We start from the raw sequence: 144,179 nt of genomic DNA, 5'->3' as shown, positions 1-144,179 counted from the left end.
CAGGCACACAAAGTATCGAAGCAACACATGCCTACACAAATCACACTTTTTGTAGTAGTTTTCTGCCTTTGAAAACTGGGCTTTTTCTTCAACAGTCTTACTTTGCAAGTTCAGGTCTTAAAAACCAATTTTCAGCTAAAAATAAGTAAAAATGAAGTAAGTTAAATACAGACGAAATAATAAAATTAATTCTGTTCACTAAGATGCTTCCTTATGTGAAAACTGTGCTTTGAAAGTGAAAACCACAATACCCTGCCCTAGTGTTTAAACATCTCACCCAGGATATTATTTTGCTTTTTAACACAAAGTTCTTAGATTAATTTCTGTCCTGTCTCATCTATATAAAAAGAGTGGGAATTAACAAGGTTTTTGATACTGCTTTATAGCTAGGCTCTTTCAGTTTATCAAACTCTTTTATAATGGCTTTCTCATTTTCAGACTCATTCCTATAGCTATTCTCTTACTGGTTGATGGGTCTGTTACCTTTCTGAAAGCTCCCCTAAGCTAAGTTCTTGCCTGGAGAATCCCAGGGATGGGGGAGCCTGGTGGGCTGCCATCTATGGGGTCGCACAGAGTCGGACACAACTGAAGCGATTTAGCAGCAGCAGCAGCAAGCTAAGTTCATTACCAAACTATGGTCTCCCCTCAGTTATAAATCTGACCCTCACACTAGTCTATTCCCAAGACCATCTCCCCTAACTATAAAGCAGAGATATTACGACACATTGAAACAAAGAAACCAAGGAAATAAAATTATTTGAAAGTCAAGGAAGCAGTCACATCCATAACAAAACTAACAAATAATCACCATTGTCTACTTTCAGACCAGCTGTTGTTCAGTCGCTAAGTTGGGTCCGACTCTTTGCGATCCCGTGGACTGCAGGGCACCAGGCTTCCCTGTCCTTCACTATCTCCCAGAGTTTGTTCAAATTCAAGTCCATTAAGTCAGTGATGCCACCCAACCAATCTTCTTTCGCCCTCTTCTCTTCCTGCCTTCAATCTTTCCCAGCATCAGAGTCACCACAAACCAAAAAGCGGGAAGTTATTTCGATAACAGCTTGCTGACATATTCCACCCATGACAAGAAAGGGTTCTCTGTCCCATTTCTGCACCAAAAGTCTGAAGGGTATTTTTTGCTGAGCCTTTCAAGGTAACATTAGAGCTTGTGTTTTGCATAAAAACTCAATTCAGCTTGTGCTCTCTGAAAAAGTTAGCTCAACTCAGGTCTTGCATTTGTACATGACAAACCTGATTCTTATAACTAGGATTGCTGATCGAGTGACTTTGGAAAACTTCTCAGCATCACGGCATGTGTGCATGCTCAGTCACTTCAGTCATGTCCAACTCTTTGCAACACTATGGACCGTATCCCACCAAGCTCCTCTGACCAAGGGATCTCCAGGCAAGAATACTGGAATGGGTTGCCATGCCTTTCTCCAGAGGATTCCCTGACCCAGAGACTGAACCCACATCTAGGTGTGTCTCCTTCATTGCAGCCAAAATCTTTACTGCTGAGCCACTGGGGAAGCCCCCTCTGCATTATTAACGCAGAATAAAAACTGGAGCTACAGACTGCATTACTTTTGTCTTCATTCCTTCAGTCAAGATTAAGAGTCACAGCCATCAGAAAAGAATGTTCTCCTTATAGTTTAAAGTGTCATCTTCAGATACTCAATAAACTAGTTCTATTCAAAAATCATAGCCTGTTATTCTTTTCTCTCCTTCCTCAGCCAGAAAGGGCTCTCTACTTCCCAACAAAATAACAACTACCTCAACACTAGTATAGAAATCAACTATAATCTTTGATCTATTTTATGACCATGTTATTCCCTTTGGTCTTCCCCTGGGACTTCTACCTGATTCTTCTTAAAAAAATTTTACATTTCAACTGGAGAATTTTACAGTGTATTTAACTTTTTGACTTACTGTGTATATTTAATAATCTCTTGAGAAGCTGAAGTGCACTTACTGGAATTCCGGAATTTCTGACTTTTCCTCTTCTCTTTTTTCCTTTTCTGAGATGCAAGTCTTGGCGATGAGCAGAAGAAGAAAATATAGACTGATTAGACATAGCCTTTGGAGCCAGGTAGATCTGGCTTTGTATTTCTGGTCTAGTTATTCAATTTTTCTCTTGGTCTAGTTATTCAACTTTTCAAAGTCTGATTCCTGAGAATGGTAACACTCTGTCTTATGGAATGTTGTGAAGACCAAAAGAGATGTGGAAAGTCTCGAGCCCTGTGCCAACAGGTTGATTATACAAGTAGAGTTTGTATATTCCAAGTTCCTATGGAGTCTGGCAGTTGGATACTAGTTAACAGAAGCTACTGTCTCCCAAATTTCCCTGATAATAAAGTTTTCTTACAGTATTGGTTTTAAAAACACAATTTTTGGTTACATCCCAGATTGGATGAATCAGAAACTCCAAGCCTTGGGAGCCAAGAAATTGTATTTTTAATAAACATTCCTTTATAATTCATAGCATTAGAAAAGTTATGGAAACACTCATATAGATTATCATTATCTGTCATGTCCTATAATTATAAGCAAAATCAAAATAAAATAATCTTATAAAATTGGAAATCAACTATAGTTCAATAAATAATACATACATACATAAGTACATAACATTTTAAAATAGCCACTTTAATAATTTGATCTTGTAATGTGTGAAGCTTCATTATGTTCATAATTAAATTACACAGTTGAATATTTTAACTGCAATTTACACCAAATATTTAAACTTCTGGTCCATCTGTCTTTTTCTCTGTAAGTTCCACAAAACAGTCAAACTTCACCATCATTAGTGAATAAAAATGAAACCACTCTTGGCTTTAACTGGTTTAGTATCAGCAGAATAAGAGCCAAGAACAGTGTAAAGCATTTTGTAATGTACGGCACTACATACATGTTGATTATAATAATTATTAACTCTTATAATTACAATAATAATGACCTACATCTACAAGACTCGACTTTTGAGCTAACCAGCTAGGTGCATTTTAATATGTCTTTAGCAAATCTCTCTAAGCTTTGCAGAGCCAGAGCTTGGAATATTATGCATAAAAACAGTATAACATCTCTTCTTGCCTGAACCCAAATTAATTTTTAAAAATTCTTTCCTTTTTTAGATGTTCTCTAGCTAAACGTACATTTTAGGTTATGTTTTGCAATGCATTTAGATACCTTTGTGGTTTTAAGTGTTTGGCATTTGGGTAAACATTTCTATATTTCATTCAGAGATAACACGGTGGATGTAATTATCCTCTCCTTGTGTTGTATGTGGCAGGGACCCAGAGGAATGAGAAAATGAGGAAAGGGTGAGAAAAGAGTTAGATAGATCTATATAGCAGGAGCAGCTCTTTTGAAATGAATGACCACTGGACGTGTAGCATTTACTGAGCTCTTCCTAGGAGCCAGCTACTGTCCTATTCGTCTGAACACAACTACTGATTGCTCTGCTGGTTCACTGGTCTGTTTTGCCTCTGAGCCCTGTGATCAGTCAGAGGCATGACAGTTGTTGGTGACTGGTGGATACTTTTCTGTTAAGAGCCAGACTGCTCTTGGTTGCCCTGGCGGCAGCTACCACACAATGGTTGATGCTGTATTTCAGAACCGCTTATAAGTTTTCTACTTTATGACTATGGCTCTCTCATATCAATGTAACCACACACAAAAAGCTGATGGTTTATCTCACTTTCATATACTGGAGTTAGTTTGAAAGGAACATACTTTAAGACTGTTAAACCATTATTATTAGACAATATCTAGAGTACACCATCAGGTATCTGTTGATAAGGTGCTTTCACATTACTTTTTACTTGTCTCCTATTAAAATAATCTTTTTTCTCATATTAGTTCTTTCCTATCACAACTTTTTTTTCTATAACATAGAGCTTAGGATACAACTTCACATGTAGAAAGTACTCAACTGTCATTTGGAATAAATAAACTAATTGCACTATAGAATCTTTTTGGTGATCATTTCTCTTCATTTGACATTTCAATAAGTGACACTGATGAAAATTTCTATAACTTTAAAAAACCTGACATGTAGTGCTTTTAGAAAGTCTTGAACTACCAGCTATATGAAGATGGTCACTAACTGTGACTAATTATACTCCAAACGTGTTGGATTAGGGTATTTTTTTTCTCATTTCAGAAAAATTAGAAAATACTGAAATATGTAAGAGTTCAAAATAAACACTTTCTGGGGAATTCCCTGGTGGTCCAGTGGTTAAGACTCCATGCTTCCAGTGCAGGGCGTGCAGGTCTGATCCCCAGTCAGGGAACTAAGAGCCTAAATGCTGTGCAGTGCAGCCAAAAGAATAATAATAATAAATAATAAAAATAAAGCAAAGGATTTCTGCTACTTTTATTGTATGTGTATTCTATATGACTGTTGGGCATTTTATATTTTCTTTGGAATTATTTTTTCTTTTCCATTGCTTACATTTCAGCGTGTAGTATTCCAAACTTGGGCTTCTCTGGTGGGTCAGACAGTAAAGAATCCGCCTGCAGTTTGGGAAACCTGGGTTTGATCTCTGGGTTGGGAAGATCCCCTGGAGGAGGGTATGGCTACTCACTCGAGTATTCTGGCCTGGAGAATCCCATGGACAGAGGAACCTGGCGGGCTGCAGTCCATGGGGTCACAAGGAGTCAGACACGACTGAGTGACTAAGCACAGCACAGCAGCATTCCAAATTTACTTTTATGCAGCTACACATTTTTTTTCCATAAAATAAGTGTGCACTTATATTCTATTACAGTTAAATGTAAGCATAATATAGAGCCAGACATCCTGGTATGTGAAGTCAAGTGGGCCTTAGAAAGCATCACTACGAACAAAGCTAGTGGAGGTGATGGAATTCCAGTTGAGCTATTCCAAATCCTGAAAGACGATGCTGTGAAAGTGCTGCACTCAATATGCCAGCAAATCTGGAAAACTCAGCAGTGGCCACAGGACTGGAAAAGGCCAGTTTTCATTCCAATCCCAAAGAAAGGCAATGCCAAAGAATGCTCAAACTACTGCACAATTGCACTCATCTCACATGCTAGAAAAGTAATGCTCAAAATTCTCCAACCCAGACTTCAGCAATATGTGAACCATGAACTTCCTGATGTTCAAGCTGGTTTTAGAAAAGGCAGAGGAACCAGAGATCAAATTGCCAACATCTGCTGGATCATGGAAAAAGCAAGAGAGTTCTAGAAAAACATCTACTTCTGCTTTATTGACTATGCCAAAGCCCTTGACTGTGTGGATCACAATAAACTGTGGAAAATTCTGAAAGAGATGGGACTACCAGACCACCTGACCTGCCTCTTGAGAAATCTGTATGCAGGTCAGGAAGCAACAGTTAGAACTGGACATGGAAAAACAGACTGGTTCCAAATAGGAAAAGGAGTTCGTCAAGGCTGTATATTGTCACCCTGCTTATTTAACTTCTATGCAGAGTACATCATGAGAAATGCTGGACTGGAAGAAACACAAGCTGGAATCAAGATTGCTGGGAAAGATTGCTGGGAGAAATATCAATAACCTCAGATATGCAAATGACACCACCCTTATGGCAGAAAGTGAAGAGGAACTCAAAAGCCTCTTAATGGAAGTGAAAGTTGGAGAGTGAAAAAGTTGGCTTTAAAGCTCAACATTCAGAAAACGAAGATCATGGCATCTGGTCCCATCACTTCATGGGAAATAGATGGGGAAACAGTGGAAACAGTGTCAGACTTTATTTTTTGGGGGCTCCCAAATCACTGCAGATGGTGACTGCAGCCATGAAATTAAAAGACGCTTACTCCTTGGAAGGAAAGTTGTGACCAACCTAGATAGCATATTCAAAAGCAGAGACATTACTTTGCCAACAAAGGTTCGTCTAGTCAAGGCTATGGTTTTTCCTGTGGTCATGTATGGATGTGAGATTTGGACTGTGAAGAAGGCTGAGCGCCGAAGAATTAATGCTTTTGAACTGTGGTGTTGGAGAAGACTCTTGAGAGTCCCTTGGACTGAAGGAGATCCAACCAGTCCATTCTGAAGGAGATCAGCCTTGGGATTTCTTTGGAGGGAATGATGCTGAAGCTGAAACTCCAGTACTTTGGCCACCTCATGCGAAGAGTTGACTCATTGGAAAAGACTGTGATGCTTGGAGGGATTGAGGGCAGGAGGAGAAGGGGACGACAGAGGATGAGATGGCTGGATGGCATCACCGACTCGACGAACGTGAGTGGGTGAACTCCGGGCGTTGGTGATGGACAGGGAGGCCTGGCGTGCTGCGATTCATGGGGTCACAAAGAGTCGAACACGACTGAGTGACTGAACTGAGCTGAAGCATAATATCCCCCTTAATAAAGATGTTCATTTTTGATTGAATAGCTAGATGGCTGATGAGAGTAAGAGGTAAAGATGGGGGCAATGTCTACAGGGAGACATCTGATCAGGAACTGTGAATTATTCTTCAGTTTCATAAATAGGATGTCTCTGTTTTCTATTTTTTTTCTGTTTTCTATTTCAACTAAAATGGATTTACATCCATTTTAGGGTATAGTTCCTATCCTTCACATCAGTGTTTCTCAGTCTTTAGAATACTTCATAATTGTTTGAGAAGCTTGTTTTAAAAATGTAGAAAATTTCTATCCTAATCCTCAGAGGTTTTGATTTAATAGCTACCCAGGCATTTGTCAGTTTTGATTAACTGGCATTTAACTCCACTTCCCATTTTCTTCCTAATTTCTTTTCAGTGGAATCTCCCTTTGGAGAGTAGTCCTTGGAAGAGTCGTCTGGGCCTGGGGTGTCAGCCCCATTGTTTGGAGGCTCTTTTTCAGAACGTTCAATCTAGAGCAGTGATGCAATGACAGAATTAGGAGGGATAGTCACAGTGTCAGTGTACAGACAACGTCGTTCCTGCATTATGACCTGTGTTGCGGCTCCTCTAAATCTTCCTTGGTTCCAATCTCCGGTTAATTCTGTGGACCCCAGATACCCTTCCAATCAACTCCTTGGTAGCGCGACTTGATTTCTATTGTTTGTAGAACTATAGGGAACCATAACCAATATAAATGATACCAGTGAAATTTAGGAACTTGGGTTTTAGCAAGTTCTCCAAGTGATTCTGATGCAGGTGGATCCTCAAACTACATTTTGAGAAATACTATTGTATGTCTTAGGCTTCCTTGATGTCTCAGATGGTTAAAAAAAAAAAAAAAAAAACTGCCTGACGTACAGGAGACCCGGGTTTGATCCCTGGGTTGGGAAGATCACTTGGAGAAGGGAATGGCTACCCATGCCAGTATTTTTGCCTGGAGAATTCCATGGACAGAGGAGCCTGGTGGGTTACAGTCCTTGGAGTCACAAAGTCAGACACAATTGAGCGGCTAACACTTTCACTTCATTCTATGTCTCAAGTATTCTACATAGCTCCTGATGTTAGGATATTCATGAAGAAGGCACTCAATAAATGCTTGCCAAGGACTTCCTTCCAGTGGTTAAGATTCTGCCTTCCAATGCAGGGGCTGTGGGTTCAATCCCTGGTCCCATGCACCACAACTAGAGAAGCCCACATACCACAACAAAAGAGCCTATGAACTGCAACTATGACCCAAGGCAGCCAAATAAATAAAATAAATATGTTTAAGAAAAAGCTTGCTAGATGAATGAATGGACAACAGATGGGTAGATGATGGATTCCTTGTAAGGTAGACCTGACCTCGGGTCTACTAATGCTAGACTTCTGCCAAATAGATGTAGGGATATTGATGTCGTTTCCTAGTTTTCTTGTTAGGTATATATATTTGTTTTACTTTACTATAGTTGAAAAATCACAACACAGTTTAGAAAAGACATGATAGTCAAGAATTGGCAAGAAAGAATTTCCTGTTAAAAATAGTATCTTATCAACAATGAAGAAATGAGACTTTATAGCTGTGGTCATAGGATTTTGGTTGGCTTTGTTTGTTTTTTTTTCTGGAGGATGGCATAGGTCTTTGACATTTCGTACATTTCTTCAGTATTTTACATACTAAAGAAAAATAATAAACCCATGAAAACAGCTGATTAAGATCTCCTTTTCTTGCTTAAGTAGGTTGAAAAGTAGGCCAGTAGTTAACAGAATTTTTCATGAATTTGACCTTGATGGCAACTTCTCCAAAAGCTATGCAAAGGCCTTGCTATTGTTAGTTTTCTTTGTAGGGCTTTTTCATTTGTGATTTCCTGAGCATTCCAAGAAGTCCTTATAAGTGCTAGTGAATGGTCTTCATCAGAATTTTCTTTGAATTTACAGATAGAGTCCTCTTTATAACTCATAGGTCCTTAAGAAATGTGGGTACTTACCTGTGCACCTCAAAGACTGAGACTTATTTGACGTTAATTTATGTTTATAATTTTGGCCACTGTTCCCCACTACTCATTTCTCAAGCTTTTTGATTTGAGAGGCAGTGTGAGGTGGTGGGACAGACACTGACTTAAGAACTTGGATACAGAGTTTGAATCTTGTTTTTACAACAATCCAACCGCACTAATGGATTTACTTGTCTGTCTTTTCTCACCATTTGGACAGGGATCATGTTTTCTTTGCCTTCTTATTCTTTCCACCTGGCATATAGCTCGTCCTCCGCTAATGTTTACTTAATGAAGCTTGAATGAATTTCTAATCTTGGGCAGCTCACAGACTTCCTGGATTTCAGATTTTTCATTTGTAAAATAGACCAGTTGCTCTCTAGCATTATTTCCAGGTCTGACATTCTGCGATTATATGATCTGTGTATTCTGAAGCCAGCTTCCCTAAGTAAACGCTCTTGTTTGGGGCATTGAGAAATGGCATTGCATTATTTGCTTTATTATGAGTGGCTTCCTCATCTCTGAGTCATTCTTACTGAAAACAGTTTCAAAGAGCCTGCAAAATTGCTATATATTTAGTGTGGAACAACTTGGAGAACTGCCCATTCGATATTTACTTTTATAGTTTTCAGGCAGAGCTCTCTGCTCCATGGGGACTGCTGAGATATTTCACGTAGCTTCTTAAAGACATCTTCCATCTTGAGGAGTTTGATACTTAACTGATAAGACTGACTTGGCTGCATTTCAGCCTGTTTGTCAGTCTGCTAATAAGAGTTCAGATTCCAGGGCATCCATCTGCCCATAACATACTACAGATTTTCTTTACCCCTTTAAAGTAGAGAAATTTGCATGGAAAATCATAGAAACATAAGAGCTGCAATCATAATATCAACAGTGTAGATGTAGTGTGGGAAGGACTTAAGGTTTGTTGGAAGGGCTTCAATAAATGCCTCAATGGGGTATAGTGGGGGAAACATCTAATTAGACAGGATTCTGAAGTCTCTGCATTCCAGCTTCAACCATCTCAAATAACAGCAAACCTGCTTCTGTCCTTTTTACATGCTGATCTTCTGCATACATTTATTTCAAAACATTTTCTGTAACTAAATAGAAGTTTGATCTCTCAATGTAGTCCACTTTGTCATTTATGATTAAGAGGATGAAGAGGATAAGGGATTTTCTCTTGAGCAAGGTAACTGAAAGATTCAGACTCACTACTAATTAAAAAAAAAAAAAAAGATGTTCAGGAAAAGAAAGGTCAGAGTAGATCTGGAGGTACAGGCAGAAAAGCCTGCAGTAAGAGAATGCTTAACTTTTATAATTACAAAGCACTGATACATACACCTCATTGGATCCTCACGACAGATTTCGCAGCAAACACTGCAGGTGTTTTTTGTTTGGTTGATTTTTTTCCAACTGCACCGGGTCTTCACTGTGTGCGTGGCTTTCTTTAGCTGCAGCAAGGTGGGTTAACCCTCTAGCTGGATGCGTGGGCTTCTTGTTGAGAGGGGTTCTCTTGCTGCGCAGCGGGAGCTCTAGGTGCTTGGGTTTCGGTTGTTGTGGTACATGGACTTAGTTGCCCCAAGGCATGTGGAATCGTCCCGGAGGAGGGATCAAACCGGTGTCCCCTGCATTGGCAGGTGGAGTCTTAACCACCGAACCACCGGGAAAGTCCAGGGTGGGTGTTAGTAACCCCGATTTATGGATGAGGAAGCTGACACTGGGCCAGGTCAAGTGGCACGCACAAGGCCATCAGGGGTGTGTGAGAGCCTGGCCTGGGGCTCACGTCTTCTGACCTTGAACCCAGTGCTCTTTGTATTACACCACACTGCTGACTAAAGACAGACATATGACAAACAAGTGTGTCAACAGATCTTGGAGACATGAGTTGGTCGTGGGTAGAGGATTCACACACGTTCTGGTGCCTGAGGATATGATTTGGCAACTGTGTGCTTTTCCCCAAAGTCAAGCTGATGTTGCTCACAGTCTGAATCATGCGCATTGCTACGGTTGGGGGAACATCTGAGCATACTTCTCCATGTGCTATTTGAACAACATCCATTTGCTAATAAGAAGACAAAATCATCCTATTAGATTATAAGGAAACCTGCCTTTGGTTTTGTCAGTGTTCCTGCTGCTTAAAAATCTTTTTGGTATTTATTAGAATTTTCTTGGCCAAAATGTTCAGTGTGCACTTAGTTAGGTTTTATGTTAAAGTCTAATTTTTTTTAATGTCATTTTATTTTTTCCTCCCATCTCCTACTCTTATATACCTCCCTAAAAATTATTCACTATTCAAAATGTAAAATACCTTTTCGAGGATAAACAAGAAAATGTAAAAAAATGAATTTATAACCTTACAACAGGATTCAATATATAATAATAAATTGAGAGAGTTTAGAGATTAGATTATAAAAATGAGGGAATATTTGAAAAGAAAAACTAGGCTTTTAGGAGAAACATCTGTGTGGTTGTTTTCAATGCTATGTATAAACCAGGTTGAAGTTTGAGATTAAAAGTCACATATATCTGTAGGAAAAGGTTTTAAGGCCTTTAAAGGTATAAAGTTAATGAACTGTGTAAAGAGCTGGGAAACCATTTAAACTAATTTTATAAAACAAAACTCAGAATATTTAATTAGGTCATCTTAGGATAATATAAGCATATTATTTGAGAAACTGCTACTGTATTCCTAAGCTAGGGTTAATTGACAAATTGCATCTTAAAGTTGTTTAGGTATCTTTGGCTTCTGTGAGCCAGATGGAAATAGGATAATTATTTTGAGTGGGGAGTAGAAAAAGAAAATGATCATGGAGATAAGGTCAAATCTTTCTCTTTTCTTTGTCTAAGAGAGGAAAAATATATGAGGTCTTCTAAAATAGACCCTTCAGTATAGCAGATCCTTCTGTCTCTTAAGATTAGGTACAGATGAGAAAGACAGAAAGCTGCAAGTAACAGCTTCTTAAATGAGATATAAATGCATATCTCTCTTACATGAATGAAGTCTGGAAGTAAACAGTCCGGGTTTGGTAAAGTAGATCTACAATTGTCAAAGCCACAGATTCTTTTTACCCTCTTGCTCTGCCGCCCACAGCACAGGGCTTCTACTTGATGGTACAGAATCGTTGCTGGAGCTCCAGCCATCACAGTTTGTTTTCTGTCCATATGAAGGAGATAGAAATGAAAAGGAAGCCTGCATGATTTCCCATTAAGGAGTCTTCTGGGAAATTCCAAAGAACAATTCTACTAACATTTCACTGATTAGAATTTAGTTTTATAGACATACCTAACAACCAGAGAGACGTTTTTGCTTTTTTGTTTTTGGAGTGGCTGTAAACCCAGCCTAAATCAAGTTTCCAACCAAGTAAAGATGAAGGAATGGATATCTGGGATTATGTCTGACACAAGTTTTTTTTTTTTTTTTTTTTTATCATCATTTTGGTTAGTCAGTCACTTGAGCTTATGCTGCTGGAGTTTGCTTGAAATCCCTTATTTTCCCAGTCTGGACTAAAGTGTAAATAAATAGCTTGTTTGTTTTTTTCCTCCTACAACTTGCTAGGAAATGCATTTTAAGATGTTGTTCAGTACTACAAGCAGGTTGCTCCCTGTGGAACTCCAGAAGAACTGAAACTCAGAATAAAACTCTGTAGAATCATCACTATGTTCTTAAATATATGAACCTAAATTTAAATGTTATCTAAAGTGACAGGCATGCAAATAACAATATTTCAAGCTGGTATGAACCTGTGTGTACCATGAGATTTTTCTGAGAAAAATATAGCCACATGCAGTTCAAATCTAAATAAGGAAAACATCTCTAAACATCCTGTAGCTTGTTTTCTAGCAGGGATCATGGGAATGTTAGTGGACACCAGAAAGAATTTGAATGTTCCTAGTCTTCACTTCAAGAAGAGTCATGGCAGAGTCAAGACCTGTCTCAGTTCAGTTCAGTTCAGTTCAGTCGCTCAGTTGTGTCTGACTCTTCGCGACCCCGTAAATCGCAGCACGCCAGGCCTCCCTGTCCATCACCAACTTCCGGAGTTCACTCAGACTCACGTCCGTCGAGTCAGTGATACCATCCAGCCATCTCGTCCTCTGTCGTCCCCTTCTCCTCCTGCCCCCAATTCCTCCCAGCATCAGAGTCTTTTCCAATGAGTCAACTCTTCGCATGAGGTGGCCAAAGTACTGGAGTTTCAGCTTCAGCATCATTCCCTCCAAAGAAATCCCAGGGCTGACCTCCTTCTGAATGGACTGGTTGGATCTTCTTGCAGTCCAAGGGATGCTCAAGAGTCTTCTCCAACACCACAGTTCAAAAGCATCAATTCTTTTGCGCTCAGCCTTCTTCACAGTCCAACTCTCACATCCATACATGACCACAGGAAAAACCATAGCCTTGACTAGATGGACCTTTGTTGGCAAAGTAATGTCTCTGCTTTTGAATATGCTATCTAGGTTGGTCATAACTTTCCTTCCAAGGAGTAAGTGTCTTTTAATTTCATGGCTGCAGTCACCATCTGCAGTGATTTGGGAGCCCCCAAAATAAAGTCTGACACTGTTTCCACTGTTTCCCCATCTATTTCCCATAAAGTGATGGGACCGGATGCCATGATCTTCATTTTCTGAATGTTGAGCTTTAAGCCAACTTTTTCACTCTCCACGTTCACTTTCATCAAGAGGCTTTTGAGTTCCTCTTCACTTTCTGCCATAAGGGTGGTGTCATCTGCATATCTGAGGTTATTGATATTTCTCCCGGCAATCTTGATTCCAGCTTGTGCTTCTTCCAGTCCAGCGTGTCTCATGATGTACTCTGCATAGAAGTTAAATAAGCAGGGTCACAATATACAGCCTTGATGTACTCCTTTTCCTATTTGGAACTAGCCTGTTGTTCCATGTCCAGTTCTAACTGTTGCTTCCTGACCTGCATACAGATTTCTCAAGAGGCAGGTCAGGTGGTCTGGTTTCCCATCTCTTTCAGAATTTTCCACAGTTTATTGTGATCCACACAGTCAAAGGCTTTGGCATAGTCAATAAAGCAGAAGTAGATGTTTTTCTAGAACTCTCTTGCTTTTTCCATGATCCAGCGGATGTTGGCAATTTGATCTCTGTTTCCTCTGCCTTTTCTAAAACCAGCTTGAACATCAGGAAGTTCACGGTTCACGTATTGCTGAAGCCTGGCTTGGAGAATTTTGAGCATTACTTTACTAGTGTGTGAGATGAGTGCACTTATGCGGTAGTTTGAGCATTCTTTGGCATTGCCTTTCTTTGGGATTGGAATGAAAACTGGCCTTTTCCAGTCCTGACTTGTGTACCCTGGGTTAAAGATGTCAAAACAAGAACTAAGGGTAGAGATGACTGAACTTAAAAAGTCACTCTTTAATCATATAAAATTTTGTTACAGGGATCAGAGGTACTACTACAGTTATCTCAGTAAATCTATTTTTGACTATCAATTCACAAAATACTGTTTGTTAATTTCCCTGGCCTGTTTTTGGCTCCAAATTAATCATCATTGGTTTGCTAAACATATATATATATGTATACATATATATGCATAGGTACATATATATATAATTGAAGTATAGTTGATTTAAAATGTATTGGTTTCCAGTGTACAGCTAAGTGATTCAGTTATACATATCTATGCTTTTTCATATTTTTCCATTATAACTTATTATACGATGTTGAATTCATTTCCTTGTGCTATTCAGTAGGACTTTATTTATTTTATATATAGTAGTTTATATCAGAGAAGGCAATGGCACCCCACTCCAGTACTCTTGCCTGGAAAATCCCATGGACAGAGGAGCCTGGTGGGCTACAGTCCACAGGGTCGCGAAGAGTCAGACACGACTGAGCGACTTCACTTTCATTTTCACTTTCATGCATTGGAGAAGGAAATGGCAACCCACTCCAGTGTTCTTGCCTGGAGAATCCCAGGGATGGGGGAGCCTGGTGGGCTGCCATCTATGGGGTTGCACAGAGTCGGACACGACTGAAGTGACTTAGCAGCAGTAGTAGCAGTTTATATCTGCTAATCCCAAACTCCTACTTTGTCCCTCCCTGCCCCCTATCCAAAACTGTTTGCCTTTCCCCTTTGATAACCATAAATTTGTTTTCTATGTCCGAGTCTGTTTTGTAAATGTTTATTTGTACCATCTTTTAGATTCCACATATGAGTGATATCATTTGATATTTATCTTCCTCTAGTTTGAGAAACATGTACTGAGTGTCACCTGTGTTCCAAGCATTGTGCTAAGAGCTGAATAAAACAATCTCTGCCCTCAAGGAGTTCAGTTTGGTGATGACAAGTTACTTATAATTTTCATCCTTAACGAATGAGTAATAGTAACATTGTACTCTGAGAACCTGGAATCTGGGATTAAGAGACATGGTTGACTCATCAAGAACAAAGTGAAAAAAGTACAGGCTTAAGATGCAGAAAACATCTATTTGAAGGTCACAGTCACTTACTACCTGTGCCCTTAAGCAGATTAGTTGTTTGTCATGTCCAACTCTGCGACCCCATGGACTGCAGCACGCCAGGCTTCCCTGTCCATCATCAACTCCCAGAGCTTACTCAAGCTCATGTCCATTGAGTTGGTGATGTCATCCAACCATCTCATCCTCTGTCGTCCCCTTCTCCCACCTTCAATCTTTCCCAGCATCAGGGTCTTTTCCAATGAGTCAGTTCTTTGCATCAGGTGGCCAAAGTACAGGAGTTTTAGCTTCAGCATCTGTCCTTCCAATGAATATTCAGAACTGATTTCCTTTTGGATGGACTGGTTTGATCTCCTTGTAGTTCAAAGGACTCTCTCAAGAGTCTTCTCCAACACCACAGTTCAAAAGCATCAATTCTTCTGCACTCAGCTTTCTTTAGAGTCCAACTCTCACATCCATACATGATTACTGGAAAAACCATAGCCTTGACTAGACGGACCTTTTTGGCAAAGTAATGTCTCTGCTTTTGAATATGCGGTCTAGGTTGGTCATAACTTTTCTTCCAAGGAGCAAGCGCCTTTTAATTTCATGGCTGCAGTTGCCATCTGCAGTGATTTTGAAGCTCCCCCAAATAAAGTCTGTCACTGTTTTCCCCATCTATTTGCCATGTGTAAATATTCGCCAGCATGGAGCAAATTCTAGTTTTTCTATTTGAAGCTCCCTGGAACTTTTTTTATCTCAAGTATTCTTTTTATCAAAGTATAGTTGATTTACAATGTTGTGCCAATCTCTGCTGCACAGCAAAGTGACTCCGTTATACACATATATTCTTTTTTAAAAAAATGCTTTTCCGTTATGGTTTATCACAAGGTAGTGAATATAGCTCCCTGCATTATACAGAAGGACCTTGTTTTTTCTCCATCCTGTATGTAATAGTTTACATCTGCTAATCCCAAACTCCCTTACCTCCCCCATCCCCCTCTCCCTTGACAACCGCAAGTCTGTTCTCCAAGTCCATGAATCTGTTTCTATTTTGTAGACATAGAATTTGTGCCATATTCATTTCATGTGTGCCATATTTCAGATTCCGCATGTAGGTGATATCATACGGTATCTGTGACATGACTTACTTCAGTTAGCATGGTAATCTCTGGGTCCGTCCATGCTGCTGCAAATGGCATTATTTCATTCTGTTTAAGGCTGAGTAGTATTCCATTGTGTTTATGTACCACATCTTCTCTTACGTTGTTTCCGTACCTTGGCTATTGTGAATAGTGCTACTGTGAACAGAGGGACGCATGTATCTTTTTGAATTACAGTTGTGTATGGGTATATGCCCAGGAGTGAGATTGCTGGATCATATGGTAATTCTATTTTTAGTTTTCTGAGGAATTTCCACATTGTTTTTCATAACGGCTGCATTTTCTTCAATAATTTTGATCTATGGTTCATTGAATCCATGGAAACATAACCCGCTGATAAAGAGGGCCGAATGTATGTATAAGCTGCAAAATGATCACCACAATAATTTGGTTAATATCCATTAAATAACAGTTACAATTTGTCCCCCCTTGTGGTAAAAACTTTTAAGATCTATTTTCTTAGCAACTTTCAAATATACAGGACTTTTTATACAGCATGTTTAACTATAACTGTCATGTTGTACATTATATCCCCAGAACATATTTATCTTTTAGCAAGAATTTTGCACTCTTTGATTATCTTCATCCAAAAATAATTGCAATTTTTCATTTTTTTATATTTATATTATTTGATGGACGATATGTTCAAAATTTGGACAGTTTAAATAGAATTGTATTTTGGCTTTTACCCTTTTAGAGCATTACGAGTGAGTTCAAGTTTAGGCCGAGATAGAAATAGAAAATATAAAAGTAAAATTCAGAAAAGAAAAAAGAAAATTTGTCAAGGTAGAAGTATAGGCTTTTTTCTCCTCTAAACGTCTAAGAACTTAATATGTGACTTTTAAGCATGTAGATATAGGATGTGTAGGTCTCTATGTACCATCTGGTCCCACCTCCACATACATTAAGGATGTGCCTTTCAGGCAGAGTCCATACATAGCAAGCTCTCTTTGGCCTAACTGGTATTTTCAGCTCAGTTCAGTGGCTCAATTGTGTCTGACTCTTTGCGACCCCATGAACTGCAGCATGCCAGGCCTCTCTGACCATCACCAACTCCCAGAGTTTACCCAAACTCATGTCCATTGAGTCGGTGATGCCATCCAACCATCTCATCCTCTGTCATCCCCTTCTCCTGCCCTCAATCTTTCCCAGCGTTAGGGTCTTTTCAGATGAGTTGGGCCTTCTCATCAGGTGGCCAAAGTATTGGAGTTTCAGTTTCAGCATCAGTCCTTCCAACGATAACTAGTATTTTAGCCTGTCTAAAATAATATAATTAAATCAGTAGCTTCACAAGTAGAGAAGAGTCACAAATTAAGAAACTGGGAAAGCAAGTTAACAGCAAAAAGTTTATGCACATTTCTGAAATATGAATAGCTTACAGAAGTTTACATAAGGGATTCAGGTGCTTTAAGTACTATACAGTTTTCATGGGGAAAATAGTCCATATAGAAAATCTCTGTACTGTGTCCAGAAATAAAGAATCATTTCTTAGACAAAATGATCTCCCAGAAGAAAACCATGCTAAGGGGGTTTCTCTTGAAGCAGTGTCCCTGTTGATTTGGGTCATAGCCTAATGTGCGATGGTGCTCTTGTAATGTGCCCCAACACTGCTGGCCAGTACTGAGGGTTTCTTAATAATAGTAATAAATATAAATTATAATAACAAAATTAACTGAAGAGGTAAATAATGTTTCCCTGGAAAAATTAGAGAATAGGGAGGAATTGTGAACTGTGAGGTCCAAACAAGTGCTATGGAGGATCAGAGTAGGGAAAGATTGGTGTTATCTTGAGTCACCCAGCAGGGAGGACTTCACAGAGGGACACTGGGGTGAGACCAATAACATGATCCCTGGAATGGAGTTAGGGCCTTACAAGTCCAGGGAAATCACATGAGCTGTAAATAGTAATTTAATACAAACAAAATGCCATCCCTCTATCTCCTTCCTCTCCCATAGTAATGCTATAAAGGTTCCTAGTGTTGTCTAGTTCAAAATTTTTTTTTTTGATCAGTGAGGGAACTGTGACATATATGTGTGTGTGTGTGTGTGTGTGTGTGTGTGTGTGAATGTCATTACAGTGCTCTTTTCCTTTACCTGACTGTGGAATCAGCTGACAGAACAAGTAACTAGAGATTAAAATAGCAGCCTTATTAGTGGTGGTGGTGGCTGTTGTCAAGTCAAGTCCAACTCTTTGTGACCCCATGGACTACAGCATGCCAGGCTTCCCTCCATCAACCTCAGAGCTCGCTCAAACTCATGTCCATTGAGTCAGTGATGCCATTCAACCATCTCATCCTCTGTAGCCCCCTTCTACTTCTGCCCTCAATCTTTCCCAGCATCAGGGTTTTTTCCAGCAAGTCAGCTTTTTTTATTAGTGGTAAAAAGCTAAATTGGAAGATAGAGCTTTGTTATGTGGCTATACTTCATTGCCTAATTGGGTAGACTCATTCATTTAGACATGGGTTCACTGGAGACTCATGCCTCCCTAAGCAGGTCCTGGCCTCTTACCATTTAGCAGAGACAGACCAGACAGACACAAGGTCCCTGCAGGCAGGCAGCTCCAACCAGGTTAAGCCTATGCATGGGGCTAGAGGTAGAGTGAGGTGAACGAGGCACCTAGGGTGCAAAACTCAAGGAGGCCCTCACTCTCAGCTCGTGACCATGTCTGTCTACTGACCCTGAGGGTGCGGGCCTTCTTCACTTTTGTGCCTCAGGTGCCTTCCTGGCCTCACATTGTCCTGGCCCCACCGGCACGTCCAGTTGTTTTTCCTGAACTCACCAATCAGGTACATCCCTCCTCTTGCCCTACAGAGAGTCACTGCAGAGGGAAAGAGAAGCCAGAGGTGTAACCTAGTGGAGATGTTCACACATGAACAGAGGCTAGGAGAAAGGAGTCTCCCCTAAAAATGATCACAGAGGGACTTCACTCGCGATCCAGTGGTTAGGACCTCACGCTTCCCCTGTAGGGGGCATGGGTTCCATCCCTGGTTGGGGACCTAAGATCCCACATGCCACACAGCACAGTGCAGCCAAAAAAAGAAAAGAAAAAAAAGGATCATAGAAGTTAGAAGTAAAGAATTTTTGCCAAGGCTGTACAACCAGTGATGACCAGAACACAGGATTTCTGATTCCTGTTCATAAAAAAAAAATGATATTATGCAGCTATGAGTGATTAAACCCATTCACCAGAGCACTCAATTAACCAGGCCTTCTATAATTGCATGCATGCTCAACTGCATCTCACTCTTTGTGACCCCATGGACTGTAGCCCGCCAGGCTCCTCTGTCCATGGAATTCCCCAGGCAAGAATCCTGGAGTGGGTTGCCATGCCTTCCTCCAGGGGATCTTCCCAACCCAGGGATTGAACCCATGTTTCCTGCATCTCCTGCCTTGGCAGGTGGGTTCTTTTCCACTGTGATCCCTGTTATTGTTAAATTATTTTGATTTTATGACTCCTTTGGCAGCTTAAGCAGATTATATATTGAATTATATGTAAACTCACACAGGGCATAGTAGGTTGGATGGTGGCCCCCCTGTAGATATGTCCATATTCTCTAACATGAGAAGGTCACCTTATCTGGAAAAAAAAAAAAATAGGTCTTTGCATATGTAATTACATTAAGGATCCAAACACGAGATCCTCCTTGTTTATCTGTGTGTGCATGCTAAGTTGTTTCAGTCGTGTCCAACTCTGTGCGACCCTATGGACTGTAGCCTGCCATACCCCTCTGTCTATGGGGATTCGCCGGGTAGGCTCTAAACCCAAGTGTCCTTTTAAGAGCCACGCAAAGAGAAGATACATGGAGAAGAGGCGAAGGTCATGTGAAAGTGGAGACAGAGAAAGAAGTAAACGCAGCCACAAGCCAGGGAGCACGTGGAGCCACCAGAAACTGGAGGAGGCAAGGAAGGATTCTCCCTGAGACGCTCAGGAGGGAGTGCAGCCCTGCCAGCACCTTGATATTGGATTTCTGGCCCCAAGAACTGTGAGAGAATAAATGTGTGTTGTTTTTAAGCCACCAAATTTGGGTTAATTTATTACAGCAACCCAGGGAAACAAACCTAGGGGACAGACATATTTCAAAAGCTCCGTATTAATCATTTTCCCAAAACTTCGTGGCTTAAGCCAACATCTCACACAGTTTCTGTGCATCAGGAATTTGGGAACAGCCTGGCTGGGTCGTTCTGGCTCAGGATCCATCCCGGGGTTGCAATCAAGACGCTGGTCAGAGCATCTGAAGACTTGGCTGGGGTGCTAGAAGATCTGCTTCCAAGATGGTCCCCTCACAAGACTGGCAAGTGAATGCAGGTTGGTGGCAAGAGGCCTGCGTTTTTTGCCACGTGGAGCTCTCCATTAGACTGAGTGTTCTCATGACACGGCGACAGACTTCTGCCAGAGTGAGTGAGCCAACAGAGAGCAAAGTGGAAGCTGCAATACTTTTTATGATCAAGTCTGAGAAGACACACACCATCATTTTCTCAAGGTTCTATTGATTACACAGGCCATTCCGGTTCACTGTGAGAGGGGGTGATTTGTTGGCATGAACACCAGGAGATAAGGATCACTGAAATCCCTCATGGATGCTGGCTAGCACAGGTCTCAAGTTTTTCAGGGTATTTTTGTTGCTGTTCTTTAGTCGCCGAGTTGTATCCAGTTCTTTTTGACCCCATGGACTGCAGCACTCCAGGCTTCCCTGTCCTCCTTCACTATCTCCCAGAGCTGGCTCAGACTCATGTCCATTGAGCCGGTGATGTCATCCAACCATCTCTTCCTCTGTCACTCCCTTTTTCTCCTGCCCTCAATCTTTCCCAGCATCTGGGTCTTTTCCAATGAGCTGGCTCTTCACATCGGGTGGCCAAAGTATTGGAGGGTCAGCTTCAGCATCAGTCATTCTAAAGAGTATTCAGAGTTGATTTCCTTTAAGATTGACTGGTTTGATCTCTTTGCTGTCCAAGGGACTCTAAAGAGTCTTATTCAGCACCACAAGTTGAGAGCATCAGTTTTTTGGTGCTCAGCCTGCTTTATGGTCCAGTTTTCACATCTGCAGGGGCTTCCCTGCTGGCTTGCATGGTAAAGAATCTGCCTGCAATTTGGGAGAACTGGGTTCAATCCCTGGGTCAGGAATTTCTCACTTCTATACATCACTACTAGAAAAACCATGGCTTTGACTATACAGACATTTGTGGGCAAAGTGATGTCTTTGCTTTTAATAGAGTAGCTATTATTTAATGGCTAGCACAAGGGTATTTAGGAACCAGAATATTTCCTCCATAGCCACTTAAACCATCTATATTTAAGCCATAATGCTGAACTATATAAAATACTTTTTAGAGTGATGGAGTTGAGTTATACAAGTTACCCACATATTCAGTTTAATTTACTTTTATATTTTAGGTTGAACCACATGAAATTAGTGATTTTTGTGGGTAAATAATTACCCAACATCAGTAACTTCGTGTTTTTAACATACTACTTTTAAAGATAGGACTATGAACTGACACTTTAGATCAGTTTTTAAGCAGTTATAAAAACAATTTTCTTTCAAATCATTACTTAACCATATGTTTAAATGAACTAGAATCAACTATTCTGAAAGTACTCTGGTTATTTGAAATATTACTATAGCTTTGATGTCGCCGTTATAGTTTTCTGTCCATGAGCCAAAGGGTCTGTGAGGGCATTGTACCATTGTGACCTCATGAAGAGTAATTTAACATCCCTGGGACCAATTTTCATCCTCCAAGAAAGAAGAAATTTGACCAAATGACCTCTAGGCTGACTTTCTGTGCAAAAATGTTAAATAAATTTTTATACACCATGTTGGAGCCACTACTGGTTCCTTCTTTAAACTCCAAGCAGAACAAATTGCAATAGAGTTGTAGGAAAGTCTTTAACTAAATACGTTTATTCATTAACATAGAGTATTAATAGTTAAACTCAAGGTCCTTCATTTTTAGTAGTCCAGAGTCTTCCTCCCTCCTTTGTTCTCTAGAAAGCATAGACTGCCCTTCAGTAAATCAATTTTCTTAATTTGACTTGCTATATTTGACAACATTTCTTGGGTTCACATATTTTCTCTGTGCCAAGTACTGCATTTTTCATTTCCCACAGAATCAGGACAAACTGAACATCCCTGCTGCGTCCAGGGCAGATCTGGCTAGATGTCAACTATGTTAATTGGTATAGAGAAAACAGCAGCCCTACTTTTATCTGATTAAAAATCCCCACAAACATTCTCCTCCAAAGTAAAGCTATGTGAGTACAAAGTGATTTAATTACAATATAAAGTTTGGCAGATGCATCCTCCTGTCTTCATTTTACTGGCGCATGCAGAAATGCTGCTGTTTCCTGGAATCTTTCAGTATCTCACATTTTAATCCGACTTTTGGAGGTTTAGAACTTGGTACTCAAAGCTTTCTGTGGTCTGCCAGTTGGAGTAAACTATCTTTGCTTCCCAGAGATGTTTTTAAACAAAAGATTTATAGAACAAGCTATAGATCTTCATTTAAAAGGGAGTTTAAAATATTTTATTATACTTTTTAAAAGTCTCCATGTTAAAAATTGCCCCAGGATGAGAGGATTATGTAATATAATTGCTTTAGTTAATTGGGGTGTGGGAGGTGTGGGTGTAACAGAATAGAAGGTAATGAACTTTGATAAATTTATATGAGCAATAACAAAGTACCAGAGAAATTTTAATTTTATCGGAGGGTGGCTTTCTATTCAGTGCTCCTTCAAAATTGTATGCTATCTCTTTAATGCTGGAATTCCCTGGGACTCTGTCTCACTCCTGGGAGCTTATGCTCAGGGTGACTTCAAGTACTCTGTAATTGTACCTGGTTGACTTAAAAAAAAAATTATTTCCTCATTTGTGCTGGGTCCTAATTGCAGCACTTGGAATCTTTAGTTTGGTGTGAGAATTCTTAGTTTGGGCATGTGGGACCTAATTTCCTGATCACGGCTGGAACTGGGCCTCCTGTATTAGGAAGGTGACGTCTTAGCCACTGGACCACCAGGGAAGTCCCTGATTGACTTCATTTTTGAGAGTAGATCCTTGATGGTGACAGCGTCAGGCCAACAGCAGACCTTTCTATGACTAGGAAAGTTAGAGGTCCTGGATCGTTCAGTTTCCAGTCTTGTAGCTAGACAGCCTCAGGATGGGGAAGCCCAGGAAAGGGGGTATGTTTAAATAAACAGAGAGGCTTGCCTAGATAGATTCTCTTACTTGCAAATGTTTGAATTTGTTAAAAAGTCCATATTTTGGAAGCCTCATTTTCTTAGAGGTTGAAATGCTCTGAAGGGATTCCCGAGAAGAGAACTGCCTGGTTGGTGAGTGCAGATCCTGGGCTGACACTAGAACTTTGCTTTGTACTTCATCATTAAGATCTAGAATGATCTTAATTTTGAATTGATTTTCTTGTGCTTTCATGTGGAGGAGACAGGAATCCTGACCTCAAAAAGGAAAGATAGCTCCATTCAATCCTGCCCACAGTTTGAAGAACACATACTTTAATGTCTCATTTCCCCTCCCCCAGCCCCTGGTGGGCACTAATCTGCTATTTCAGTGGATTTTCTGACTCCAAATAAATGGAATCATATAAGATGAGGTCTTTTGTGACTAACTTCTTTCACTTAGTGTGTTTTTAAGATTCATCATATTGTAGTGTATTTCAGAACTTAATTCCTTTTTATGGTTAAATAATATTCCATTATACAGATATACTGGGGGCTTCCCTGGTGACTCAGATTGTAAAGGATCTGCCTGCAGTGCAGGAGACCTGGGTTCGACCCCTGGGTCGGGTAGATCCCCTGGAGAAGGAAATGTCAACCCACTCCAGTACTCTTGCCTGAAGAACTCCATGGACAGAGGAGCCTGGCGGGCTATAGTCTGTGGGGTCACAAAGAGTCAGACAGGACTGAGAGATTAACACTGTGATTGTACCAACCACAGTACTTGTACACTTGTATCATTTGGGCCTATATCTCCAGCTTACACATTAATATCCTTGGTATATTGGGAGTGTCTCATGAGCATATTCAAAACATTAAATGTTGTTCAAGATGAGGAATAGCAGAAACTCTCATTCATTGCTAGTTCAGTTCAGTTCAGTTCAGTCACTCAGTCATGTCCGACTCTTTGCGACCCCATGAATCGCAGCACGCCAGGCCTCCCTGTCCATCACCAACTTCCGGAGTTCACTCAGACTCACGTCCATCGAGTCAGTGATGCCATCCAGCCATCTCATCCTCTGTCGTCCCCTTCTCCTCTTGCCCCCAATCCCTCCCAGCATCAGAGTCTTTTCCAATGAGTCAACTCTTCGCATGAGGTGGCCAAAGTACTGGAGTTTCAGCTTTAGCATCATTCCTTCCAAAGAAATCCCAGGGCTGACCTCCTTCTGAATGGACTGGTTGGATCTCCTTGCAGTCCAAGGGATGCTCAAGAGTCTTCTCCAACACCACAGTTCAAAAGCATCAATTCTTCGGCGCTCAGCCTTCTTCACAGTCCAACTCTCACACCCATACATGACCACTGGAAAAACCATAGCCTTGACTAGACGAACCTTTGTTGGCAAAGTAATGTCTCTGCTTTTGAATATGCTATCTAGGTTGGTCATAACTTTCCTTCCAAGGAGTAAGTGTCTTTTAATTTCATGGCTGCAGTCACCATCTGCAGTGATTTTGGAGCCCAGAAAAATAAAGTCTGACACTGTTTTCACTGTTTCCCTATCTATTTCCCATGAAGTGATGGGACTGGATGCCATGATCTTCGTTTTCTGAATGTTGAGCTTTAAGCCAACTTTTTCACTCTCCACTTTCACTTTCATCAAGAGGCTTTTTAGTAACTCTTCACTTTCTTCCATAAGGGTGGTGTCATCTGCATATCTGATTTCTCCTGGCAATCTTGATTCCAGCTTGTGCTTCTTCCAGTCCAGCGTGTCTCATGATGTACTCTGTATAGAAGTTAAATAAGCAGGGTGACAATATACAGCCTTGACGTACTCCTTTTCCTATTTGGAACCAGTCTGTTGTTCCATGTCCAGTTCTAACTGTTGCTTTCTGACCTGTATACAGATTTCTCAAGAGGCAGGTCAGGTGGTCTGGTATTCCCATCTCTTTCAGAATTTCCCACAGTTTATTGTGATCCACACAGTCAAAGGCTTTGGCATAGTCAATAAAGCAGAAATAGATGTTTTTCTGGAATGCTCTTGCTTTTTCCATGATCCAGCGGATGTTGGCAATTTGATCTCTGGTTCCTCTGCCTTTTCGAAAACCAGCTTGAACATCAGGAAGTTCACAGCAAAATGGTGCAGCCACTCTGGGAGACAGTCGGCAGTTTCTCACAAAACTAAACATACTAATGCCATGTGACCCAGCAGTTGTGCTCCTTGATATTTACCCAAATGAACCAAAAACTTGTGTCTACACAAAAACCTCTATACAGATATTTATAGAGCTTTGTTTATAATTACCAAAACTGGAATCCACCAAGACGTCTTTCGGAAGGTGAATGGAAAAATACACTGTAGTTCATCTAGACCACGGGATATTACTCAGCACTAAAAACAAAGGAGCTATCGAGCCACAAAAAGACATAGAGGAAACTTAAATGCCTATTACTAAGTGGAAGAAGCAAATCTGAAAAGGTGACCCACTGTATGATTCCAACTACATGACATTCTGGAAAAGGCGAAACTACAGATAAAAAGATAACCTCTGGTTGACAGAGTTTAGGGAGGAGGAAGAGGTCAAAAGGGAGAGCACAAAAATGCTTAGGGCAGAAACTACTTATTATGATACTACAATGGTGGATACTTGTTATTATCATTTGTCCAAACCTATAGAATGTCAGACTTTATATTTTTGGGTTCCAAAATCACTGCAGATGGTGATTGCAGCCATGAAATTAAAAGACACTTACTCCTTGGAAGGAAAGTTATGATCAACCTAGATAGTATATTGAAAACCAGAGATATTACTTTGCCAACAAAGGTCCGTCTAGTCAAGGCTATGGTTTTTCCAGTGGTCATGTATGGATGTGAGAGTTGGACTGTGAAGAAAGCTGAGCGCCGAAGAATTGATGCTTTTGAACTGTGGTGTTGGAGAAGACTCTTGAGCATCCCTTGGACTGCAAGGAGATCCAACCAGTCCATTCTAAAGGAGATCAGTCCTGAGTGTTCATTGGAAGGAATGATGCTGAAGCTGAAACTCCAATACTTTGGCCACCTTATGCGAAGAGTTGACTCATTGGAAAAGACTCTGATGCTGGGAGGGATTAAGGGCAGGAGGAGAAGGGGACGACAGAGGATGAGATGGCTGGATGGCATCACCAACTCAATGGACATGAGTTTGGGTAAACTCTGGGAGTTGGTGATGGACAGGGAGGCCTGGCATGCTGCGATTCATAGGGTCGCAAAGAGTCGAACACAACTGAGTGACTGAACTGAACTGATAGAATGCACACCACCAAGAGTGAACCTTAATGTAAACTTCGGACTTTGGATAATAATAATGTGTTGGTGTAGGTTCATTGATTGTCACAAATAGTAATAGTGGATATTAATAAGCGGGAGAGGTTGGACATATATAGGACCAGGGGTGTATGCAAATTCTCTGCCTCTCCACTCCATTGTCTTTATTTATTTATTTGGCTGTGCTAGGTCTTAGTTGTGGCACGTGGGATATTTTTCACCTGTGCCTGGAAACTCTTAGCTGTGGCCTGGGGAATCCAGTTCCCTGACCAAGAATGGAAACCAAGGCCCCTGCATTGGGAACATAGAGTCTTAGCCACTGGACTACCTGGGAAGCCCCTCCATTCCATTTTGCTGTGAACCTAAAACTGCTCTTAAAATATGTTTTATGAATTAAAAAATAATTATATTCAAATTGAATGCATTTCTCTCCCTGCCAACTTCCTCTTCCTCCAAGATCATCCTTTTCAGTAAATGGAATCATGATGTATCCAGCTAAACTGTATCAGGAAATTAGGAATCAACCTTTACTTTGGGTTCTCTCGTGTATTTCATGCAATCTATTTATCAGATTTTATGCATTTTATTAATGCTTCCTATCTCTAGGATCTATATCCTTCTTCCCCTCTCTAATACCTCTACTACAGTGCCCTTTACCCACTGACCAGTTTTCCCTTGCTCTACCCTTGGGTTAAGTATTATGAACAAGTACAACTATTTTTACAAGATTTTTGTTTTCTCAATCAGGCCCAATGCAGACCATAAAATGTAAAACTTAGCTGTTCAGAACTTTTTTTGATAACTTCTCTCATAATGAGGCTTTCATTAAATTAAAAACCAAAACATCACACAGGTAGAGAGTGAGAAAGTAGATGGAATAATGGTTTATGGGCCTGGGACATCTTTTAATGTATCTGTTGAGTTTAAAAAATGAAAGGGACACAGAGGTTGATTAGATGTTGATGCCATCCTGGACTCAGAATTTGTCAAAGCACTCCCATTTGCCTTCAGGACAATATCCAGATTCCTAAGCACAGCATACAAGGTGTTTCATGACAGGGCTCCTGTCTTCATTTCCACTTCATCTACCCCTATTCTGCATTCACCTAAGTTGTTCAGGTCAAAATTTAGAAAGCATCCTTGTATTATCTTTTTCCCTTGAGTCGCTGTCCTCAAATTCTCTCCCTACTATTTGATCCACCAGCAAATTCTGTTGATCCTACATTAGAAATATACCTAAATCTATCTACAGTTCATTTCTCTGCCTTCCACTCTAATCTAAGTCACTGTCACTGACTATTCTTCTTGTCTCTAGCAATTCCTTCCTAACCACTTTCCCCGCTTCTATCTTGCTCAAAATTCCATTCTCCAAACAGCAAGATTGGACATAAAAAAGATATATATTTTGAGATCATGCTATTCCTCTGTTCAAACCCTCTGATAACTTCTCATCTCACTTAGAATAAAATCCAAATTCCTGCCAAAGCTCTGTATTAGTTTCCTATTGCTGCTTTAACAAAATTAACACAAACTCAGTGACTTACATAACAGAAATGTATTACATTGTCTTATTTTAGACCTTATTCAATTTGTTGTCGTATTTTATTTATTCGTTCATTTGTTTATTTTTTAGGCTGCTTCAAGTAGCATGTGGGATCTTAGTTCCCAGACTGGGAACCAAACCCACAGTCCCCTGCAGTGGAAGCACAGAATCCTAGCCACTGAACCACCAGGGAATTCCCTGTTGTCTTATTTTAGACCTGTAACTTCCAGAATTCACTTCAAGCTGTCAATAGGGGTGGTTCCTTACAGACGTGCTAGAGAGAACCCATTCCTTCTTTCTTCCAGCTTCTAGAGGTAACTGGCATTCCTTGGCTTGTGATCACATCACTCCAAATTCTGTTTGTGTTGTCACATAGCCTTCATCTCCTTCTGACTTCCTGCTTCCCTGTGGGTGCTGTGATTACCTCGGGCCCCATCCTTAGCTTATTCATATCTGCTACGTCCTTTTTACCATGTTAGATAACAAATACACAGGTTCTGGGAATGAGGACATAGACATCTTTGTCAGGGAGGGGTTATGACTTAGTCTGCCACATTCTATACAGAAACCATGAAAAAAACCATTCATCAATAAAATCTGGATTTGTTAAAATTTCTGTTAGTGGGGAGCACCACAGTAATAGAGTCCCAATAACATCTCAAAGGGGGTGACAAGGGAAAGATATTTACAGAATTGGGAAGGGGGCTGGTATTAATCATAGGGTGTCTTGGTGGTGGATATTAGGAGCCTGGGCAGAAATTGGTTAGAATTTGTAAGCTAACTGAATTACTAGAATCTATGAATCTGTGCAGAGTTACAGTCAAACCACTTCATATGTGGTCTTATATTGTAACAAACAGCGTAAACAAGCTAGTGTTAAACAGTAGGAGCTTAAATAGCTTTTGTTACATATCATGGAATGGTACAGTAGATCATTTCAGTTTGCACTTCATTTCACTTTGCACATAATGATCATTCTTGCCTCATTTCTCAGTCCTCCTTATTTTGATCAGTTTTCACCCTAAACTGGGAGAAAGCCTTTTATTTTTCTGGGGATGGGATCAACGCAGATCTGCATTGCTATTTTGTAAGTTGCAATTATGTATTGAATTTTTCACCAGTCATATCGACCTCTACAAGCATCAGAGTTTTTTGTTCTTTTTGCTGGTTGATCATTTGTAAATGATCAATGTAAAGCCTAATGCAGCAATGGCTGTGCAGCAGCATTTAAGACACTGAAGATCATATATCTGGTAACTGCAATGCAGATAGACACTAAGACAAAGATTGTTAGTTTGAAAGGCGTTTCAAATCCATAGTCTTAGATTTTGATGTGACATAATCTATTTGGATGTGTGCTAAGTCGCTTCAATCGTGTCCGACGGTGCGACCCCATGGACTGTGTAACCCCCAAGGCTCCTCTGTCCATGGGATTCTCCAGGCAATAATACTGAAGTGGGTTGCCATGCTCTCCTCCAGGGGATCTTCCCAACCCAGGGATCGAATCTGCGTCTCTTATGTCTCCTACATTGGCAGGCAGGTTCTTTACCACTAACGCCACCTGGGAATCCAATCTATTTGGCTTCCTTACATAAGGAAGGAAGATCTATTTGGATCTTCCTTACATAATCAAGTTTCTTTTTTCCTTTAATATGGGTAGGGTTTATTCAACCTTACCAGTATATTAGGAATGTAAGTCTTAGGAATACCAGTAGTCAAGGCCACAGATGTCCATTAACTATCTAGGACCTTAATCTAGAAGTTGGGGGAGAAAATAGCTGACAAGATAAACATGCAAAGCCAAGGGGATACATGCACAAAGAATAATATGGTGACCAATGGGGTCTTGTTCCAGTTGTCTTGGCTGGAAGCAGCCAACTTCATGCAGTTATCAGGTTGTTCCAAGGATCTAGGGTTGTTTGTCATGGGATAGCTACCTCTAGATGTTACTTAGATTCCTCAACATACTTTATGAAGCCGTTCATAGTCTAGTCATATCTCTGAGATCATTTCCTAAATCTTTTTTCTTTTCTTCACTCTTTCTTCAGTGGCCACACTGGCCTTACTGTTCCACAAACAAGTTAATCTTGTTCCTGTCTGAGGGCCATTGTTTTCACTGCTCCCTGCACACAAAGTGATCTGCCCAATATTTGCACTGCTGATCCCACAATTCACTCAAGTCACCATCTTAGAAAGACTTTCCCTTGTCATCCAGCTTAAGGTCCTCTTCCCCTGTCCTTCTTGATTCATTTTGCTTAATTTTTCCTCATAGCATTCTTCTCTCCCTGTATCTGTTTCATATTTATTTGTTCGTTATGTGTCCCACTTGAATATACACACAGTCAAGAAGGCAGAAAGAACACTTTCCCACTTTGTTCACTGATGTGTTTTCAGGGCCTAGAACACTATTCAGCATATATATGTGCTTAGTAACCACTTGATGATTGAATGAATAAATAAAAACCTCACATACACTTAATGTTTCAGCCATATATAACAATTTGTAATTCCCAAATGGCTCATTCTCTTGCATTTGTGGTTTTCCTCTGCCTGGAATAACTTTTCCTTTATTCCCTCACAATTTCTAATCACCTTCAAGACTGTTTACATGTCACTGTCTCTGATAAACCTTTATTGATCCCACCAGGAAGAACTAGGTGTCATCTTTCTTTGTTCTTATAGTACTGTAGGCTTACTTCTATCATACTACTTAATACAGTGAGTTGACTCTTGAAGAAGGCAAGAGTTACCCTCTGCCTTCCACCCCACTGCCAAGCTGAAAATCCAAGTATAACTTTCCAGTCAAACCTCTGCACTGTAGATTCACACCACCAAAGATTGTGTAGCCCTGTAGGTGTGTTGATCGAAAAAAATCTAGGTATAAGCGGCCTTGTGAAGTTGAAATCCATGTTGTTCAAAGGTCAATTGTACATTACACTAACATTTTGTCTAATCTATGTCTACCAGACCACCTGATCTGCCTCTTGAGAAATTTGTATGCAGGTCAGGAAGCAACAGTTAGAACTGGACATGGAACAACAGACTGGTTCCAAATAGGAAAAGGAGTACGTCAAGGCTATATATTGTCACCCTGCTTATTTAACTTATATGCAGAGTACATCATGAGAAACACTGGACTGGAAGAAGCACAAGCTGGAATCAAGATTGCCGGGAGAAATATCACCACCCTTATGGCAGAAAGTGAAGAGGAACTCAAAAGCCTCTTGATGAAAGTGAAAGTGGAGAGTGGAAAAGTTGGCTTAAAACTCAACATTTAGAAAATGAAGATCATGGCATCCGGTCCTATCACTTCATGGGAAATAGATGGGGAAACAGTGGAAACAGTGTCAGACTTTATTTTTCTGGGCTCCAAAATCACTGCAGATGGTGACTGCAGCCATGAAATTAAAAGACACTTACTCCTTGGAAGGAAAGTTATGACCAACCTAGATAGCATATTCAAAAGCAGAGACATTACTTTGCCAACAAAGGTCCGTCTAGTCAAGGCTATGGTTTTTCCAGTGGTCATGTATGGATGTGAGAGTTGGACTGTGAAGGAGGCTTGAGCCCCGAAGAATTGATGCTTTTGAACTGTGATGTTGGAGAAGACTCTTGAGAGTCCCTTGGACTGCAAGGAGATCCAACCAGTCCATTCAGAAGGAGGTCAGCCCTGGGATTTCTTTGGAGGGAATGATGCTGAAGCTGAAACTCCAGTACTTTGGCCACCTCATGCGAAGAGTTGACTCATTGGAAAAGACTCTGATGCTGGGAGGAATTGCGGGCAAGAGGAGAAGGGGATGACAGAGGATGAGATGGCTGCATGGCATCACTGACTCGATGGACGTGAGTCTGAGTGAACTCTGGGAGTTGGTGATGGACAGGGAGGCCTGGCGTGCTGCGATCCATGGGGTTGCAAAGAGTCGGACACAACTGAGCGACTGATTTGATCTGATGTCTGTATCCTGAGACTCTAGTAGAGGGCTTTGCTCATAGCAAATTCTGAGTAAATGTTTATTGAATGAGTTTATTTCCTGAGTAACAACTGTGTGTCAAGCACTGTACTACTTTTTTATGTACATTTCATTTATTTTTAAAAATCTTTATTGGTGTATAGTTTATTTACAATGTGTTAGTTTCAGGTGTACAGCAAAGTACATCTCTTATACATAAACACATATCCACTCTTTTTAAAGATTCTTCTCCTGTATAGGCTATTACACAGTGTTGAGTAGAGTTCCCTGTGCTATACAGTATATCCTTAATAGTTATCTGTTTTATATATAGTAGTGTGTACACGTCAATTCCAATCTTCCAATTCATCCCTCCCTATCCCTTACCCACTGGTAACCACAAATTTATTTTCTACATGTATAACTCTATTTCTGTTTTGTAGATAAGTTCATTTGTGCATACATGCAATGGAATATTACTCTGCCATAAAAAAGGATGAAATAATGCCATTTATGGAAACATGGATGGACCTAGAGATTGTCATCCTGAGTGAAGTAAGTCAAACAGAGAGAGACAAATATATCGCTTATACGTGGAATCTAAAAAAGGCTACATATGTACATTATTTTAATCCTGACAAGAAATCTGTAAGATATCTGCTATGATTCCTGTTTTATATATGAGGAAGCTGAGTAACTTGCCCAAGTTTTGAACTTAAGTGTGTCTGACTCCAAATCTGATATTTCTACCATTGCCTCAAATGAATGAATAAATCTCCTTAATTTTATTGACACTTACTGGTCAAAATTTTAATATACTAATTTTATTATTAACATTGAAACTCTGATCTATTTTTGCATCTACAGCATGCAACATGATCAGTGTTGCATGCTATAATACAGTTTTACTTTATTCAGCCTCTTTAGATTACAGAGAAGAATGGACCCCAGGTACCTCAACAGCTCAAGTATCCTATTTTCATTCTGCTTCACGATTAGAGTTTTTGATGATGATTCAGGGTAAAGGTTTGGTTAGTCTTCCCTTTTAACAGAAGGATTATATTTAATAGCTAGTCCACATGTCATTTTCAAGAGGTATAAAAGGTCCCAATACACTGTAGTTCATATTGAGATTATATAATTAACGTACCTGGAAGAAAGGAGAATGTGGCAGGAGTGGGTTAAAGATATAGTAAAAGACCCTCAGATACGTAGAGGAACCTGGTGGTCACCCTTATTACTGTCTTTTCTGCATGCTACGTGAAGCAGTGTGTACTAAAATTTTAATAAAACTTTAGAAGTACATAAAATAGTATCATGAGAAGCTCAAGCAGTGAGATGCCAGCCTCTAAAGTAAGACAGACCTGATATTTAACCCTTGCTTTCCCACCTAATAAAAGTGAGAAAGTGAAAGGTGCTCAGTCCTGTCCGACTCTTAGCAACCTCTTGGACTATACAGTCCACGGAATTCTCCAGACCAGAATACTGGAGTGGGTAGTCTTTCTCTTCTCCAGGGGATCTTCCCAATTCAGCGATTGAACCCAGGTCTCCCACATTGCAGGCAGATTCTTCACCAGCTGAACCACAAGGGTGCTTAACTTTTCCTAAGCAACAATCTCTTTATCAGTAAAATGGAGAGAAGAGTATTTGGTAGGGTAGTTAATTACTACTGTGATTTTGTTGTTGTTCAGTTGTGTCCGACTCTTTGCGACCTCATGGACTGCAGCACGCCAGGCTTCCCTCACCTCTCCCGGATTTTGCCCAAGTTCATGTTCACACTGCATCAGTGATGCCATCCAACCATCTCATCCTCCTTTCTCCTTCTGCCCTCAATCTTTCCCAGCATCAGGGACTTTTCCAATGAGTCGTCTGTTCACATCAGATGACCAGAACACTGGAGCTTCAGCTTCAGCATCAGTCCGTCCAGTGAATATTCAGGGATGATCTCCCTTAAGACTGACTGGTTTGATCTCCTTGCTATCTAAGGGACTACTATAAAACACAGCATCAAAATTTTAGAGGCGTAATTTAATAAAGTAAGTAAAATCCAACACAGGTGTTCCTGCTCATGCAGTTCTGTGGGGCAGGATTCCTCTAAAGATTAACTTGGGGCCCCAGGCTTCTATTTTTCCATTTTGACTTCCTCTAGATTCTTTGAAATCTTCATTCCGCTGGTAGGTAAATAAAGAGAATATGATGCACTTGCAGGAAGTTTTAGAGGTTTTGTGGGTTGAACCATAAATGGCTTTCGTTGTTTCTGTCCACACTCCACTGTGTATCAGGGCAGTCACATGACCCCAGCTAATTACAAAGGAGATTGGGAATCATATTACGTGTGCTCAGCAGAAAAGGAAACAGACTTTGGGGGAATTCAAAGGTGTCTCTGCTACTTTCCATCATGAGGTTGTTTCAGGGTTTCACTGAGAAAAAAAAATGTAATGTGCTTAGCACAGGCTAAGGAATCAACACAGTAGCATGTAATTATTAATATCACAAGGATGTAGGCTGAGAGCCTGAATAAGGAAGTCAGGTTGGAAGTGAAGTCCTTGCTTGGAGGTTCTAGCCAGAGAACTCAGTCACATTCAAAGAAAAGTACTTACTTTTGTGTAAGGTTATATAAGATTATAATCTTTAACTGATTCAGCAGCATCAGGAAGCATAAACATAAAAAGGCAAGGGGTGAAGAGGTTGCCAAGGTGTTCATGTCAGCTTAGCTAACAGAATGTCAAAAGATTATAATTTAGTTTACTGTTAATGTCTAAGAAGAGTGGGAACAGGGAACTGGTAGATTCTTTGGATTTGGGCACAGGCTTAACTGAAATAATGAAGGGTAAAAATTCTGGTTAATCTTCTCTTCCATATTCTTTTTCTCCTTCACTTTCTTACTTTAAAAGTTATAGACCTCATAAAGGTTCTTTAGGTACAGCGTATTTTCTTCTCCCCACTTATTTTTCTCCTCTGTTGTTATCTAAAATAGTGTAAGAATCCTGAGAACGGAGACCATGTTTGCCTCACACATTATTATATCTTAGCATCTAGCAATGCCTAGCACAGATAGGCCAGCAAGTATTTGTTGAATGAACTTAATCTATATGGTAGTAACTTCAGTCTCAGTGAAAGGATCTAGATAAAGTAAAGGGAAAGACAATGAGGTTTGTTGTTGTTGGAATATAGTTGCTTTACAATGTTGTGTGAGTTTCTGCTATTGTTAAGTCACTTCAGTTGTGTCTGACTCTGTGCGACCCCATAGCTGGCAGCCCACCAGGCTCCCCTGACCCTGGGATTCTCCAGGCAAGACCACTGGAGTGGGTTGCCGTTTCTTTCTCCAATGCATGAAAGTGAAAAGTGAAAGTGAAGTCGTTCAGTCATGCCTGACTCTAGCGACCCCATGGACTGCAGCCTACCAGGCTCCTCCGTCCATGGGATTTTCTAGGCAAAAGTACTGGAGTAGGGTGAGTTTCTACTATACAGCAAAGTGAATCAACTATATGGATACATATATCCAATCTTTTTTAGATTTCCTTCCCATTTAGGTCATCACAGAGCGCTGAGCAGAATTCCCTGTGCTATACATTAGGCTCTCATTAGTATTCTATTTTATACACAGTAATGCGTATATAAGACAATGAGTTTTTAAATCTTGCTTCTATCTTAAATCTTGCTTCACTTGAGTATTTGTGGAATTCTGAGACTTTTAAGATTCTTTTTAAGCAATAGAGTAAAATTGCATAAACATTTAAACTCTCAGACTTTTTCTCTCCTTGTATTAAGTGGCACAAAACTTTTTAGAGTTATAGTTGTTGTTGTTGTTTATTTGCTCAGTTGTGTCCAACTCTTTGCGACCCCATGGACTGGGTAGCCTGCCAGGCTCCTCTGTCCATTGGGTTTTCCAAGCAAGAATAGTGGAGTGGGGAGCCATTTCCTTCCTTTGGGGATCTTCCTGGACCAGGGATTGAACTTGAGTATCCTGAATTGGCAGCAGATTCTTTACCACTGAGTCACCAGGAAACCCAGAGTTATAGTAATGAGAGTTAAATGAAAAAATTCATGTAGTGTTCCTAGCACACAAAAAGCATTCAAAAAACTGTTTCTCCCTCCTCTGTCCCTCATACCTCTCTACAATATACTTTATAATTTAGGGAACCTTAGGAAATATCATGTTCTATTCAAATTCTTCCTTTCTTCTGTTTTTGGTTCTGTTCATTTATAATGAAAGCACAAAGACTTTCAAGTTGATGATCAAAGTTGAGTTATTAGTTCCCAAAGAATTAATGGGTTCTCTGTTAGAACAGTGCTCAGCACCCAGAACAGTGCCTTACACACAACAGCTGTTCAATACATATTTTTTGAAAGAGTGAATGAATTAATACAGTGCTGAAATATGGATGATGCTCCATATGGATAATGATAGGATGGACATAACTACGTTTCCCTGCTGCCCATAATACATAATTATTGTCCATAACCTGACAATTATGCTCTAAGTGTGAAAAAATGGGCAGGTTTTATTAAGTGAGAGGTTTGGAGTGGTGTTTCCCAATGGGCGACTTCAGAATGTTTTCATTCATTCATTCAACCAGCATTTGACTATGTCTACTATGTGTCGGGCTTCCCAGTTGGCTCAGTGGTAAAGAATTGGGCTGCCAATGCAGGAGACGCAAGAAATGTGGGTTCGATCCCCCTGGGTCAGGAAGATCCCCTGGAGGAGGAAATGGCAATTCACTCTAGTATTCTTGCCTAGAAAATCCCGTGGACAGAGGAGCCAGGTGAGCTACATACAGTTCATGGCATTGCAACAAGAGTCAGACATGACTGAGTGACTAAAACAAACCTAAAAACCTACTATGCATCAGCCACAATGCTACCAAGAAGGTATCTCTGCCAGCACCCCTGCTAGTATAATCAGTGCTCAGTTACTCAGTGGCTAGTGCAATAAAAATTAAAATTCGATAGCAGAAGGATGTACAGAATACTACATGAGCAACAAAAGGAAACTGCTGAGTGCATGGCATATCCAAGTATGACCAGTAGTGTGATACTGGCTGGAGTGCATGTGGAGGCCTGGAAAGACATGACGCTCAATGAGCAGCAGTTACGCAGGGGCTACTGATCATGAAGGGCCTGTATGCCAGGCTGAGAGCCCTGAATTTTTATCCTGTAGAGTAGCGACAAGGATTATATAGAAGGGTTTTCATGAAAAGAAAAGATAATCAGATTTTAGGTTCAGAATGATCTGGATTGGAGAGTTGAGGTATGAGAGAGATAAATCAGCTAGAATGGTCTACATGGGAAAGAGATCATAGGTTGGAACTAAGGCGACAGAAGTGGTGTAGGAGACAGAAGATGAGTTAGAGGGAACGGAAGTAGCTAGATGAGAAATAAGAGAGGAGAGAGCTGAGAACGAATCACAGTTTTCTGGCTTGGTCTTCAGGCCAGGTGGTGAGGCCATTAACAGAAACAAGGAATACAGGAGATCACTATGGATTCAGGATGTAAAATGGGCAAGGGCAAGAGAAATTCAGCTCTGGCCATAGTGGGTTTGAGGCACCCGTGGGACTTCAGGGAGAGCTATTTCTTGACTAGAACAAGGAAAGTGGAACATACAGAAAAGCATATAAGAAAGAGTAGGTCAATAATTCCTATTCTTATAGCACTTCTCCACCATCTATATCGCTTCATATAGTCCACAATTCTACATCTCTCCAATGATCACTAATTATTTACATATTTGGAAATTTCTAAAATATATCCTTGAAAAAGAGTATGGTGATATTTCTAATAGAAGCTAGTTTATTAGTAAAGGGAATATGTCCACAGTTATTTGAATAAAGGCGCTTTGTACGAATCTCTTTGGTAGAAGTAATGGTGAAATACTTTGCTAGGATGTCACTCATAGTGTGCAAAACATAAGTGTTGCCTTCTGTGTGTTTAGGAATAACTTCTAGATTTTCCCTAAAGATGAAATATTTATCTACTGATTTAGCTCCTGTTGACCTCACTGTGGGAGAAGGCAATGGCAACTCACTCCAGTACTCTTGCCTTGAAAATCCCATGGGAGGAGCTTCGTAGGCTGCAGTCCATGGGGTCGCTAAGAGTCGGACAGGACTGAGGGACTTCCCTTTCACTTTTCACTTTCATGCGTTGGAGAAGGAAATGGCAACCCACTCCAGTGTTCCTGCCTGGAGAATCCCAGAGATGGGGGAGCCTGGTGGGCTGCCGTCTGTGGGGTCGCACAGAGTCGGACACGACTGAAGCGACTTAGCAGCAGACCTCACTGTTGGTGTACCAGCACAGAGGCCATCCAGTAACTTATTAAATAGAACCCGGAGAAGAATAGCAAGGATGTCTTGAAAATTGGGTAACTCCATGGCCCAATGGACACAGGGCAGCAAACTGGGCACCAAAGCACAGGCGGATTGCAGATGCAGTGAAGGAAGTCATTACAGTTTTGAGAAATTTGGGTTGGCTCGACAAAGATGAAGCCTGCTGGTTTAAGTACTTTATGTTCTTGGCAAAAGCACAGTGCTGCAGAATTTCACCAGCCATCATGAAATAAAAGAGGGGAAAGGGAATGAGAAGAGACCACAAAATTCATGATGACACACAAAATGTTAACTATCTATTAGCTTTGCATCTTCTGAGAGTCACCAGACTGAAGCACAGTATTCCGGACTTGGCTGGCAGATGGTGTACACAGACTCTCGAGTATGTTAGCATTTCACATGAAACTAGCAAGACTACAAAGGACTACATGGTGCATTAACGTTCACAGAGGTTTAAAAATTTATCCTTAGTGTTGCAAGTGGGGCCCTAATAACATTTTAAGACTTTAAGAGGTCTGGATCTCATGTAACAGATTCACAGGATATAGTAACTCTTCTAAATGCCCACAGGACGGTTTCAGTGTCTTCTTTCCCTAAAAATCTGGTTTATGCAAGAGAAAAGAGGCCAAAGAGAACAAAGACTAACCAGGGGCAGATGCCAGGTGATGATGTCTGGGTTCTCTGAATGGGACGTCTCCATTTACCACCTCTCACTTCCTTCTATGGTCTGGACCTTTAATCACCACAGCAGTCAGCCCTTGTAGGGTCAAGCTAATCTCTGGTGACATCATCCTACTACTTCCCTTTTGAAATTCCAGTGAAGCTATGTGTTTCCTGTCGTATTTGACGCCCCAAGAGAACCCTGGTCCATTAGTATTCAAATATAGACTGGCATCAACGCGTCGCGTTTTCAGAGAAGCGATAAACAAAAACAGGTGGTATTTCCAAGCGTCTCAAGAAAAAGGGTGGGGAAAGAAAAAAAAGAAACAAAACACAAAACCCAACCTTCCTGGGTCAGGAAGCAGGGAGAGCTTCAGTGCCCACTGAAGGGAGAGACCTGAGAATGGGTCGACGGAAGCCTTGCCCTTAAAGTCAGGAGAATGGCTTCGGAGGGGCGGCGGGGGGCATCACTGAACACCCCGTTCTGATTCTACAACGAAAAAAAGCCCCGGGAGCTCCGACACCCGCTTCCTCAGGGAGGGGCTGAGGAGGCGGCCGCACCTCCTCTTTGTCACACCGTCGCTTCCGACCCAACGCTGGGACACCCCGGAGGCAGGCGAGGGGCGCAGCCGCACGCCCCGCCTCCTCTCCGTGAGCCCGCCCCTCTTTGTGACCCCGCCCCCTCACAGTGACCCCGCCCCCTCCCTGTGACCCCCCCCCCCCCCCCCCCCCCCCGCGAGCCCGGCCTCGGGCGACCTGTTGGCAGGGAGCGTCACGTGACGCGGCGGGCCGCGCACTCCCCCTCCCCCCTCCCCCGCGGGCGGGCCTCCTGTTGCGCCCGCCGGGCGGGTTCCACCACGTAACGCGCGGGCGCCGCCCCGCTCTGCCCTCGCCGAGCGAGGGAGGGCGGGTGCCGAAGAGGACGGAGAAGGGAGAAAGGGGGCGGGAGGAGGAGGAGGAGGACGAGGAGGAGGAGGAGGAGGGGCGGCGCCCGCGTCACGTGACCCGGGGCAGCCCGGAAAGCTCCGAGGAGGAGCCTGGCGCCGCCATTTTCCTGCAGCCGTCTGTGCCTCTCGCCCTGCCGGGCTCCAGCTGACCAGGGGAGGGCTGGGCTGAAACTGAGGCGGGGGCCGGCGGAGTAGACGACGCCGCGCCTGACCCCGTGGCGGACCGGAGCCGGCTCTTTCCGGTCCGGGTGGCGGCGCGCGGCCCTGAGCCCCGCCCCGGGCCGGCAGGCGGAGGAGGAGGGGGGCCGGTGCGGGGTTAAGGGGGTGCGGTGGGGGCGGGGGGCGGTGGGGGGCCCTCCGGCGCTTGGGGGTGCCAGTTCCCCACCGGCTGCCGAGCGGGAGGGCTGGCGGAGGAGCCGCAGAGATGTCCGGCCAGAGCCTGACGGACCGGATCACCGCCGCCCAGCACAGTGTCACCGGCTCCGCCGTGTCCAAGACAGTATGCAAGGCCACGACCCACGAGATCATGGGGCCCAAGAAGAAGCACCTGGACTGTGAGTGACGGCCCCCGCGCGTCTCACGCTGCCTCTTCCCTCAGCTGCGGTCTCCTCGGGGCCCGGCGGGTCCTGGGTTCCCCTCCCGGAGCCGTGTTCTCTCTCTTTCTCGCCTCCATCACACCTGCCCTCACGGCTTCCGTTCCCGGTCTGGACCGTGCCTGACTAGCCCGTCGCCCCCCCGGGTCCCCGGGGCCCCGCCGCAGCCGGCCGCCCGCCCCCCACCTCGCCCCTCGCCCCCCGGCCGCCTCCGGTCCTGGCGCAGCCCTCTGTCCTCTGTCCTGTCTCCGCACCCAGCCGCCCGCTCCCCGGCGTCTCCCCGCCGCCGGCTCCCGGCCTCAGCGCCCCATTGTTCCCGCAGCAGCCTCCTCGGGGTTTCCGTGAGCGCCCGGACCCCCCCGTTTCTCCGCAGCCCCCGAGGGCTACCTTCCCCCCGAAGGGACAGTCCCCACTCTCTGCTCCGCCAGCCTCTCCCGTCCCTTCCCTCCCCCCCGCTTTCTCATCCACCTTTCCTCCTTCTCTCGGGTTACCTTTCTTCGCCTCCGTAGCTTAAGTTCCCCTCGTCTCATTGTAAATATTATAACTCAGTCCCCGACTCCCCCCCCCCCCCCCCCCCCCCGCCTTCCCCTGGACTATTTTTCTTTTTAGAATCGTGAAAGTAAAGGGATTCCGTTGGTGTGGGGACAGCATTGTGGGAAATTCGGGATTTTTAATCACCCCTGGTGGAATTTAGCCATTGTGTTTTCTTGCTTCGGACTGGAATAAGTTGTGAATGTCAGGCGCACCCCCCGTCCCTTTTTTTTTTTTTTGGTCTGATGGGGATACAGAAAAATGTTTGCTGATTTTGGTGTCAGTTCTAGTAAAGCTGTTAAACCTGGCGGTTTCAGTTTAAACGCTTTAGTGAAGCGTAGACTATTGGAATTCAAAGTGGATAAGTAATCAAACCCACAAATAACATACGTCTTTTAAAAAACTGGTGAAAAGTATTTGGTGATGCTTGAGTTTGGACTCCGCTCTATTTTATGCTGGTTGTCTTTTGGGACACTAGCTTTTCTTACACGGCATAACATTACACCGTTCACTGACAAATACAGTTACTCCAGATAACTCCTCCCAACTTTTTCCAAACCTGGAAGCCACCTGTAATATCCTTTTTTATTCCACTCCTTTACCTCAAGGTACAAAGATCAGTGGATTACTCAATCTTTGACACGGTGGAGCTTTGACCTGAAACTTTAAGGGAAACATGGGCGAAAAGGCATAGTTAAGAAATAAGTTCCTTTTTTTTTTAATGGCTCTTGGACACAGAAGCCTGACTGACTTTTATCCTCGATGAAAGTTACTTTGCTTTACTGTTTGAAGCAAGAGTGAGCATGTCCTGAGAGAGAATTCACTGACGGGAGTCCTGTTTTGATTTCTCGCTTGGACTTTGGCCCTAAGGTTTGCGCTTTTATTTAAAAAAAATGCACAAAATGTGAATTCTTCCAAGACGCTTTGCTCGTGAAGTACTGTTAGAACAAGTTATTGCTACAGACAAACCCATTATTCATTGTGACTTGTTCCTTCCTTGTGGAAAAGTTTAAAAAAACATTATTACTGCTCGGTGGTTCTTTCTGATGTGCGGTTCTTGCAGGTTGCTTGTTAAACCATCAATCCTAGACTGTTTTAAGGAATTCAGAATGTTATTTGGTGACACTTTCGTAAACGGAAAATTGTTTAAAATGCATTATGAAGCCGTAAGTGCTTTTTTGATTATCTGATATTTGGAATAGACATTTTTACTGTTCACTTCTCTTCAAATAACTACTTGGATTTCTCTATTCAATCTATGGTTGCCCTAACAATTCTTTTGTGAGGTTGGTTTCTGTTGCTTTTCAGTGTTAAAGAAACTACTTGTGACTTTGTGAACTGTTACCCTCGTCTCTCATTTCAAAATGATAAATTATAACAAGAATAGATACCGGTTTTAAAAGTCCTTTTAAAGATTTTTGTCTTATTTCAAATGTTGCAGTTCTAACACATTGTGGAAAAGGTCAGAAAATAGGCTAGGTAAGTTTAGGAGAGTGAGACTTGCTTGTGGTTTTATGAATGTGAAATGTTGGCCTTTTCTCTTATAATGGAAGCTACTGCAGAATCGAACTGGGATTACGTTTGGTATGGGTAATGGCACATTTGTAGTTCTTTTTCTCCACCACCGCTGTGTTTATACATTCCTACTTGTTTAGAACTTGAATATTGCTGATAATGTTTGATTTTTTTTTTTTAATCTGTGTAGATAAGGTGCCACTACTCTTATTTCTTTCAAATGAAGTTTTAAAAATACACTAATACTGTCTTCCCTATATTGTTTAAAACACTTATATAACCAGTTCCATTAATAAAGTACACTTAACTAAAGTTTGACCAATGAGTGGCTTTTCTAAACACCCTCTTGCCTTACACACTTTAACATAGTTTGAGGAAATTCAAAAGGCTTTCACAAACACTTTTGGGTTTTGACATCATGGACTTTTTTTCCCCCCAAACTTTAAACTTTTTATTTCGTATTGGAGTATAGCCGATTAACATATGTAATTAAAAATTATGGTAGTTTCAGGTGAATAGTGAAGGGACTCAGCCATATGACACCATGGACCTTTAGGGCTTTAATGCAGATATAATTTTTCTTCTTTTAGGAATTTTTCTAGTGAAGGCTTAGTTCTGTTGTTGCACCTTTTAATATCCTGAGAAACTGTTGCCTAATTAGTTGAGCCTAATGAAAATGGTTTCATTTTTTAAATGTTAGTAGTTAATAAAAATATGCTTAGAACTGGTTTTTTTTTTTCCTCTAAGCCTTTAGAGTGTGGAGGTGGTTTCTGTGCACCTTGCCAAGGTCTGTCCATATTAGGAAATGATTATTGTAATCCATGAATTATGGCCTAATGCATACTGCATTGTATATATGTTTAAGAAAGAGCTTTTGCTTTGCTTATAGAGGTCAATAGATAATAATGTTAACTAGTGTCCACAGTGGGAAAAGAGTTGTCAAACCTCTGAAACACATTTTTAAAAATAAACATGATTTGCATTTAATTCCAGGCCTCTAATGTCCATAATCAAGGTAGGAGAATAGCAGCCCTTGTACCTGAAGGACTTCTGTTTGCCAGGCACTTATTAACCATTATCTAATTTAATCCTCGCTCATAGCTATGGGATAGGCAAGTCATAGGCATAGAAGGTTGTCTCTTACTCCATTTAAAGAGATGGATGTAGAATGCTGAACACATTGATTGAAGTACACAGAACAATTTTATAATTTACAATTTCTTAAAAACATTCTTAGCAGATTTCACAGCCTTCACTCTGCTTTTGACAAGAACACTTTTCTTTTTTCTATACTAGTTTTCTTTCCTTGGGCATTTATGTTGTGACATGTTTCACTGAAATGAAATACTATGTTAACAGATCTAATGTCTACACTTTTATATCCATGTTTTTCGCGGTTAATTTCAAGAGGCATTTCATCCTAGCCACCATCTGCCTTCCATTTTGCACAACAAAATCAAAATCACATTCTTATTAAGTATTCATTGTAAGCGTATCTCTAAGGTAGATACAGTGTGGGTATTTGTGTGTTGTGTACTGGATTTAGACTCAGCCTAATTTTAATTGTGAAATTTGTGCATGCTTTTAAAGTAAGAATTTGTGAATGCTTTGAATTTATAGAAGGTGTAATTTGTATTTGGGTTAGTGGTTTTTATAACATTGAAAATACATATAAAATATTGACATGCAGCTGAATAATGGTCTTTTAAAGCAAATTATTGGTTGATTTTTAATGTCTTAATGATATTCAGTGGGTACTTAGGTTTTGTATTATCAAGAAGATGTCTGGTAACTGAAATCTAATCTGCAAGAAAATACATGCGAAGAAGGTAGTAAGTGGAAGATCTGCCTTTGATGGCTCTTGTTTAGAAATTAGGAAGCTGAGGCTTTCCAAATGGACAGTTATTTTGTATTTATGTTTGGGCTTACTGTTCTTTCTCATAAGAATCACCATAAGAATTGTGGTTTATATTTTCATTTTCATTATATGACTTATTCTGTCCCTTATTCCTTTAATAGTTCTGAAATACAAAAAATGGTGATTGAGTCATCAAAGTGGTAATAGTAAGATTTGACTACTTCTGTCAATGCAGGAGGTGTACAGTAGAACTCCACAAATATAAGTTTTTTCCTCCTCGATATATTTAGTTCTATTTCTGGATAGTATGTATTCTAAAAGAGAAACCCAGAAAAGAATCTGATCTCTAGCCATTTCAGTACCTGCCTTATTTGTAATTAGCAAATTAATTATAAAATATCTTTGTAAAATAATTAGGCATCACTGGTGGACTTGTTATTTTAAGAAATAATGTTTAGATTTTATTCATCTATTTTTTATTCGTGTACCAGTGCTTTTTATGTTTGTATATTCTGTGTATCTGAATAATTTTTAAGATGTCTTTGAATTTAATTTTGACTCATTTGATTATCTCTCCTTTGATTTGTAGAATACTTGTATTTAATTATATGTTTTTTTTATTAGCTTTTGAAAGCTCTTCTACTTAATCCTTTAGTTTTTTGGCTGTGCTGAAGGCTTGTGAGATCTTAGTTTCTCAACCAGGGATTGAACCTGTACCTCCTACAGTGGACGCGTGGAATCCTTACCACTGGATAGCTAGAGAATTCCCTAGATGTTTTAAAAATACATTAATACAATTTATTTGAAATAGTCAGAATTGCTTTAATTTAAATAAAATAGTTTATTTTGATTGATTATCACTTAGAATACTTAATGTGAAAGTTCACCTTTGTAATACATGGAAATCTCTTTTGTTCTGTGTTTTTTTTTTTTTTTTTCAGTTTCAAAGTGCCTAGTTCCATGATTTCACCCTTAAAATCAAAGAAGTAAGAAAAATAAAGATTTCTTGGCCAGAGGTTACAGCCCTACCAAGGAGAAGTAGGGTTAGATTTTCAAAGTAAAGGCTTACTATTTGCTCTTCCTGTTCTTTTGGTGGCTGAAGTGGCATTTCCGTTACTTTGTGTTCTGTCTCAGTATGTTCCCTGTTAAATGGCTTTATATATTTCTCTAGAGAATTGAAGTTTTGGATTTAACCTTTTAGAATTTTGTATATTCATTGTGTGTGTGTATATATATATAGTACTTTTCATGGAGAATTGTTTGTGGACAGTTAGAATTTACTAATGATATTCCTTGAAAAGGGTATTTTGATGACCCTAAACCTTTGTGTTAAAAATTACTTTCAGGATTGTAGTTTGCCAGATTATAAGAATACCAAGGGTTTTTGAAGTTACATTAGAATATAGTAGCAGTACTCATAGCTAGGCATGTGCTTTGTGCTTATGCCTGGATTGTGTTTATATTTATTTAACAAATGTTTATTTGTGCGTACTTTGTGCTGGGCACGCACATTACTGAACACTTTGTATTTATTAACTTGTTTATTCCTTTCAATAACTTTGTGAGAGAGATTTGTATTATTATTACCATTTTGCTGAAGAGGGAACTAAGGCATTGAGTTTAGTAATTTGCCCAAGGTTGCATAGAACTGGGATTTGAACCCAAGTGGTCTGGCATCAGGTCTGGGTTTCACCTTAGTGTGACTTTTTATGTAATGCTTTTCTATTCCAGGAAATGGATAAGCCATATTTATTTACTCAAGGCAATGTTTTTCTTTTTCCTGGCCATGCATGTGGGATCTTAAGTTTCCCAACCAGGGATCAAACCCATGTCCCCTAATGTGGAATCACAGAGTCTTAACCACTGGACTGCCAGGGAAGTCCCTTGCAGTGTTTTTTGCAGTGTGGTCCTCTGCCTCCTGGGAGTCCCCAAGACCTTTTCAGCATATTTGTGAGGTCAAAACTGTATACATATGCTGAGACATTGTTTAGCTTTCCCATTTTCATTCTTCCACTATTGCACAGTGGAGTTTCCTGGAGGCTATGTGATAGTGCAACAAGTTGAATGTAGTAGCAGATAGAAGAATCTGTTTTTTATTAACCCAGATAGTAAAGAGTTTTGGAAAAATTATGAAGCAGTGCTACTGTTCTAAATTTTGGTTTTGGAAAATAGTTATTTTTTATGAAAAATGTTAACATGATGAGTTTTATTATTTTAAAATGAATTAATCTTTAAAAATTTCTGAGTTTTAATTTCTAACCCTCACAATAAATATCAGAGAAAAACCACATAAAAGCTCTTTGGAGTCCTTAATTTTTAAGATTGTAAATGTTCTGAGACAGAAAAAAAAATGCAACTTGAAGGAAGAGTGTATGTTAAGGAAAAGAAACTGAGTAACTAGATTTAAGTGGTCCTTGCAATTCTCAGAGTAATTTTGCATTTGATTTGATGGGTAACAGTGACCCAGTCATTGTTAAGACTGAGCAAGAGATGTGACATAATCCTTTGATTATGCCATACTGTTGAGTAGAGTGGAAAGAATGTGATGTGTGACTTTCAAAGGAGACTGCACTGGGGCAAAGAGTTCTAACAGTCATAATGTAATTTTTCCTAAAAGACCTTGATAAAGTCCGTCTTTAGTTGACACTCTCGATCCTCTTTTTCCTCACTTTTTGGTTTTGTTGTATTTTGTTTTAAATATAGCTGAGCTGTTTATTTTTCAGCTAAGCAGGTTGGGTACCAGTTGTGCCAAAGTAAGTTCTTGACTCCAAAACTGTTAGCCATCCTTTGCAGATACCATTCCTAGGACACAAAATATCTTTGCGCTCTGTGTCAAAACAGATCCATCCTTCCTCTTTAACCTTCTTTAAACTAACTTGCTTTTGTTAAAGTTCATGTTTTAAATCACCTCTTTCATAAGGACACTACTGAACAACTCCCCCTGGTTATTCTGATTCTCTGTATATTTTGGGTTCATGCGTATTTTAATTGTGAATAGAAACTGTTCTTTTTTGTACTGTTGTATATCTCTTCTCACAGTACCTAATCAGTGGTGCTTTGGGTACTCATTAAATACTGAATGCACGCTATCTCCTGTCACAGCTCAGGCTGTTGAATGAACCACTTATGGACATAGTAGCATCGAGATCTATTCCAGTAGATATTTTAACAGTGTTTTTATGGGCATTATCTTAGTTCCAGTGAATGATAATCACTTGGTTACAAAATTATATATAAAGTCGTTCAGTAGCATTGATAAAAAACATATCAAATTGCTGTATTTCATGGGACCCATGAGGAATTGAGGTTTAGTTTTGTTTCAGTATTTTGTGATTTTCTCAAAGTGGTGGTATAGTAAAGAAAAAAATTTCATGGTTACAGCTACTCAGTTTGAAAGCTCTTTTAAAATGCATGACTTTGAGGATGTGGTCTTAAAAGAAGAAATTAATTTTAAGAATTATATTTGAAATATGTATCAGAGTTGCTTCCTTGTACAGCTCCAGGAGGTGCTGATCACATTATAATCTATGTGGAGGCTGCTTCCTGTATATAACTGTATCGCAACTTCACTTTAGATATAGGAAAGGTTGCAGTACACGTTAAGTAGATAATGTCAGAATGCAAAAGAGATGACTGTTTTAGAATGGAGGTTGGAGTGATAATAGTGATGGCTGTGATAGTAAGACCACTAAATCTAGATCATCAATCAGTTGATTCCAGGGGCTGGTACGAATTGCTGAAAGTCTTCTCTGAATGCTTGGAATTCCAGGAGTGATTTCTGAAATGGTGCTGGTATTTATAGTCATAAACTTGGTACTTGAAAGCTTGCTAGGGGCCCTGATTTACTCAGGGGAAATTTTTTCCAGGTAGTGATTGAAGTGCTTTCCAAACTTCTATCCTCACTTAAAGAGAGCAGGTGTACTTTACAAGTGACTTCATAGGGTCTACTTAGTTGCTGTATTTTAACGTATGGTGGTGGTTTAGTTGCTCAGTCCTATCCGACTCTTTCGTAACCCCATGGACTGTAGCCCGCCAGGCTCCTCTGTCCGTGGGATTTTCCAGGCAAGAATATTAGTGTGGGCTGCCATTCCCTTCTCCATAGCAACTTCCCAACCCAGGGATTGAACCTGAATCTCCTGCATTGGTAGGAGGATTCTTTACTACTGAGCCACCAGGGAAGCCCCATTTTAATGTATTGGTTCATCCAACAAGTTCAGCCTACCCAATACATTTTTCTGCTAATTATAGGTCTTTATAGGTCTCCTCATGTGATTTATAAGCTCTAAGAAAAAGCGTCATGATGTGTGTGTGTGTATTAAGATTTTTATGTGCTGGTAATAGAGTTGGACTGTGAAGAAAGCTGAGCGCTGAAGAATTGATGCTTTTGAACTGTGGTGTTGGAGAAGACTCTTGAGAGTCCCTTGGACTGCAAGGAGATCCAACCAGTCCATTCTGAAGGAGATCAGTCCTGGGTGTTCATTGGAAGGACTGATGCTGAAGCTGAAACTCCAATACTTTGGCCATCTCATGCGAAGAGTTGACTCATTGGAAAAGACTGATGCTGGGAGGGATTGGGGGCAGGAGAAGAAGGGGACGACAGAGAATGAGATGGCTGGATAGCACATCGCTGACTCGATGGACATGAGTTCGGGTGAACTCCGGGAGTTGGTGATGGACAGGCCTGGCGTGCTGCGATTCATGGGGTCGCGAAGAGTCGGACACAACTGAGTGACTGAACTGAACTTAATAGAGTTCGTTATCTTGTGAAAGCTTGAGAAATACAGAAGTAACATTTTAAATACATCTCCTGTGCAGAAATATTACTTTAGTTCATGCATATATCAAAAGTAATTACAGTGATATTCACTCTGGAAAGGGTTTGCAGACCTTTTTGTTGTATTTGAAACAATTCTTTACAGAAATTTGATTTCATGCACGGTATTGAACAATTTGAGATTTTGTCATTTAAGTCATACAGAGCTATTGTGAAAAGGGGGATTGTGAGGTAAAGGGATTCTTTTATGCAAAATTTTTGGGAAGTGCTGCACCTCATGGCATGTGGTATTTTAGTTTTCCAACCAGCGGTCAAACCTGCTCCCCGTGCAGTGGAAGTTGGGAGTCTTAACCACTAGACTGCCAGGGACGTCTCTTGTATGCAAGTTTTAAATTGAGATGTAGTTCACATAACATCCGATATTCACAATGTTGTGTGTAACCTTTACCACTATCTAATTCCAGAATATTTTCTACCACCTCAAAAAGAAAATAGCTATCTGTTCGCAGTCAGCTCCCCAATCTCACCACCCTCTTTCACTGGCAACCAGTAATCTGCTTTCTATCTATGGATTTTCCTTATCTGGACATTTCATATAAACAGAATCATACAATTCTTGGCCTTTCATGTCAGGTTTCTTTCACTTAGCATAAAACTTACCAGGTTTGTGGATGTTGTAGCATGTAACAATACTTCATTTTTTCTAGAACCCCTAATAATATTCCCTTTATGGATAGACCACATTTTGTTCTTTCGTCCATTGATGGACATTTGGGCTGTTTACCCCTTTAAATCCACCAAGGATAGTATTGCTATGAACATCTGTATAAAAATGTTTGTGTTAACACGTGTTTTCAGTTCTCTTGGGTATGTACCAAAGAGAAGAATTTCTGATAGTTAAATGTTTAACTTTTTGAGGGTTTACCAGGTTGTTTTCCACAGCAGCTGTACCATTTTATATTCCCAAGAGCAATGTATAAAAGTTTCAGTTTCTCTGTATACTTTCTAACACTTATTATTTTCAGGGTATTTAAAATTTAATTAAATTTTTTTCATTGTAGTCATCCTAGTTAAATACATACATACGTGTGTTTATGTGTGTATAATGATTTTGCTTGAAGTGAAGTGAAAGTTGCTCAGTCGTGTCCGACTCTTTGTGATCCCATGGACTATACAGTCGTTGGAATTCTCCAGGCCAGAATACTGGAGTGGGTTGCCTTTCCCTTCTCCAGGGGATCTTCCCAACCCAGGGATTGAACCCAGGTCTCCTGCATTGGCAGCAGATTCTTTACCAGCTGAGCCACAAGGGAAGCCCGAGAATACTGGAGTGGGTAGCCTATCCCTTCTCCAGTGGATCTTTCCGACCCAGGAATCAAACCTGGGTCTCCTGCATGGAAGGTGGATTCTTTACCAACTGAGCTATTAGGGAAGCTGGTAATGATTTTGCTTAACATTTTCCAAATGACTAGTGATGTTAAACATCTTTTTAATGATGTTGAGCTTACTGTCCATTTGTATATTTTTGAAAATATGTCTATTCAGATCCTTTGCCCATTTGAAATTTGGCTCTTTATTTATTTGGAAGCCCAGAAGAGTTGTTTGGTATTCTGGAGAGTAGGTCCTTATGTGACTTCTATGACTGTTTTTTCCCATCCTGCGTTTTACCTTTCTACTTTTTTGATAGTAATCCCTCTACACCCTGCCCTTTTAAAAATTAATTGAAGTATAGTTGATTTACAATATTTTATTAGTTTCAGGTATGCAGTATAGTGATTCATAATATTTTTATAAATGATGTGCAAACCTTTTTAATTTTGAAGTTCAGTTTTTTGTATTTTCTGTTATTTGTGCTTTTGCTATTTCATCTTAAGAAACCGTTGACTAGTCCAAGGTTATGCAGATTAAGGCCCTAACTACTCCTGAGAGTTTTATGTTTTTTAGCTCTTTTAGGTTTGATCAGTTTTGAGTTAATTTTTATATATGGTGTGTGGCGGCAAGGTGATAGTAAGGAAAATGGAGGATATTTGAGTTTTTCCCCTTCTTTTGAGGTTGACATGGGGTACAACTCTGCTTCTTCTGTGTGACATAGAAGTAGAGACTAATGAGGGACAAAAAATTTTCCTTAATGCATTCTCCAGTACTGGTATAATTCATTGACTGTGGAAAATTAATGTCAAACATTTTTAATTGGGTAGAGCACTTAATCTAATCCAACAAACTTTTTTTTTTTTTTAACGTTTTCAGGGTAGTTTAAATGTGTGAAGAGATAACACATAGTTGGATGAGGATCAATAAGCAGTTACTTTTGTTGACACAGAATGGTGTGTATGATTCCATAATATCTTACACTTACCCATAATGACACTTTTCATGTGATGCAACGCTCTATAGCTTCTATAATTATAAATTTATAATTGCATGTCTTCTTTACTGTGCTAAATAGAGCATATAGCAAGTTTGTAATGAAAAGATGCTTAAAGAATGAAGGAGGGATATCATTTTCTTGGGGGATTGCTAATGTGTTACCAAACAATGTTTTAGGTTTTTTCTGTGAAGGAAGAGAAAGATTGTTGTAGGGGTAATGTCTTCACTATGAGTAGTAGTTGTTCGGTTAACCTTTTTTCTGTTTTCATAATGAAGCTACTTTTTATTCTTTATGGTTTGAGAACATGAGGAATTATGGATGTTAAGAAGTAGACTTCCGGAGTTAGATTATATAAAATTAGGGTAGTTTGACACACTTAAAATATTTATTCCAGGACCTATTTAATATTGATATATTTGACTTCAAATGTTTCTTATGCTTTTTTTTTCCCCCTATTATGAATTTTATTTGCTAACGTATGATTGTTGTGAGTGTATTCCTGGCAGCCTTTGACTTTAGACTCTGTGTTATCTGCAGTAGTTCACTTGACCGCAGAATGCTGTAAATGCTTTCCTTGCTACCTGCTTGTGTGTCTTGTTGTAAGACATTGGCAGAACATGTAAAGTGCAAAGGAAGATAGTTAGAAATGAAATATATAACTTTAATAGGCTATATAATGAATGAACTGGATGTTGACCTTGATTGACTTGTTGAAATCCAAATTAATTTTTTGGAAAGATAAATCTTAATTCATTTGTGTACCCACAGACTCAAGAACTGAGCATTTTGTTTGACTTTATGTTTCTTGGAGAAGGCCTTGAATGGAAAAAGAATTATATGAGCAGATTTTTTTTTTTTAATTTCATATATTTTAGTAAAATTATCTAGTAAACTATATTATGATCTTTTGCTTGTTCTATGAGCAAGACTATGGGGTGAAGGTTCAGAGATTGAGTTGTGTTGAGTTGCACAGTGCCAGCAAAAACCCTGGTTAGAAAGAAGCATTAAGTGGGTGGAGTGGTAAAGAAAAGTGATTGAAGTCTAGGAAATATTGGAAAAATGAATGACACTTGGTCATTACCCTAAAAGGAACATGAGAGCTAATGGTGAAAATGTGTAAACAAATAACTAATACATTGAGATAAATGCGTAATATTATTTACATAAAGTATGAGAATATGGGATGGAGTAATTTATTTTGAAGGAGTTAGTGACAGCTTCGTAGAGGAGGTAACAGATATTTTAAGGATGAACAGAGATTTGCCAGACGGACAGAGAAATTCCTTCTAAATAGATTAGCACATGCAGTGACACAAAGGTAAGAAAGAGCATTTTGGTGTGTTTGGTGAAAACTGTGAGTAGTGAGTGTCATATGGTGGAAGGTAAACTGTTAATGAGAATGGGGGGTGATGAGGTTGGAGAGAGAGCCCTTAAGTGTCTTGAAACGGACAGGAGTTACCTTGATAAACTGGTCTCTTCTGCCCAGATCTTCATTTTAGACTCCCTTTCCTTCTGTTAGCTGCTCTCACAGTTTTCCATGCCAGTGTCAGAGAACTGCAGAAGTACTGAATGTTGTTATATGTGGTCGTTTGGGTCGCTGAATGAATAGAACCAGGTACACTGATTGAATGACTTTTGTGGGCTTGTCTGCAGGTAGAAGTTTTTTTGTTTCAACTTTATGAATGAACTTAAACACAAACTATCTTATTATCTGATGACAGTCAGTGTGAATAGGAAAAGTTTGCTAAGATTCTTGGGGGCATGTTTGATTTATGTGATTTAACAATTGATAGCAATTTGTTACATAGGATACATTATTAGTTTCTTTAGCTTTTTAAAGGTCAATTTCTCACGAACAAGACTTTATTAGTCTAATGGAAATTAATACTCATTAGCAATTACGTGTTGTCTACTAGTATAAACAAGCTACTGTGTTGAGATTATTGAGAAATCTAAAAGTGAAATTATTTGTTTGATCATGTCCTTGGTCTAGTAAGGAAGACGACATATACAGATAGTTACATTATGGGGCAACAGTGTAAGATAAGCTCAGAATAGATGTCATTGAAAATTAGAGGGGAGAGAGATAATTGCTTTTGATAAAGGAGAAATGGACCTTAAATGGCAATTAGGAGGGGTAGGCATTTCAGGTGGAGGAAAGAGCATGAGCAAACTTTGTAGGTAGCAAACCTGGAACTGTGTTTGGGAAACAAAGGAATCTAGATGGTAAACAGGAATCTACCTTCCTTGTAGATGATAAATGGGCTGCTTTGAGGCCAGAGGAAGGACAGGTCAGGCTTGAGGGGAAGTATAGTTGGAACAACTGTCTGGGATGAGATTGTGGAGAGAATATGGATTTTAATCCTGTGACCTTTAGATATTTCTCATTTCCTGGCTTCCCTGGTGGCTCAGAGGATAAAGCATCTGCCTGCAATGCAGAAGACCCAGGTTTGATCCCTGGGTGGGGAAGATCCCCTGGAGGAGGGCATGGCAACCCACTCCAGTATTCTTGCCTGGAGAATCCCATGGACAGAGGAGCCTGACAGGCTGCAGTCCACGGGGTCGCAAAGAGTCAGACATGACTGAGTGACTTCACTTTCTTTCTTTCACTTTGGGCTACTGTAGGTAAAGTGATGAATTTGTGAATTAATGCCTTAAACCTTATTTTTATCCCTTATTTTTATTTCATAGAACTATAGAAATCTAAGCATTATTTTTGTTTCAAAGATTCTTTGTTTGATGGAGAGACTATTTCTTGAAGTATATGTATACTGTGAATATATATTGTGGATGGAGGTTGCATCCTGGAACTTATATTAGGCCAACACTGCATCCATTTTTGTGATTGTAGCTGCTTACTCTTTTTTGTTCGGCAACCATCTGTGTACTTGGGACCACCACTAAGAGAAGATCAGGGAGTTTCCTGGCTGTGAGGTTAGGACTCTGCACACTAATTGCTGAGGACCCAGGTTCAATCCCTGGTCAGGGATCAGTCAAAAAAAACCACAAAGTTTGCTTTTATTTGCAGGTACATGTATGTATAGTTGCTCTTGAGCTAACTTTTCAAATACAGCATGAGCTATCTTTATTTTTGGCAATATTTTCACCTTTTGTGACTTTAAGCAACTTATTGGTATCATTTAGAATAATCCTTAGTTGTATACAATCTAAATTACATTAGGAAACTTGTAATATTTATTGTGCTGCCATCCATGGGGACACAAAGAGTTGGATATGACTGGGTGACTGAACAACAACAACAGTATTTATTGTACCTTTTTAAGTGCAGTTTGCCTATCTTCACATAGCAGTTTTGAAAAGGGAGGGGCAAGATTTTGGAAGTGTGTACCATTTTTATCAGGAGAGTAGAAAACAAAACATCTCACTAATTGTAGTTCCTAGCTTTGTTTCAGGTGAGATACTGAGAAGTTGGTCTAGTTTTGATTTATAAGGCCACTGTGAAGATAAATACAAAATTGAATGGATTGCTCTACATGAATTTGTTTTTAAGAACTGAATATCCAAGAGGGTTACAGGATAGCTGCATTTGATCTTTTGAAGATCTGGCTTGTTCTTTACATGAAAGACATTATCTTCTGTTTTCAAATCTGGGAGATACAATTACATTATCCTTATTCCCATTTGTACATTTGTTTTTAGAAGTAAAACCACTCTTTAATAATCACTGAGAAGTTAAGGTTTAACAGGCAGTATTTCCTTTTTTATTTTTCTTTTCTCAACATTAGCTTTTATAACTTTTCTTCACAGAACTGTATAGTTGTATATTAGTTAGCAGGTTTGGAATTAGTGTTAGGTGTTAGTTTAGTATGAGGTTTTAGATTTGGTATAGGATAAACCCTCCTTTATTTTTGTTTTGCATATTCTTGCAAAAGGTTGTTTCGAATTGGTGACCTGGAGTGGACAAAGGCATTGTTTTCAGGTGACTTGGGTAGCACATCCCAGAGACACTGCATGAACATAGCTGAGTGGCAGAAACAAGAAGGATAAGTACTGACGTAAAAGTTAGTTATAGAAAAAGAAATGAATTATAGAGTTGCAACTGGCAGCTAAGTTAGAAAGGTATTTATAAAGCAGCTCAGGCGCCTGAGACACTCCTTGACTGATTGCAGAAAGAAAACCGCTTCTTCCTATCAGGAGGTGGAAACGATTTTAAGAGTAGCTTAAGCTGCTTCTTATCTTTATGCTTGTAGACTTAACCTAAAAATGCTTTTTCTTTTATTTTCCTCATCAGTTAGGTTTTCCTAACTTAGCCAGTGACCAACCAAGAAGGTGTTGTAGCTTTTGAGGCCCTTTATAAACATAGTTTACTTGCTCTCCTATTATTTAGAATTAGTAATGATTACATCTCTGGGGCCGAAACCTTGGCTTTTTAACCTTGCATATAAATGAAGGCTTGTAGTAGTTAAGGCATTTTGAGATGGGAATACCAAAAATCTTGAAACCTGTTTCTTGTGAACTTGGGTTGAATATTATGATTCCTTCGGTATACCCTGTCAACTTCAGTTTATTGCAGTCAGAATGAAAATGAGGATGCCAATGCACAGAATATACATACCAGATAAGAAGTGGTTACTGTCTGTACTAGAAATTAGGTTTGTGAGGGCTAAAGAGAAATGTGTGAATTTTAGAATAATTGGAGTAGGTGATGACAAGACTTGAACCATGTAGAATGAACAGAAAGAGAATTCAGAGAAAATATGTATATGTCTTCATCTATCCTCTAGTGGAAAGATTACTGTTTTAAATAATCAGCTATTGGTTTGTGTTAACTTAAGGTAGGCAGGTATTTAAAGTTTTTCAGTGGAGATAACAGCATCCCTTGTCTTGTCAAAGTGTTAGTTGTTCTGTCGTGTTGGACTCTTTGCCACTCTGTGGACTGTAGCCCACCAGGCTCCTCTGTCCATGGAATTCTCCAGGCAAGAATACTGGAGTGGGTAGCCATTCCTTTCTCCTGGGGATATTCCAGACCCAAGGGTTGAACCTAGGTCTCTTGCATTGCAGGCAGATTCTTTACTGTCTGAGCTACCAGGGGAAGCTCTTTGCCTTGTCAAAGGCACCAGTAATACAGAATTAAAGGACTGAGAATTGAAAGAACTTTTTGGCAAACCCAATATGAAGAAATCCCCACATATAAAGATTTTGCCACTCTTAAGATTGAGTGCAAGTATCTGGTTAACATTTCTCAGTGGGAAGAGGTTGGGCTTTATAAATTTTTTGAAGGTTTTGTAAGACACCTTTTGGAGGTGGTTTCATAGTACTATTGGAGAAGGAAATGGCAACCCACTCCAGTGTTCTTACCTGGAGAATCCCAGGGACGGGGGAGCCTTGGTGGGCTGCTGTCTATGGGGTCGCACACAGTCGGACATGACTGAAGCGACTTAGCAGCAGCAGCAGCAGCAGCAGCAGCATAGTACTATATTGGAAAAGTGATGGAGGAATAGTCTACTAAAGTTGACTAATAAAATATGATACTAAATAAAATAAGTGATATCTAATATTTCATGGTGCTTTAAAGTTGTAAAGTATTCTGAATATGTTGTCTTACAATATATTCTTGTGAAAATTAATGACTGCTATCCCTGTTTTTAAAACAGAGAACTTGAAACTGGGTGAGTAATTAACATGCCTTGAAGTTATAAAGGTGTAGAATAGTGACTCTAGAATTTGGTTCTAGAGCCGCTAGTTATTCTGAGTCACTTCATCCTGTAATAGTATAATCCTAGCACATGGAAATGGATTTGACCAAGCACGGAAGTGTTGGAGAGACAGTCTAGAGCAGAATTTTAGTGATGGGGGAATTAGCATCCTCATGATTACTGTTCAAAGCAGATTGGAAACAAATTGGATATCTTAGGACAGACTGTCAAATAAGTGTGCGTCAGAGAAGGATTCTTAATAGGGAAAAATGAACTTCAAAGAAATAAAAAGAACTAAAAACCCCACACCCCCTTCTCCCCACCTGCCAATCAACCCTTCTGGAAGGTAGCCAGTATAGCAGTGAAAGGGAAAGCTAATGTTCTCCAGTATTTGTCAAATTTAGGCAAGGATTATGCTCTAAAAGTAGCAGTCTTCACAGTAGTAGTGTTTTAGTTGGGTAGAAGGCTATTTGGGGAGTCCTTGTCACTATAGCGGAATGAAGCAGGGCAAAGACTAAGAGTTTTGCCAAGAAAATGCACTGGTCATAACAAACACCCTCTTCCAATAACACAAGAGAAGACTCTATACATGGACATCACCAGATGGTCAATACCGAAATCAGATTGATTATATTCTTTGCAGCCAAAGATGGAGAAGCTCTATACAGTGAACAAAAACAAGACCAGGAGCTGACTGTGGCTCAGACCATGAACTCTTTATTGCCAAATTCAGACTTAAATTGAAGAAAGTAGGGAAAACCACTAGACCATTCAGGTATGACCTAAATCAAATCCCTTATGATTATACAGTGGAAGTGAGAAATAGATTTAAGGGCCTAGATATGATAGATAGAGTGCTTGATGAACTATGTAATGAGGTTCGTGACATTGTAGGGGAGACAGGGATCAAGACCATCCCCATGGAAAAGAAATGCAAAAAAGCAAAATGGCTGTCTGGGGAGGCCTTACAAATAGCTGTGAAAGGAAGAGAAGCGAAAAGCAAAGGAGAAAAGGAAAGATATAAGCATCTGAATGCAGAGTTCCAAAGAATAGCAAGAAGAGATAAGAAAGCCTTCTTCAGCGATCAATGCAAAGAAATAGAGGAAAACAACAGAATGGGAAAGACTAGGGATCTCTTCAAGAAAATCAGAGATACCAAAGGAACATTTCGTGCAAAGATGGGCTCTATAAAGGACAGAAATGGTATGGATCTAACAGAAGCAGAAGATACTAAGAAGAGGTGGCAAGAATACACAGAAGGACTGTACAAAAAAGATCTTCACAACCCAGATAATCACGATGGTGTGATCACTGACCTAGAGCCAGACATCCTGGAATGTGAAGTCAAGTGGGCCTTAGAAAGCATCACTACGAACAAAGCTAGTGGAGGTGATGGAATTCCAGTTGAGCTATTCCAAATCCTGAAAGATGATGCTGTGAAAGTGCTGCACTCAATATGCCAGCAAATTTGGAAAACTCAGCAGTGGCCACAGGACTGGAAAAGGTCAGTTTTCATTCCAATCCCAAAGAAAGGCAATGCCAAAGAATGCTCAAACTACCGCACAATTGCACTCATCTCACACGCTAGTAAAGTAATGCTCAAAATTCTCCAAGCCAGGCTTCAGCAATATGTGAACCGTGAACTTCCTGATGTTCAAGCTGGTTTTAGAAAAGGCAGAGGAACCAGAGATCAAATTGCCAACATCCGCTGGATCATGGAAAAAGCAAGAGAGTTCCAGAAAAACATCTATTTCTGCTTTATTGACTATGCCAAAGCCTTTGACTGTGTGGATCACAATCAACTGTGGAAAATTCTGAAAGAGATGGGAATACCAGACCACCTGATCTGCCTCTTGAGAAATTTGTATGCAGGTCAGGAAGCAACAGTTAGAACTGGACATGGAACAACACACTGGTTTCAAATAGGAAAAGGAGTTCGTCAAGGCTGTATATTGTCACCCTGCTTATTTAGCTTATATGCAGAGTACATCATGAGAAACGCTGGGCTGGAAGAAACACAAGCTGGAATCAAGATTGCTGGGAGAAATATCAATCACCTCAGATATGCATATGATACCACCCTTATGGCAGAAAGTGAAGAGGAACTCAAAAGCCTCTTGATGAAAGTGAAAGTGGAGAGTGAAAAAGTTGGCTTAAAGCTCAACATTCAGAAAACGAAGATCATGGCATCTGGTCCCATCACTTCATGGGAAATAGATGGGGAAACAGTGTCAGACTTTATTTTTCTGGGCTCCAAAATCACTGCAGTTGGTGACTGCAGCCACGAAATTAAAAGGCGCTTACTCCTTGGAAGAAAAGTTATGACCAACCTAGATAGCATATTCAAAAGCAGAGACATTACTTTGCCAACAAAGGTTCATCTAGTCAAGGCTATGGTTTTTCCTGTGGTCATGTATGGATGTGAGAGTTGGACTGTGAAGAAGGCTGAGTGCAAAAGAATGGATGCTTTTGAGCTGTGGTGTTGGAGAAGACTCTTGAGCATCCCTTGGACTGCAAGGAGATCCAACCAGTCCATTCAGAAGGAGGTCAGCCCTGGGATTTCTTTGGAGGGAATGATGCTAAAGCTGAAACTCCAGTACTTTGGCTACCTCATGCGAAGAGTTGACTCATTGGAAAAGACTCTGATGCTGGGACGGATTGGGGGCAAGAGGAAAAGGGGACGACAGAGGATGAGATGGCTGGATGGCATCACTGACTCGATGGACATGAGTCTGATCAACTCCAGGAGTTGGTGATGGACAGGGAGGCCTGGCGTGCTGCGATTCATGGGGTTGCAAAGAGTCGGACATGACTGAGCGACTGATCTGATCTGATCTTATCTGTCACTATAGCAAAAGAGAAATTGGTGCAGGGTTGGTATTGTGAAATGAAGGGAGAAAGGGGATTAAATTTTCCTGCTGCTTGTCTGGACCATTTTAAGATTTATATCATCTTAACAATCAAGTGAAAGATACATTCTTTCAAATTTGAGGAGTTCCTCAGATACCCATTCAGAAACAGAATGTGAGTATTGAAAACTATTTGTGATATTGCTGCTAAGTTACTTCAGTCGACTCTGTGTGACCCCATAAATGGCAGCCCACCAGCCTCCCCCGTCCCTGGGATTCTCCAGGCAAGAACACTGGAGTGGGTTGCCATTTCCTTCTTCAATATTTGTGATATTATCTGTACCTAAATACAGATACTTGCATGAAAGAACAAACTTTTTATTCTTACTCTTTTATTATTAGTGTTTTTGAAGTTGGTACATAAAAGCAGAACTAAATAAAAACGTACTGTAATTACTATGTACAATATATGTTGTGTTAAATCCATTGTTTCCAAATACTGTAGTAGTAGAGGTCAGTTTATCAAAGTGTCTTATATTGAGAAATACTTAAAGTCTATATTTAGGGGAAATAAATCCATGATTAACTGTTCAATGTGCAGAATAAGTTATGATTATGTCAAATTTTAATAGAACTATCTTCAAAACACTGATTTTTGCTTTAAAATACTTAGGTTAATGACTTTTAAACATAGAGTGATTCAGATACCTTTATTTTGGATTAACTTCCCTATTCTCTTGCATAGTTCTGAGAAAAATGTTTTCAGATCAACAAACATTTAAACTGGTGGGGTTTTTTAATTCTTTAATATTACTGAAGCATAGTTTACATGGGATTTTTAAGTTGAAAAAATAATATCTTCAATTTTAGCAGTTTTATAAAGTAGATTTGAATCTCAGAATATATTATGCTTTGTATGAAATTCATTTGTCATGAACTTTTCAGATTCTTTTTTTTAATATGAGAAATGGGCAAACATGGGTTTATAGTGAATTTTATAAAAACAGCTGTATGGTTATGAAATGTATGAAAATGGAGATCTTTTGGCTGAAATGTTCCTAGTAATCACTAGGAAAAATACTTTGTCCTTAGTTTAGAGTGATTTATTAATAATGTATTATTTCCTCACATTTTTCACTTACAGAGCATTATTTCAAAACTTAAAGGCATGTAGATGGGCTGTTATTTGGTGGTTACTATTTTGGGTTGTATCTGTCATTACTGTTTATATCAGTTAGAAAAAAGATTTTTCAGAAATGGCTTTTACTCTAAGAAGGGTGCCTGCTTCATGAACTGTAGTAGATGACTGGTGCTGCTTTGACTCACTGAAGGGGAACATACTGCTCTGCTTTAATTTTGAAGTGTGTGAATAAATGAGATTCCCACCGTCTCTTACTGAACTATCTGGGTAATGCTAGAGGCTTTTGCAGGATCAACAAGGTTGCTGTTCATCAAGACTTAGGTTTGGCAAGGGTGAAGCAGACAGGTGATGGAATGAATGCCTCCGTACTTATGTGTTACGTGGATGATGGTAAATGATCATGGCAGTCAGTTCCATAGGCCTCCAAGCCACTGGAGTAACACTGTCATTGTTACTGTAATTTTCAGTAGTCTTTATCCAAGGCTCCTGATTATCGTATAAATAACAGCCTCCGCCTAATACTTGGCCCATTCTTTTTAAGGGCTAAGAAATCCTTTGCACTCACCATTTGACATGCTTTTGTTCGTTTATTGATTGTTTCTCTCACTAGTATATAGTGGCAGAAACTTTGTCCACTATTGTGTATTTCTTAAATATTTGGCATATTATGCAATGAGGGTTGTTGCTGTTCAGTTGCCCAGCCATGTCCAACTCTTTGCGACCCCATGCAATGAGTATTATAGAAGAAATGAGATTTCTGTTCATACTGAGGTTTGCAAAGTTGTGGGAAGATGGAATATAAAGATTCTATTGTTCTAATTGCATTGGAGACATGAAACTTGTGTTTTCTGGATGAGGTAGATTCTGGCACAGAGGCTAACTACAATTTATTATTCTCTCTGTCTAGACAGATTTAAATTCTTAAGAGAAGCCATTAAAATTCTTTTGGATTCCTACTTTCTAGAAGTGGGCTTGGCTGTTACTGAGTAACATTAATCTAGCTGTGGGGAGGACTTTTTGCCTCCTCGTCTCTCCTCTCTGGATCTTAGAGTGGGGAAACGGACTTTTGTTTCACCTGTAAATCTACAAGTATTTATCCCATCATATCAATGCATGTACAAAATAGCATGCCACACATGTGAACAATAAAAGCAAAAAAAGATTACTGAATTTATTTTAACAAATCTAAGAATGAATCTTGATCACTTAAAAATGGTGGGACAGTCTTGTAACAGTTGAGATTATATTTCTGTTTTTTAAACATAAGATATTTTTGGACATAGAGGTGAAAATTTCTAGTATTTACAGTTTCCCAGAGAAGAAATCTGAGAATCATTTACATAGAGGTTTTTGTTGGGGATGAGAGGACAAAATAGACTGGAAGCATGTTTGTGTAGGAAGGCTAGGACCAGAATTTAGCCCTCAAAGAAAGAAAAATGCAAATACATTGGGGGTAGATGGTGATAGTGTGTTAATTCCTTAGCTGCATGTAGACTTATTAGGTCACTTATAACCAGGGTGACATATAATTTATATTCCAAACTGGGGCACTGTTGAGAGTGAAAGTATATGCTGTCTGAATGGAACACTGGGACAACGGGTGTAAACCAAGACTGTTTCAGGAAAACGAGGACATTTGCTCACCCGCTGGTAATAACATACTTTTCTCCAGACTTAGTCCCAGTTATTTGAACTTCTCCATGTAATTTGTTTTCTCCTTTAGTGAACTCTAACGTGCATTCACAGAGTCTCTTACGCTTTGGTTCCTTTTACCTGGTCTCGGTGGAATGAAAGAATTCTTTGCATATTTTCTGCAGTCCTGGACTGTTCTGACTTACAGCATTGGTAGAGGTAAGTACAGAGCTTGTTCTGTGTTGTTAGCTAACCTTTTATTCTGCTTAGGAAATCAGCTTTTGTGTGTTTCTGATCCAGTGTTTGAGTGTTTTGAGAGCTGTGGTATGTCTCCTTAACTGGATTGATGAACTGTTATCAAGTTGTTAGAATGTAGTGAAAAAAAGAGTTTGTAATTTTGGCATTTACTCTTAAATTGCTTGGTACATATTTAATAACATATTGTTTTCTTTTCTATAGGTGGGATTGTAATTCTGAAATTTCAGATCTTCAGAGAAGGGAAGGAGAACACCTTGTGCTTATACCACGGACATGTAATTTTTTTTTATGTTGGAACACTGTAATGCTTTTGTTTTCCTATTCAACTTAAATAAAAATTTTTATTCTTATATTAAGTGATGTGTTTTTATTCTATTAAGTAACTTCTTATTGTTATCTTACATTGTGTGGAAAATTAGACATTGTAATAGTACCTCTGAGATAGTGCTTACCAAAATGCGATTCTCCTCACCTATGAAGTCTTATTTGAAATCTGGGTTGGGACTAAAGTTATCTAGGTTTGGAAACTGCCTGAAATCCTAAACAGTCTAAAAATTAAGGTGTTTGTTTATAGCTAAACTTGGAGCCATGACTGTTCTTGTGTGTGTGTGTGCTCACTCGCCCACTTGTGTTCAGTTCTTTGTGACCCGGTCCGTAGACTGTAGCCCACCAGGCTCCTTTGTCCATGGAATTTTCCAGACAGGGATACTGGAGTGGGTTGCCATTTCCTCCTTCAGGGGATCTTCCTGACCCAGGGATCAAACCCGTACCTCTTGCATCTCCTGCATTGGCAGGTGGATTATTGACCCTCGTGCCACCTGGAAAGCCCCATGTCTGTTCTTAACAGAGGCCTATTGTTTCTCTGTACAGTCTGCCATCTAGTGGTAGGAATGCAGAGTACACCACAACAACATGGTTTTCAGACTTTTCCTGTTACAAATGCTTTACATAGGAGGCTGAAGCATTTTCATAGGGGTGAAACGACTATTTCAGTTGAAAAAGAAGGTAGTGGCTTTGAATTCTGAGAGTGTTCCAAGACCATGTTTTTCTATATAATGCTTTCATGACTTGAACTTTCTTCTGTTCTTGTTGTGAGATTTTTATGTATTCATAACAAGTTGATGTCATAAAGAGACAAATGCCTAAATAATAATAGATAATTTTAAGAGACAGTAGTTTGAGCTGATTTGAAAAATATGCTTTGTGTGTGATTAAAATTTTAAGGCAACTGTTTGATGATGGCATTAACAAAAACAATTTATTTTAAACTTTATGGACAGTTTAGCAAACTTGGCTTGTATAATCGGTGATACAAGAGGTAAATTTCAGCAAAGTATTAATGTAGAGTACCTTAGGGTTGGCTTTGTTTACCTAGCTCCATCTGAATTCTTTCTTCTCTTAGATATACCTTTGTTAGTTCTACTTCTTTCCTTTGCTACAGATGTACAGGAGACCAGTCCTTTCTATTTTTTAAAGTGTTCTAAAGATGCTAGTAAAGTAATGCTCAAAATTCTCCAAGCCAGGCTTCAGCAATACGTGAACCGTGAACTTCCTGATGTTCAAGCTGGTTTTCGAAAAGGCAGAGGAACCAGAGATCAAATTGCCAACATCTGCTGGATCATGGAAAAAGCAAGAGAATTCCAGAAAAACATCTATTTCTGCTTTATTGACTATGCCAAAGCCTTTGACTGTGTGGATCACAATCAACTGTGGAAAATTCTGAAAGAGATGGGAAACCAGACCACCTGACCTGCCTCTTGAGAAACCTGTATGCAGGTCAGGAAGCAACAGTTAGAACTGGACATGGAACAACACACTGGTTCCAAATAGGAAAAGGAGTCCGTCAAGGCTGTATATTGTCACTCTGCTTATTTAGCTTATATGCAGAGTACATCATGAGAAATGCTGGACTGGAAGAAACACAAGCTGGAATCAAGATTGCCAGGAGAAATATCAATCACCTCAGATATGCATATGATACCACCCTTATGGCAGAAAGTGAAGAGGAACTCAAAAGCCTCTTGATGAAAGTGAAAGAGGAGAGTGAAAAAGATGCCTTAAAGCTCAACATTCAGAAAACGAAGATCATGGCATCTGGTCCCATCACTTCATGGGAAATAGATGGGGAAACAGTGTCAGACTTTATTTTTCTGGGCTCCAAAATCACTGCAGATGGTGACTGCAACCATGAAATTAAAAGAGGCTTACTTCTTGGAAGGAAAGTTATAACCAAACTAGATAGCATATTCAAAAGCAGAGACATTACTTTGCCAACAAAGGTCCATCTAGTCAAGGCTATGGTTTTTCCAGTGGTCATGTATGGATGTGAGGGTTGGACTGTGAAGAAAGCTGAGTGCCAAAGAATTGGTGCTTTTAAACTCTGGTGTTGGAGAAGACTCTTGGAGAGTCCCTTGGACTGCAAGGAGGTCCAACCAGTCCATTCTAAAGGAGATCAGTCCTGGGTGTTCTTTGGAAGGAATGATGCTGAAGCTGAAACTCCAGTACTTTGGCCACCTCATGCGAAGAGTTGACTCATTGGAAAAGACCCTGATGCTGGGAGGGATTGGGAGCAGGAGGAGAAGGGGAAAACAGAGGATGAGATGGCTGGATGGCATCACCGACTCAATGGATGTGAGTTTGAGTGAACTCCAGGAGTTGGTGATGGACAGGGAGGCCTGGTGTGCTGCGATTCATGGGGTCGCAAAGAGTCAGACACGACTGAGTTAGTGTCTGAAATGAACTGAAAGATACTCAACACTTCTTGAATCTTGTTACATTTTTTATTCCTCTTTCTAAAAAAGTTGATTTCTTTTGGTGGTCTTCATAAGCACCTGAAATTGCACTCATGAAGGTGTTTTCAGGTTAATATATCTTCTTCAAAAATTTTGTTTAAAATTGAGAGCTAGATGATGCGAGAATTTGTGAGGATTTATAGCAGCTTTTCTGTTGAATAGTTTTTAAGGGGGGCAAAACCTCTTATATGATTTTAAAAAAAACAGTTGAAAGAAAAACTTACTACTCAATAACCAGATTAAATATAACTATACTATCATGCTCTTAATATAGCTGTCAGTTCTGTTCAGTCGCTCAGTCGTGTCCGACTCTTTGCAGTCCCATGAACCACAGCACTCCAGGCCTCCCTGTCCATCACCAACTCCCGGAGGTTACGCAAACCCATGTCCACTGAGTTGGTGATGTACTGATATATAATTATCAAACTATCAAGTCATCTTTACATTTTAGTTTTCGCCAGTATGAATCTTAATTTTCACCAGTGTGAGTCCTTAGTCCATTTATTTTTGCAGAAAACACACTGGCAGAAATAGCACACCTAGTTGTGCCAACAGGCTGATTTCTCCCTGCAGCTGCAACTTGTTTTTTTTTTGTTTGTTTTTTTCAGTAAGATGGGAGTTTGCCTTACTTTCTTTGTTGGTTCTGGAGTTTCCTCAAGACTCACCTACATTGGTGTGAGACTGAACTTGTATTCAGAGTACTGGTCTACCTCTGCAGCAGGGGCTACCAGATTTCCAGCTGTTATACTTGCAGCTCTTGTGCTTATACCACCTCTTCCTCATCCTTGAGGAAATAAAGGAAGAAATCAATGCTGTCTTTTCTGCCAGTGATCATGATATGCTCTAAAGGGTCTGGAATTAGTTACAGTACATGTTTGCTGTGTGATGTGAGAGGTCCTTACTGAAATTTGTGAAAATATGGAAATAATAGTGATATAGTTCCTTTACATACTGGTTTTAACTAGCCGTTATACATGTAACTTAGTTGCTGAGTGATTTTGAAAGTGTTCAGTTCTTTTGGCATCACCCCATATTTGGGCAAATATGCTATACATCAGAAAATAGAGTATATCTGACATCTTAATGTTACTCTGCATTATTCTTTAACATGGTTTTGGTATAATATACTGTGAGCGTTTTCCCCACTCAGCTTTTTTTCTTTTCTGTGTATTTGTTGGCCTCATAGTATTTCACTACCAGACTGCTGTCATTTAATGAGCTAGTATTCCTCCATTATTGAACGTGTCCACTCACATTGTGACTTAGGCACCTTAGCTTCATAGTACCCTTATCAAAACTTTTGGGATATCATTGTCATTTCTTTTTAGTGCTTTGAATACGTCTTTCTCTCCTCTTTCGAGTTAACTCAATCCTTATTATTTGTACTGAGTATTCTATATTATGTGAGTCTTTCCCTAGTTTTAATTTTAAATCCAGTTAAAATGTTGGTTAGATTTCTTAAGGTATAAATCAGTCTGTAAAGGTTGTATTTTTGAATTAATGTGAAAGTCTAACACATTTCTCACAGAGGATCCCAGAAACTTTAAAGAAAATAGCTACATCTTAATTTGGACCATATTTTGTGACCGTTTACACAAAAAATTGAATGATGTAAGATGGTTCATCATTCTGTTTCCCAGACATCTTTTGGCTGAGGTCTGATTTCAACTTGCATGTTTTCTAAATACTTTCAGACTTTTCCTAAGTGAAAAAAACTGTGCTGATACTTTATAGCAAAAGTTCAGAAGCTTTTCTTTATCCTCTCATTGCTGTTTCTTGGTGAATATTTGTTTGTACTCCTACCCAGGAAAAGTTTCGAAGATCTGATCAGCGAAGCAACATATGATGAACCACTTAATTTGCCTTCCAAATTGAGTGTGTCTCCAGTTTTCTAGATGATTGAAGAGATCAATCTTATGCTACTAAAATAATTTCTGAAGGCAGTTGTAAAAGGAGTGTCTTTCGAAATGACCCCTTTGAAAGAGACAGTAATATGTGGCTAAATGATTGTGATGCATTGTGCTTTTTTAAAAAGACTAGCTTTAGGCAAGCTCTTTTATTAGAAAATCTACTTTGGGTATCAGTGTAGTTTTGATATAGCCTAGTGAGTGCCTGTTTAGATGAGAACTTGAGGCTTTTACATTCTGCTAATGGTGCATGTCACTGACTGGGTTGCCTGACTTGTGGAAATCGACCCTTCGACAAGTCAATACTGATCTGTGGCTATCTGGTAACTGGCTATTTCTTAATTTTTGTACTTTACTGAACATGTCCTGGTGAATACAAAAATATATATTTGCATTTCACTGCTTTTCTTATTATTTTTAAATTAGCTAGAAATTTAGAACCTGCATTAAATTGGCTAGTTGGGTATTTGCTTTGTATATGTTTCCAAGCATCCTTATGTTTTACAAAAAATGTAATTCTGTTACTAAGTCTGGTATTTAGTAGTGAGCTCCTGTGACCTTACCTATGGGTCAGTACGTTACCTGTGTTAATGCAGTAAACATTTATTTTATCTACCCCAGACCTTGTTTGTTGGAGAGGCATATTAAATAATAAAATAGAGCATTTTGTTTTAAAGGTTTAGATTGGTTCCTTCTGCTGTCTCTGTGTGGAAAAATGCTCTTCATTTCCATAGTAGGCCTGTTTTCCTCTGCTCTTAAATACTAGAAATCCTCATGAATTCTCACCTATACTTAAAGTAGAGAACCAATATGCCATATAGTTTTTTTTTTTTTTTTTTTGAGTGTGGAGTTTAGGATTTGTTACTGATGTAATATTAAAGAAGGTTTTACATTTTTTATATTCTCAAGGTAAACAGCTAAATGAAAATATGAGTTTCTACTTTGGAAGCCTTTTGATGGTAAAGGAAGTTTACTTTCAAGTTTGTGCTTTTTAAGAAATGAAATCTGAATTGAGAATGAGAAAAGCAGTAGCTATCAAGGTTTCCATGATATGCTTGATATTTGTTTGAAACAATTGGCTTTTGGTTGATTAGAGGTGTGGAAAACATTTTCCTTCCTGAATTGTTGGGGCTCAAGCTTAGAAGCATTTTCAGGTTACTACTATAGTAGAAACATTGTTCAGAGGAAAAATTACCCCTGCAGAAAATGACTGGTTGAGTTAAAGTACTACGGGCAAGTGTGTTCTGCAGGGTTTGTGTGACCGTGCAGTGTATTTTCTCCCAGAAACGTTTGTATATCTTTGGTTTTTGCATTTGGTCTACTCTGAATTTATGCATGAACTCTTATCCTATTTTTCCTGTTATATATGAAGTGTTACATTTTAGCTTCTGCAGTTTCCTTCCATTTTTATGTGGTCATTTCTAAATGCTATGAAATATAGTTTTCATAACATTACAATAAACCATTACTTGCTGGATCCCCTTTAACTTTGAAGTTGAGAATTTTCTCATGTGATGGGCTTAGGTCTGTTTTTAACCTTTTGGGGATTGCAGGTTGTGCAAAGAGTTGTAGATCATTGGTGTAATTTGTGTAAAAAATACATTTTGAATGGTCATGTTAGGGCTGTTCAAGTGCATGCTAAAATAAATGTTATTTATTAAAAAAGTGTGAGTGACCATTGTATGCATTGCACTATTCTTAGGAAATCCAGCAGAGAACATAATAGAGCCCTCCCTACATGGAACTTATACTTTAATTAGGAGAGAAAGACATTAAACACGTTATAATGAGTTAGGTGATAAGTGCTTTGGAGAGAAATAAAGCAGAATAAGAGGATATAGTGAGGGTTTGGAGGTAGAGGATTGCCTTAAGGCTTTGTTACTTTTTATAAATATTCAGAGATGTTCATCTGATAGGTGACATTTGAGCAAAGATCTATAGTAATAAAGGAGTAAGAGAAGTGTGGATATCTGGGAAAAGAATATTCTAGGCAGAAGGAACAAAATACACCTGAGGTTAAGAGTGCTTGGCTCGTGGAAGGCATTGCAAAGAAGACAGTGTAACTGAAGCAAAGTGATGAGGAGAGCTGATCACAAAGGGAATATACCATAGATGCAATATACGTAATCTACTGTATAACATGCTCATTGAAACTGAAATCTACACTTTTCCCTTCATTTAGAATCAGGCTGTCTCTGACTAATCCAGCGATTTACTTACCTCCCTGATTAAGAATATGGAAAATTACCAACAAAAGTATTTGCAGATTCGTTTTAAAATCTCTGATTCTAGACGAGAGTGATGGGGAAGTAAATAATAAAAGAATAGAATTGTGTACCAGCTTTAGTGTCTGTGTGGTGGGTACCTTAGTCTGTGGAGAGGAGAATTTCACAAAGGAAAATACATCATTCATTTTGAGGAATGAGCAAGAATGGAAGGATTTAGGTGTGAAGCAGCAATATGTGTATGTGTGTGTGAGAGAGAGAGTCGCTCAGTTGTGTCCAACTCTATGGACTTTAGCCCTCCAGACTCCTCTGTCCATTGGATTCTCCAGGCAAGAATAATGGAGTGGGTAGCCGTTCCCTTCTCCAGGGGATCTGCAGGACCCAAGGATTAAACCCAGGCCACCTACATTGCAGGCAGATTCTTTACCATCGCAGCCACCAGGGAAGCCCGTCTTGGAAGTTAAGGTTCAACAAGGAGGATGGGAGATCATTGAGGTTAGTCAGTGTCATGGCCAGTTTTTATTTGGGCATGTGGGGTAGGTGAGACCCCAAATGAGATCTCATTAGAAGTGAAGAGGCCAGTCAGTCCAGCATTTTCTTAGTGGGGACAATTTTGGGTGGAGCAGCTTTTTTTCTTTTTTAATGTTTGTTTATTTTTGGCGGTGCTAGGTCTTTGTTGACGTGGGGGCTGCTCTCTGGTTGAGGTGCATGAGCTGCTCACTGCGGTGGCTTCTCTTGCTGCGGAGTGCGAGCTCTGGGCGTGCGGGCCTCAGTGGTTGCAGCTCTGGGCTCTAGAGCACAGGCGCAGTAGGTGTGGCGCGCAGAGCCATGTTGCCCAGCGTGGGGGAGATTTTCCTGGATAGGGACTGAACCCGTGTCTCCTGCAGGTGGATTCTTTACCGCTGAGCAGGGCGGGGCAGCTTTTAATTGCGGAGAGTCAGTTGCGCATGGCATGCCAGTCTCCCTCAACTTTGTCCTCACATGCCAGTAAAGCCCTTCAGAGGGTATGATAATTCCTCCCTAACTTGGTTCTAAATACTCCCAGGACTGGTTGACTTCTAGTTAGGGAAACATAGGATCTTCGCTCTGGCTTTGTCAGTGATAGTGGGGTGGAGAGGAGAAGGTGGGATATCTAGAAGTTCAAGAGACTTGGTTCTTGATGGGCTCTAGGGAGTGTTCACAAAAACATGTGGGTGTGCGAACACATACACACATGTAGAAGTGCCCTTGGGCAAGTATTGTGACAAAAAATTTTGTGACAGGTTCAGTTTTGCAAAGTAAGATTCTGAGGAGTAAAATGATTATTGACATCATTGTGAGAAGTAACTGTTAAATGAATAACTTACAAAGATAATTTCTGGAAGGATAAAGAAAAATACAGATACATAAGAATAAATCCATGGGAAAACAGGAAGCTAGGAATATAATTTCATATATTAAAATCAAAACTTGATCACTGTGTTTGACGTTTTAAAGGGTTCAAAATGAGCAGAACATAGATAGGGCTTGCTCCCAGTAAATTATATTTTGAGAGAGAGTATCTTTGGAATAAGGCAAGTACAATATATTCAGTGTCTTGGGGCAGGTATAAAGTACTATTTAAGATCAAATTTAAAATAGGAGAAGTAAAATATCAGAAGCTGAACCATTCAAACCAAGTTGGATGAACTATTTAATTTTTGTTGCAAGTAGTATCAATTGTGAAAGCCTTGTGTTCCATGGGCATTCTGTTTGATTGTCCTGTGCTTTGTTCTTCAGGCATTGTTGGCCAGGGTAACTGCTTATCTAAAATGCATTTGCTTATCAAATGTTACTTTGTACAGAAATTGGCCCTATTAAACAAACATTTTTGAAAGATTATAAGCAGATAAACGGTCATAGTTGCATTGTTTCTTTTTAGCAATCACAGCCAAGTTAGATCACTTGAGTTCATATTTAATCATTAGGTACTAAAGGTGAAAAGTGGACAATCTTTTAATGAGTCACAAATAAATAATATTTTCCCCCTTAATGGTACTTACAACTGAGGTAGTTATTATACATTTTGTTTTATGCATACTTTTAAAACAACTCATCTCTTGATCTTCTTCATTACATGTCTAAATTGGATCATTTTGTATTTTCTTCATTGAATTTGCCAATAATATCTGTGAAGCAGATATGAGGTGAAATTCTGAGAGGTATATTAACTTTTTCTTTTAGTTTTGGTGCTAGAACAATTGTAGATTAGACTATTTTATGGTAATGTTTTCCAGTTATTTATATTTTAAAATATAAAGTTAGAACTTACATTGTTTTACTTGTTTTCAGAATAGTAATTGAGTAGAGTTCCTGAATCAGTTCTTTGGAAATTCGTTGCACTGAGAAACTTTCAGCCATTTTCAGTTTTGTCAATATTAGCTAGTTGCTATCAAGTGAAAACTGAGCTAACTCAGAACTGAAGGGAGAAAAGAATGAGAATTGTTTTCTATAAACAAACTGAGAGTCCTGTCCACTCACAGACCACATATCTGCTCTATTAGTACAAGCACAGCATTCTAGGGAGGATTTTAATAAAGGTGTTCGACCTTCAGCTTGTGTCTGTTTCTATATGTATGAGTTAACTGTAAGGATGAATATTATTAGTATTGTAGTTCTAAATTTTTATAAGAAGTAAGAGAACTGAGAGTTACTCGAGGCCTTGAAACAATAAAATGTGCTTCAGGGTGAAGGAAGTGTGATTTACTTTCTGGTATTATTGATTAATTATGTGATATTTATCAATGCCCTGTTTACTTCTCAGATAGAAGTTCTGTCTCAGTTGTTCTCTTGGGAGGATTTTTTAACAACTTTTCCAAACTATCCATTTTTGTTCCACTCTTGTTAAACGTTTACTCTATTAGTATGCAGACCGACCGTTAAAAGTAAAGCAGAGTAAATTAATCTTTTTTTTTTTTTATTGCAGACTTAATTCAGTGCACAAATGAGATGAATGTGAACATCCCGCAGTTAGCAGACAGTTTATTTGAAAGAACTACTAACAGTAGTTGGGTGGTGGTCTTCAAATCTCTCATTACAACTCATCATTTGATGGTGTATGGAAATGAGGTAAGCAGTATTTTTGGTTAACAAGTGTCCTGGGGATGTTGACTGGTTCAGGTTGCTTCTCCCACTGACACCTCAGAAATGCCTATAGCAACTGAATAATATATATAGGTCAAAAGGGCAGAAATAGAATTGTAGACCCTACACTTTTTTTTCTGCCTTTTAAGTCAGAAAGCAGAAAGTGGGTCAGAGCACGGGGGACTTTCAGTAATGGGATCGAGAAGCAAAGATTAGTGCCCGGAGATGGGTTCTGTAAGCAGCTCTGGTTTTGCAGGCCTTTGTGTATAGCTTATATGTTTGTCTCTGTTCACTTGGTTTTTCATTACAGCCCAGTCAGGTTTCTCTCTGATCTCATATAGTTGTTTGTAGAAGCCCTTTGCCTAGTTCAAGGCTGTGATATTAAGGACTAAGATGGCATTTTGCTGAGAGGGTCTGATTGAAGAATACCTTCTTCAGCAGAGTTGTGTCTAAAGTCTTCATTACCCAGAAAGGGTAACGAATAAGATGCATAAACCTTTGCAATTTAACGTCTGGAGAGAATCATGTTGTTTTCCATGATAGCCCAGTAGCTGATTTTTGAGTTCTTGATTTTCTCAGCCTAGTATGCTTACTTGTAAAATTGTGTCAAAAGGAGTATTTAAAACTGTGTTTAAAGAAAGTTTGAATGGAATTAGATAAATCTAGTACCTTGGTATGTGCCTTAGAAAAATGCAGATCACGGATTGCTAGGAGATAGTTCCCAGTGAGATGAGGAAGGACTTTTTTGATTATATTTGTAGTTTTTAAATTTTAAAAGTTATTTTCAGGAGTGCTACCTGAAGTATGATTACTTAAGTAACACATGTGACCCATTTTTAGGACATGTTACTCAGTTGCTTTCTAACTCATTATTAGCAATATACAGAGTCAGTAGAAAAAATTGAATATACTAGCTTCAGTGTAACCTAAAACATTTTCATCTTAACTAGAATAATAGTTTCTATTTTTATTCGGAATGTGTTTACCTAAGATCATGATCATCTGTTCAGAAGAATTTCAGGCTTGTATATATTTTTTTACCTTAAAGAATAAACTATGCAATGCTAAAGAGGCAGACATTCAGTGGTGACTTTCAGAGGTGAATAAGGTAATAATTTGCCCAGTGCTCAGTCGTGTGCAGCTTTGTGACCCCATGGACTTGTAGCCTTGCCAGTCTCCTCTATCCATGGAATTTTCCAGGAAAGAATACTAGAGTAGGTTGCCATTTCCTGCTCCAAAGACGTTTCTGACCCAGGGATTGAACCAACATCCCTTGGGTCTCCTGCGTTGGCAGGCGAGTTCTTGATCGCTGAGCCACCTGGGAAGCCCCAACGGTGATAATACCAGAAACAAAACCTTTTTAAAAGGCAAAAAAATAGAAAGTTGACTGTCATTCCTTACAACTGACTGACAGGAAGAGAAAGGTAGCATTTCAGTAGTGGTTTTCAGATAAACTGTTTGCCTTCAGTAGCTGAGAGAAATTTGGCGCTCTGCTCTTTTTTGGGTGCTAGTTTGTACAGCCCTCAAGTTTTTGCATTGGCAGGCGTTACTGGTCTGTGAGAGTATGCATAGAGTTTCACTATGCTGTGGTGATGGAGATTCTCTAGAACAGTTGTTCTGAAATAGGGCAAGGCAGGCGAGTGATTTTCACCCTCAAGGGACATTGGCATAACTGGAGGGGATGCTACTGGCATGTAGTAGGTAGAGGCTGCTGGCATGCTGAACACTTACAAGTGCACAGCACAGCCCCTCACAAAAAAGAATCATCAAAACTTACGAAAATCATAGAGTGTTACATTGTCTTAGGATTTTTTTTTTTTTTTGGTCTGAGGATATTTGAATGCATTTTGAAACAAGTTGTTTTAGGATAAGTGATGAAACAGGAGTCTTTGATTGTCAAATTGTTTTTCAAAATCATGGTTGTTAGTTTGTGGTGATCTCTGATGAACACTAATGAGTCAGAGAAGTGATCATGTACATAAAATTGATAGTAATCCTCTGCATACATTTACAAAAGTAGTCCTTTTAAAATTTGTCCTACAAAGTTGAAAAGAGTTTCTTTAGCTGTTTTAGAGGTTGTGTGTAAAAGGAAATTAAGGCAGTGTTCTGTGGTAAGCATTTTGGAGAGGGGCTTGACAGTATTTTGAGAAGATGAATTTTTATACACCTGCTGAGCCAACAGTTCAGCCCTAAGTGTATATCATGAGAAACCCTTGCATGCCTGCAGGTGGAGACCAGTACAAAGACGTCAGTGAAACATCGCTAATAACAGTAAAACTGGAAAGAACTTAAGTGTCCATGTAGAAATGGATATATAACGGATGCAGTAGTTTGTTGAAATACTCACACATTGTTGAAAATGAGTGAACTAGATGTGCATATATTAAATTGATAATTCTTGGGAAGAAGTTATTAAAAAACACATTGGAAAAGAATGAGTACAGTATAGAATTTCTGTAAATTTAAGATAGAAACCAAAATTATGTACTGTTTTTAGATCCTTATATATGTAGTAAAATTTGAAAAAACATTCATGAGAATGATAAAAACCTACTTTAGAAAAGTGATTGCCTTTGCAGAGGGAGGAAGAGAAGGGAATGGTGTCGAAGGCGTGTGTCTTTAGTAGTGTGTAATTTGATTCTGTAAGGGGATCTAAAGTGATCTTTAATATGGACTGTGGGTAAAAGGATGTCTGTTCTGTTATACTCCAGTATGATTACTGATATTCTGTTTTTAAAAAGAAATAATAAAAATTTGGATCACTAGATACCTGTTTTAAAATAAAGGCACCATCTGAATATGATTAGCTGTAGCTATAATATGCTGTAGTAAAGCACTTCTAGTTAAAAGTGCCTGTTTCCTTTTAACTTTAATACCATAGCTGTGGGCATTAGACTTTAATACATTCCTGCATGCTAGTGAAAAATATGTTTTATGTTTTTGGGAGGACTGAAGATGATAAATTTAAACTAGATAAGATTAATGTGTTAACCACCACTTTCCCCCCTAATTCTCAAGTTAAAGTTTCTTAGATGGCAGTACTATTTGACATAATCATTTGTTGTCTTTTTTTCCCCCAGCGTTTCATTCAGTATTTGGCTTCAAGAAACACGTTGTTTAACTTAAGCAATTTTTTGGATAAAAGTGGATTGCAAGGTAAAGACACCTTATTCATTACAGAAAAATCAAGAGTGACCCCATTTGAGGATTACTGCAAAGTTGAACTCTGTTCTTTAGAACATATGCTGTGGAGGAGCCTCATGTTTTAGTGACGGTTGTAGAGAAGAAAAAAGTATCTTTGCATAAGAAGATTGATTGACTTCACTTCTTGCCACCCAGAGCTCTTTGAGAAGCAGTATAAAGTAGCAGTTTAAGAGCATGGGTTCTGAAAGTGGACTGCCTGGATTGAATCCCATCTCTAACACCAACTGCATAAATTTGAGCAAGTTACTTTACCTCTCTGCATCTGTAAAATCAGGAGTAATGATAGCACCCACCTGTAGGATTATCATGAGGTGTAACCTAGTTGTACGTGTAAGGTGCCCAGAATGATGCCTGGCACATAGGAAACACTACTTACATTCTGTTACAGTTATTCTAAATCATATACAACTAAAGATTGATAAGTATGAAAAATATTAAATTGATTAATGATTTGAGGAGTAGCATTTTGGTTCCATAGGACGTTAAATTTGAGTTTGGTGTTATCAAGTAGTATAAGAAAACAAGTTTTTTAATTCCCAGCAAATAAAATAAATAAAAGGAATGTTGGTCGAATAAAACAGAATTATTTAGTGAAGTTCTAAGGGGAAAATTTTTCTAAGCCACATATGACATATCTAACTTTAAAAATGTAAAGTTAGGATGTAACTTTACATATCTGTAAATGTAGAAAGTAACTTTTAACGTATCTGGTTTCCTTGTTGTTTTTGTTATTATTTTATACTTTATTCTAAGAAATGTTGAGAATATCATACATTTTAGTAGCAAAGGTAAGTATAATATGTTTTTCAGATGAATTACTTATTAATACTTACCAGGTATTTTATTTATTTTACTTTAATTCAGTAACATGAAATTGCTGTAGTCTAGTACTGTAGCCCTCCATGTTCGTACTGTCTTAACGGGATCTGTTACACTTAGCCAGAGCGAGACTGTTAGCATTATAGAATAACTCTAGGAAGAGCCTCATAAAGGACATACTAAGACCATACTAAAGGAGTACTCAGCAGTAAGTTTTAGCTGGGAAATATCTTTAGAAAAGGTAAGATTTGTGCTGTGCTTTGAAAGATGGATGAGAATGTGAGTTGACTTAAACAAAGGTACACAGATGTATGTGGATGGTAAAGAGCATGGGTGTTTATTTATAGAGCAAATGAAAATGAATAGAGTGTAAGATGAGGTGTTGGAGAATATGTAATGGCAGATAACCCTTGGAAAGCTGTTCGGGGCCAAAATCATGCAGAAAGGATTTTGATATATTTGGGATTTTATAATGCAGTGAGAAACCATCAAAGTTTTTGAGTTGAGGGAGGAGGAGAGAAGGAACATGTGTTATTAAAAAAACCACTCTAGCCTGTTGTATTTGAGTGAGTAACATCTTAAAGGACCTTGAGACTGCTCTGGTCATTATTTTGCTCATCTAGTAGAGAGTTAATGAGGGCTTGAATTGTGGCTTCTGTGGAGATGAAAATCAGTAGAATTTAGTGAGTAGCTGTGTATGTGTTTATGAACTGTTCAATACTTCTTTACTTTTGGCAGTTGAAAGTACTAATTAGAATTGAATACTCAGTCTTTCAGAGATTCTGGAAGATCAGTAATCTGTGCATAGAACCAGCTGTTACAAGGTTGATTTTACTTTAATGAGAGATATCATGCCTTAAATAAGGGGGGAAAAATGAAGCCATGAAATCCCTTTTTCAAGTAAAATCTTCAGTAGAAGCTATCTGTATATATAATAGGTGAAACTGGAGCTGTTTTGTTTTCTGGAACATGGATAAAACTCCCTCATCTTTTTATTTCTGCTTTCAGCCTTATGTAGTTCATTTGAACTGTAAGAGTCTGGAAAACAATATGCAAATCACTACTCTAGAGCAGAATATATGCATATGTTCCAAGTGGGTTTTTTGTGTCTCATTAACTACTGATTTTCTACTTTCTTGAGATGGAAATTAAGCACTTCTAGTGACAGGGTTTTAAGGCTTTCATTCATTTATGTAGAGAACAGTTTTTAGGCCTTTTATTTAAAGCTTATATTCAAAGATATTATAAAGGTTAGACTGAAATGATAAGTTATAATTCAGTGATGTTTTTGTAATTTTGATTGCTGATGTATTTTGTTGGGTGGAGTCTGGTATATTTTATTCAGTATATACTGGCTGTTATACTGGTTGTATATATTATAATTAAACTTAAAGTACGTGAGATAATTGTATACATCTAATGGCTGTATTTGAAGTAAGAATAATATGGGTACACAAAGAGTTCAGGGAAAGTTTTAGAGACCGAGCCTTGAACGATGAGAGATGTTTCTCCCCTTAGTGAGGATCTAGTAGAGTGTATTAGAGGGAACAGTATTAACTAAAGAGCTGAAAAATGTGAGTATATAACACCTTATACAATACACTAATAGCTATGAGAATATCTGAGGGCAGTGATTTCTTTCTGTTCACTGATTTTTTTCCAGTAGCAAGTTAGTGAAAGTGAAGTCGTGTCTGACTCTTTGCAACCCCGTGGACTGTAGCCTATCAGGCTCCTTCGTCCATGGGATTTTCCAGGCAAGAGTGCTGGAGTGGATTGCCATTTACTTCTCCAGGGGATCTTCCCGACCCAGGAATTGAACCCGGGTCTCGCACATTGCAGGCAGACGCTTCACCATCTGAGCCAGCTACTAAGAAATATTTGCTGAATAAATGAATTGGTGATTATGTTAAATCCAGTCACTGTACTTTGTGTGTGTGCGTGCACTTGTTTTGGTGTTATATCTTTTTAAAGTAGCAGAGACCATCAACTAAAATTAAATTTGTTAGATGAAGATGAACTAGAGTAGAATGGATCTGCTTTTACAGTGAAGGTGAAAGTCGCTCAGTGGTGTCCGACTCTTTGCGACCCCGTGAACTGTATAGTCCATGGGATTCTCCAGGCCAGAATACTGGAGTGAGTATCCTTTCCCTTCTCCAGGAGATCTTCCCAACCCAGGGATCGAACCCAAGTCTCTGGCATTGAAGGCAGGTTCTTTACCAACTGAGCCACAAGGGAAAGAGCAAAAATTTGCAGACTTCTTGAGCCAGGCAGTAGCTAAAACACAAGTTTGTTTGTTTGTTTTTAATAATATTGATTAGATTTTATGGTGCTGAAGTCTTCAAATCTCATGATTATGTTGAAGCAAAATCTTAGAATGATTTAGCTATTCACTTAGAAAGTTTCATTGAAAACTGTCATAGAATTATTTTTTGTTAGGCCTTAAATTTGCATATTGCCACTTATTTCATTGTACAATGCAGTCATTTTCTCTGCTACTTATAAGGTTGGCACCCATAAGTTGTGCTAAATCATATGCAACTAAAGATGGAAAAGTATGAAAAATATTAAATTGATTAATGATTTTGAGGAGAGGGATTTTGGTTCTGCAGGATGTTAAATTTGAGTTATGGGGTTATCAAGTAGTATAAGAAAGCAAGTTTTTCAATTCCCAATAAATAAAAGGAATGTTGGTCAGAATAAAGCAGAATTACTATTTTAGTGAAATTTTAAGGGGGAAGATTTTTCTAAGCCACATAAGACATACCTAACTTTAAAAATGTAAAATATTGTAGATGTTAATGTCACTTAATTCATATCACTAAATTGAAGGTGGAATATCAAGACATTGTGGCCACTGGATAAAATGAGTTGGTTTTCTAAGCTAATCGGGTTTTTAATATTTTATGAAATCCTTTTATGTTTCTTTTCTTACAGGATATGACATGTCTACATTTATTAGGAGGTATAGTAGGTATCTAAATGAAAAAGCAGTTTCATACAGACAAGTTGCATTTGATTTCACAAAAGTGAAACGAGGGTGAGTTAAGCTTTCTTTCATTCTTTTTCTTTTTGACATCTAATGAACTTGAATATTTTAAAATGTTAACTGCAGGCATTATTTGGCAAGCTCCAGGAGATGGTGAAGGACAGGGAAGCCTGGCGTGCCACAGTCCATGGGGTTGCAAAGAGTCAGACACAGCTGAACGACTACACAACAACAATAGGCGTTCTTGATTATGAATTACAGAGTTTCCAGCCAGTCTTAAAAAGATGAACTTAATGTTTTTTTAAGTATATCAGATACTTTTGCACTAGGATTTTCGAAGTTCTTATTAAATTTTTCAACAGCTTTATTGAGACAATTCACACAACATAAAATTCACCCTTTTAAAGTGTACAATAAGTGGTTTTTTTAGTATATTTACAAATTTGTGCAGCATCACTGCTGTCTAATTCCAAAACGTGTGTTTGCTTTTCTTCTGGACCTTGGCAGTCACAAATCTACTTTATATCTGTAAGGATTTGTCTGTTCTGAATATTTTTTAGGTTTATAAAAGTAATAAACTATTTTTTAAAAATCCAGGCAACATAGAAATCTGACTTAAACTGTTAATATTTTGCTGTATCTCATCTGTTTTCTGTGTGAAAATAGAAATAAAAATAGGTGTATGAAGACACATAGAAAATCACGTTTGGATCACACTATTTGAAGACTGCTTCCCTCCCCTAATAGGTATTTTAGATATTCTCAGTATCTGTGCACATAGAACCAGCTCGTTCTCTTGAATGGCTTTAGAATTATGTTCTAGATGTACCTTTGATTTATTTCGTTTTTTTAATCTTATAAAAGAAATGTATTGAATATTCTTTTACATATGCTTGCATTTTTTTTTTTTAATTTATTTTTGATCACACTGCTTGGCATGTGGGATCATAGTTCCCCAACCAGGGTTGAACCCGTGCACCCTACAGTTGAAGCACGGAGTCTTAACCACTGAATCATCATGGAGGTCCCTGTGGTTGCATTTGTAAGTGAAATTTCCTGTAGAATAAATTCTTAGAATTGACAAGTCAAACAATATATATATACATGTACCATTTTAATTGGAGAAGGAAATGGCAACCCACTCCAGTATTCTTGCCTGGAGAATCCCATGGACAGAGGAACCTTGTGGGCTGCAGTCCATCGGGTCGCAAGAGTCGGACACAACTGAGTGACTTTGACTACTTTGACTACCATTTTAATAGAAAACACCAAATTGCCCTGTATAAAAGTGGTACCAAATTATTGAGTTAAATATAGTTATAAGTACCTCTTTCACTATATTCTTCCATCATCATGAAAATGTATCTCATTAGGTATTTTGTTAGTTGATTGACTAACTTTTAAATGGTGATATTGAGCCTCTTTCTCTCTTTGTAAAAATACCACTCTTGCTTTGTTAATTGCTTTTTAGTATCCTTTGCCCATTTCTCCATAGGACTTTTAAAATTCTTCTGTCTTAAAAGCTTACTGGCAGTTTAGTCAGATGAATTTAGGTTGGATTTCTAGCTTTACTCCAATTAGATGAGGGATTTTAGTAAGATACTTCAGCCAGCTTGCTAACTTTTAAAAAATAATTTTATTTGAAATAATTCACTTCCTGAAATGCTGCAGGAACAATACAGATAGCTCCTATACACTTCACTCAGATTCATCAATTTTTAACATTTATTCTTTGTGTATGTGTTTGTTTACTTTTTTGTTTGACCCATTTGAGAGTGGATTATATATAGGGGAAGGGAAGTGGCTCAGTCGTGTCCGACTCTTTGTGACCCCATGGACTGCAGCCTACCAGGCTCCTCCGTTCATGGGATTTTCCAGGCAAGAGTACTGGAGTGGGATGCCATTACCTTCTCTGATGAATGAGTCTACCTATTTGTAAAAATGTGACTGATGAAAACAGTGCAATCACTAGGTTATCACACTGCGAGTTCAGTTGTCAAGAGGGAGCAACTCAAAGGACATCACACAATCTATAAACCAAGCTGGAAGGAGCCATCCAGACTTTGCCCTGCTGAACCCTTTCTGGGCGATGATTAGACAAGTGCTCATATACCTCATGCCGTTTTACAGTTTATAGCTCTTAACATTTCAGTGCCTATTTCCTAAGAAAAAATATCTTTTATTACATATCCATCAATTGGCTAACTTTTTCCACATCATGCCACACAAACTGATGCTATTTTTACAGGACAGTATGTTACATGGAAAGGACTACATGAGACTACATGAGAAGGACTACATGAGAAGGGTTTGGGATTAATGTGCTGGCATACGTATAGCCCATTTGTACCATAGTAGTATGGTGTGGCACAGTTGGAGAGCGTTAACTTAAGCTTCAAGTTAATTCATCTGTGAATTTCTTAAATTTTATTTATTGTTATTGTTGGTTGCACTGGGTCTTCGATGCTGTGTGTGGCATTCTCTGCTTGCAGTAAGTGGGGCTACTCTCTGTTGCAGTGCAGGCTTCTCATTGCAGTGGCGTCTCTTGCTGTGGAGCGCAGCTCTAGGTGTGCGGGCTTCAGTGGTTGAGCACGCGTACTCAGTGGTTGTGGCTCTCAGGCCCTGGCATGCATGGGCTGCGTTAGTTGTAGCACATAGGCTCGGTAGTTGTGGCCCATGGGCTTCGTTGCTCCATATCATGTGGGATCTTCCCGGACCAGGGATTGAACCCATGTCCCCTGTGCCACTGCAAAGTTTTGTAAATATTGTTTCATTTGTAGAATGGTGATGTTAATAGCATTTATCTATTAGGATCTTTGTGAGAATTAAATGATTTATTGTATATAATGCTTATTAGCACATGACAAACTGACAAGCTTTTGGATTTATTGGGAAAATAAATTGTCACAGGTTATAAATACTGCCCCCCCCCTCCCTTTTTTTTAGCATTTATTAAAATTTTTTAAAAATCTATGTGATAAAAATTGTTGTCTTTGTTTTTATGGCTACGGTCTTTTAAGCAAATTCGAGTGGGGTTTTCTACCCCGAAGTGATCAATTGACTATGTTTTCATTGGATATTTTTATGGATTCAGTATTTTTATTTAAATCTTAACATTCATTTAGAATATATCTTGATATTAAAAAAGTGAGATGGAGATTAACTACAATTTCTAATAGAAATATGGGATATTCAAAAATCAAAATGAATCATTACCCTGTATGGTTAAGTGGGCTTCCCAAGTGACGCTAGTGATAAAGAACCCACCTGCCAATGCAAGAGACATAAGAGTTGTGGGTTCAATCCCTGGCTCAGGAAGATCCCCTGGAGAAGGACATGGCAGTCCACTCCAGTATTCTTGACTGGTGTATCCCATAAACAGAGAAGCCTGGCATGCCATAATCCATAGGGTCACACAGAGTTGGGCACTACTGAAGCGACTCAGCATGCATGTACTTGGTTAAATGACTTTTCACTTAAATACACTTACTTTAGCCCCTTTTTTGTTATTCTGGCAAGTTCTTAGTCATTCTTCAAGGTTTCACTCAAATATTTTTTTGAGGAAGCCTTTTTTTCTGTTAGATTTTTTATGACACTCTCATCCATGAAAACAGTACAGTCTCAGATTCTTATTTTCAGGACTTTCCACAGTGTCTAAACATAGTAGATGGTTAATAGTTTTTGAAAGGATTATTAGATGAGTTTCTAAATAGTACATTAAATGGTTCTATGAAAAATGGATCCAGTAAATTGCCCATTAATGTATCTTTTTTAGTTGGTTGTGTTAAACATTGGTCCCTTCATTTTCTTTTTGTTTAGCATTTCATTTTTTTGATAGTGTTAACTTGCCGTGTAGAATATCTTGAATTCTAAATTGGTACAATTTGAAGTGGTAAGACATTGTTAGTAACTAGCAAAAGAAAGAATAATCCAGATATTGTCTGTGAGTAAGAGTATGGATGATCAGCCTTTAATTCATTGCTCTTACATTTGGGAAGTATATGAATTTAATTACACTTGATTATAGAAGTAATAAATACTTGTGTTCTGCATGGAGTATGAATTGTCATGCATTTGGTTTGAATCATATTTGAGCATTTGGGTTTGTGAATTGAGTTTTTTGAAGTCAGTTGCTGACGTAGCTTGTGATAACTGTTTGGCTTTTTCTTAATTGAGAAATTTAAAGTTCTCTGGGAAGAAATGATGTGGAGGCTAGTGAGAGAGAGAAGAATAAAAAATGTTCCCATTGTTTCTGTCCTAAACCATTGGGGAGATGGCACCTTTTACTGGTAAGGTTTTTGGAAGCAACATAGGGTAGTGGTTAAAAATTAAGAAATTAATTTTGGAAATACTAGTTTTTAGATATCTGTGATTTTTCTAAGTTAAGATATCAAGTAGGCAATTTGACAGTACTAACTAGGACCTTTGAGAGTTCTGGTCTGGGTGTATAAGTGGCGGTTTGGTAATTTCTGCCTGGGGAATGACAGTATCCTAGGGAATAAGTGTAGAATGAGAGGGGAGGGCCCAGAAACATCTTGAGATACACAGCATTTATTTTAGAGAATGAGTAGAGGATGAGGAGACAAGGAAAGAGACTGAAAAAGTAATGGTGTGGTAGGAAGAAAACAAGGAGTGACGGGTATCAGGGATGCTAAGAGAGTAGAGAACTACAAGAAGGAGGAAAAAGTTTGAATGCTGCTGAGAAGTCTAGTCAAGTAATGTTGGCCTAGTATCCACTGGAGAGGCAACATAGAGGTAAAAGTGGAGCTTACACTAGAGTACGTTGAATAATGAATGAAAATTGTGGATTTGCCAGAAGAGTGCAAGGGAAGGAGAGGTGCAAGAGGGTGAAGGGTATTTGCAAGGGCATGATAATACTTATCTTTGGAATTATGAGCTAGATGAAAGAAGGGAAAACTAGAAGGGATCAATATGGGTAGTGGTAGGGTTGATACATTGGAGTTTATGATGAAGTCAAATAGTTTTTGTCATGGGACACTTGACCAAGGTAGCTAGAAAGTGAAAAGGTGATTTGTCAGGATGAGGTGTCTGAATCTTGGCTTTTTCTTACATTTGAGGGTAAGGGAGTGGTAATGGGGGCTAGGGATAATGTGGTTTCTTGGCAGGCAGAAAGGTCCATCTAGTCCAGGCTATGGTTTTTCCAGTGGTCATGTATGGATGCTAGAGTTGGACTGTGAAGAAAGCTGAGCACCGAAGAATTGATGCTTTTGAACTGTGGTGTTGGAGAAGACTCTTGAGAGTCCCTTGGACTGCAAGGGGATCCAACCAGTCCATCCTAAAGGAGATTAGCCCTGGGTGTCCTTTGGAAAGAATGATGCTAAAGCTGAAACTCCAGTACTTTGGCCACTTCATGCGAAGAGTTGACTCATTGGAAAAGACTCTAATGCTGGGAGGAATTGGGGGCAGGAGGAAAAGGGGACAACAGAGGATGAGATGGTTGGATGGCATCACCGGCTCAATGGACGTGAGTTTGAGTGAACTCCGGGAGATGGTGATGGACAGGGAGGCCTGGCGTGCTGCAGTTCATGGGGTTGCAAAGAGTCGGACACGACTGAGCGACTGAACTGAACTGAACTGACGGTCAGGACATGACTGTGAGAATAGGGGATGTGGTTAAGGGCCTTTGAGATCAAGATGTTGGATTGATTGTGCATGTAAGATGTTGAAATTAACTGAGAAAAACTGAGCCAATGTTGAAGTCTTTGATGATACAGGGGAAGTGACCAGAAGGTCAAAAAATCACTTAGCAAGGAGAGGGAGGGAGAACTAAAGGGACCAACAGTGACTGATAAAACAGGGAGTGTGACATGTGTGGGGATAAAGAAAGGGCTGCAAAGAGGGGGTGAGGTCCTCATCCCAAACCCCTGAAGCTGGTACCAGTCAGTGAGGACATGGGTATGTATGAGTTAACACATCTTATTTGCGAGGGTTGTTGGACTAAAACTGGTCAACAGCTGCCTACATAAGGCAGTCCAATGTTTGTTCTTTAAACTCTTGTCCTGCAAAGAACTGTTTTTGCTTTTCATAGCTTAATTGTTTTTCTGGTATCTGGAGTTGTGTTTTAAGAGATAGCTTAGGGTAGAACAGCTATTTCTAAGTATGGATCATTTGCAAATGAGGGAACATCCATACATTTTTTTGAAAGGGCCTTGTTCCTCTACCAGAAGTTTATGAAAAGCTCTGCTTTAGAGTCTTATACACTTGGGTTTACATACACACTGACCCTAAAATCAATTTGTTTTCTGACGTTAGATACTCTCATAACCTCAATGAACCTAAAATTTCATTGTCTATAAGATGGGACAAGACCACCTGCAGGATTTTTCTGAAAATTTGAAAAACATACACCAAGCCCATAAGACAGAAGCCTGGTCTATAGTAAACATATTGGTGTTAGTTGTGTGTGTTAACTCTATTGCCTCTTATTTAATGTTTTTGGTGTCAGTTTCATAAAATTCTAATTTATTTGGTACTGCTGATATTTATCTTTCTTTGGAAATATGTAACAGAATATTTTATTAAAAACAATTTCTCTTAAGCATCACTTATTTCAATGGCCCGATTAGAATGACTTGGTAAAACTGTCCTTTATATTGTAATAATTTTTTTTTTAATTGTATATATTTGAGTATATAACTTCATGTTTTATTTATGGCTATGCTGGGCCTTTGTTGCTGTGCACAGGTTTCTTTCGTTGTGGAGAGCAGAGGCTCCTCTTTGTTGTGGGGCACGGGCTTCTTGTTCCGGTGATCCCTCTCGTTGAGGAGCGCTGGCTCCAGGGCCCGAGGCGTTAGTAGCTGCTGCACTTGGGTTCAGTAGTTGCAGCTCACAGGCTCCAGAGCGCAAGCTCAGCCGTTTTGGCACAGGGGCTTAGTTGCCCAGTGGCAAGTGGGATCTTCCCAGACCAGGGTACCAATCAGCATTCCCTGCATTACAAGGAGGATTCTTAACTACTGGACCACCAAGGAATCCCTAAAATAATTTTGATTTGAGCACAAGTAAACTACTTTAAATAAAGTGGTACTTGCCAAGACTTGTATTCAAGTGCTGTGTCCTCTTTAGTGATTTGAGGGAAATGCCCTTTAGATGAATGAGTAGTGTGAGCATCAGATGATTTCCTCATGTGAAAAATATAGTATAAACCTGGTTATATATTGTAAGCTTTTATTTTTATGTCTCATGTTTTACATCTTTTTAGTTTGAAATGAGCACTTTAATATTGGACATACGATATTTTCTGTTTTTGTTTTTCTATATGATTTCTACTTGAGGTTTCAGGTTCAATAATGACATAAAAACGTGTGAAGTTTGGTAACAACTTGTTCTCTGTTTAAATAGAGAACCAGTTGGGAATTTGAAATATAGATTTAATAACAAACTCAATTGTTTTTTTCCTTAAACAGGGCTGATGGAGTTATGAGAACCATGAACACAGAAAAACTCCTAAAAACTGTACCAATTATTCAGAATCAAATGGATGCCCTTCTTGATTTTAATGTAAGTTGATTACATAAATGCTTTTGTAATTGGGTATTTTAAAAATTTCATCATTTTAATTAGATTTTTTTTATCTCAAGTTGTCATAGACTAATTTTTTCACACTATTATCCTATTTGGCTAAGGATTTTCTGTAAATGTAGCCCCAAATCAGATTACTTTATATTTTAATAATTGCTTAAGATTTACTCTGATTTCTTTGGTGGTGCTTCCATAATCCCCGCTATATTATAGGGTATACAAGCCAAAGAAACCCAAGTAAGACGGTAGGTGTTGCAAGAGGGCATCAGAGGGCAGACACACTGAAACCATACTCACAGAAAACTAGTCAGTCTAATCACACTAGGACCACAGCCTTGTCTAACTCAATGAAACTAAGCCATGCCCACGGGGCCACCCAAGATGGGTGAGTCATGGTGGAGAGATCTGACAGAATGTGGTCCACTGGAGAAGGGAATGGCAAACCACTTCAGTATTCTTGCCTTGAGAACCCCATGAACAGTATGAAAAGGCAAAATGATAGGATACTGAAAGAGGAACTCCCCAGGTTAGTAGGGGCCCAATATGCTACTGGAGATCAGTGGACAAACAACTCCAGAAAGAAGGAAGGGATAGAGCCAAAGCAAAAACAATACCCATTTGTGGATGTGACTGGTGATAGAAACAAGGTCCAGTGCTGTAAAGAGCAATATTGCATAGGAACCTGGAATGTTAGGTCCATGAATAAAGGCAAATTGGAAGTGGTCAAACAGGAGATGGCAAGAGTGAACGTCGACATTCTAGGAATCAGTGAACTAAAATGGACTGGAATGGGTGAACATAACTCAGATAACCATTATATCTACTACTGTGGGCAGGAATCCCTCAGAAGAAATGGAGTAGCCATTATGGTCAACAAAAGAGTCTGAAATGCAGTACTTGAATGCAATCTCAAAAACAACAGAATGATCTCTGTTCGTTTCCAAGGCAAACCATTCAGTATCACAGTAATCCAAGTCTATGCCCCAACCAGTAACGCTGAAGAAGCTGAAGTTGAACGGTTCTGTGAAGACCTACAAGACCTTTTAGAACTAACACCGAAAAAAGATGTCCTTTTCATCATAGGGGACTGGAATGCAAAAGTAGGAAGTCAAGAAACACCTGGAGTAACAGGCAAATTTGGCCTTGGAATACAGAATGAAGCAGGGCAAAGACTAATAGAGTTTTGCCAAGAAAATGCACTGGTCATAGCAAACACCCTTTTCCAACAACACAAGAGAAGACTCTACACATGGACATCACCAGATGGTCAACACCGAAATCAGATTGATTATATTCTTTGCAGCCAAAGATGGAGAAGCTCTATACAGTCAGCAAAAACAAGACCAGGAGCTGACTGTGGCTCAAATCATGAACTCTTTATTGCCAAATTCAGACTTAAATTGAAGAAAGTAGGGAAAACCACTAGACCATTCAGATATGACCTAAATCAAATCCCTTATGATTATACAGTGGAAGTCAGAAATGGATTTAAGGGACTAGATCTGATAGATAGAGTGCCTGTGAACTATGGATGGAGGTTCGTGACATTGTAGGGGAGACAGGGATCAAGACCATCCCCATGGAAAAGAAATGCAAAAAAGCAAAATGGCTGTCTGGGGAGGCCTTACAAATAGCTGTGAAAGGAAGAGAAGCGAAAAGCAAAGGAGAAAAGGAAAGATATAAGCATCTGAATGCAGAGTTCCAAAGAACAGCAAGAGATAAGAAAGCCTTCCTCAGCGACCAATGCAAAGAAATAGAGGAACACAACAGAATGGGAAAGACTGGAGATCTCTTCAAGAAAATTAGAGATACCAAGGGAACATTTCATGCAAAGATGAGCTTGAAAAAGGACAGAAATGGTATGGACCTAATAGAAGCAGAAGATATTAAGAAGAGGTGGCAGGAATACATAGAAGAACTGTACAAAAAAGATCTGCACGACCCAGATAATCACGATGATGTGATCACTGACCTAGAGCCAGACATCCTGGAATGTGAAGTCAAGTGGGCCTTAGAAAGCATCACTACAAACAAAGCTAGTGGAGGTGATGGAATTCCAGTTGAGCTATTTAAATTCTGAAAGATGATGCTGTGAAAGTGCTGCACTCAATATGCCAGCAAATTTGGAAAACTCAGCAGTGGCCACAGGACTGGAAAAGGTCAGTTTTCATTCCAATCCCAAAGAAAGGCAATGCCAAAGAATGCTCAAACTACCGCATAAGTGCACTCATCTCACACGCTAGAAAAGTAATGCTCAAAATTCTCCAAGCCAGGCTTCAGCAATATGTGAACCGTGAACTTCCTGATGTTCAAGCTGGTTTTAGAAAAGGCAGAGGAACCAGAGATCAAATTGCCAACATCCGCTGGATCATGGAAAAAGCAAGAGAGTTCCAGAAAAACATCTATTTCTGCTTTATTGACTATGCCAAAGCCTTTGACTGTGTGGATCACAATCAACTGTGGAAAATTCTGAAAGAGATGGGAATACCGACCACCTGAGAAATACCATTTCTCGCCTCTTGAGAAATCTGTATGCAGGTCAGGAAGCAACAGTTAGAACTGGACATGGAACAACACACTGGTTCCAAATAGGAAAAGGAGTATGTCAAGGCTGTATATTGTCCCCCTGCTTATTTAACTTCTATGCAGAGTATATCACGAGAAATGCTGGGCTGGAAGAAGCACAAGCTGGAATCAAGATTGTCGGGAGAAATATCAATCACCTCAGATATGCATATGATACCACCCTTATGGCAGAAAGTGAAGAGGAACTCAAAAGCCTCTTGATGAAAGTGAAAGTGGAGAGTGAAAAAGTTGGCTTAAAACTCAACATTCAGAAAACTAAGATCATGGCATCTGGTCCCATCACTTTATGGGAAATAGATGGGGAAACAGTGTCAGCCTTTATTTTTGGGGGCTCCAAAATCACTGCAGATGGTGACTGCAGCCATGAAATTAAAAGACGCTTACTCCTTGGAAGGAAAGTTATGACCAACCTAGATAGCATATTGAAAAGCAGAGATATTACTCTGCCAACAAAGGGCTGTCTAGTCAAGGCTGTGGTTTTTCCAGTGGTCATGTATGGATGTGAGAGTTGGACTGTGAAGAAAGCTGAGTGCCGAAGAATTGATGCTTTTGAACTGTGGTGTTGGAGAAGACTCTTGAGAGTCCCTTGGACTGCAGGGACATCCAACCAGTCCATTCTGAAGGAGATCAGCCCTGGGATTTCTTTGGAAGGACTGATGCTAAAGCTGAAACTCCAGTACTTTGGCCACCTCATGTGAAGAGTTGACTCATTGGAAAAGACTGTGATACTGGGAGGGATTGGGGGCAGAAGGAGAAGGGGAAAACAGAGGATGAGATGGCTGGATGGCATCATCGACTTGATGGACGTGAGTTTGGGTGAACTCCGGGAGATGGTGATGAACAGGGAGCCCTGGCGTGCTGCGATTCATGGGGTCGCAAAGAGTTGGACACGACTGAGCGACTGAACTGAACTCAACTGAAGCTGAAGAAAGTGATGGAGAGGTGAAGAGATTGATGTGAAAATCTGCTTTTTTTGATAATGGTTTTTAGATGTTAAAAATGTACAAAAATTTTCCTTATGACTGTCTTAAGATTTCACTTTTTGTCCACTTTGCAGAACTCAAAGCATGACAGTTATTAAGAAATAAAGGGAAATTCAAATATACTTGTAACAATGTATCGTATAGCTATTGCCCAAGGACTCTGTTTTCCCTGGGATTTTTGTTTTAATGACTGCTACTTGAACTGAGTTTCTAGCTTTGTTATTTGTTTGTAGTATGTTGGGTGTTGGAAGGAATGATGCTAAAGCTGAAACTCCAGTACTTTGGCCACCTCGTGGGAAGAGTTGACTCACTGGAAAGGACTCTGATGCTGGGAGGGATTGGGGGCAGGAGGAGAAGGGGACAACAGAGGATGAGATGGCTGGATGGCATCACTGACTCGATGGACGTGAGTCTGAGTGAACTCCAGGAGTTGGTGATGGACAGGGAGGCCTGGCATGATGCACTTCATGGGGTCGCAAAGAGTCGGACATGACTGACCGACTGAACTGAACTGAACTGATGTTGGGTGTTAGCATTTTCAAGTCGTCTTTTTTGGTGCATCTAGCTTAAGATATTTTATTTTAGACCTTGTAAGTGTAAGTTAGTGATTGAAACTGTGACAGTTTTATGCTGAAATTGATTTTCCTTTAATGCTGTGCTGTTACTTGATAATCTTTAACTTCTGGAGGCCAGGGACCAGCTTTGCTTTTCTCTGCAGTGTCCCTGTTGTCAGTACTGTGTGGCACATAGATAGTGTTCAATAAACATTGAGTAAATGCATCCCATAGGTACTTTAGAGACTAGAGCAGATTCTCAAGCTACTGTTTTTTTATGTGGCTTGTGAACTGAGAACATTTTTAAATGGTTGCAAATAATAGAAAAGGGGTATTTTCACATTTTTGAATGGTTGCTAGTAATAAAAGAATTTTTTAAATAGGTGAAAAGTATATGAAATTTATATTTCAGTGTCCACAATAGTGGTTTTAGAACAGGCTCATTGGTTACATGGCTGCTTTCTTTGTGGTAATAATGGGGCCAAGAAGTTGTGACAGATCCTGTGGCCTGCACAGTCTGAAGTACTGAGTCACGCCCCTAGTTTGCTGGCTCCTAGTCCAGAAGACAGGGGATTAATGTGACTGCTAAACTTAATTTTGATTTTTATAGAGAAAACATCCAACCATGATTTTTTTTTCCACTTGATTTATTGTGGATATCTTTATAAAATTGCATGTTCTTTTCAATGTATTATACTGTGTTGTATGTAATAATTTATTGCTTTCCAGATGGCTCAGATGGTAAAGAACCCGCCTGCAATGCAGGAGACCTGGCTTCAATCCCTGGGCTGGGAAAATCTGCTGGAGAAGGAAATGGCAATCCACTCCAGTATTCTTGCCTGGAAAATCCCATGGACAGAGGAGTGTGGCGGGCTACAGTCCATGGGGTTGCAAAGAGTTGGACACAGCTGAGCGACTAACACGTTACTTGTTGATAAATGTTTAGGGCATTTGGTTTTTTAGTTCAGAAAATGGGAGGAAAAAACAGAAGGGAGGGATACTAGATACTCCATGTGTGTATTAGATAATAGTGTATCTATACATTTATACGGAGAAGACAATGGCACCCTACTCCAGTACTCTTGGCTGGAAAATCCCATGGATGGAGGAGCCTGGTAGGCTGCAGTCCATGGGGTCGCTAAGAGTCAGACACGACTGAGCGACTTCACTTTCACTTTTCACTTTCATGCATTGGAGAAGGAAATGGCAACCCACTCCGGTGTTCTTGCCTGGAGAATCCCAGGGACGGGGGAGCCTGGTGGGCTGCCGTCTATGGGGTCACACAGAGTCGGACACAACTGAAGCGACTTAGCAGCAGCATACATTTGTAAGCCTATTTATATAGAATTAATGCCCTAGACAAAGAATTAGATGGTCAAAGGCCATAAACATTTAAGTTTTTAATAAATATTGCCAAATTATACTCCAAAAGGGGTGAGCCAGTCACTAGTCAATAGGTACCTGTTTTTCTTTGTTCTTATTGGTGTAGAGTAATACCTTGGTTTTGACTGTCTTGATACCTACTAGTCTGGTAGTCAAGAGAGGATAGTTCAGTAATTTAATTTGATTCTTTTAATTTGCGTATTGGTGAAGTTGAACTTCTTTTCACATTATTAGCTATATGTATTTTTTATTTTGTGAATTGTCTTATAGAATTCTCTCTATAATGCAGATTGATCTTGTCAGATATTCTGAAAATATTTACCAATTTGTTGCTTACCATTCAGCTTATATTTTTCTTTACCTAACAAGTTAATTATCATGTACTTAGTTGTCTAGATGGCAACCCAGTCTAGTATTCTTGCCTGGACAATCTATGGAATGAGAGCCTGATAGGCTAGAGTCCATGGGGTCATAAGAGCCAACACAACTTAGCAACTGAACCACCACCACCACAGTTATCTTAAAAGGAACTTAAGTAACTTGTTCTATCCTTTTGATTATTTTCTTGTTAAGCTAAAGGTATTTCTCATATATCTTGGTAGACAACTGCTTTTTTTGTTTTATTAAAACATGAGTCACTAATAATATTGATCATTGGATACATGTATATATATGGGTGAGTCCCTTTTCTTTTCATTTGAAACAAGCACAACATTGTTAATCAGATATACCCAATACAAAATAAAAAGTTTAAGAAAAAATAAATATTGAACATTTATGTGTAAAATACTGCATCAGACTCTACATGAGTATGTCAGTTAATTCTCCTGTAACCATATGAGGTAGAATATTATAACCATTTTGAAGTTCAGTTTGTTTGTAATATTGGGAAAATTATTTCTTTTAAAAAAATATTTTCTACCTAGCTTAATTCAGTTCTTTGGTGATTATAGTAGCCATTTAATAAATTTTTTTTTTATTTAGAAACATTCAGTAAATTCTTCATGACTGAAGTGAACTTAGAAATGGGCTTTATTTTGTAATTAGAAGTATTTAATGTTGAAATGAACTTAAAATACTTCTGAGATGTAGCCTAAGAATTTCAAGAGTTGAAGGGTACTTTTGTTCTCACTGACTTATTTCTGAACTAAATTCAGTGTTATAGGGTTTGTGTTGTGGCTTTTAAATAAATCTGAATTCTTCGATTAATATTTTTGCACTGTATGGCTGTGACTCTGATTGCTAGAGATAAATGTCTTTTTCTGTCCTACGCCTAAGTGTTTGAATTCATTGTATTTTACTTTGAAGGAAGTCATTGTCATTTTAGAACAGAACATTAGCTAATGTGTTTTTTTTTTCCAGGTTAATAGCAACGAACTTACAAATGGGGTAATAAATGCTGCCTTCATGCTCCTGTTCAAAGATGCCATTAGACTGTTTGCAGCATACAATGAAGGAATTATTAACCTGTTGGGTAAATATTTCTATCATTTAATAACGCTTTATTTCTTATCTTGTGTCATTGATAAATAATATTGTCTTAGTTATTACTTAAAGCTGCCTTAAAATTCATTGAGATATAGTTATTCATTGAACAGTTTGGAGAAAAGAATTTTATACCTGACTACACATGCTAAGTGATTAAATAATTATACAATTAGAATGTTCAGCCAGATGAACTATGCACTTTTTAGATACATCTGTATTTTTTTCTATCAGTTTTATTTTCAGAAATAGAAAAATTTCTTAAAAATTAAGTTGGAATTTTCTGTCTCAGGAAAATAATTTCCTCAGTTTATTCCAAAATGAATTTTTAATTGTAAAATTGGTACTTTTTTCGAAACCTAATTTTTAGATTGATAATTATTTTAAAATAAATACTTTTTTAAAGGATGTTTTTTACATTTGAGGCATTTTAGGAGTATGTGGTGCTTTGTTGTGTATTACGTATATAGGGCATTCAGTTTTGCCTAGAGATGCTACTTTTTTTCAATGGAGTTTGAATGGAGTAGAAAAGTAATACTGCAAAGAGTGTCAAAGTATCAAGTGTCAAGATGTCAGATATATTTACTCAAATATATATGTTCTCCCTTTTCAGTAATTTTTTTAAAAGAATTTATTTAAATTTGATTTTCATAGGCAGGGGTAATACAAACTCATTTAGGGATGCTTTAATCCATGGAGATAGGGAAACTTTTTTTTTTTTCCCACAAGTGAAAAATGGAAAGTTTTTTACAAAGTTTTAGAAAGTATAGTCTCCCACCTTGGTATAAATTAAGCTCTTTACTGCTGTTTATGTAGGTTAAATTAGTTTTCCAAGTGACATCTGGACTTAGAAAAGTTGCCATCTTTCTTAATATTATTTAGAGTATTTGGAAATAGGCATTTAGCACTGTTTTAAATGGAGTCAAATGTGATCTATATTAACATGCAAATTATACTTAGAGAATTGTTAGGGAAGAAGTATTGTAGGAAAAACTGGTAATAGTAAAATCATAATTTCTTAATTTTTAATATAGCAGCATCTCTATTTTAACTTGCTTTGAATACCTAAGCTAATTTAACACTTTTTTCTGTAGGGTGAATGTGTTTTCTGAGACATCAGTATACCATCGGCTGTTTTAAATCTTTTTTCTCTTTTGAGTATTATATTTTGATATGAATAAAAGTATGTTTATAATCTGTTTTTGGCAGAAAAATATTTTGATATGAAAAAGAACCAGTGCAAAGAAGGTCTTGACATCTATAAGAAGTTCCTGACTAGGATGACTAGAATCTCAGAGTTTCTCAAAGTTGCAGAGGTAAACTGTGTTTAAATGACTGTATCTCTTAACTTGGTTTCTTTGTCTTTAAGTGTACATTTCAAAGAAATCAGTCTTTACCCAAGTGAAAGAAGTGTCTTAAATATAGTAAGGTACATATTCAGTTATAACACTACACTATATCGCATTCTGTGCTGTTATGAATACATTATATGTATTCATACATAAATACATATACGTTATACGTATACATATTCATGTTATCGTATGAATACGATATAACATTGAGTATTACCCTGTGTGTTTAATCTAGTATTGAATACGAAAAAGTAACCTAATTTTTAAATGCTTTCTCTGTAAAATCAGGTAGATGGTGGTGATTTTTATGTTTGGAATTGGCTGTATATCGTAGAAGATTTATTCTATTAAATGTGGTAAAGAATATTCTATGTTAGTGCAGCTCTCCTTCCTTCAGTAAGACTTGCAACCAGAGCCATATGGTTCAGAATGTTTTCTTCCCTTCAGAAGTGAACTTAATGCATTTATTGTTTGTCATTGTTTATGAAAGCTATGAATGTAGGTTATAGAATAATTAATTTTGTAAATCTTTTTGAAAAATGAGTTTCTGAGAGTCACAGAAGGTAGTTGTGGTAATGCTTATAGGCATCATCTTGCTTCCACAAGGGCAGCACTTAAAGAGTTTTTGTTTTCCCTTTCTCTTCCATCTACCTATTATTACCAGAGGTGTCTTGTTAGGGTAATTCTAAAAGATGAATACATTATATTATTGATCAGTAATATCGAAGTAGTTCATCTGAAACTGGCAAGTTGGTGATTCTGCCTCTATTACTGTAGTGATGTTTTATTCTGTAGCAGGTGGAGTAAGATATAAAAAGATGATGAGACCTTTGAAGAAAATAGCTTTGTGGTGTTAAAACTATTTTATGAAGTATACTGAAATTTATTTTGATTTAAAATATCTCTCAAGGAGAAATCAATTTTTCCCCCATATCTTTAGGGTCAGTCACGTGCAAAAACCAGAAAGAAGTAGTATTTATGATGATTCTAGTAAATTCTTTAAATACGTTTACTTTGTTGACCTTTCCCTTTGGCTTTTGTTCTTTGCATTTGATAAGTTGTATATACTGACTTAAGTTTTAAGCCTTTATTCGCCTCCAGATCTGCTGGTCGTACCCTGCAATGGAATGGACCATCCACTCCATAGGAATACTCCCCTACCTTAAGAATATTCTTTGATGAAGTGGTCTTTGGGCTCGCAGTTTCATTATGAGACCTTAGTTCTTGGAGTGAAGACTCAAGTAACTTTTTCAAATGTGTTTGAAGATGACAAATATATCATTCAGTGATTAGCTTTGAAGATCTTAGTATGAATTATTTTATCAAATTTTCTACTGATACCATTCTGGAATTGGCCCTTAAAAGGTTGAGAAAAGAAAGGGAGAGTGATTAGAAAATGAAATAGTCATATAGCATAAATATGACTATTTTCACTGGAGGGAAAAGAATTTTTAAATTAGGGTTTTGGAATAAATAAGAACGGTTTTTGTCTTCTTTGCTGGAATTTGCCTAGTACCTGAGCATCATGAAAGTGTGTTGGGATTGCTTTGTGGGGACAGTTATATCCTGGTTAAATATCACTTGGTATTTGTATAAAACCTGTCCTGCTTGAGTGAATGTAGGTTTGAAATCTGTGGTGACTGCAGGGAAAGTGTACTTTATGGTGAAAGAGTGAGTCATTGTTGTTAGGTTTGTTCCGTAACTTCTTCTTATGCTCCAACAGGCTTTTTCATGGTCAGCCTTTCTAACTCTTGGTGTAGTGTTTTTGTCACAGAAATGATGAATTTTTCAGATTGTGACAAGGTAGCTTCTTTAGGTGTTTTGAGGATGTGGAGATGGTAACTTAGTAGCCTTGTTGAATTTCCAGCTCTCCTTCCCCTCCTGTTAGAACTTTTAGAGCCATCACATAATACCTAAGTCTTTAGAAGTATTGAATGATATCTGTGGGGATTAAAGAATTCTTCCTAAAATATTGCTTATAGTACTAGTCATAAATGTTATTTTCTAAATTTTACTTATGAAACCCCTTATTGTAATTTTGTCTATTAAATACGATGCTGCTTCTTCTTACAGCAAGTTGGAATTGACAGAGGTGATATACCAGATCTTTCACAGGTAAGTATTGTTGTAATGTCAGTCTGTGTCTGCTGTGTTCTACTAGGTCTGAAGGGTACAAAGATGAATAATATGCAGCTCTTGCTGTCAAGATCAGTGGAATTTTTCTTGATTTTTAATGTTTTGATATATTGCTGCTGATTGTTCTAACATTATAACCATATAAAAGTCTACTCATTTCTTCTTGGTGGAACCAGCCAGTACTCTGCTGTTCTTCTGGTTTATTCCCTTTTAGTCTCTGTTTCTCATCATCATTACCATACCCGCCCCCCTCCCCCCCACAAAAAGTAAGAACTGAACTTAGAGAATGGTGTTTTAAAAACAGAATCTTCACTGTACTATTGGTAGAGAATTATCTTACACAGGATTTGTTTTTCCAGTTTGAAACCTTCCACTTTGGCTCTTTGACTCAGGTAGATAGATTCAGTTCAGTTCAGTCTCTCAGTCGTGTCCGACTCTTTGCGACCCCATGAATTGCAGCACGCCAGGCCTCCCTGTCCATCACCAACTCCCAGAGTTTACCCAAACGCATGTCCATCGAGTCGGTGATGCCATCCAGCCATCTCATCCTCTGTCATCCCCTTCTCCTCCTGCCCCCAATCCCTCCCAGCATCAGGGTCTTTTCCAATGAGTCAACTCTTCGCATGAGGTGGCCAAAGTATTGGAGTTTCAGCTTCAGCATCAGTCCTTCCATTGAACACCCAGGACTGATCTCTAGTCCAGGATGGACTGGTTGGATCTCCTTGCAGTCCAAGGGACTCTCAAGAGTCTTCTCCAACACCACAGTTCAAAAGCATCAGTATAAACCTCAAAACATTGCTCTTGAGTCCTGCCTGTGGCACCAGCTGGCCCTGTGATCTAGGGAAGTTACTCTCTGCTTCAGTTTCATTATTTCTAAAATGTAGATATTACAATACCCACCTGCCTCAGTTGGGAGGATTAAGAGTTAAGACTTAAAAAACATTTAGCACATTAAGCACTCAGTGTTAGCTACTATAATATTATTTTTTATTATCCTTATCTTAAAAAAATTTTAGGAAGGAAACTTTAAACCTGCAGTTTTTTCTGGCCTTTTCTGGTGTTTGTTTATTGAGTATTAAGAATGAAAGGACCTGGCATAAACTACCCTTATGTATTAACTCTCTCCTCAGTAGTTATCTCTTTTACCTTATTTTCAGTCATTCTGGGATTCTTTTAAATACTTTGCTTGTTAATGGTTCTTACTGTTTTTCTCTGTACTCACTTGTTCTCATTCATCTCTTTGATCTCCAGGCTAAGGGTATATACTAGATCTAGTTATGAATTGTATGCAAATAAAAATTTTTGTATATGCCCACATGAAATAATTGACCTGATTAAGATTGAGCACATTATTGCTATAGGCTAAGAGTCATTGTTTGAACAGTATAAGCTGATTTGACAGTTTCAGATGGGAAGGGAGTTTGGGTGAGAATGGATACATGTATATAATATTGCTGAGTCCCTTTGCTGTCCACCTGAAACTATCACAGCGTTGTTAATGGGCTATATGCCGATATAAATAAAAAGTTTAAAATAAATAAATTTAAAAGTAAAAAGATCAACCTCAGGCCATACTATCATATGTGTCTGTACTTTAGTATGCATGGTATTATACTTTAGGAAAGATGGTAGTTATACACGAGTGGAAATTTTTAAAAAGTGGAAATAGTTGGGCTGCTGATTTGTTGGGGTTGAGGGATTGCACATGTGTCCTCAGATCAACACAGAAGTTCACGTTTCCTACCATATCTGTCTTGTGCTAAGGGCTTGATATAGAGAGAGAAAATACAGGATGAAGGAAGTTGTTCAGGTCATAGTTGACACAGAAATTAGCTAGCACTGTCTCTTCCAACTGCTTTTGGATAGGTGTAATTCAGAAACTTTGTATCAAATCCTAGAGAATATTTGGTGTAAGTGAATGCCACTGATGTATTTGCTTTACTTAAAAAGTAGTGCACAGTTCCTTTTCAGCTCACTGAAAAGGTTTCCTTTGGAAAATAAGTAATTAACTGTTCATATTCAGTTGAGATTTGACACATAGACGGAGGGTTTCAAGCTAGTCTTTAAAAAAAAATTGAGGTAAATATCTGTTTGAATGAGGATTGATAACCGTAAGCACTCGTATAATCAACACACCACTTAAGATGTAAATTGTTTCCATCAGCCTCTGTCCCCCTCTAGTCACCCCTAATCCGCTCCACACAAATCACTATTTTGAATTCTAATAGAGTAATTTTTATCAGTTTTTGAATTTAACATAAATGGAATCATGTGACTATTTTTATGTGTGGCTTCTTTTGCTCATCATGTTTTGAGAGCTGTCTATATGTTAGATATACCATTAATTAATTCTTTTTAATTGCTGAATAGTATTCCATCATGTGAATTTACCACAGTTTTATCTCTTTTCTAAATTGGAAAATTTGGAAATTTTTGGATTATTTACAGTTTTTTAACTGTTGTAAATAAAGCTGGAGCTTCCCTGGTGTCTCAGCAGTAAAGAATCCACCTGCAGTGCAGGAGATACAAGAGACTTGGGTTTGTTTCCTGGATTGGGAAGATCCCCTGGAGAAGGAAAATGGCAACCCACTCCAGTATTCTTGCCTGGGAAATCCCATGGACAGAGGAGCCTGGCAGGATATAGTCCATTGGGTCGCAAAAGTCAAACACATCTTAGCTACTAAACCATCAAATAAAGCTGCTTACAAGTCTTTTCTTGTGGAGATATGCTTATCTCTTAAATAGTTAGAAATGGAATTGGGTAATTAAGGTAGGTGTATATTTAGCTTTCTTTAAAAAAAAAAATCCATGTCTTTTTTCAAGGTAGACGTATTCCCACCAGCATTGTATGACAGTTATATTTGCTCTGTATCCTCAACATTTGATGTTGTTAGTCTGTGTAACCATCTAGTGAGTAAGAAGTTGTATCTCACTATGATTTTTTGTTTCCTTGATGTTAATTTTCACTTTCATTTGTCAGTTTCAAAACAGTGTTTGGACACTTTGAGTTACTCAGTATTTATTGGAGCTCACTCAACGATACGTCCAGCTTTTAGGATTGTTTTTATTTAAAATTTAAATAAGTTAAATATTAAAATATTGCGGGATTTTCTTAATGTCTTATGTTCACATAGACTTAGTTTTTATAGCTTTGATTGTTTGTTAATACTCTTACCAGATGATGCTTATGTAATAAAAAAATAGTGTCATTCTTAGATAGCTAAAATGCCGCTGTTAATTCATTCATGGGGAATATACCTATTTTTCTTTCTTGTATTAGATGATTCTTGATTTACTTTGAGTAATGGTGTGATTATCATGAAAGTCTTAATATTTGTACAATTTAGGCCCCCAGTAGTCTTCTTGATGCTTTGGAACAACATTTAGCTTCCTTGGAAGGAAAGAAAATCAAAGATTCTACAGCTGCAAGCAGGTACATTATTATTCTTTGTGGGGCAAAGAGAGGTAGTGCTGTTTCTGAGAAAGTAGTAGATGAGTCTAGCTGAAGTTACAAGTTATTTAATTTTTCTTTATCTTGATTTCACCATTTATAAGTCAAGTTTATTAATAGTATCAACCTCAGAGAGTTGCTCTTAAAGATTAATACATGTAAATTTTTGTGGCAGTTTCTATTTTCAGTAAATGTCAGCATTTGTTAAGATGATGACAGTAACTGTGGTTTAGAATGATGTTCATAATGTTAGTATTTCTCTTAAAGATGAAATGCATGGGTTCATATGGTATATTATAAGCCTCTTTTTACAGATTTGATTGACCCTCACAAATAACCCTGTGAAGTATGCAGTAGTAATTCAGGGACTCAGAACTAGGATGTCCAACATAAGATTTCACCATCTTTCTCTAATGCCAGTTCTTGGGGGTGATTGGTGACATATTTTCATCATTCTTTTAAACTTTTAGCTGATTTCCAAGGGTAAGACCAATGAACCTGGCAAATCATAACTAATATAGATCATCTCATTGACCTTGTAATGTTGTTATTGTATTGGTTAGTAGAAGAAAAACTTTTGTATAATAGGTTTTTAGAAATATAAGGCCCAATTATTTGAGAAAGTAATGGCAAAACATAGCCAAGTAGCTTCAGGTATACCAATTTACCTTGTGTGTTTTTTTAGTCTCTTAATATTTTCAAATCTCTTTAGAACAGTATTACTCTTCCTTTGTCTTCAGAGTTTTATCTTTATATTGGCTTATTTATAAAATTGATTTTTATATAAAACTTAAGTAGTTTTTCTACTTGTTTACTTAGAGTAGAAATTAATGGTGTTTGGTGTGTGATAAAAAGAAAATTAATAGCAGTCACTGAGGAGTAGTTTCAGGTTAGAATTCTTTACCACACATGTTTATTTTGCCTAGAATTAACATATGGAAATTAAATGTTGGGGTTTATGATCTTAGTAAGTTTTTGATCTAAGGGAAAGGAGATGGCTTGCTGTGAATCCACTAGTGAGGAATGAGGAATTACATATGCATGTGCAAATATAGTATGTTTGAAAAGAAAATTCCAGCTTGGCAAAAGGGTAGCAGATAGAAAGGAGGTGCCAAATGGACTGGTGACTGGGATGACATTAGTCTTCCTTTGGGAGAAAATGTGGGTCCTCTGGGAATGACATCTTTGGGGGATGTTATAAGGGAAGCATATCTACATATGCATTATTTACTGCCACTTCTTGTATTTTCATGTTCTGTAGTAGTACTGCCAAAACCCAGGTTGTAAATTAGTGGAAGGTCACTTCTTAATGAGAAATTCACTATGTTTTACCTGTCAGGGTTTTCCCTGAAGTATGTGAACTCTTTTCCAGTGCATTGGATCCCTCCCTCGGGCTTGGAAGAGGCAGTGTCCTTCACCTTTATTGTGAATCCTTTCCAAAATCTACCATTTAGTTAAAAATATTAATAAATGAATGTATGTGTAAATCAGCTAATTTCTTAATAATCCTCTAGATGAGTGGGTAGAATATTTCTTCTGAAGTACTGATGTTGACTCCATAGGTTTAGTTCATAATTACAGTATCTATCCATGGCTAGCCTGCTAAACCATTTTGTAACCAGGATGTAATGTGAAATGTTTGGCCAAAAACTGAATTACTTTTGTCTGATTATCCTAGGGCAACAACACTTTCCAACGCAGTCTCTTCCCTGGCAAGCACTGGCCTGTCTCTTACCAAAGTGGATGAAAGGGAAAAGCAGGCAGCATTAGAGGAAGAACAGGCTCGTTTAAAAGCTTTAAAGGTAGGTGTATGCATTCTCTTAAATTATTTGGAAAAGCAAGTATAAATGCTCATAAAGTAATTGGGACTTACATACAGACTAACAGTATTTAATAAATATTTGTACAAACGAGATGAAATTTAGTAGTCTTAATTTTTCATCCTGACATTGAACAATTGACAATACAGAGAATACCTTTCTGCTATCAAAACAAAATTAGAGAACACTTTCTTTCAAAGGCCGTACAGATCAGTCTGGTTTCTAGGTTCCTTATGGTAGTGCCCTTTCTCAACAGGAGCAGCGCCTAAAAGAACTTGCAAAGAAACCTCATACCTCTTTAACAACTGCAGCCTCTCCTGTGTCCACCTCAGCAGGGAGTGTAATGACTGCACCAGCCATTGACATATTTTCTACCCCTAGTTCTTCTAACAGGTAGGTGGAGTAGTTAACGCTTACCTTTGAATGCCTAGGTTTAAAGATTTATATCAATTGTGCAGAGCTTTTCAGGTTTAATTTGATACCAGATTTTCATAATCATGAATTCACACAAAGAAGGTAGTAGTAAACGGTGGTAGTGAATAATAGCTAAATACAAAGTGATGAGAGTTTATGTTTTGAATATTTAAAAAATGGAAGATGGCTAAATGATAAATTTATACCAGTTAGAGAGTGGTGGTTTTTCTCTTGGCAAATGTTTCATTGTAAAAAAATTAAAATTAACTATTATGCACATTTGTGAAGCTTCTAATGGTTCAAGACCTTGTGTATAACTCTTGGATATGTATGTATGATATGTAATTTCAGAATATCCTTTCATTAGATACTTATAAAGTTTTTCACTTCTAGTCCCTTAGGTAACTTGAAACACAGTAAGAGTTAGTTGCCAGATTTCTGTGGTATTGAACCCTATCAACCCAATTTCAGTAATCCTGTTGCCTAGTTTAAGCTACTTAACAATAGAAATATTTTAATTCCAGGCAAATTAAAATAATTGGCTTTTTAAAAATCCCTCCTGTGTTTTACCTTAAAGTGATTTAGAGTATAAGAATCCTGGTTTGTTTATTTCTTATATCTCTTTTTTTAAAATCTCAGTTTCCAGACAAGATAATGTACAGATCATGGTTCTCAGTCTTAGACAACATCAGAATCACAGATTTATGAGCCCCACCTCTAGAGTTTCTGGTTCAGTAGCTGTAGGGTAAAGACCAAGAGTTTTCATCTCTGTCAGGGTCATAGTATCACTAATATAGGGTTTAACATGGTGCTTGTTGTTCATTTGCTGTCATATCCGACTCTTTGCAGCCACATGAACTATAGTATCCCAGGCTTCCCTTTGTTTGCTATCACCTGAAATTTGTTCAGACTCATGTCCATTGAGTCAGCGATGCCATCCAACCATCTCATCCTCTGTTGTCCTCTTCTCTTCCTGCCCTCGGTCTTTCCCAACATCAGGGTCTTTTCCAGTGATCAGGCTCTTCGCATCAGATGGACTAAGTATTGGGAGTTTCAGCATCAGTCCTTTCAATGAATATTACGGGTTGATTTTCTTTAGTTAGGATTGACTGGTTTAATCCCATGGACACAGTGCTTATTGCATGGTAAATGCCACATGGAGAGTGATGCTTGCTTGTTTTTCTTTGATTTTGTTGTTGCTGTTTTAACTTATTAACTTATCCTTAAACGATCTTCCCTTCAACTTAGCTACTCCTGTCACAGTTCATTGTAACTTAACTCAACTGCTGCCTGCTCCCAAAAGTCTTAGTAGATGTTGTATTTCGTTAGGTGTTTTTCTTTCTTTCAGTTTTGTCTTTTTGTTTGTTTTGATTTTTGTATAATACTCTCCTTAATCCCCAATAACATCAAACCCATTAAGTGTTAAGTTTTTGTCTTAGGGATCTTAGAAGCCTGTCTAAGCAGGGTAAGAGGATGCTGGTAAATAGAAAAGAATGTTAAATATTTGAGGATAAAAATCATTTGATAAAGATCTAATATTTTTATTTCACTTAATACATTCAACATTTTCACCTTTTTAGTAGTAATTAAGGGCAAATCTTACAGCCTATTATGTAACACTTACTGCATAGTCTGTATTTTTCTCCAAAGCACTAAATACATTTGTATTTTTATCTACTTATAACACTATGTTTTACATCTAAAAGATACATCTTCAAAACTTTTTATTTTTGAATAAGTGTAAGTAAAAAATAAACTATGCTGAAGTACAAATAATGCCTCAGTTCTTAGAAATTGGAATCTTATTTGAGCTGTTTCTTAATCACGTAAAAGTCTCATGGTAAGATATATATAAGTTGTATTGTGTAATGGGGTGGCTCTGTTACAAGTTTATATCGTATATGCATGTTTAATTTTTTCCCTGTATTACTGATATGCTTGATATTTGAAGCAATAGAGGTAATGTTAATAGGTATTTTATTTTGTGGGTGTTTTGGTATTGAAAATGTAATTGGAGTCCTTTAAATATTAAAAAACACATTTCTTTAGAAAAACTAATTTGTCATGTATTTCATAATTTAGAATTATGTTGTTTAGGTTCTAGGTTCTTTTCAATAAAGAGACTAGTTTTTTCCTGGGCAAGACCTTGATTCTTTCCAAAATGGCTATTATTACTTGAATCCTCTCTAAACTTGATACGGTACTTGAATCATTTTCTAGGTCTCCTTTGAAATATGCTGTTATATGAGGGATGTGCAACTCTTATCTTGCTGAAACTCTTCTCCCTTTTGAGATTTATATTATTGGGACTTTTTTCTCACTTTAAAAAAATGTTTTTATTTACTGGAATGGGTGAGAGGGGTGACTAATACAGCAAAGTCTAATAAATAAATCATATTTTCAAAATATCTTTCTAGCACATCAAAGCTACCAAATGATCTGCTTGATTTGCAGCAGCCAACTTTTCACCCACCTGTACTTTCAATGTCAACTGCTTCTCAGGTAGCAAGTACATGGGGAGGTAAGCATGAATGAATCTACTTTGTATATTGTATAGGCATCTCCCTTCCCCATTTTGTGGGATTTACTTGCTTTCACTTGACACATGAGAACTTGAAAAATATTAATATGACACTGAAGTTTTGCCCCTTGAAGACATTTTCATTTATTAATAAATACAATTTTGGAATATATGTTCAGTTAAATTACGAATGAGATTTAATGCAGATGAAGAAGGACCAAATATGTTTAAGTGTGAAATAATTGTTTCCATGTTGAATTTCTGTTCTGTTACCAAGAAATACATAATGGGTATTTTACTTTTGGTATAGAAAAAAAATTTACTTGCAGAGGGGAAAACTCATCTAATGAAGTTCTAATTAAGTTCAGGTAGTATTATCAGGCAGTGTACTATCTTCTGTAGAGGAATGTCATGACAAACTTTTGCTAATTATATTTAAAATGTTCATTTAATTCAGATTTTGGTATTCAAAGAATTTTCCCCTAGTACCAACAGGAAAGTTTGCTGCCCTTGAGTAGTTCTTCGACCTTAAGCTGAACATACTATGTTCATGACCTGGCATTTTTGAAGAGTGAGCCACGTTAGTTTTTAAGTTAGACATTTAGTATGTTTTCAAATCATTTCCTTTGTTTGGTTTTGGTACTTCTGTTTGTATTTATATAAATAGTATTTTACAAACACTCAAAAAATTTTATGAGAGGGGAAGATAATTCTGAGAAAGGACATTGTCTAGAAAACTGTTAGAGAATGGCAGACTACCTTAAACTTTGTGCTGGCTCACATGTAAAGTCTAACTTGAGTGGCTTACCTCTCAGAGCAGGGATTCATTGTTCTAGTGGGGTTTTATGATATATTAGACTTTTTTCCTTTATTTTAATAATTTGAGTTAATAACTTTTTTGGGTTTTTTAATAGTTATTTCTTAAGACCCAATTTTATATAATGGAACATAAACTATGTGAAGGGAGGAGCTCTAAAATATTTATGTTGAGTGTTATGTCCCCAATGGATTGAACATTTCTTGGTATAAAGCAGGTACTTTGTAAATGTTTTTTGAGTCAGTAGATGTTTTCCTTTTAGGAGGCAGATTATTTCTGGTTCAGGACAGGACAGGGAAAAGGAATAGTAAAACACTAAAATACTAAGGTTTTAGATGAATTTTGTGAGCTATCACTTTATTTTAAAAACTAATTGAGCTAAATCTTAAGATCTGGGAGTAATTTCTAAAAGGAGTAAGCTAGTTCAAAGTCAGTGAATTTTTTAGAATTATTTAAATGATCTGTAGATAGCATATTAGGGTTAAGAGAAAGGAATTTCTTAATAGCCTAATGATAATTCCAATTTTAGGATTTTTAATCTGGCAAAATTTGCATGCTTATTTCCTGCTTATTGTGAAGTGCTTATTAATAGGATTAACATGACCATTCAAGCAGTTTTAGTTTGCTTACCTTTAAAAAAACAAACTATAGGTTTTCTAAAATTAAGGCTGAAAAGTTGTATTACTGGAGAGATGAAAAATTTTACAGAAGACTTAGTGAGAACTAATATAATATTTTAGTGAAACTGAACTGGGTGTTAGTTTTATCTGGATACCATATACAGTTGTAGTGTTTGGAATCATTGAGCTCACATATGAAAGCAGATAGACTGTTAGTGTGGGAGAATAATTTTAAGTAATTTCAGTATGTAAAAATTGTTTTATAATCTGTTAGAAGAATTATCTGATAGTTTGTGAATAGAATGTTGGAGTACATTTAATTATGTTTTACTTTTCTGTTTTAGGTTATTTTGGTTTATGTACCATTTTTGTCAAAATTTCCCCCATATTTTAACATTAGGCTTGCTATCTAAATGTGGCACTGTAAAAATTGTTTTGAAAAAAAAAATAAGTATTATCAGGTATAAGGTATAGTTGGGAGCAGAGGCAGTAGCAATTGACTACAGTTTTTCCAAAAGCTTACAGTTATATATGAGGAAAGCATGGTGATCTTACTATAAGCCCTTCATTTTAAGAAAAATGAAACTTTGTTTTGTATTTGGCTTCTGAGTTGGTAATAACTTCAAAGTTTTGACTTATACATAGATAGCCAAAGAGTATTTTAAGCCAAGAACTCTTAATACTTACTCATTGTATTGTCATATCCATGACATTCAGATTAAGATATTTTCCTTTGTTTTTAAAATTAAAGTTACTAAGATAATAAGTCCTTTATATAAAGCTTTGATCATAACAGTAAATTCCAGAAGGTACTTTTTGAAGTTAACCATTTACCTGAACATTTGAAATATGTGGCATTTTGTATCATGCTTTTATAGTATGTGACAAAACAAAGATTAGATTTTTTTTATAATTCTAAAATATTATTTAATGCTTTTATTGCTCTCATTTGCTGAAAATGAATGTCAGCAACAGATTTGTTATTTAATTTAGTTCTTATCATAAGCACCACAGAAATGATGTGTATTTCCAATCACAGCTAGGTTAGTGATAAACAGAGTTAAGAGGAAGTAAGATTTGCCTGTTTATATGAGAGGTATGTAAGTAAGATTGTACCTAAAAATGAACATTGAAGAGAACACAAGCTCGTTTGTTTCTTTCATTCCATTATTAATGAGCCTTTGATTTTTCAAGAAATGGTCTGGAGTTGAACACGCAATTGCTATTGAATACTAATAGCTGAGATTTCAATTTTTACCACCTTAAAAACTGAGTTGCAGCAAATCTAGAGATACACATTATTTTCAGCTTAGTACACTGTTGTATATTTTAAGCAAGATTTCAAAATTTATTTCAGGCAAAAAAGAATGACCCATTCTTAAGTTTAATTTATTTCTTTCTCAGCTGGCATAAAACACACATTATGAAAACACTCATTAAAAATACATTATGAAAACACTCAATTTTCTGTGTGCAAATGTAGATATCAGATATTTATCTCAAGACTAAAAAAATGACTGGTACTATTTTAATCTTTATTTTAACTTTTTGGATTATTTTTCTACATAAAATTAAACATTCAAGTGAATAATGATAAAAAATAATAGAAAAAAGTATTTAATTAAAACATACAGAATTTTAGAGTTGCCAGGCTGATTAAGTTGGAGTAACTGGAATATTATTACTATATTTTTATCTTTAATGAATTTGAATTAATTTTTGTGGTATAATTAAATCTAAATGATGTTAATCTACTATACCATAGTAGAAGTGTTTTGTCAAGGTAGATTAAAAGCTGGTTTTTCTTATTGTGTGATTGATCTAAATATACAGATGCACTTACATTTTTCTGCATACTCTTTAGGATGTTTCATATAATAGAAAATGATTGATATTAAGTGCTTAGGTAAAAAGTATCAGTCAACAGAGTAGCAGATAACTAGTAACTTTTTCCAAACATGTTTTTTCTCAAAAACCTAATGAATCTGTTGTAGAAATGTGCATACTCTTTTTGAATGACTTCTCTCATGGTTGCTTCTGCAGGGATAACTAGAGAGAGTTTTTGTGTTACTTGTCCAACAAAGTATAATGTACTTTTAAAGCGCCATGCCACTATCAGATATTTCAGAGTAGTATTAATACTTTGAACCGAACTGATCAACTCTAAACTTAATGCAGCTCCTTTCTTATACAAGAAGGAGTTAGAGTGGTCATCATCGCATTTGTATTTTAGTACAAAAAGTGAATCTTATTTCTGACTCTTTTCTACTTTTGTTTCTGAATTATTTTTTCTGATTCTTTCCCCCATTTTTCCATTTATTGAGGATTTGGAGAGATGGGAAAGATGTTTATGATCATTTGAGTTAGAATAGTGTATCAGTGAGTTTTGGTATGTTTGTAAGATTCAGTACAGTGACCTCAATTTTATTTTGATGTTTTTCTTTTTGAAGTTACAATTGGAGGATTTGCAGAACACTAGCTTTCAGTTTATTGACTTTAAGGATAAAGTGTGCCTGTATTGTAATGCAGAAGCTGTTTCTTTGGCCATTGCCTCCTTATTGTTCTGCCTTACAGCCTTAGAGTAGATTAATAGTGAATACTGTATTCTTAAATTAGGACCACAAACCAAAATACACAAAAATGGGCTACTGGTTAGAGTACAGGAGTACCTTTCATTTTTAGTTGTGCTAGATAAAATTATGAGAGTTTATTTTTGCTGCTCTTTATTTTTGCTTCTCCCCATACTTAAGGATGAATGACTTTCAGTCATTACAATGTTGGCTATCTTGAATGAGGAATAGATACAGTAAATATGTGGTTCTAAAATAACTTCAATTGTAGGACTTGATGATAGTATGTATTTGATACATTCTAGTAGGGAATAGTACATTTGTTATTCCTGCCAAATCGTTTAGGCTTTAAAACTTACAGCCAGGCCTTCAAAGCTAATCCCAGTCTACTACACGGCCAGTCTTGTGTCTTTGTTCTTAATTTTTCCAAAATTTCTTTTTCCATCATTAGACATTTGCTTCATCTTTATTATTTTGTTTCCTACATCTGAAGCTGTACAACAGTTACATGGACATGTTAGAAACTCCTAATCCCTTTTGGCTTTTTGAAATAACTACTTATTCCATATTCATATCAATTATTTATATCAATTATTTAAGTATGCATAGCTATGCCCCAGTGCCAATACACTCCCATCTTGGGTGGGGAACACGGTTCAGGTTAGGTGGCTCATTTATAGAAACATTTTGTTGTTATTCTCTTTTTAAACTACCGGACTGTTGTCTTTCTGATGTTGTAGAGCAGATCCATCCTTAGTATGCTGCTGTTGTTATGGACACAAAAGTATTTTTTTTCTGAGGGTTCATTTTAAAATATGTTAAATGCATTTCTTCCATCTTGGTGATTAGATTTGATCATTTGCATTTGGATTAATAATGATAATAGCTACTACTTTTCACTTTGCCTCTTTTGACTAATTACAATACTAATTAATTTACTTCCTTTCTCCATTTTGCTGTAATGCACTTGGACTGCACAGATCCTTTCTCTGCTACTGTAGATGCTGTTGATGATGCCATTCCAAGCTTAAATCCTTTCCTCACAAAAAGTAGTGGTGATGTTCACCTTCCTATTTCTTCAGATGTATCCACTTTTACTACTAGGACACCTACTCATGAAATGTTTGTTGGTAAAGTACCATTTAACCTTTCTTTCCAATTAATGTTTATACTGCCTAAGTATTTTTTAACGTATCCATTATTTTTAAAGCACTGCAATAATTACTTTGGATTTTAATAACAAACTTTAAAATAAACTAGCAGTAGTGTAGTGAGGTTTTTTTTACACCAGTATCCCTGATTTTATTTGATGCAAGTTTTTAGGACAGAAAATTTCCTTTGAAATTGAATTTTGTTTTGTTCTCTGTCATATTGTAGCATCACATGCTACATCCTGTTTATAGTTCAGAGAGTTGGTTATTAGAGTTGGATGAAGAGTGACATCTCCTGAACTCACTTGTTATGTGTGCTTATATTTTTCTCTTTCTGTTTGAGAGAGAGGGTGGTTATCACCCTTAGTAGCTTTCTTAATCTTTTTCCCCCTTTTTAATTTCAAATAATGGTATAATTTTATATTGTCTAAAACCTGTACATACCCTCTGTCTAATCTTAAGGGTCTTCATTGTTAGCCTGGAGGTAAATGAAAAATAGGAAATGAAAAGCAACTTGACTGAATAGCTTTAATTGTGATATAAAAATCTATTAAAAAAGGCAAAATTTCATACCAAAGTTATACTAGGAAGAGTAAGTTTTTAAATATATACTAAACTGAAATAAATGTTTTTGAATCCTGCTAAAATGATGCTAAACCCCCTTAAAAGATGATGAAAGTGCTTTTATTCAATTCATAGATAAACAGCGTAAGGTGACACAAATTTAAATCTTTGATTGAAGCAGCATGCATAAAGTCATCTGTGTACTCTAGATAGAGCAGGTGGCCACATTCTGAATACTTAGCTATATCTGAGAGAGAAGAAGGGAAAGTGACTGGAAAGCAGTAGTTGGAGATTTGAGAAAGTTTCAAGGCAGGTGCTCTAATTACATAATTAGTCTAATAGTTCTAAAGGGTAATATTTGGTGGCTGTAATTCCTTTATTGTAATACATTTAAAAATTAGATTAAAAGCAGTTGAAACTAAATTATACATTTTGTTACTCTTAGAAATATGTCAGATGGTGTACCTTTTTGCTTGGTAATAAGGGGTAACAAGAGTTATCTTTGGAGTGTTCTGTCAATAGTCTTTTACAGGTTGTATCTTTTCTTCATATTTACTGAATATCCATGGTATGTATTTAGTAAATATAACTGTATCTTTTTAAGTCTGTTCCCTTAGTTTGAGAATATGAAGCAGATATGACTTTGATTTGGGCTGTATATTTCCATCTTTTAAGTCAGAGCAGTGCATGGGCTTCAAGATGTCACATCTGTGTCCCCTGAAGACACAGGGGACTTAACTTCCTGTTAAATACTTTTTCTTTGTATTGTTACAGAGTATTGTTAAATACTCTTTCTTTCTAAAACTTATTGTTACGTACTTTTATGAAAATACAGAAGGGGAAATTAAAAACCACTGCTATCAACCAATTAGGCATCTAGAGTAGGGGTCAGCAAACTTTCTCTTAAAAGGTTGTTAGATTGTAAATATTTTTGGCTTGTGAGCCACACAGTCTTTTTCACAGCTACTGAACCTTGATATAGCATGAAAACAGCCATAGGCAAGACACAAACACATGAGCTTGGCTGTGTTGCAATAAAACTTTATTTACAAAGACAAGGAGCTATAGTTGATTCCTGTCATAGAAGAGGCCTTTTAGTAAGTCTTTCAGTACAAGTTGAAAGTTCCTAAGAAGTACAGTTGTGTAATAAAAATTCCATTAGTTTCTTACTCAGTAGTAAGAGCATGAAAGGACCACCCAAGGTGTGTCATTGCTTACACTGCATCATCTAACTAGCCACATGTCATCCTTTAAGGCTTGATTTATTAAAATTAAGTGTTAAATACAATTAAAATTTTTCTTTCTCACTTGTACTAGCCACAGTTCCACTCTTCAGTGGCACAGTGGCTACCATAATGTACCGTATTCACATATCTGCATAATGTGCAGATTTATAAAGCATTTCTGTTGCTAGAAAGCTCTTTTGGATCATGCTGCTCTAGAATAGTGATCAGGAAACTTACTGTAAAGAGCCAGGTAATAAATACCGTAGGCTTTTATATGATGCATAAAATCTGTGAGTCATCATCTTTTCTCTCTTTTTTTAAACCCTTTCAACATGTAAAAACCATTTTTAGCTCTCATGCCATATAAATAGGCCATAGGCTGTAGTTTGCCAGCTCCTGCTCTGTAGAGTTAAGCATGACCAGGAAAAATCAGAGAGTTAGATATGTAGATACCTTCCAGATCTTTCAGAGCAGGACCTTGATTTGATATAGTTCTCAGTGTAGTTTGTAGCTTGCCCTCATTAAAGCCCTAGGGATACTGGGATGTGTAAGTCAGGTGAGTGGGTCGTGGTCCCAGCCATGCCTCCTTCCTCATCTGCAGAAGACGACATTAGAAGAGATGTTAGTATTGGCTAACGAGCCAGCTGGTTCATGTTTTTTCATCTGAGGATATGCAGTGTTGGTTGTTTTTTAAAATTTGTTGTGAGTATTATTTATATATATGTTTTAAATATAGTACTCATAATGGAGCCTTAAGTTAAGTGCTTATTTTTAGTAAGTTGTAAATTAAAGAACACCAAGGGCTTGTACTCCTCTGTTTTCTCTTTTGTTTTTTGTTCCTGTTTTTGCTTTTAATTACTTCATTCCACTCTTAGCTGTTCCTCCTCACTTTCTCACTTTTCTCTCTTTTTCCTATCCTTTCTTTTCCTCCCTTATATGCCTTGTCAGATACTTTTTGTGGCACTCAAGCTTATCGTAATACTACCTTTATGTGCCATGAGCCTTCTACTGTAGCTGGTTTATTTGGAGGTAGGTAACAATAATCTCTAAAATTTATTAGTTTGTTTATGCAAGAGGTATTTCTTTTTGTTGTTTTCCTTAAAATGAGTTGGTAAGAAAATAAAAACTTGGTTTAATAAATAGTAGAGTTATTTTCTCAAAAAAGTATGAGGCCTATTTGTTACCGAACTACCACCAAAATCTCCTAACAATCTAATTTTTCTCAGAGGTGTTTGGAATACCTCTCTGTCCCCAACACTTGTTCATCTTGTACCTTTCAGTCAGCTTATTATTTTCCTCTTGAGATTGTTCCTACAGTGCAGTATTAATAAGTGTTAATCTGTGAAGTGGCCAGTGACAGACTTTACACTGGGTTTTGTGAAATGAAAGTTAGGCAATTCAGTTTTCATCAAGGTAACCTTAACTTGGTGAGCCTATTTATCTTTTGCAGGGAATCCCTAAATCTTCTCTTTTGAAATGGTGATATTTTATAACTTTGCTTTAAGTCACTTTTAAAAATTAAAGGTTGACAGTCTAATCAGCTATTATAATTTATTAAGAATTTCCCTTTTACTTTTTTCCTCTGCTAGTTGAAGCTGTTGAAATTTGAGGTACTAGCTCTGGATTACTTCGTATCTTTTCAATTCTTTTATACTTTTAGGCAGTAACATCATAATTTCACAGATTGGTGCCCCTAGGGACCTCAGGAGATGGCTCCTCTCTTTACAGAAAGTTATGAAGTTGTTTTTGTATTATTATGAAGGATAGGCTTATCTCTGATACGAGCAAAATTCTAGAAAGAATTTGGGACAGGATATCAGAGGAAAATAGAAATTTGATATACTGTCCTAGTTACAAATTATTGTTCCCTTTGTTTTCTTATTAAATGATACCATAGCTCAGACATTGTTTCCAGGATTTAAAGAACACTGTAAGCTTCTTACACTGTAATGGTGTAGCATGGGGATGTAATTATAAAGCATGATAGATTTTTGTCTTTCTTGAGTAGATACATCTGTTCCTTTTGTAAGGAGCTTTGAGAACTGGCAAGCCTGTGGTGTATTTGTTGAACAGTTTGTATACTTCAGAGAACTGTTAAATCAGTGTATGTAATTATATTTTGATAATGTTGTATTCTCATTGTATGGTCAGTGTCTTTGAGTTAAGAGTATTTTACAGGCTAAATGACTATGGCATAAGATCAAACTTGTACATTTAAAAATCTTTGCCTCTGCAGAATACTGATACTCTGATGTAAAATGCTACTTTTACAGTAGTATCATTGATGTATACCAGCTTGTGTGAGTCACTGTTAATAAAAAGTCCTTTCTGGCTTCTCTGACTTTGAGGACCTTCTTGAACTTCTCAACAAATCTTGTCCTAGTTTTTCTTTAAGATCAGTCTTTTTAGTACAGTGTTGTTATACTTCCTTATATCCTGGTCATGTGCATTAAGAGTTCAATGTGAGATTCTTATAGACTGAAATTGCCTTTAGCAGAAAGATGGGACAGGAAGAAAGGGTCTATGTTTACGGCTCAAAAGTTTAATTTCTCTCTAATATAGTTATTAATCTTCTAATACCAGATATTTAAAACTTTTTAACATTATGAGTTTATAAAATTTAGAGATGGAAGAGAATTCCTTCCACAAGGAAGGAATTTATTATTGCCATTTATTCCAGCCTTCCACAAGTGAAAGAATCCCTTCTTTGTGATCCTTGCTAGGCTGTTCTCTACTTGAATATATACTCAGTGATTGAAAGCTCCTCAGGTCATGTGACAGCCATAAAGGTCTAGATGATTTTAGTTCTTCTAGTTATCCTGTAGAAATTCAGAACCTCACTTCACAAAAATAAAACTTTACACAATTGAAAATCTTATATTTACCTCAGCATTACCTGGTTTCTCTATAAACTGGATGTCTTGGCTGAATGCCACTAGCATCAGTGTAACATTGACAGAAGAGAAAAAACTTTCCCTTTCTGTTCTTGTGTTTCAGCGTAGTTAAATCAGTATATTTGATGACATATGTGGCGACCCCCTATGGAAGTAGTTAAGTTGAACTTAGAAGATGGTTGAAAATAGTCCTTTTTTTTTTTAATATTCAAAAAACACCTGGACACAAGGGGTTCATAAGGATTAGTGGGTTATAACTTTTAAGAATCCTGTTACTTTGCAAATCAACTTAAACCGTATAGCTTTTGATTAACCATCGAAGGAAGGGAGGCGAGAAATATGGAAGGTGAGTAGGTAGAGGGAGAAAGACTTTTTGGGATACTAAGTTATTTTTTTTTTAAACACCACAGAATTCTTATTTTATTCCCAGATGATCCTTTTAAATTTTGGTTTCGTACAAGATCCTAGAATTTTAGATGTGTTTGGTTTTTTAAAGATCATTAGCATAAAAATTTAAGGTAAAAAATAAGCAAAAATGTTATTTTGTAATGAAACAAACTAGTAATTCAACTTTACTTACTTTTTTATTTTCTTAGTGGGGTGATTTTGTTTTGGAAAATGTAATCACTACAAGGAGATGTGGTAGTCTAGGAAACCTTTTGCTGGAAGGGTTGGCTTTGTTTTTTGTTGTGGGAATTTAAGGCTTTTTCCATTCTATTTTCTTCATTATTAGATATTTATAAATGTAGAGTTACTAAAGACTGAGCTTCTTCCATTTTGGTTTCTCTTAGGGTTCACTCCTTCTCCAGTTGCACAGCCACATCCTTCAGCTGGCCTTAATGTTGACTTTGAATCTGTGTTTGGAAATAAATCTACCAACATTACTGTAGATTCTGGGGGTAAGAAAAAATTACTTTATTACCTTTACTCTAGTGTTCTAGTTTAGAGTCTGTGTAAGGACAGATAATGGTACTTTTACCATGTGTAAATAGATGGAGTTAGGATAGCCAAAGAAGTGGGTCCTCCTCCCTCAACGACTGGAAGAAAATTTCAAGCGACTATTAGCCTTTATTCTTTTCTTAGTGGCAGTTTTGATTCTGGGAAGATCTGTTTCTCCCAGAGCTGTTAAGAGAGAGAAAAAAGAGATTTTCCTTAGATTAGAGTTCTCAATTACTAGTGACTATGTGTAGAATGCTCTGTTTTTTACTCACTATAATTTTTACTTTTACTGAAATAAAATTGGCTTTTTTGAAAACTAGGAAAGTATTACCTGTGGTACCTTGACGTATTGAAATAGTCTGTGTAGTGAACAGCTGGAATAATTAAATATCAGAGCTATGGGTGCAGGGGCTTTTTTTTTTTTAATCATTTTGTAGTATGCTTGTTCATTTGTCTTAAGACAGCTTTATAGACCTCTAGAGCTAGGTTTCCATTTGGTATCTTGTTAATTTGAAGTTTGTAAAAATTGAATTCCTATAAAGTTGACACTAAATTATGTTCTTAATCGTAGAGTGGTAAGTGTAGTAATTAAATTCAGACCATTTAAACATTGAGATACTCTTAATTTCATAATATACAGTTATTAATAGTTATAAGTGTTATACAAAAGTAAGAAGCAAGCTTATAAAGAGTATGTATGGACTAGAAATTCATTTTTTTCTGTGCACTGGTAGGTTTACAATGATTTTTGATGTATTTTAACTTTTTCCTCTTGAGTTTGTCTTACTGGGAGGAAGGATAAAGGATATAGAAACCAGTTTATAATTTCTAAGCCCCCATTTTTGGTGACTTTCTTTTTCAAATTCTCTAGTATTCCTAGGTTATGCTATTGAGTCGTTTGGTGGCTTGGTTGATTGGATTTGTTTTACCTTTTACCCTTCAGGAGAGAACCTTAAGGGATTTTATTTTTAAGCAATGTCCTAATTTACTACATGATTCTGTACAATTAGAGTGTAGTTTAGCTATTTCTTAGGTATAATTTAGGCTGTTTTTAGACAGAAAAAAAGAAATAAGCTAGTGGTTCGTTTTCACTTGATTCTAATATACTGTTTTACATATACCTTACATTCTTCACTTTAAAGAGTATAAAAAGGTCTATAAAATACAGTTCTTAAAAGAAACGTTTTTTCAGAGATGTATTTTTTACTTGTATTTCTTCAAGTGTGAGTGAGTCTTCAGAAGACTTTGTCGGCTGAGGGGGAGGATTAATTCCATCCTTCTCATCCCAGTTTTGGAATACGAGTAGTTTACTTGAATGCTTCTTTCTTCATTCCCTTTAACTTTAATGTAATTTTGTTATGACGTAAGACAAATGAATTCTGCCAAAGTACATGCAGCCTCCTCAATCGATTTACTTTGAAATGGTGGATTTCTCCTTTTTCACTTAAGGGCATTTATTAGTGCCCATTTTCTTAAAGGATTTTCCCATTAAACAAACAAGGAGAAAACGCAGAGACCTCCTTTAGAAAGCTGTAGCTCTATAAAGTTCCTTACAAAATCCTATTTCATCTGTTTGTAACTTTAAGGCTTTGATGAACTAGGTGGACTTCTCAAACCAACAGTGGCCTCTCAGAACCAGAGTCTTCCCGTTGCCAAACTCCCACCTAACAAGTTAGTATCTGATGACTTGGATTCATCCTTAGCCAACCTTGTGGGCAGTAAGTATTTTTTGAATTCTTGAATCTTCTTTACAATAAGTTGTTTTATAAAAGTGAGTCTAGTTTTTAAATGCTTTCTTTTTCTCGTGTCCTAGATCTTGGCATTGGAAATGGAACCACTAAGAAGTGAGTGTTAAATTTGCTTTTTTTTCCCCATGTGCCATCTAGAGGTTGGTTTGGCTTTTATCTCAAGAAAGTATGTGTATAAATGTCATCTGCATCTTAAATGCTCTGTTCAATCTAAATTTATAGTAAAGAAACTTCATAATTACAGACATTTATATCTCACTTGTGTTTATTTAAAGTGATGTAAATTGGAGTCAGCCAGGTGAAAAGAAGCTCACTGGAGGATCTAACTGGCAACCAAAGGTTGCACCAACAACTGCGTGGAATGCTGCAACAATGGTGAGTTGTAAAATCTCATGATATACTAATATGAATAATTTAGGTGAATATGTACTGTGAAAGTGTGTTTAAAGCAGTGATAAAGCGTAAGTGCAAAGGTCGTTACAAAATTTAAGAAATAAAAGTAATTTTTATTCCTTTCATTCAGCTTCTAAAGGAAGCTGGGTTGACACTATTTGCCAGGTACATTTTTGTAGCTAACATTTACTTAAGGGTTATTTTGTGCCAGGCATCATTCTAACATAATACGTGGTTTTGTTTTATATAATCCTCAAATTAACCTTATATGGTAGTAACTATTATTATCCCATTTTACAGATAAGGAAATGGAAACATAGGATTATTAAGTAATGAGCCCAAATAAAAGAGATGGGGTGGGTTTTTAGAACTCAGGCAGTGTTACCTCAGAGGCTGTGTTCTTAACCATTATTCTCTATTGCTGGTTTCAAATCTGTTATTTATTTGTCTGACACTGAATCGGTTGCTGATTTCACACACACAGTGTTTCCCCTAAAAATGGCTCAGTGTTCACTAATTCAGTGTTCTGGTGACTTGAAGAACCTTTAGTTCAGTTCAGTCACTCAGTCATGTCCAACTCTTTGCGACCCCACAGACTGCAGTACGCCAGGCCTCCCTGTCCATTGCCAACTCCTGGAGTTTACTCAGACTCATGTCCGTTGAGTCGGTGCTGCCATCCAACCATCTTATCCTCTGTTGTCCCCTTCTCCTCCCTTCAGTCTTTCCCAGCATCGGGGTCTTTTGAACCTTAAGTGCAGCAAATAAGGAGAATCAGCTATAAAAATTAGATGACAGTATTAACAAAAACCAAGCAGGTATAGTTTCAGCTGTGTATGTATACACACACACACATCTCACATAGATTATAATCTTAAATCCTAAATAAATTTATTCTAGTAGATGATATATTCTTTTATTTTACAAAAGAGAAAAGGAGATTCAGAGGTGTTAAGTTGACCACCTTGCTAATTGGTACCTAAGTTGAAACTCCAGACCTGCCCACCTGGCCCCAGAGCCAGAGCGTCTTCAGGTATTCCGCATTGTTCCCTAGTTCTCCATCCTCTGGTTATTTCTTGTCAGAGTTGGATGTATCCGGTGACAAATTCTTCACTGCTTTGCACATGTATATGAAAGACTTCAAAAGCTTCACAAGTATTGATTTGGGGATTACAAATAAATTTTAGTTTGTAACAAATTTGCAAATATAGAATCTATGAATAATGAAAATTAATTGTATGATAATTAATGTCCATGAGATTCTCCAGGCAAGAATCCTAGAGAGGGTTGCCATTTCCTTTTCCAGGGGATCTTCCCAACCCAAAATCAAACCTGGGTCTCTCCTGCATTGCAGGCAGATTCTTCACTGTCAGAGCCTCCAGGGAGGACCAATGAGTTGGAATCTAATACTAAAGAAGTTCTAATGGTTTTAATTACCGTAAGGTATGGTTGTCCTTGAGTAGTTTGTGGCTGTACCACTACCCTTGGTCAGCTATTGTTTTACCAATCCAATATGTCTTCCTGGGTCAGAGAAAACCAGTTTCTTTTTTGTAGAAAAATTTGAAACATGCTTTCTTGCAAACTTGGGCTAACAAGCAGCATTTTGATTATGCAAGCTGCACAGTGTGTCCTTCCTGTTGTTAGAGACCCTCATACCCTCATTATAGCCACTTTTGTTACTAAAGCTCTTCCAGAGCATCCTGCTGTTTTGCTGTTTTCCTTGGGTTAATTGTAAAAATTAAATATAGGGCTGAGATAAAAATAGTGTGCAATTAAAGTTTTCCATGACATTATCTAGAGAGTTCTATTAATCTCAGTCTTCATTAGTGGAAATTAATACTAAAATTTAGCCACCTTTTAAAATCAGTACTTTTTCTCTGGGCTTCCCTGATGGCTCAGCAGTAAGAATCTACCTGCCAATGCAGGGGATAACGGGTTTGATCCCTGGGTCAGGAAGATTCTCCTGGAGAAGGAAATGGCAACCCATTTCTGCCTGGGAAATCCCATGGACAGAGAAACATGATGGGCTCTAAAGAGTTGGACATGACTTAGTGACTAAACAACAACTTTTTTCCTGGTAGTGGTCACTACCATCACCAATAATAAAACCTTACATTTTAAATAGTTTACATTTTACACACACATACACACTGTCCTGACTCTATAATTAGTGCACTCTTGGGAGCAGCTGTTGTCCCAACTGTAGGGGTAAACTGATTTTTCTTTTTCCCCTCAAGTGGAAAGCAGCTCAGAAGCAGATTTAAATTGAAATCCATCCCTTCTGACTCTGAATCCAGTGTTTTTCCCACTGTAACATACCTCTAGGTGTGAATCATACATTGATATAACATATGAACCATGATATAAATCCGCATGCTGATAGGAAAACACAATGACTCCTTTCTTATTTTGTATTAAATTAGTATTAATCTATATGAAATAGTAGAAATTTGCAAATAGCACTTGACCTTAGATTGACTGTTAGAATGTAATAGGCATCTAACCATCTAGAATGTTGATAAGAAACCATATCTATGGTGCTGTGTTGTATATGGTAAGGTGTGTCATCTCTTGAGGACTTGGTTAAAATATTTGTATGTATGTATTCCATAGAGGTTCTTTTTAATGACTAACATTTAGGGCTGGTGATGTGATTCACTACCTAGATAAAATGCTGCTTATGACATTACATTTCTAACCTTTTTATTAATCTTTAAACACTGTCAAGGTTTTTAAACTTTTAAAAATTTAAAACAAATTTATTGATATTTTATTAAAATATATAATGATGTTACACTATCAACTCTTTTAACTGCTTGCTTTTTTTTTCTGTGATATTCATTGTACAGTGCATCCCGGTTTATGGTATGCACTGAACTTTACACTGTTCATACTACTGATAGGTTTTATATTTTAATGACACTTGTAATTCTTACGTAAGTAAGGTGATGATGCCAAAGACTAAATTTCCCTTGTCAACCTTGATAGTGTTTTGGTATAGATGTTCTTCCATTAGATACTGGAAATACAAGGAATTCTAGGTAGTTAATGAATGTACATGTGAACTAAAATGCTCTCTATGTATTTTCTGTTGTGTAAGTACTTGTTCTAATCCAGTGTTATTGCATTATGTAATTGTTCTCCCTGGGAAAAACAGAATGGCATGCATTTTCCACAATACGTAAGTGACCAAAAACTAGCCTTTTTTGCAATAAATTGGCATGCTATTAACCACTGCTGTAGCAGAATCTCATAACCTTCCAGCTATTACTTGTTTTCACATTCAAATTTTCACTGTGCCAAAAATTCTTCCTAGCATCTACTGATTTCATGGGTTTGTTGTAGAATTGATTCTGATGATGGTAGCATGGGAAATATAAATTTTTTTTCTTGCTTAATATTCTGCCATTTGCTGCCAGATGGCTGGGCGTCTGTGTTTGTATCTGTGCTTCCACTATGCACTTGATGACTTCTGAATGAAGGGAAATGGTGATTGTGGTAATGTTGAAAATAACAATTGCATGAAATCTTACAGGCTTCTGCTGTACTTGGCAGTTTGTCTACTGCTCTTGCAGCTCTTGGTTTTTAAGTAGGGAGAGACCAATAAGTTCTACATGCTCACACAAATACTAAACTTTTAACTATTCACTTTAGTTATGCTTTATTTAACTTCTCCATGTGTATGTTCAAATTGCCATATAATTTATGTTTTATGTTTTAGCAGTGTTATTGGTCTTTCACCTGTATTCATCTGAAGTTTTTATTAAAAGATAACACATAGGGGAATGTTGTTAAGACAGCAAATGTATCTAAAATGATTCTTGCTGAGGTCGTATATTTCAAAGCATGAATTGAAGTAGGAAGAGGAAGGACCTTAAACATCTTAGTAATAGATCATTCTTTTAGACATTTAAGCATAAACAGACTTGAAAATGTATTACTCCTCTGAATTGGTGCTTTGCAGAACATATTTTAAATAATTTACAGAATAAATTAGAATATTAATATATATATTCTACATACAAACTTGAGTCATACTCCATAGTGGTTTGAAATCTTTGGGCTTATTTGAAAGAAGTGAATGAGGTCCTTAGAAACTAGTCTTTTGGAAGATCAGATTGTTCACTGATTTGAAATCTTTAAGTTTTGTCTTTGCTGCAGAAGTGAAGCACCTAGGAACATTCACTCTGCTGCTTTTTCTGGGCAGACATCTTTATGGGAGAGACAGACGTTACATTGTAGGATTTGAGTGTTTCTAAAAATCTGAATATTTTTAATGCTGTAAAAGCACATTGAAATCTTAGATCACTGTTGCATATAAGTTTAAATGGTATTTTTTCTTTCTAATAATTCTGCTTTTCTGCTAATTTCAAGACACCTTTTGTCATTGAGCTTGACACAGTTATTAATGAACACAAATATCACCTTTAATCACAGCTGTCTTAGCAATTCTTTTTAGCTATTAATTACCTGGACTCCATTGACATATGTGGGTTACACTTGCTTGTTTGTTTTTTCTCTTACCATGTCAGGCCCCCCCTGTAATGGCCTATCCTGCTACTACACCAACAGGCATGATAGGATATGGAATCGTAAGTATTTTTCCCAACACAGCTTTTTGAAAATCGATTGACCTGCATTTAACATGTATTTATTTCCAAACTTAACTGAAAAAAGAGTTAGTGCCACATATACCCTTAGTAACTAGCACAGAACCTTGCACCACAGCGTAGGTTTCATAAGTATTTCTAAAACAGTTATTATACAACAAATATCATTTATTAATGTTAACTGTATTACTTGGCTTATTTTTCCTCTCATAAGTTTTGTTAGGCATCTATGCTTCATTGTGAACTCATTTAAACATTAATGTTAACTCCAAGTCTCTGTTGCTTTGACCTTATATTAATACCAGTGAGGTCTTAAAACCTTAATACTACTATAGTGGATGTGGGGAGTTGATATTTCTTGCATTGTGTAGGGGGTAAATTTAGTTTAGTAAAGGCCAGAGAAATTTTCCTATGACATGATTGGTATAGTACAGAAACAGTGTTTAAACTTTTAAGCTGCCCACAACCCACATTATAAACTGCTCTTACTCTCCCAGCTCTCGTAATATGCAGACTCAAATAAAAATGAAGGTGTAGTAGCTTCAGCCCACTACACATTCTGGGAAACTGTTGCTGGTGGGAGGCAGTGTTCATCCATTGGTATTGCTGTTGTGGCTACTTCTGCTACTTCTTTATTTATGTCTTAGTGAAAGTAGCTCTTTCTCTGCATATGAAAAAGTTTCATAAAAGCTTTTGGATTAAGTAGTCATTACATAAAAAGGGTATCTACACAGAAAACTCATAAAGTGAATCACTGAAAATAGGAGTCATCTTAAAAAGTTAAGTAGAACTTGCAGAAAGATAAGATTTTAGAATATTGCATTTTAACCAAAATAATGTAATGGTGTGTGTACTCTGTTCTGTCACTTATGTTAATTTTATATTGTGGAGTGGTAATTTCTAAAGAGATGGTTGTTTGAGATTTATTTTCAATTACTTAAGAATGAACTAACCTCTGTGTGTGAATTTAAGCCTCTTCTTGGTTTTCTTTAAAAATGTGTTAAGATAAAATGAAAGAACTGTTGAAGGTAAACTTCTTCAAAGAATCAACTATTTTCCCTTGTGCTTACTTGCATTATGGTATAAGAACTGGATTTGATGAACAAAGGCAATTTACTTTGAAATGTCTTAACCATTTTATAGTTTTAAGTTTCCCTATGTCTAAAGATGGCAAGTTTGGAAATTTTTTTTGGTCTAAATTATTTTGTATGTTTATTGTAGTTTGAATTTTGCAGTTCATACAGAAAAAGTTGAGTTTTTTGGTAAACGTTAAAAAATAAGCCCAAGAAAGATTTTCCATACCAAAACAATTCTCTTAAAATTTTTAGCTGTCAGTCTTATTTGCATTTATAGACATTTCCCCTTTGAGTTAATTCAGATGTACTAATACTAGTACATCATTATCATCCTTCTTGTTTACTTACTCATAATAAGGAAAATGTGAGTCAGCATCCTTTAACTTGAGAATTTCTGTTTTTTGTTTTTTTTAGCCTCCTCAAATGGGAAGTGTACCTGTAATGACACAACCAAGCTTAATATACAGCCAACCTGTCATGAGACCACCAAACCCTTTTGGCCCTGTATCAGGAGCACAGGTACTAATTAACATGCTGCACGTAACTTGTACTGTGCTTGATGTGGAAGAAATATAATACCGAAAAATCCTTTTATGCAGTTCAAAAAAACAAGTTGTTAGCATTTTTTCCCTTCATGGAGGATGATACTTTCTTCATGTATCTTTCTCATGTTAGAGCTTTTAGGAATGTTGACTATTTGGAAAGAAAGGATAAGCGATTACAAACAGTAATCAAGTTATCGAGAAAAGTCTTGATAACTTATAGTTGGTAGGGCCAGAGGTTAAGAAACCTTCTTTCTGATAACAATTCTGATGTGCGCTCTCCTGTGTTGGCCTTAGAAACCTTGAGCTCAGAACTCAGTTCTTGGCTTGAATGCCACAATGAAGTGTTGCCGTTGAGATGTCTGTGAAACTTGACAAGTCTTCAAAAGTTGTGAATGCTATTTTTTCATTAGATAACTTTCTCCTGCTGAAGATCATATTTAAAAACAGATAACCCTCTCCCCACAAAAGAGCAAAAAAGCTTGAAATGCCATCCTGACCTAATTTCTTCACAGGAAAGACTTTTCTCTTCAGATGTTTCTAAGGCCTTCTTCAGTTCATGAAAATTCACCTGGATATTCACTCTTTCTTTTTCATCTCACTATTGTTAGCATCAGGGAAATCTGGATTTTTTTTTTGAAAAATGCTTCTCCCATTATGGTTAGGAGAGGAGATAAGTTTCTTTGTTGTTTACCTCTCTGATGACATCTGGTGGGACGAGACCTTTGTAAAGAGATAGGTTGGCTTATCCCTCTCTATTACCCTGCTCATATCATTTAACAGTTGGGAAGTACTGACATGTGATTGTAAAAGTCACCCCCTTTCGTGGCTTCCAGTGCCAACTGATTGATTATTTTATGTATTTAATGCTGTTTGAAAGCATTCATGAGCATGTTTGTTGATGGACTTGTTATTCCTTTTCCACTTGAACACAGGTAGTTTTATACTTGATAGTGTATACAGTGTTATATTGCAAAAATTAGTTTGTATTGATCCAGTTAAGTTAGTCTATATGTATCTCATAGACCAGTGAAGCAGAAGAGACCGTTTCATTTTTCAGCCTTTTTGAGTATTGACCATTTAATAAATTTGAGTATTTATCATTTAATAAATTGATTACTTGGGCAGTGCCAGTGACTGGGAGTGGATAGTGAATTTAATTCTGATTGAGAGGTAAAATCTATGTGCTTTGAATTTCATGTATTTCCCCGGATGCCTCTTTTATTCTCATTTGTCCATGTTAAAGTGACCTTTTCTTCCTGCTCCTCAAACAGTTAAGTATTCATAATGAAGTTACTTGGTAGATGAGGTAATTGATGCAGTTATCTTTCTTATGCATTTGTTTTTATAAATTAGATTATGGGTATTTATAGTTTTCTTTCTTTTCCATCTTTTACCAGCAGCAGTTCTGAATATTGGCTGAATACTGTTAAAGAAATGTATAGATTTTGATAACATTAAGCTGTTGGTGATTTCCTTAACTTTTGATGTAGATCCTTTAGTTTATATGTCTTCCTGTTGTTTTTTTAGTTTTTTCTTTGTTACCCACATTTTGAACTTGAGGTACATGTAGTTTATTTTTAAAAATTGCCTTGGGTTTTTTTACTGTTACAAGACCAAGTGATGAAGAACTTAAATGTATTTAGAAGAAAAAAAAACAACTGTATTTTGGGGCTGTAAATTTACTGGTAACCACTAACTACCTAATTTTCCCTGATGCATAGCTAAAACCCAGCACCTAATGTGGGTGTTGTCTTGCAAGCTCCTAGCTCAGAAACAGAATATATTGTTACTAAGCTTGGGTGCTACCTGGCAGTTTGCAAACACTTTCACATACATTACCTCATTCTCAAAATAATGTTTAAGGTAGATGGGCTTCCTGTCACTATTGTCACCATTCTTTATTTAAAAAAAGTTGAGATTTGGAAAGATTCTTCAACTAAACTAAACAAGTGGTGAAATGCAACTTAGCTCCTTCCTGGCCTGGTGCTCACTTGTGCCACGTTACCTCTCTCCTGCTCCTCAGCCCATGTGGCCACTATGGCACCACTGTCTTCCTGTGCCCGTAGTGAACCACTCTGCTAATTCCTTGGGTTTCCTGTTGGATTATAAACTATATTTATGTATCTAAGATATAACTGCTGTAGTTGTCAAGAGCATCCTATACAGTTTTGGATAATACTTTAACCTTGAAACATTATGCATGAGGGGTTTTGGTGTGTGTGTTTTTAATATAGTTTAAAACAAATCTTAGTAAAAAAGAATCTGCCTTAAAAATTGCTAGCCCCCTGGCATCAGTTCTTAACACAGGTTTTATATCTTGTTTCCTTTTGAAATCCATGTTAACTGTCACTAAAACACCAAAACAATGCAAGAATTTCCAAGTATATAAATGAAATAGTGATAGAACTGCACTTTTCTCATTACTTGCTCCCAGAAGAGAATGAGAACATTTGGGAACAAGCTTCTAGTTGGGAAATCAAATTTGAGGTCAGTAGTTAATTTTAAATATTACTGGTTGAGAAAAGGAAATGAAGAAGGCAAATTGATGACGAGGAAAAGACTGGGTGGCAGTGAAGTGGTTCAAAGAGGCTTTGGACTTCTCCTTACAGAGTTATTTGAACCAGTTGAAAGTCAGAGTCTTAAATGTTATGTTGTTGCTTTTGATTCCTTTCCCCTCTTTGTTTTCCCTGTATCTTGTGATGGTGTCCCACTGACCATTCCTCTGCTATTCTCAGCCCCTCCCTTTTTGCAGTCTATAATCCTTGATCCAGATTGGAACCTTTCTTGCCTTTCTAGTTTAATCCATGTGTAGATACTGGAGTAAACTTCTGTAGGCAGTATTTGTAGCATCTTATCTCCAGACTCAAAAATCTAAGGAGATGAATTTAATATAACTGAACATGTAAGATATACCCTCAGCTTTTCTTTTGTCTTAAAAACTTCCTCACAGAATTTCCCTCTTTGAAATAATAATGAATAAGCAGAACATTCATGTTCTTCCAGCTCCATGCATTCACAATTCTCAGTAATTATCCAGTGTTGTTCTGCTGTCTTGTCTGTTCTAGAAGAACTTTGTCTGTCATAAAGTGGATTTACTCTTTGCTCGTTCTAAGTTATCTCTCATCCCTTTTCAGCTCTCCTGAGATGTGAAGCTCTTTTCCCTGTTCTGCATTACTTCTCTTTATAGAATTTGTCACTGCTTAGCATCCATCACTTCGTCCTTTTGTCCACTTATCGCTCCTCCATCCATTTGATCTAGTGAGAGTTGCCTATATTAGACTGTAACCCTCACAGAGGCAAGCGTGTATATTTTATGTTCATGGTTCCTAAAATGGTGCCTGACTCAACAGGTTTTGAATATTATTTGTCAAACAAGAGAATTTGGTTGACAAATAATTTTCCATTGTGTCACTTACTCTGTTTCTCATTGATATATCTTTTTACTTACTTATAAACATTGTAGTAATTTAAAGCAGTGTGCAAAATCGGTTTAAATTCTTCGCTAATAGACTGTAAGCTAAAATGTTAGGTGACTAACCTGAGGAATGAAAATGCCTTTAATTTCATGATTGAATATTTTTAATCATTTAAGAATTAAACTGTCTTTGGAGTAGGAAAGATTTTTCTCATGCTTTAGTTTTTAATAATTCTTAGTTTCTTCTGGTCCCATCACTTCAGGGCAAATAGAGGGGGAAACAATGGAAACAGTGACAGATTTTATTTTCTTGGGCTCTAAAATCACTGTGGATGGTGACTGCAGCCATGAAATTAAAAGATGCTTGTTCCTTGGAAGAAAAGCTGTGACCAACCTAGACAGCATATTAAAAAAGCAGAACCTTTTTATGCCAACAAAGGTTCATCTAGTCAAAGCTATGGTTTTTCCAGTAGTCATGTATGGATGTGAGATCTAGACCATAAAGAAAGCTGAGCGCCAAAGGATTGATGCTTTTGAACTGTGGTGTTGGAGAAGACTCTTGGGAGTCCCTTGAACTGCAAGGAGATCCAACCAGCCCATCCTGAAGGAAATCAGTCCTGGGTGTTCATTGGAAGGACTGATGTTGAAGCTGAAACTCCAATACTTTGGCCACCTGATGCAAAGGCCCGATTCATTGGAAAAGACCTTGATTTTGGGAAAGAGAGAAGGCAGAAGGAAAAGGGGACGACAGAGGACGAGATGGTTGGATGGCATCACTGACTCGATGGACGTGAGTTTGAGCAAGCTCCAGGAGATAGTGAAGGACAGGAAAGCGTGGCGTGCTGCAGTCCATGGGGTTGCAAAGAGTTGGACATGACTGAGCAACTGAACAACGGCAAAGCTAGTTTCTTTTATTAAGTTTGGCTGTTCAGTGGTAGCAGTAAACAGAATAATTTTTCTTAATGTTTAATTTAAACCTTTTAGTTGTTCTGTCATTGCTATGCTTTCTTTGTTTAATAAAAATTCTTTGAGGCAAAGATGTCTCTTTATACAGTATAAAATAAATGATCGTTTATAAATATAAGCAAACCATCAAAATAGAATCTTTTAATCAAATCCCAGTTCTACTATTGTCAGAAGTCTTCCTATTTCTTGAAGTATTTCTTTTGGGAGCCATTACTTACTAAAGATGTAACTTATAGCTCCTGGTCTCTTACCTACTTACTATGAAACCAAGTTAATACTCTTTTTTTTTCCAAGTTAATATTCTTGAGGGTACCTCAACCCTGCCATATATATTTATCATATTACCATTAATGAAGTATTCCAAACAATGTGTTGTGTGTTGTAAATTATATTTAGCTTTCTCTTAGTGCTATGTTAGTGCCTGCTAGCAAGAAAGTAGGTAATACCTTCCACATGGCTGTTAGCTCAGACTATTTTGTTCTTCAGTATATTCTTAATTTATTTAATAGACATTAATGTTCCTGTAGACCTATACACTTACTCTGTTCTGTTCACATTTTGTGCTAATTCTATATTTTTTAAAATATTATCACACAGCTTAAAGATGTTCTGTTTCATGACTAATGTCGTAGCCTTTTTTTTTTTTTAATGCTCTACATGAGTGCATATTTCTGTATGTTTGACTGTATGGAGAATACTAGAACCGTATGGCTAATGCTTTTTTTTCTTCACTTCTGTGCTTCCTCACACTATTTGATTTCCTGTTACCAGTTACTAGGGTGTTTATTAACTTGGGGAGAATGGGGACTCTTACTGTCCTCTCTTGCTTGTGCTTTATATAAACACTGGTACACGTTGGTATATAAATTGAAATGTACATTGCTGATTAACAGTTTGTAAACTTGTTCCACTGTTGCAGTAATGCAGCAATTATGTTACTAAGCGTGAAGACAGTTAACCTGGTTTTGCTTTCTTTTTTTTTTTTTAAGTTAACTGTGATGTGAAGTAACAGTCTCTTAATGAATGTTCATGAAACAGTTGAGATGTTGAAGATTTGGTGAGGGGGCGTTGTGCTTATGTTCTTACCACTTTTTATATGAGAATCTCATACTGATCCCCGTATCAATCTGTTTTCCAAAAAGCAATATGAAAACCATAGAGTGTTATATTTGCAGATCTGATTTTTAAAATAAGCATATTAAAAGTTTTACTGTTTTCCTGATTGGTATTGGGAGGCTTTGAGGGTTTTTTTAGTAGAGGATATGGATAAAATGTAAAATGGCTGCTGTGTTTTTGTTTGTATCTGCCAGATCCAAGAAAGTATGACATCAGTTGAGTGTCTGAAAGGACACAGTGGCTGGTTGTGAGTGCCTTTTACCAGCCTAAATGGGGGTACTGTTAGCTTTGGCTGTTGGAATAATTTAAGTCTTACCAAAAACAAAAAATGGCCTTTTTAATGACTTTCTTGTGTGTGAGAACTAATAGCTCTCTTTGCTTTTAGGCTTTACGTTTTTTGTTTGTTTGTTTGCTTTAACTTTCTTGGTGTGTTAATTGTGGGTGTTGGCAGTGCCTCTCTGTCAGCTGATCTGCCCAGCTGCATTTCTGTGGAGCCTTTTGCCTTGTCAGCAGTGTGTTGTGGTCATTCATCCTTGCTTAGTAGAAGATCCCATGGCGTGGATTTACTTTGGGAATTGGGATTTAGTACCATTGGTGAGACTGTTTCTGTAGTCTCCTGGGCCTACCTGAATCAGTCAAAAGAAAAATTGGAGGAGTCCCATCTGCTGACCATTATCATTAATAAGACAACATGTAGAACCAGGCCTTTTTGCTGGATTTGTGCTGAGGACATTTTTTTTCCTAAAAGGTGGAAATCTAATTCTTGTTTTCAACAAAACTGGAACATATCCATAAAGTCTTGGGTGACTGTGAGGTTCTACAGAGTCTTCCTGATGAACGTCAGTGACTGTACAGCACTGTGAGTACAGAAGCCACGCAGTGTGCACTGACTGACAGAGACTAGAGAAACCCTTTCTAAAAAATGATCTTTCTAATGTTAAACTTTTTTCTGTATATTAAATATAACCATAAATTCTAGCTGAGTGGAGATTAATAGAGACAGCAAGTTTTAGAGAGGAAGCAGTCACACTGCTTTGGGAACTGGGACTGCTTCAAATCTGTTACTGGTGTCTTAGGGCTGCCATAACAGAGTGAACCGCAAAGTTGATGGCTTCAAACAACAGGAATTTCATCTCTCGCAATCCTGGAGGCTTACAGACCAGTAATAGGGTGTCAGCAGGTCATGCTTCTCCCCTAATTCTCTAGAGGAGGACCCTTCCTTGCCTCTTCCAGCTTTTAGCAGCCCAAGTCATCCTCTGCCTCTCGCACGTGGCGCTCTCCTTGTGTCTCTGTCTTCACGTGGCATTTCCCTCGTAGAAAGTCATTGAATTAGGGCCTACCCTAATGACCCCATCATTACTTGATTACGTCTGCAGAGACCCTATTTCCAAATAGGTCACTTTCATAGATTCATTCATAGGGGTCAGGACTTTAACATATTGATACCTTTTGGGAGGATAGTTCAACAGATTCGTCAGCTCAACTCCCCACTAACCAGGTGTTTCAGAGAAAGTTGCCCTTGGAAATTTGATGAGCCTCAGTTTCTTTATCTATAAAATGATGATTTTACCTTATGTATTTTAGCATTTGTGGAGGTAGTGTTACCATAAACTACCAAACTTGATTTTATATTAAAATTTTTATTTGGTCCAATTTAGTATAGTTTATATGCCCCCTCCCCCCGCCTTTTTGGTGGAGGTAGCGAACCTTTTGTGAAAATGTCCAAGTCTAAGGAGCTCTCTCCTTAGATGTTTTAAATTGAAGCTTAGTAGATGAATCAGGTAAAAGCATAAATCAGGTAGTGGATAAATCAGGTAATAGCCTCAAGCTCATATATGGAACACAGTTTGAAAGTTTTTTTGACTGAAGAAAAGTGCCATATTTTCAATAAATAGCAAATAAGTGGTGCATTTTAGGTATAATTACTATTTTGTCTCCTTATGTACCAGTTAACATAAACCTAAGCTTTTCATTTTCTTTGGTTTTCAAGGGATAAGAAGTTAAAGTCTTATATGAATGAGCCATAAACATTTTATTCACATAAGCTGAGCCAGCTTTCAGGATTTCCATCCATCAAATTGAACTTTAAACAGACTTCTCTTACCCTGGAAACACTTCTTGTATATGGAAATGTTTATTTTTAGCTTTAGCAGTTAATATTTCCTTCCATGAGTTTAAGAAGTCTTGCGATCCATTTCCCTCTGCAGTTTGGTTTTCTATAATTCTTTGTCAATTTACGTTGCCATGATTTTAAGGAGATGTCTCAGATGCCGTTTTGCAGTAACATTACTTCTATGTAAAGAGGTTTAGAAACAACGTACATTTAAAGAGAAATCCTCTTAGGTCACTGTTTTGTGCCCCTAAAACAAGATGAGTAGCACTTTGAAGGCGACAGAAATGTTGGCATTACTTTTTGGTGTTACTGATGGGCCAAAGCCCATGATGGGTTTGTGTTGAACATAAACCCAGGAAACAGTTATCAGAGGTATTTGCCTCAGCCTCCAGGACAGGCCCTTTACCTTGTGCATAGAGAAGTCTTCTCTTTGTAGCCATGCTTCTCAGAGGCAGCTGAGAAGAGCATTGTCTTTAGTATAAAATATTGCAGGGTAATACTGTATGTTTATGTCTTACTCATCTGGATTCAGTAACATTCAAAATCAGCATATCTTTCTGTGGGTTAGTTTTGTAGGTAATGTCTCGGTAAAATCATATTAAGTAGGGCTGAGGTTTCTAAAATGTTTTGATTACACAGCAGTATCAGGAAAGTGGTCTTTAAGCATGTCCCCTCACTGTATTTATACTTCTGTATTCTTATAGCAGTGTTATGTACATTAAACACGTGGAGAAATAGACATTTTAAGAGGGTAAAAATAGGGAAGTTCTAATACTTTCTTCTAATACGCCACTTTGATGATCATTTTTATACAGAGCTTGTTTTATCATCAAAAATCATTTTAACTTAGCATGTTATAGAATGTGTAAATTTTACTTAGTTTTACTTTAAAATATAAGTTTTATATTTTTAACTTAGCATGTTATAGAATGTGTTTACTGTGTGTAAGTCACTGGTAGTTGCTGAACAAGAGACAAAATATATTTCTTATTCTTAATGTTTCTGTACATTTGAGGAGCCTGAAGGTGAGTGTAGTATGGAAGCACAAGTGACTGGTTGATGGTAAAATAAAAACTCTTAAAAGAGCAATGCAGATTCAGTGAGATTTGAGCTGATCCTATTATATAAAATTAGATGAGTATTTGATTGTAGTGGGTAAGGAAGGCTGAACTAATATTTGAGTGACTAATGTATGCCACTCAATGAGCTGGGCGCTTTTTGTATATTTCAGTCCTCAAGGCAGCTGTTAAGGGAGGTTTGGGTATTGGGTCTTTCTTAACCCCATTTTACAAAAGAGCCAGGATTAGATTCATCTCCATCTTTCCATAAAACTGCTCTCATCCTTGGCAAAAGAAGTACACCCATTTTTCTCCTAACTTGCCTCTTGAGCAAAGACAAAATGAGTCTTTACAGTGTTGCTATTTGCTATCCAGGCTTTTGAATTCAAATTCAGATGTAAAGATGTGGCAGAGTTGCTCCTTCTCTAAGAATTTTAATACATACACACAGCCAGTATGTATTTCAAGAAGTTTGTCCTAAAATGCCCAGTCCTTTATTCTTCTATAAGCTTTCAGTTGCACTAGGCTCACTTTCTGAGACTGATGCTATTTTCTTGTTCTAACATGAAATTTTCTTGTTTGGTGTTGAACATTGTAGAATGAAGGAGTAGTAACCATTTTTATTTTATGGTCTTTAGTATATTGATAGAACTCTATTTTTCAAAAATTCCTTTATTAGAATATTTGCTTTTTTTTGAAGTTAACTTACAATTTCTGTACTGTTGTCTTTACTATGCTAAACACACACTACAGCCAAAAAGGGGGAAAAAAACCCTGCTTTTTTGCAGCATTTCTATAAAGGTTGATTCAGGTGGAGAAAGAGGGTGAAGGAGTATCAACTGAGTTGCCATCATCAGTTACATGTACATTTTAGTATTTTAATTTATATTCAGCTCTTATTTCATTGTTCAGTATTTCATTTTCATATAAAATGAGAAAAAACTTAAGTATGTCTATTTTAGACTAGTGAGACTGACCATTTGTTTAAATGGCATATTTAGTTGTGGGATAGGTCAGTTTAATTTGAACAAACTGGTGGCTGTACTAATTTTTTTTAGCTCTGTGGAAATTGTGGTATAGAGAATGTTACTGACATAAATAAGTGAAAGTCTTTCTTTTGTTTGGATGTGTGTGTGTGTGTTGGCATATTTGTAGTGGAATATGACTGTAGGGTCAGTTGCAATTTGTCTTATTGCTACCTTGTAAAACACAGTGATTTTGCAGTTAACAAAGATCATTGGATTTTTCTTTTTTTTTTTTTAATTAAAAAAAAATTATTTATTTATTTTTTGGAGGCTAATTACTTTACAATATTGTATTGATTTTGCCATACATTGACATGAATCAGCCACGGGTGTACATGTGTTCCCCATCCTGAACCCTCTCCAGTACGTAGCAGCCGTACATATTCTTTAACACACTCTCAAGAATGATACGTAAAGGAGAGCTAACGCTTGTAGTTTTGGGTGACTTTCTCAGGCTCCTTAAATCCTGCTGGTTCTCAGCCACCAGGATCCTGTTGCCCTTTGGTGCACTCTGTTCTTCCTTCTTTCCTTGAGCAGTGACTGGGCTTTTGCAGTGTATTTCCTTTCCTTCAGCTTCCTTACTTGCTCTCTGAACTGACTGCTTTCTCAGCAGTGCATGATGTGCGTGTCCTTTGGTGTGGGTGCTGGAAGGGTGGGCCAGGCGGTGAAGTACTGCTGCGCGGCCCAGCCCTGGGCGCTCTGTGCAGTCAGCCTGTCCAGTCTGGGCCGAGGTTCCGTCTGCTTGAGATGGGTGTTGCTGATATGCAACTTAACTGCGGGGCTATTGAGTCTTATTTTCTGAAGTTTTAATGTAGCTACATATTTTTTAAATAGGTGTTGAAGACTTATGTATGTGTTTATTTTGCCAGTTTAACAAATAATAGAAGTATTAGAAACTAGCAGTTTTTCCCCCAAAGAAAACTGATGCTCTTCAACATTATTATTAAGCCTCTAGGACTTTTCTCTAGCAGTGTGCTCACATATGGAAAAGAAAAGAATTCTGATGTTCCATTTTCCCATATTCTTCAGAGTGCGTTTTCCTCTCAGACTGCTGCCGTTATGAAAATGTAATACAAGAATATGTTTTAGTGAGAGGCTTTCATACAGGACTGTAGATTTTGGATGATTGGTGTTCTGCAGTGAGCAGGGACTTTTGTTTTAACATCAAATGAAAAAGAAAACGTGTTTTGGAGAAAAACCCAGTTAATCTTTAACTCCCAAGCTCAGTGATTACTTTACTTAAAATCATTTTGCTTCTGAATGGTTGTCCTGGTTGGTATGAAAGGTGGAGGAGAAGCATTTTTCCAATTAAGCTTCTCTGCCTGGAGAATCCCAGGGACAGGGGAGCCTGGTGGGCTGCCGTCTATGGGGTCGTACAGAGTCGGACACAACTGAAGTGACTTAGCAGCAGCAGCCTGGATGATATTTGACTCTCCAAAGCCAGACCTACTGTCCTGTCTTCCTGTCCATAGCTGCTTGTGTAAATTCCATCAACTTTTCCATTGTCTCTTCCCATTGTCTTTGAACATTTATTTCTGAGAACAAGATCTGGATTAAGAAAATGACTCAACCACTAATATAACTGGGCTTCCCTGGTGGCTCAGAGGGTAAAGCGTCTGCCTGCAATGCAGGAGACCTGGGTTCCATCCCTGGGTCAGGAAGATCCCCTGGAGAAGGAAATGGCAACCCACTCCAGTACTCTTGCCTGGAAAATCCTATGGACAGAGAAGCCTGGTAGATTGCAGTCCATGGGATCGCAAAGAGTCAGACATGACTGAGCGACTTCACTTTCTTTCACTAATATAACTGAGAATGATTTCTAAACCTGTAAATTAATCTTGGCACCCAAAACAACAAATGGCATATGCTTGAGGTGTAATATTAATATTTGTTGAAAACTCACTGGCTATTCATGCTCTGTAGTGCTAAAAAAAATAAAAGGCAGAAATGGGATCACTTTGAGCCAGCAAAGACAGATTTTGACCCATGAAATCCTTTACATGAATTCAAATGTTGAGGTATGAATTGAAACTATTTCTACTTAGCTTTGATTTAATGCTCAGTTGAATATTCCTGTGCTTGTGTGCCTCTGCAGTCTAATGCAGGTGGAGGAAAAAAATTAAAAGTTTGTTCCAAAATATTCTTGCCAGGAGAATCCCATGGACAGAGGAGCCTGCAGACTACAGTCCATGGGGTCGCAAGAGTCGGACACGACTTAGCAATTAAAAAGAGAAAAAAATAGCTTCATATTTGGTTTAAAGTACTGTTCAAGTAGACTTGATGAAGGAGATATGGATGGTACTTCAGGAGTTGTCTTTACTTGAGGAAATACTAAAAATATTTTATTGATTTCAGCAGTCTATTTACCTTACTGTATATTTAAACAATAGGAGCAAATTCCAAGAATCAAGTAAATGTATTCTAACAGGAAGCTGAATCAAGGATCTTAAGTATTCCCTGTATTCAGGGCAGTATGTGGGTAGTTCGACTATGATAGATAACCTCTGAGCTCATTTCTCCCTCCGGAGTATAAAAGCATCAGCTGCAGCTTCTCCATATAAACAGGCAGGAGACAACTCCTTGTCCAAAGTGTGAACACTGAGTAGGACAGGACTTTGCACCTCTGATGAGGAAGGAAGGAAAGAGTATTGCAACTAGATGTGTTGGGTCTGGACAGAGGTCAGATTTTGCACACCATTTGACAAACAGCCTCCACCCCGGAAGCCACCATCTGCAGCTCACAATTGTACTCTGGCTCCCTTCTTCCCCACTCCCACTCACACATATAATAGAAGTCTTAACCATGGGTCAGCTCATTTTGACCTTTTTGGGTAAAAGACTTTATTCCTTTGGAATTCAGAAACAAGAATTTGTTTTCTGAAAACCACATGCCATTGGATACCCTTTAACTTGACATGTGACTGAAACTTTTGTTTTAATGATTCTGCTTTCTGCAAAGGCTGCCATTATATATTTATTAAAGATGACAAACAAAAACCACCTCCTCTTTCATTACATTTTCTGCCTTCATGTTCTGTCGTTCTGAGATCTTTTTTCTTTCCCTCTCTCTGTCTCTTTCCCCCAGCTGTCGGCAGCCTCCAGCCCCTCCAGTCACAGTCCTCACAGAGCTTCAGGAAAGGACCCTTTTGCAGAGCTCTCTTTGGAGGATTTCTTATAAATCACTTTAGGTATTGCTGCTTGTTGGGGGAGACGGGGACTGAAATAACTTTTAAAAATTACCAAACATTAAGCACAAATGGCTCTTCTCTTTTGTTTCTAAAGGAGTCTAGGTTCCCCCTCTTCCTCCTCTTCTGTTCTTGCAGTGAAGAGTAATAGATCCAAATAGGGCATGAGGACAAACTGCTTTTGGAAAATGTCTGTAACATTGTTAGAAGGTGTGAAACCAAAGGACTGTCTCATGTGTACATATAAGCATCCACTGCTCACAGCAGATGGATGAGATCAAACACCACCCATTAAAAACTGGGTGTTTGTATTCAGTCTTAAAGGATTTATAGAGAACAACAGCAATTTTATACATTGGATTCAAGCTTAATGAGGAGCATCTTTAGTTTTAATGTAATGGCCAGGATTCATTGTGAAGAATTCATTTTTAACAGTTTCTTTAAAGGGTTATTTTTTTTTATGTATGCCTTTTCACTTTAAAATGGTAATATTTTCCCCCTCCCCCAAAACCAGCTTATTATTATTTTTCTAAGGTAAGGGCAAGTGAAGATGCAATGCCCTTTTTGATAGAAAGATTCTGCTTTTAATCCACACCCCCTCTTTTCCTGGAAAGCAGTGTCATTTTTCTTCTCGATGCTGGAGCCCCAGTGTAGATACACCTTGTGGATCTTTGAGAGTTTGTACTCTTCTGATTTCACAACAGTTCACTAGCATATCTATTCCAGTAATTTCTTTGGATGAGCAGTTTAAAGGATATTATGAGTGAAGAATCTGAGTGAAGAGAAAGTAGATCTTTCAGATTTTGATTTATATTAGTAAAGAAATTTTTAGCAAATATCATACTGTTCCCTTAATTATCTCTAATTTTGCTATAATCTTTAGAAGTAAAATTTCAAATTTTGCTTGTTGCCTAAATGAGATTTTTATGTGGCATATTTGTGTTCATGGAGAGATTTTCTGAACTTGTCATGGAAAAATTGTTCATTCATCTTCCTTCTTTCCATACCCCTTGGTTTTTAGTAGTTAGAAAGAAACTTGGAAGGCCCTGTAATTTTGCTTCAAATACTGAGTTCTGGCTCATGATAAGCTGATTATACTGACTTTGTTTTGTAATCAGGGTTTGTGATAAGCATGCTATGAACACTTCCAGGCAAGTTGGAATGGTAAAAGACACAAAGCATTTTCACTTATGAGAAGGTATCTCTTAATGCAGTGAATTAACTCACACTCTGTTTTTTTTTATTTTTTTCCAGATACAGTTTATGTAACTAGATGGAAGAGAATGGAATTATTCCAAAAAGACAAGTGCTCAAGCGGCAAATACTTACTTCCAGCAAAATCCAAACTGCTGTCTCTTAAACTCTCTTCTTCCATTAGAATGCTACAGTAACCCAGTAAAGGCCCATGAAGGAAACTGGGACTAGTCTATAGGAGAACGTATCAATACAGTTTATAAAGCCAAGAAATGCCATGATTTCAGACTAAGAGCTGTCTTTTTGGTGACTAACCCTTCAGTTCTTTCAACTCCTATTAATACCCATAATCAGTAACCTACCAAGAAAAGCCCTTATTTGGAAAGTGTGAAATTTGTATTTGGAAAAGCTGCCTGGAGAGAAGAGCTGTGTCCTTTACGCTAATGCACCAGGACTCCTTTGGGGGGATCAAATCATAATTCTTCATTATGCAGTATCTTTCTTTTCTCCAGTCCTCACAGATACAGAAACAGTAACTAAAATTAACTTTTCTTTTTAAAAAAAAAATTATATATTCAGTTTGCAGTAGACATTCCTTAAGTATTTGTATTTATTTATGATTATCAATTTACGTAACATTAATATTGTATCAGACCTCCTTATGAAAATGAGTATGGATGTACACAGTATGTGTGATTGTTATCCATAAGAATGAACCTGATTCAGAATGCTTCTCAGCTGACATACAGAGCACTAAATATTTTAAGGCAAGTCCATAGGTCTGAATCGCTTAAGAATTCTCAGTCTCTATGGGATTTAGGGAAGCATTATAAATGCATTAATCCTTATAGTCAATTCTGTGCCTAGGATTTTGCAAGGGAACAGTTCACTGAACTAGGAAAAGCACTACATTTTAAATTCAGCATTAGTGCATTGGGAAGGAACTTTACTGCTTTGTGCTTGGCATGTCATTATTTTCCATTTGACATTAGGGCCTTTCCAAAATGAATGTGAGGAATTGCTTTCACTTCAAGACTTTCCTTCTTTTCAGTAAAACTCTAGGAGGTATTATAGGGGGAGGGGAGGGGACAAAATCCTTGAACCTTTTATTTGGCTCATGCCATGTTATGATCATGTACCTTTTAAATAAGGGGAAATAGTATCTTTAAAATTAATGTCTAGCCAAGAGTTTAGTTAATGAAGAATTAAACTGCACTGTTGATCGGTGCTTTGTGTAAATACATCTTAACATTTGGGTTGAGAGGGGCCTTAAGAAGGACAGTTTGTTGTAGGAAAGCAATTCTGTACATGAGTTTAAGCATACTTGTTGCATTGTCTCTGCAGATTCTATTTTTGTTTACAATATTAAAATGTATGTTAGCAAAAATGGGTGGATTTTCAAATAAAATGCAGCTTCCACAAAACTTTTGTTATGGTATTCTGGTCTGAGGTGCATTTTCTTTTTTCTGTTTTTCTTTATCATTGGTATTATTATTTTTTGCTAATAAAAGTATATCCCAGTGATTATATTTGATGATTTAATAAAATGTAAAATTTATTTCTGTTTTAACTTAATTTCCAAAAAGCTTTATCTTTGTACTTTTGTTACCTTCTAGACATTGATACGCTGAACTATTTATTAAAATTGTTCATTTTTGCATTTTGATCAGATGCCTTCAGTCAGGTAAGTTTAAGGGAGAAAATGCTGTGAACTTGACGTATTGATGCATGTGATCTGTCTGCCATAAAAGTCTCTGACTGTATCGTGTTTCGTAGTGAATAGTAAGTAGGATTCAGAATACATGGTAGAGGGACCAAAAGCTTTGCATTGATAAATGTGTCTGCATACTATTTGCCATGGTTGGAAAAAATAGTCTTTAACCGATACACTTTGTGAATATTACCACTTTTTTAAGTTTCACTGTTATTAAACCATTTTCATACAAACTGGAAAATGTACTTTTGTAAGTTAACTTCCTTACCGTTATGACGGATTTTGATTTGTCTCTCCTGGTGTTCGAGTGGATGTTATAGTTGAGGTCTATGGCTTGTTCCTTTTATACTGTGTGTTTTTTCTTCCCCCCACTATATTCAAGCTTGTGAAATGCTTCAGAAACATTTCCATCTTATGGTTCAAAGTTTGGGGCTTGTTGGGTTGGTATTATCTCCATTATACCCAGTTCACAGCTTGGAATTAGAGCCTTGCACAGGTCGATTAGCTAATAGACCTTGGAGTCAGGCCTTACATGAACTGAGAGGGGAATTGTTTCCTTCTGTGGTCTAGCCTGATGACCGCTGTTTATTCTCAGATGGAGCACATTTCCCACTTCCTGCTCTGATGTCTAGACGTGATTGACAAGGAAAAGCACAAACCACACACCCATGTTAGCTTTCTAATCAGAATGTAACAAGTGAGGTAAATCAGCTGTTGAATACATAAAAAAACACAAAACTGAATCAGGTTATAAACCTGTATATGCCCACACCATCTTACAGTCTAGGTAGCAAGTTGGAAGTGGCTACAGAGATTGTTAGCAGAGGGAAGCTAGCCCATCCCAAATAATTTTCAAAATTTTAGGCTTTAACATCTCATTATTACTATTCATTACATTTTCTTAAGATACATTTTTCTTAATAAGTGACTATGAGAATCCGTATTTAGGAAGAGGCATTATGTTAGAGCAGGAATTGTTTACTTCTCCACAAGCCGACAAAACATTAGTCCTAGAATATAGGACTTTATGGGATAAGTTTCTCCTTGAACTAAAATAATTGCAAGGCTCTTCTGTTGTTTAGATGATAAAGAATCAGCCTGCATTGCTGGAGACCTGGGTTCGATCCATGGGTTGGGAAGATCCCCTGGAGAAGGGATTGGCTACCCACTGCAGTATTCTGGCTTGGAGAATTCCATGGACAGAGGAGCCTGGCAGGCTACAGTTCATGGGGTTGCAAAGAGTCAGACACGACTGAATGACTTTCACTTTTTTTCCCCCATGTTCTCTTGCTTACCGTCACTAATAAGCATGTTTCCAAATTCTTAAGAATTCAGATTACTGATGTCATGCCTGTTCTCCAGCACTGCATGGAGAAAACCAGAAAGTCTTGTCAAGGTGAGGGTGGCTCCTGTGTGTGCAGCAGTGGTTGGCTCACAGTCTGTGGAGAGGCCCCCAGCAGTCATCCAGGTGAATAATCTTTTTCCTTGAGAAAAGATGACTTCACAACTTGCATGAGTCCTTTGCACCTATCTTCGATCTTTTGTTCTGTCGCATTTGCTACCTTGCATGGATCTGACTAGACCTAGAATTCTGCAGTCTGAATAGACTCTGAGTGGAAAGGCTGCTGTGTTACCTAACATGCAGTCTCTCTCAGAAGAGCTCAAGCTTACTCCTTGCTTTTACTAAGCAGTGGCATTCTGTTCAGTGTGTCACCAATCAGGTTTTCTAAGTCTCTAGCTAGTGTTTTGGTCTAGTTTTGCTAAAAGCACTTAGGAAATGCCCCATTTGTTACTGATGTAGCAGGCAGGTGTCGTTTTTATGCTATATGGAACTCCCCACATTGTCAAAAGTTAAGGTCTTTCTGTGGTTATTTTTGGGGCAGATGTGATGGTTTTGTGGCCGAGTAGGGTAGGCTGGTTGTAGGCATTCAGCTAGAAGAAGCAAAAAGAATGTTTTATGGAAGCTTCGCTTCCTAATAAGTTCTCATTCAGAAGAACTTTACTATAAAACCTGATTTCAAAGTTGGTTTTGAAATAGAAATCTCTGCATGAGAGTCACCTGGGGAGCTAAACGTCACCCTGTCTGAGCTCCTTCTGTCTGCCTGCTGTGGTCACGGGCACTTGGCAGCCGTCTTGTACACTCCCCATGAGTGAGCAGCAGACTGTTGTGCCGTGCCTGGGACTGTAGGCAAAGAGATGCCCAAAGGGAAGGAAGCAGCCCCCTCTGTCCTTCACACACCGGGACTCCAGGGTCTGCACTGGTGTGCAGAGCTTGCAGTTAGTGTACCTGACGTTTCAAGAGCACTTTAAATGGAAGAGTCAGGCTCGCTGCACTGGCACTGTCACCCAGCCTAGTGGCTGTCTTAAAAGGTGCGGTGAAATCTGCTTTTCTCATCATCATGTTTTAAATTTTAAATTATTTTATTGGAGGCTAATTACTTCACAATATTGTAGTAGTTTTTGCCATACATTGACATGAATCAGCCATAGGTGTAACATGTGTTTTGTCTTGATGTAGGGTAGGAACTGAAAAGCTCTTTACTCCCATGTAATTACTCATCGGTGGCAGAGTTGAAGTACCCAAAGAGGCAGAAGCACCGCAGTAGGAGGGATAAGACTCAGTGAGAGATTCCCCAGGGGCCCAACCACAGGGTTGTCAGAGGCAGGTGCTGAATGGCCGCACCACTGGCGCTCATAGCAGCTCTTGGGAGGAGCCAGTCTTCTGACAGCTGTACTGATAGGTAGAACTTGGAATTCACAATGGACAGAATTGACAGCACTGTAGGTCCAAGGTGCAAAGCAAGGCATGACAGCTGCATCTGAAAGCAGTAACATAGATTAGTGTCATATTGATTTAAAAGCAAGCCAAACAGAATAGGATAATGTGAAACGACAAAATACATGTAGCAATAATAGTCTGTGCCCCTGGTTCCTGGCACAGAGCTTCTAAAACCTCTGTTATTTCCCAGGTCATAGGAGAGCACTAAGAGCGTCTTTTGTTCTAATAGTT

General features: G+C 37.9%; 1 protein-coding gene and 1 non-coding gene across 18 annotated transcripts; both read left to right on the top strand.

Annotated features, from left to right (window-relative positions):
• The first annotated feature begins 39,863 nt into the window (after positions 1 to 39,863).
• Positions 39,864 to 141,410, top strand: PICALM (phosphatidylinositol binding clathrin assembly protein). Of its 17 annotated transcripts, none has more exons than XM_027531889.1 (23): positions 39,872 to 40,352; positions 72,840 to 72,982; positions 76,078 to 76,153; positions 79,955 to 80,057; positions 87,431 to 87,524; positions 94,414 to 94,525; positions 95,746 to 95,852; positions 97,965 to 98,006; positions 101,375 to 101,460; positions 103,157 to 103,280; positions 103,555 to 103,691; positions 106,130 to 106,233; positions 111,221 to 111,370; positions 114,130 to 114,210; positions 116,867 to 116,974; positions 118,616 to 118,732; positions 118,828 to 118,858; positions 119,038 to 119,137; positions 122,310 to 122,333; positions 123,685 to 123,744; positions 125,253 to 125,357; positions 138,162 to 138,264; positions 139,516 to 139,602. In XM_027531889.1, exons 1-22 carry the CDS (start codon positions 40,223 to 40,225, stop codon positions 138,252 to 138,254), a joined length of 2,127 nt encoding a protein of 708 aa, XP_027387690.1. In that variant the 5' UTR covers positions 39,872 to 40,222; the 3' UTR covers positions 138,255 to 138,264; positions 139,516 to 139,602. The 17 variants fall into 17 exon arrangements, with proteins under 17 accessions (XP_027387706.1, XP_027387690.1, XP_027387691.1 ...); XM_027531887.1 differs by having other exon boundaries at positions 39,873 to 40,352; positions 118,601 to 118,732; XM_027531890.1 differs by lacking the exon at positions 122,310 to 122,333 and having other exon boundaries at positions 118,601 to 118,732.
• Positions 53,832 to 53,903, top strand: TRNAC-GCA. The gene has a single exon. It is a non-coding gene; the product is annotated as a tRNA-Cys (tRNA).
• Positions 141,411 to 144,179: the final 2,769 nt, after the last annotated feature.

This window comes from Bos indicus x Bos taurus, chromosome 29 (genome assembly GCF_003369695.1).
Source record: "Bos indicus x Bos taurus breed Angus x Brahman F1 hybrid chromosome 29, Bos_hybrid_MaternalHap_v2.0, whole genome shotgun sequence".
NCBI classification, from domain to species: Eukaryota; Metazoa; Chordata; class Mammalia; order Artiodactyla; family Bovidae; genus Bos; species Bos indicus x Bos taurus.
Note: the sequence above shows the minus strand (reverse complement) of the source record. Positions and strands in the feature narration are given on the sequence as shown.

What these genes read in the sequence shown, in the direction of transcription:
- PICALM (XM_027531887.1), top strand. Translation starts at nt 40,223, where the DNA reads ATGTCCGGCCAGAGCCTGACGGACCGGATCACCGCCGCCCAGCACAGT. An exon ending in CTCGTTTAAAAGCTTTAAAG is followed by an intron (nt 103,281 to 103,554) that starts GTAGGTGTATGC and finishes CTTTCTCAACAG; the next exon opens with GAGCAGCGCCTAAAAGAACT. An exon ending in CATTACTGTAGATTCTGGGG is followed by an intron (nt 116,975 to 118,600) that starts GTAAGAAAAAAT and finishes TGTAACTTTAAG; the next exon opens with GCTTTGATGAACTAGGTGGA.